The sequence below is a fragment of the Ictidomys tridecemlineatus genome, chromosome 7 (genome assembly GCF_052094955.1).
Source record: "Ictidomys tridecemlineatus isolate mIctTri1 chromosome 7, mIctTri1.hap1, whole genome shotgun sequence".
NCBI lineage: Eukaryota > Metazoa > Chordata > Mammalia > Rodentia > Sciuridae > Ictidomys > Ictidomys tridecemlineatus.
The window spans coordinates 184,299,064-184,443,242 of NC_135483.1; the positions used below are offsets into that span (position 1 = coordinate 184,299,064).

At 39.4% G+C, this 144,179-nt stretch overlaps 1 protein-coding gene and 1 long non-coding RNA gene across 3 annotated transcripts; one reads left to right on the top strand and one right to left on the bottom strand.

The window, feature by feature from the left end:
- The first annotated feature begins 12,627 nt into the window (after positions 1-12,627).
- On the top strand, positions 12,628-79,581 carry Acsl3 (acyl-CoA synthetase long chain family member 3). 2 transcript variants are annotated; one of them, XM_005330540.4, is made up of 16 exons: positions 12,629-12,768; positions 33,095-33,152; positions 52,875-53,292; positions 59,385-59,562; positions 60,566-60,675; positions 61,497-61,635; positions 63,096-63,246; positions 64,515-64,638; positions 65,085-65,156; positions 66,620-66,759; positions 68,042-68,214; positions 69,413-69,487; positions 70,525-70,716; positions 72,038-72,152; positions 73,770-73,927; positions 78,838-79,581. In XM_005330540.4, exons 3-16 carry the CDS (start codon positions 52,915-52,917, stop codon positions 78,993-78,995), a joined length of 2,163 nt encoding a protein of 720 aa, XP_005330597.1. In that variant the 5' UTR covers positions 12,629-12,768; positions 33,095-33,152; positions 52,875-52,914; the 3' UTR covers positions 78,996-79,581. The 2 variants fall into 2 exon arrangements, with proteins under 2 accessions (XP_013216338.1, XP_005330597.1); XM_013360884.4 differs by lacking the exon at positions 33,095-33,152 and having other exon boundaries at positions 12,628-12,768.
- Positions 79,582-112,831: 33,250 nt separating this feature from the next.
- LOC144365640 (uncharacterized) lies at positions 112,832-115,935 on the bottom strand. The gene is made up of 2 exons (XR_013424331.1): positions 115,755-115,935; positions 112,832-115,041 (listed from the first exon to the last, which is right to left on the bottom strand). It is a non-coding gene; the product is annotated as an uncharacterized LOC144365640 (long non-coding RNA).
- Between the last annotated feature and the right edge of the window lie 28,244 nt (positions 115,936-144,179).

Consider the following 144,179-nt stretch of genomic DNA (forward strand, 5'->3'; position numbering starts at 1 on the left):
ATTTTTAAAATACAGAAATACATGGAACAAAAGGTGAAAAATCTGCTCTCGTTTCACAATCTCACCATTGTACCTCTTCTCGTGCATTGCGTATTTTTCTGGTTCTTCTATGCATTTCAATTTTTCATATGTAATGGAGTAATATGCTTTAGTAACTTTTCCATGTCAGTGTTATAAGATTAAAAGATTAAGTTATGAAAAACTGAGAATATGCCTTTAGGTAATGAGATACAGGATGTGCAAGTTTTGAAGGGTGGAGAAGCACCAAGAAAGTGTCCTCCACAAGTTTGAATAGGGAGAGCTGGGCTGGGTGGGTATTGAAGAATTGTATGGGTGTAGCTGAGCTTTTAATTTTTCTAGTCCGGCTCCTCAAATCCCCAGGTTAGACTCATTTTTTTTTTCTATTCCTAATTGCTGTTTAAATTTGATGTTTTTAAAAATCACGATGTTTGATTGTTTAATGTTTATTAAGGTAGATATCGTTTTTCCTTCCCATGTGCTGGGGAGATGGATGGCTGTTGAGGAATGATCCTTGCTTTGAGTTCTCCTGTTTATCTGGCAGAAAGTTCCTCTTCCTTATCCTTTTCTCCCCCATCTTTTTTTTTTCTTCCTGTTCCTCCACTTTCTTTCTTCTAGTAGGTAATATTTGGAGAAAGGAGCAGAAAAATTGTTTTTTTCCCCCTCTTTTCATTTAATGCAGGCTCAATCTTATGATTACTTACCTAACATACCATTTTACACTGAGACTTAGAAAGTGTTGAATACACTCCCAAAATAGTCGAACGTGTTGGCTTTGTGTAATACAAGATATGGCTTCAGGATGACAATAGTACCTTGTTCTTTGGAAATCAAGGTAGTGCCACAGAAAAAAATCATAAGCTCCAGGGAATCAGGCAGGCCTGGGTAAATGTGCAGGTTCTACTACCCACTAATTCCAGGATCTTAAGAAGGTACCTAAACAGGGAAATGCTTTATCGTGTAGTTATCAGATTTTATTTTTTAAAAATATGCATATATAACATTGATGCCATAGATGAGTGCTATTTTTCCATCTGAACACTTTGATTTTTGATTTTAAGAATAGTTGACAGTCAATGGAAATTTCATACTTTCGCCAACTCAAGCAAGACAGAAAGGGAGAGAGTGATTCAATGAGAAGCTCTGTCTAAAAGAAAACACTGTTTTATGCATCTCTTTTGTTTTATTCCCTTGGAAACCTGAGCTTATCTGACCTAGAGCTGGAAGAAAAAGACGCCCTAGAAATGTGATTCCACTCACACAGATGAGACGATAGAATGCATGCCAAGCACGTTCAAAAGCTAACAGAGTACCTAACGCCGTTTGCTTAGTGAAGATACAACAGTAATTTTGCAAAGTAGCAAGCCACTTTCTTAAGCCTCCTAGATTTCATTTTTAAAATCCTCTTTTCGTTTTCCTGTTTGTATATCTGGAAGCTTGGTCTGTGAATGATCCAAAACTAGCTGAAACAAATACACATATACAAGAATGGATTGACTCTTTTTACTGGAAAAACAGGAGTGGATGCCATCCTGAAGTACTACTGGATTTGGAGATCATCACCTCCATGTCTTCCTGGGCTCTCTATGTGTGTGTTAGCCAGTGGCTTCTGAGAGACCATCTATATGAGTTCAGTAAACTTCAGGCTTACATGGTTCCAAACCTATCTATTTTCTTAAGATGAGATATCAAGTGCCAGGGAGGGACTCTGGTTCTTCCTGGGTCTTGTGACCATTATTTGAGCAAATATTGGTGGCAAGCGGGGAAGAGACATTCCGATTGAAAGGTTGCGTCCAGTACTGAATTCTGTGGTCATTGTGAACAAGATTTGGTGACCTGCAGTTCTTCCAGAAACACACAGGATGGGGAGGGGCCATTCCACAAAGGGAAGAGATGACTTTGAATAAAGACCGGAAGGAAGATTTGCCGGACAGAGAACACAACAGATGTAAATGCTGGAGATGATCTTCTACAAATGATCTTCTAGCTTTAACAGAGTGCATGAATTAACTTAGAGTTTTGGAATTTTATCTGTCAGGTTCTTCATTCCCTGTGAGAGTGTATTTGTCTCATCATTTTTTTCCTGGAAAACATATCCTAAAGTATTGAGGGAAATGATTATTTTTCAGAGCTGCTTCAATAGTGGTCACAGGAAACGATATACTGGGGTGTCTCACCAAAACTAACAAATTCTCACCTCATTATCCATTCGATGGTTTTCTTCTCTCTGTACTTGCTAAAAGTAGCTGATGGAGAAGTGGATAGATGAGAATTTGTGATTTTATAGTTAAAACCAGTATGTGGTGAATTACTGTTTTCTTTAGATAATACCACTAGTGTAAAATGAGTCTGGGAGGCAGATGCTAACCTCATGGTTATCACTGGCTTCACTCAGTTAAGTGGGGTGAGGTGGTGGGTGGGAGGTGGAGAATGTTATCCTTGAGAAGAATTAGGCTATTTGCGGAGAAACCTGTTTTTTTGTTTGTTTGTTTGTTTGTTTAAGATGACATACTTTTCTTCTTCTTCTTCTTCTTTTTTTTTTTTTCAAAAAGTAAGCTTCTTGTTACTGTGCTATCATTGCTTCTAGACCCTCTCAAATGACAGAGCACAGAATTATAAGTGTGTGCACTAGCCCCTGTATAAATTCAGATCTGTAAATAATACAGATCTAACTTAGCTCAAATCCTCAGAATTTGGCAGAAGCCCCTGCTTTCTGGATGAAACAATCAGGATAAACTTTAGGTCTGGCTTTGTAGTGCTCCCCCCCCCCCCAGCCTCTCCTCCTTCTGTGGGAAGCTCCCTCATGCTTCTTTCTATTCAGTGTGACAAGGTACTAGAAATCAGAGATCCTCTATTTGTTTTGGGTCAGTTGTTCTCTTCTCTCTGGGGCTGCGTTCAGTGTAAGCAGCAAGCACTTCTACATTAGATGGTAGAGGGATCCCACAGAAAGGCTAAACTTTAATGTGCACACAAATCACCTTGTTAAAAATCTGCAGATTCCCTTCATCAGATCTGGGCAGGTGCCTGGGAGTCTCTATTTCTAACAAATTCCCCTTTGGGGTAGCTGCTGCTGTTCCATAGAACATTTTAAGTAACAAAGCAGTAAAATCATAGGTAGGTGTTCCCACATTTTATTTAAAGCTGTTTTGTACCTCAATGAGGTAAGTTAAATCCTGTTTACCCTTTTAGTTAGTGCTTTGAATTCTTGTCATTTGTGCAGGTTTGAGCACTATGCTCTTAATGCAGGATGACATAAAGACTACTTGAGTGTTGTGGATTAAAGACCACAGAGAAGATATATAAAACAGATTCAATATAAACAAACAAAATGTTTTTCTATTTGTGCATAGATCCTAGAGATGTTCACAAGATCATTAGAGTATAACTCTAATTGGTTAGAGCTTATTTAGTATAAATGGGAAAAAAGTTACCAGCCATAGTCCTGTAACAATGTTTACAAGTTATTTACTTTTTAAAAAATTTGATGTTATGCTATAGTCTTACTTAATTAAAAACTTCTAGACTAAAAACTGTCTTTATAATGATAAGAAAAATGCAAATTTTGAAGTTTTTCAATAATCAAGGTCTGAAGGAAAAAAAACTAAAAGGAAAAACTGAGATGACTTCTCTGTTTTGTCTTTTCTGTGCTGGTTAAATGCCTTAAATATTCTTCTCTTCAAATGTATTAATTCAACAAATGCTTTTTGCAGGCTTGTTACAGGTCAGGCACTGACATACAGCAGTGAGTGATGTGATTAATCATTTTCATGCACCTTACAGTCTAGAGCTATGCTAAGCAATGCAGTAGCCACTAGCCAATGTGGCTACTGAGCACTTGAAAGGTGACTAGGTTACAAGTACAACATAAACACCAGGTTCAAAAGAATTTCTCCTCAAAGTATCTCAGTAATGATTTTTAAAATATTGATTTATAAGTTGAAATAACTATTTTAAATATGTTGGGTGATGACAAATATATTACTGGATTTAATTTCATTTGTTCCCTCTTTTCTTTTTTAACGTGGCTATCAGAATATTTTAGATGACATTTGATTCCTATTATATTTCCAACGAATGGTGCTGGTCTAGAGCAGTTGATCAATGAAGCTGACTTTTCTGTATCTAGGAACAATCTGAAAACCTTGTTAAAATGTAGATCTGGCCCAAGTGGGCCTGAAGTAGGCCTGGGATCCTGCATTTTTTACAAGCTCCCAGCTGATGCTAACACTGCTGTCCCTTAGAGCATACTTTGAGTACCAAAGGACTAGAAGACTTATGACAGGGTCAATTAAATGTGGATTGAAATAAATGATTAAGAAAAATATATAGGAAAAATTTTATTGCAAAAAGAGTGATAAACAAATGTCATAGAAGAAGCAATTGACATAAATTCTCATGCTACGTGAGGACAGTTTCTCAGTTAAGCTTTTGAGAAACAGTTTGATGTAAGGCAGATTTCCATGAGCTGCCAATACCAACATTGGTATACATACACAGGCATGAACGTACAGTACTCATAGTTGAATTCAACCCATGTTCTGACTTGGAGCAGACAGTGTACGTACCAGCACATTGGGGAGACCCTGAGGACAGAGACATGAAGCTCCTGCAGCTCATCACAGAACTGAGAAAGAAATACAAGTGGCAAAATCCAGCACAAGGAGCTCTGAGCTCATGGTGGTGCCATCTGATGTTTTGCTCCCTTTAACCTCTCTGCTAATTATTGCACTCTGAGTTCCCCGTGGAATCCCCCACCTCCTCAACCGCATTCCCTCAGTGTTTTGGGGGTGTGGACTGATGGATTCCATCCAAAGATGGAAAGTAAAGTGCATGAGTCAGGCCTGGATGGACAGCATGATGTTCCGGACACAGACTGAACAAGGAGAGACATACAACCCAGAAGAGGAAATTTAGTCTTCTGGAAGAGAATCTGAATTTCCAATGGGATAAGAGTCTGGAGGGGCCTCTTGCCCTCTTGCTGCAGGGGAACCTCAGGATGGAGCAAACACCCGTACCCAGGCACTTAAAGCACCGGTCAATACCAACAATGTTCTCATATCTTTTGAGCCCCTTATCAAGCTGGCCCTGAAGGTAGATATACTCCTGGGCCCTTTAATTGTGTAAGCCAACAAATTCCATCTGCTTCAGCAAGTTTAATTTGTATTTCTACTCCTTATAAACTAAAGAGGCCTAACTGATAAATGGCACAAAACACAGAGTGTGGGACAAGTAATTTTGCATAGGAGTTTCATAGTTGCACTTGACATTTAAGTTCAGTGCCTTAAATGACAAAGCAAGATCTGAAGGACCTTTTTGATGATAGGAACTTTTCCTTGTGACATGTCTGGATTCTGAAAACTGGGCAGCAGTTCTAAAAATGCCAGGTCTAGTCCACACTATACAAGAATAGGCTCCTAGTTTCTAAAAGAGGCCCTTTAAAGTCAGAGGAATATATTTTTTTTCTGCTATAAAAATCAGGCAGTTCTTCATTAGGGCTTAAATGTTACATATGAGTTGTCTTTCCTAGCCTCTCTATCTAAAATTGTCTCAATGCCTCCCTTTCCTCATTTTTAAATGCCTGAAGAGCACTGTAATTATATATTTATTTTTCATTATCTTAATTTCCCATTTTACTTATTTATTATTATGACCTTAGAATATAAACTTAAGGGTCAGAAAGTTTTCAGTCTCTATAGGTGCTGTATCTGTAAGGTCCAGCCCAGTACTTGCCATCTGGAGGTACTTACATATTTGTTGAATTAATGTTCAAGTAGTTAAGAGTATTGAGTCCAGGCTTGGTTTCCAAATATTTTGTAATGATACAGAGAAATTCTATCCGATCCAGAGAAAAGAAATAAGAAGGATGAAGGGTTGCGGAGCAAGTTCATCAAACAACTCTGAAAGGGAGGAATAGGGATAATTCTGGAAAAGAGAACCCTCAGGGATTACTTTATTTCTCAACTAAATTGAATTAGTCAGCTTTTCTTCACTGTTAACAAAATACCGGACAAAAACTGCTTAGAGGATGAAATATTTATTTTGGCTCATGGTTTCAGAGGATTCGGTCCTTGTCAACTTAGCACAAGGCAGCCAAGAAGGTGTGTGTATGTGGTGGTGGTGGTGGTGAGATAGAACACAAGATCAAGAACACAAGCAAGGGGGCGGGGGGGGGGAGATAAACCTTGTGAGCATGCCCCCAGTGACCTATTTCCTCCACTAGGTCCCTCCTCCGAGTGGTTCATGTCAGTGAATTAATCCATCGAATGGACACATGGCTTAATCCACTAATGAGGTCAGAGCCCTTGTGATCCAATCATTGCCTAAATCTTGATGGGACTATACTTTGAACACACAAGCTTTGGCACATTCCAGATCCAAACCATCACATATATAAATGCTCTTTATTTAAGAAAGAAAGAAAGAAAGAAAGAAAGAAAGAAAGAAAGAAAGGAAGGAAGGAAGGAAGGAAGGAAGGAAGGAAGGAAGGAAGGAAGAAAGAAAGAAAGGTTGGTTCTCTGTCATCACAAACTTCTAAATCAAAGGAAGCAACAAAGGAACACTTTTATAGGTCCTTGTAAATACTTGACTATGATCAGGCTAAGAGAAGTATTTCAGTGCTCAACATGCTGTTTCTTCTTTCAGCTACCCCATCTTTATCAGGAAAACAGAGAATTTTGGTTGCTTATTTAATAAATATTCTGTTCTTCATGGTGAGGGGCAGAACCTTGATTTTATTTAAGATGGCAATATCTGCTTCTAAGAAATTCTGTACTCCAGCTTCCATAGCACATGACAACATTCTGGTCAATGAAATGTGAGGCATGGTACTGTGTGTGTGGGGAAAGTCCTTAAAGGAATTACCGGAAATTGCCTCCTTTTTCCAGTCTCCTCTTCTTTCTTCTGATCCCAGAATGCGGATATAATGGCTGATAATTCAGTAGTTATTTTATGACTTTGGAAGTCACACACTGAGAGTGATAAAACAGAAAGAGACAACTTGGGTTCCTGATGATTTCAGGGAGTTGCCATAATGATCCTGGGGTACCAAATTTGAGACTCTTCCTGTGAAATAAAAACCCTTGTATCTTTTCAGTCACTACTGTTTTATATTCTTAGTTACATGTAGCCAAACTTAATTCTGCTACATCTAGGATTCCTCTTTTTATAAAAATATTTTTTTTAGTTGTAGATGGACAAAATACTTTTATTTATTTATTTATTTCATGTGGTGCTGAGGATCGAACCCAGGTGCTTCACACTTGCTAGATAAGTGCTCTACCACTGAGCTGCAACCCCAGCCCCAGGGTTCATCTTTTGTAGTCAGATATATCAAGTCCATATTACAGAAGATTTTTTAAATAATAGGAAAACCCACAAGTATCTTGGAGAGTTTAATGTAACTTCCTGAATTCAGGGCTCTTTATGTATATATAAGAGGGAAAGAGACTCAAAGGAATTGATAAATTACAGAGAAGATTTAGTAAAGATAACATAAAAGATTATATATGCAGAGGCTCATATATTTGTTTATAGACCTGAAGTAACTTTTTAGACATTTAAGAATGTGTAGCTAATAAATGTTGGCTGCTTTAACGGAGAATTATCATTAATCAAAATGAACCAGGAATAAAAAAGTGTGTGTTGTTTCTTTAAACAGCTAGTTAATTTTAGGCTATTTTAATGGAATTCTGGCATATAAGGCATTGAAATAGAAGCTTTCAATATATTTCACAATTTCCAGGTCCTATTAAAATTTAGGGATTGTCTGTTTTGTTTTCTGAATGAAGAAGAGGGAAAAAAAGAGCAATAAAAATGAGTAAAGGGGTAGAAATTAGATCATTTGGGAAAGGGCGTTAAAACAGTTTTATGTGCAAAGAAAAAGTAAGAGAGGACTCAAAAGTATTTCACATACTTCAAGAGTCAGGCTGGGGCTGTGGATCGTGGTAAGAGCACTTGCCTAGCATGTGTGGGGTACTGGGTTCCATCCTCAGCACCACATAAAGACTAACAAATAAAATGAAGGCATTTCTGTCCATTAGAATTACAAAAAAGAAAAAAAGAAGAAGAAGAGTTATTGAAAGGAAGGAACTGCTTCTTCCTTTCCTCCCCCCCCCCTTTTTTTTGTTGTTACCAGGAATTGAACCTCGATGCTTAGCCACTGAGCCACATCCCCAGACTTTTTTTAAAAAAAATTATTTGTTTTAATTAGTTATACATGATGGCAGAATGCATTTTGATTCATTGTACACAAAGGAAGCACAGCTTTTCATTTCTCTGGTTGTATACCATGCGGAGTAGCACTATTCGTGCAATCATACATGTGCTTATGTAATGACGTCGGTCTCATTCCATTATCTTTTTTTCCCCCATGCCCCCTCCCTTCTCTACCTTCCCCTTTGCCAAAAGTTCTCCATTATTCCCATGCCGCTCCCCACACCATTATGGATCAGCATTCACCAATCAGAGAAAGCATTCAGGCTTTGTTTCTTTGGGATTGACTTAATTCTCTTAGCATGATATTTTCCAGCTCCATCCATTTACCAGCAAAGGCCATAATTTCATTCTTCTTTAAAGCTGAGTAATACTTCATTGTGTATATTTACCACAGTTTTCTTATCTATTAATCTATTGAAGGGCATCTAGGTTGTTTCCACAGTTTAGCAATTGTGAATTGAGCTGTTATAAACATTGATGTGGATGTGTCACTGTAGTAGGCTTTTAAGTCCTTTGAGTATAAACTGAGGAATGGGATAGCTGAGTCAAATGGTGGTGCCATTCCAGGTTTTCTGCAAAATCTCCATACTGCTTTCCAGAGTGGTTGCATTAATTTGCAGTCCCACCAGCAATGTATAAGTAAACACTTTTCCCCACATCCTTGCCCACACTTATTACTGCCTTCTTTATATTTTATTTAGAACAAGGTCTCACTCAGTTGTTTAGGACCTTACTAAATTGCTAAGGCTGGCTTTGAAATCGAAATCTTCCTGCCTCAGCCTCCTGAGCTGCTGGGATTACAGGCATACCCCACTGCACCTGATTGGAAAGGAACTTGTTATTAACAGTGTTTGTGGTATTTGTGAAATTCTACCTCGGGATTTTCCCACCATCAGTGTCTAAAGAAGGCATTTGTCTTTACTGGGGCAGATATACAACTTGGGTACGAATTTGCTGAGCAAACCAGGGCTCACAGAGTGTCTGCTTTGTACAATAGAATCCTGCATAATATTGTGTTGAGTTCAAGGGATCCACTTTATGGCAGAGCTGTGTCTTTATGTGACACTTGAAACTGTGGCTGACCCAGAGGGCTATGAGGGGTTGATTTACAGATGAAGCTGACTATGAAATCCAGTGTTCCAACCACATATTGCATAACTGATAAATACCGCCTGATGGGACACTTAAAATGACTCTTAAAAGTCCAGCTAAGGAGCCATCTTGGGGATGATGCTCTGTTGGGGTGGAGCCTTGTCCTTTAAAACCTGGTTTTTACTTAGAGGTCAAATGATACTGTGTCCCAGTAGGTAGACTGCTCTCCTGCAGTCCTAGTAGATATTTTTAAAAGCTTCTATGAAATTGGATTTATCAGGATTATTTAATCTGCCAGCTATTGGTTTGGGGGACTGGGATAAATGAGTTTTGAAAAACTTCAGTTCCCCATTAAACAACTTGTAACTTGTAAGAGGAAGCCACCCTTCCCTTCTGGTTGGGACCGTCATAGAACAAGAGTGCTTGGAGCAGTTGCAGTTATCTTAGAGCTGTGAAGGGAAAGGGAAAGAGAGTGAAGGAGCTGGGATCTAAAAGACAATGTGGAGCCTTTGAAGCAACCCTGGCACTGCCTGCTGAACATTTTGTTAAGTTGGGTAACAGATGGTTTTATTGTTTAAGCCACTATTAGACATAAATGGGTGATTTCAGGTGAAAATACAGGCCACATTTATTCCTTCCCTTGGCTTCCTCTGTGCTGATAGTGCTGACTTTCCATTAGAGACACCAAAAAATGCAGCCATTTCCCAGCCTCCCTTGCAGCTAGGACATGGCTGTGTGGTCATTGGTATTTGCAGAAAGGTCTGCTGTGAAAGAGTTTAACAAAAAATGGAGTTGGGTGAACATACCTCTATTCTTTGGCTAGATGAAGCTGTGTCTTTATGTGACACTTGAAACTGTGGCTGACCCAGAGGTCTATGAGGGGTTGATTTACAGATGAAGCTGATAGACTCAGTGAAAGATGGGAAAAGCTAGTTCATTGATGACAGAGTCCCTGGACTGATTTTGGACTTGCCCTGCCTCTTGAGTTTTCTTTCTGTAAACTAATAAATGTCATTTTAAAGTTTTTTTTTTTTTTTGGGTGGAGGGGTAGACTATTTTGTTTCTTGAAGCCAGAAGCTTCTTATCTCGCAGAATATCATCTGCCACCATAAACCCTCTTCCAACAAACTCATTGGAAGTGAAAGACCAAAATAATTTCTGTTGAAAATCTAAACATTAGCTGGACCTGGTATTATATTAAAAAGGGAAATTCAGGGTTTTTTTTTCACACAGTATTTTATAATATAAAAACAGACCATTAGGTATTCTGGCAAATTACAAAGACATCTTCCCTCAATGTCCCTGTTGCTGGGAGAATAAACAAAACGTTAAAAGGGACTGCCTTGTTCCTATAGATGTTTCATTCAGTTGGTCATTAGTTTCTAAATTAAACTTTTATAAGAAGAAGGAAAATGTGGCAAATTCTGTAACTCTCAAAAGCTCTCAATAAAAATATACTGAGAACCTTCCCAGAAAAAAAAGCAACTGTATATGTGGGTTCTTTTAATGGAAAAAATAAAAACAACCTAGAGAGTAGTGATATTACATTTCTGTTTATTCTGTTAAACAGAAGACAATAATTTAGCATTTTTTTTTAAATTTATTTTTCATTGTAGATGAACACAACACTTTTATTTTACTTATTCGAACCCAGTACCTCACATGAGTCAGAGAAGCACTCTAGTCCCAAGAATTTAGCATTTGAATTCCAAGTAATATTTTCTTTTAATATAATTCTATGCTTATAATATATAATGTATATGGAAAGAGATAATCAAGAAACAGTGCTGAAATTTTACTCATCTGCTTTGTGGTCATTGATGGGGAAAAAAGGTCTACTGTTATTTTTTATCCAGTAGTAGTTAGAAGGTTTTTCCAGAGGCTTCTCATGGCTCTGGAACTGCCCCTTCTAAGATATGCAACCCTCTGCACAGCAGAAATTTTGAGTTCCACTTACTGTTTTTGTCTCTATGGATATTATTTCCACAGATTAAGGAGAAATCGGACTGCCATATTTTTCTAGTAGGAAAACAGGTTGCCTGAGTCAGGTGTTCTTCCCTAGAGGTAGCTGAACTGGCTCTGGGCCCAAGGTGAGTGAGCTCTCTGCCCGGTGCATCATTGCTCCACCTTGTGCAAGTTCTGGCAGCTTCCCTTTTGAGATTCTCTTGGGAAGTGAGCCCCTGCTTCAGCCTGAGGCTGGCTCAGGAACGCAACCTTTCACCTAATTTTTTAAAAAAGTTCACAGACTGGCTAAATAATAAGTCTGCTAAGGATGAGGAAAAAAAGCACTCACTCCTACTGTTACTAGTTTAATGAAAGTTTTCTTTCTTATATAGTACACTGTAGTTTTCGTTCTACTCATTAGTGTTTGGTGTGTTTGTGTGTGTGTGTGTTTGTTTTGTTTGCTTCTGGGGCGGCGGCAGTCTACCTGCCCCGGAGTACCTTCCCCCCCCCCCCTTTTTGTAGCGTTTCAAACTAGAAGCAATGGCAAACTCTGAAAATATGGAAACTACACTTTTAGATTCCCAAGAGCGTTCAAAACCAGTAATTTGGAGTAAACTTTAACCTTCGAAAGCAGATAGCAAACTTGCATAGTGAGTGAATTTAGGAAAAAACGGGTTATATGGTGAGTTAAATGAAGTCCACAAAAGAGAAATAATAATCGGCATGTTTGGAGATTTAGAATATCCTCCCGCTCCAGGCATTTCCAAAAGTAGTTTTATTTTGCAAGATTTAACAGAAATTTGTGTACAGGGTAACTAACCTAGTTCAACGAAGAAAAAAAAGAATATGCATAATTATTTCATGATCTAAATTCCGATTTACACATGATAGCAATAAAAGCGCGTTTGTAGTTCTTTATGGGGGGGGGGAGGGTGGTCTTTTCTCCTGAGGGACAGCCCTCGCGCAGACCCTCGGAGACCAGCTACTTCTCCCACGTCGCGTCCGCCCGTCCCGCTCACGTCCCCGCACGGTGGCGGCCAGGTCTCCCAGAGTCGACCCCTTCCCCGCCCCGCGCCGGCTGCGGCCAGGTCTGGACGCCGGCGGCGGCTCCGCAGAATGACCCATAGTAACCCCGCCCCGCCCCGGGCCGCCGGCGCCGCGCTCCCCGGCCGGCCTGCGATAGGCCCAGCCCCGCACGCGCCACCGCCCGCGGGCCAATGGGCGGCGGCCTCTCTGCATATGCAACGAGCGCAAGCCCGGGGTGCGCGTCCCGGGGTTCGGCTCAACAGACGCTGCTCAGCCGGCGCCGGGGAGCGACGTCGCCGTTGTCGCCGCGGCTGGGGCTGGGACGAGGACGCGGCGGACGGGACGCAGACGGTCGTTTCCTCGCAGTGCGGCCGCGCCGGGGTCCCCTGGAGGCGGCGCGGGGCGTGAATGCTCCGGGGCTCAGCCAGGCCTGCGTGGGCCCGAGGCCGGAGGAACCGCGGCCCCGGCGTCGCGGTGAGTGCGGCGCCCGTTGTGGGAGCGGCGGGGGCCGGTTGGCGGCGCGGCCTCCGCGTGCGGTCGGGTGGGCCCGAGGGGCTCCCGGGTGCGGGGGACGCAACCGGCCTGGGCCCGAGTCTCCCGCGCCACCGCGGAGCTGGCCCTGCGGCTGTGCGCGCAGGCGGTCGGTGGTGCTGGGGAGAAGCAGCGGTCAGGTGGGGAGGCGTCCGTGCCAGGGTCTGGGGAGCGGGCGGCGGGGGCCTCTGCCGGAGAGCCCACGTGAGCCGGGAGCCGCATCCCGGGAGGAAGGATGCACGGGTCCCTCCCGGCGCTGCGGGGACGGGGGCGGGGTCGCCCACTCTAATAAGCTGGTGCAGTGTCCGTGGGAGGCAACCCATCCCAGCGGTTTCGGAAAACCCAGGCTGGAGGGACGGGAGTGTTCTTTGCTGCAAGGTGTGGGAAGAATTTGAGAGTGTGAGGAGGGTCGACCTTGGCTGTTTGTTGTGGGCACCCTTCCTAGGTGGTAGGACTGGAATTGAGACCTAGGTTTGGGGTTGCTGGTTGCTGGTGTAGTTTTCCTGAGTGCATTTTCATTACATACTAGTATGTCATGGGATGCGTAAGTAACACCGAGAGAGAGCCTATCGCCAACAGTCCTAGCGGGGTAGGTATTATTAGGCCCTTTTCACAGATGAAGACCCCGAGGCACAAATTGAACTGGTTTGCCCAGACTATCTAGTTCTAGATGTGCTCCAAGCTATTGTCGATAGGGCCCCTCCAAAACAGAAAGAGTAGAACAACGTCTTGAAAATTATATGGGAGCTAAAGAGGGAATAGGCTTTGTGCAAGCGATTATAGCTGAATAAAATGACAGCTGACATTTATTGAATGCCATGTACTGTTCTAAGAGCTGTATGCACAGTATCTTTACACTGTTAACAACCTTCTAGGGTGGTGGTTACCCATTTTACGGCGGGAGAAACTGCAACGTGGACGCATTAACTTGCCCTAGATCTGAGCTAGTAAGAGGAGAAGCTGGGGTTCAGACGGTCTTGTCTAAATCCAGAGCCCTTACATCCACCACTGTAATGTGCTGCCTCTCCTTGGTGGCTGGCCAAATAGTTTCGTGGGTGGATTTTTTTGGTCTGGGTGGCCAGGAGAGCTGTAGTTTGGTGACACCATTTGTGATCATTGGAACCTATTTTGTGTTCCCAACTTGGCTCCAAGAGTTAAGGGGTGCCCTCCAGAGAGTATGTTAGAAAGTTATCACAGGGCTGGGGATATAGCTCAGTTGGTAGAGTGCTTTCCTTGCAAGCACAAAGCCCTGGGTTCAATCCCTGGCACCACAAAAAGAAAGAAAAAAAGAAAAAAGTTTCCACAGGAAAGAGGTGTTGAGACATGGGAGTCCACAGCACAGACTTTATTCTTGTGTTTTCTGGCATTCTGGCATCTTCCTATGCAGTTCTCACAGGTAGGTAAGAGTAAGGTCACTGTGGTCACTATAGTATTCATTTCCCCTTTAGGCGTTTTCTGATTTCTGTCAAAAGGGTTGATTCTGTAGGATGACAGTATTGTTAGGGGATAGGACAAGAATGGCCTATTGAACTTAAGGGTCAAGGTGACAAGTCATATGGTATCTTTGGGGCTCAGTTATTGGGGTAGTAAGTTATTTGGATGAGTAACTTCAAGTTCAAATGTTCTGTGAGTGTAAAAATGTCCTCCTTGAAAGGAGAAATGAAGGACAGACCAATTATGATAGGAAAATCAGCCTCTCTCTTCTTTGCAGGGGGCCAGTGTTGAGGGGGATCGGATATTCAGGCTGCAAGGTCTATTTCATTGTGTTTCCCTGCTGTCTAGTTCCAGTTAAATGACTTAATTCTTTTTGGGGAGTTGGTGTGGGTGTGGGTGGGCACTAGGGATTGAACCCAGGTATGCTTAATCACTGATCCACACATCCCCAGCCTTCTTTATTTTTAGACAGGGTCTCACTAAGTTGCTTAGGGCCTCACTGAGTTGCTGAGGCTGACCTTGAACTTGTGATCCTCCTGCTTCAGCCTCCTGAGTTCCTGGGATTACAAGTGGGCACCACCATGTCTGGCACTAATTCATTTTTTCATTCAATTAATTAGTTTACTAGAACTTTATAACTTCTGTTTCATGTCAGGAAACTTGCTAGGTGCTTGGGGATACAGCAGTAAACAGGATTAATGTGACCTGTGCCCTTAGGCAGAAAACAGACTCCAAGCAAATGATTGTACAGATAAATGAATAATTACAAGTTATGGTACATGTAGTGAAGGAAAGGTATTGAGGGAATGAAGATTATAATCAAGATTGTGATTTAGATAGAAATCTAGGTAACTTTTTTGAACTGATATGGTGAGATTTTACTAGATGACAGTCTTGTATTCTGAGATTGTAGTTGAACATACATAACACAAGAGTTTGAGAACTTTTGAGCAGTGCTTATTCATTTCAGCATCTATTCTTTATAGATAATCTATAATGCTATTCCAGCTCACCTTTCAAGAGAAGTAAAGGGAGATAGGAAACTTTTTCAAACAGTCATTCTGTTTGCCTTCAGGGTACTTAAATCTTTAATATTCTTGAAATGCTTACCTTTTTTTTCCTTGAGGAACAGTTGGAAAGCAAAAATCTTTTGTGTGTGATTTGGATTTGAAGATGGGATTTAGATTTTTCCCCCCAGGAAGTTGGGCCAAAGATGATTGGCTTTTCTAATTTTTGATAAGCAAGTATCATAATTATCAAAAATATCTATTGTAATTTATCCTTTATAGAGTGACTTAACTTTAAATTCTCAGCTCTCAGGAGGCAAATGATGGCATGGATTGGGGAATAGATAAACTATTAAATACATAAATATTTCAGTTGAACATGTATGAAGCCCATGTAGATAATTCATTACAATGCTTTTGCCAAAATCAAGCTGCATGCAAAGTACTTAACTTGGTTGTACCATGTGGAATAAATACAAAAATGATAGTCCCTTGCCTTTAAGATTTCAATTTAATTAATAGCTTTAATACTAACACTCAAATTTAACCTTCCTGCTTTCCAGTGTACTACTGGATGTTGGTTCATTGGAGCCTTTAAAAGAGCCCTGATAACAGAAATATTGAGAAAGTGGAGATTTTATGGTAAAATTGTCACAACATGGTGATAAACAGTATATAAGATGTGAGTTATTGAATGATTACTAGATGTTGCACTCACCAACTGAAGGTCACTATGTGTGCTGGCCAGTGATGGGGTTAGAACTAGGTTTTGGATATGGGGAGAGCATGACTGTAGTTTTGGAAATGATCACTTGGAGCTGCCCTCTATTGAGGTACTGGTTTAGGGTGCAGAAGTAAGGTTTTTGAGCACTAGTGGTAGCTAGTGAGATTGCCTATAGAGAGGCCAAAGGAGGAGGCCTGGGCTGGTGCTGGGTAGAGAAGGCTAAGTTTGTAAAGGAGACCAGGAAAGAGCGGTGGCCAGGAAAGTGAGAGGACAGCCAGGAGCAGATGTTCCTGCATGGGAAGATATTTATTTCTGTGGAATGCTCCTGTGAGAGCAGAATTGAGAACCATCATTGGTTTAGCACCGTGGAAGTCATTGATGACCTACACAGGAAATGCTGATCTGGTGGTAGGAGATGAGGGAAATGGAGACAGCAAGTGTATAGGAAATTTGTTTAAATGTTGCTGGGAATGCTTGCTTGAGAGGGAGAGGTTGAATATAGCGGAGAAAGGGTCACTCATTTCTGTATAGTTCCTAAGAGGATGGGAGGGCATGAAATTCAGAGCAGTAGCCAGACCTGTGACTTGGCTGGGAAAAGGGGCGAGGGGCATGTCTTCTATAATAATGGAAAACAAACCTGTACTTCATCACAGAGTTCTAAACACGTTCCTTTAATTTGACAAGAACTATTTTATTCCTAAAAATCAAGCCAATTTTTGCTGATTCATGACCTAGTCTTTGAGAAATTCACACCACAGAAACATTGTGTGAAATTGGTTTAGTATGTGGTTTAGTCTTGATTTCATTTACCTTATTAAGTTATATACTTTAATCTGACTTTTGATTATAGTTTATGCCTTTTATGAAGGAGAAATGTTAAATTCTGTGATTTCTTTCCTATGTGCTTATTTTTGTTTTCTTAAGAAAAAGTCTTCAGATTTGTTCTGTTTTCTGAGATTTTAAGTGCTACCTTTTAAATTAAAGTTTTAGCATCTCTTATTACTGAACTATGTTCTCTTTTATACTGTTTAAAACATAAGGAATTCTGTTTTAAATTGTTTTAATTATTAAAACATAAGGAATAACAAACAGAATTTTCCCATTTTGAAGGAAACAGTGGACTCGTTTGATCCGCCATTTATTTAGAATTGAAGCTACTCAAGTAACTAGCCTTGTTTAGATATGTCACTTCCAAATATAGGTATCTACTTATTTGTGAAGACGTTTGTTGTCATGGTATGCAGGGACATTGATTCATTTATTGTCTCATTATTTAATGTGTACTCTGCAAGGTACCAGGAACTTGGAAATGATGAACAGTTAGTTTCTGCTCTCAGAGAGCTCATGACAGGAAAGAAGTGCGTGAACAAACATCACAGCGTGGTGTGATGGAAGAAAGCATATGAGTAGATCCGTTACGGTATGATTAATTGGTGCAGCAGTGGAAGAAAAACATGCAGAGTGGGCACAGAGCAGTGGGGCTGAGCCAGGTTTTCCAAGATGAAACCAGTTTTGCCAGGTGAACAAGGAAGCCAGGAAATAGAATGCTTTACCTTGAATTTGGAGCAGGTGGTTGTGTGTGTATGCATACACAGGTACATTTACATCGAACAATGATTGAATAATATTGCTAAGAAAATTTAAAAAAATTTCTTACTGTTCTAACATTGCTTGCTCAAGAGGTGCAAAGCTGCTCAGTTTTCCCTGCCCTATCATGGTCAACTCTTTATTCTATCCTCTATTTCATGTAAAAAATATTGGTCTTAATTATATTCTTCTGATACAAAGCCTGGTTTTTCTTTTTTAAATGGGTGGAATAAGGATAATAGCTAACACATTTACTGTGGCCAGGTACTTTTTCAATTTTCTTTTCTCTTATGAGGTAGACTCTTTTATCATTCTTATTTTACATTTGAGGAAACTGAGGTAACAGAGGATCAAAAGTGACTGGCCTCAGTTGGTGGGTTTTATCCCCTGCAGTTTCATTCCAGAGCCCATGTTCTTAATCGAGGTTCTCTACCTCTTCTCGAGGGCTACCCTTTTTCCTGAAGTTCTAAAGGCATGATTATATCTGGAAAGGAAATGTGAAGACATTTAAGGGCAATGTTATATCTATTTTAAGTTACACAATTATTGTTCCCAATAAAGCCCTATTTTTTTTTAACAGTAAGGAAAACATAAGGAATAACAAACAGAATTTTACTAGAAATTTCTTCTTGTACTTGAACATACATACTTTCGGATACATTCTCTTTTAACATTCCTTCAAAGCAATCATTATCATTGCCCGCCCCTCCCTCCTTCCCTCCCTCCCTCCCTTCCTTCCTTCCTTCCTTCCTTCCTTCCTTCCTTCCTTCCTTCCTTCCTTCCTTTCCAAGGCCTTGTGCATTGCATGACAAGTACTCTACCACTGAATTACATCCTCAGCCCTATCATCGCCCTGTTAGCTTTCTTTTTTTGGATCAGAAATATAATGGAATTTGGGATGCCATATCTGCCAATTTCATTTTTTTCTCTCTTACATAAAGTGTAGAAGTACTTTATGTCTGAAAAATATTTCACAACATTTAATCCAGTTAAAGAAACTAACTCCCATCCTCCGAATCTTCCAGCTAGCCACTACTCTGAATTTGATGTTTATTATTTTTATGTATTTTCCCACAGTTTTACTACACATTAGTATCCTCAAAGCGTATTATATTGTTTTGTACATTTTTAAACTTTGTGTTGATGGTGCTTTATGTATTCTTGGGAGCATATGGTTTTCTCCCACTCAGTGTCACTTATCAGTGTGGTTTCACCAGTTGAGTTTCTGAGTGTGGGTATATGTTGATTTACTTCATTCATTTTTACTGGAACATGGTATGTTACATTTAGGGCAATGCCACATTTATTTCCCCTTTAATTTGATGGTAGACTTTTAGGTTATTTCCATAATTTTGTTATTACAATATTAATTACAATAAGTCTTCTTGAACAAGAGTATTTTTCTAAACCCATTTTGACATCTTGGTTACCTTGCACTCTTTTTTCTTTGTTCTTTATATTTTAATCTTAGCCCTCCTCAAATCCTTATATTTCTTGACTTAAGATGCCTTTGTCTATTGTACTTAAAATACAAACTATAATGGACACTTTGCTGCAATTTCTTGATCTATCAAATAGAGTTAATAGAATCTACCTATAGATCACAATATTTTAAATAAGATTGGTATCTGTAATATAGTTAGTATTCAATAAGATGAACTATTTTTATTCGTTTCATTTTTAGAGGATGCAGTATTTTCAAGTTTACTCTTTATTATTGCCTTCTCTTTTGAAACAGCATTATCATCTTCACATATATAAGTATACCTCAAGGAGATGTCTCATAACTCCTGTTAGTGGAGATTGGGAAGAGATGTTGATGAAATTGAGAGATTAGCTAGGTTTTCTTATATTTTGACATCAATCTTTTAGGATTCATTTTGTGTTTAAATTCTTTTGGAGATAAACACACACACAGGATACTGAAAGTATGTCAATATCATGTACTTCTCATTCAGATGACTGACAAGAGTCTACTTTTATTAGTTATAAATACCTTGAAATATGAATCTGATAATAATTCAGGTGATATTTCTAAGTATATTATTCTTTATCATCAACTGTGTGTTGCTGTGTTGAGAAGGAACCATTGAAATTTGTGTGTGTAAAACTTGATATGTAAGTTTGAGTTTAGCCTTTCTCAGCCTTCCATTTCAGTTTCTGTAACAGAAATATTATAATTCTGATTGTACAGGGTCATGAAGATTGAGGGAGGTAGTAGATAGTAGTTCAGGGCACACAACTGACTACCTGAGAGTTGCTTCTTTCATCTCTCTGCCTCCCTCTTCTGTTTCTAACTTCTCTCTTAACTTCCCTTGTTCCTGTTTTCTCTGTTCTGTTTTATTCCTTCTCCTTCCCTTCACTGTGCTTTTGAGTCAACAGTAACAAGGCATTCTTAATCCAGCAAGTTAGTGAATCTGTTATATAAATTCAAGTATACATCATTTAAAGGGGACTAGGAATATTAATTCCTAAGGACAAGAGTTTTCAGGCTATATGGAGGTAACTGGTCAGATGTGGTAATGGTTAAATAAGCAGTATGAAGGACAGAGAGGTCATGTTTGTCTAGAATAGCCGTGGAAGGATCAGCTAAGCACAAAGTTAGATTTGTACAAAGACTTGGGTTTGAGAAAGATGCTCACAGTGGGTGTTCAGGGGAAGTAGAGATGGGAAGAGGAGCATTGGTAGGTAACATTGAGTCATCAGTTGCTTAGGAGGACTGAGGAGACTGAGGATAAATCACATCCCATGGGGAAACAAGGAACAGAAATGCAAGGAACAAAAACAATTAAGACCTTGCATAAACTCATTAATTTATTGATTCAACTCAGAAAGTAATTGTTGAATGAATTAAAAGTTATTGGAATAGAAATGGAGATGAACAGCTAGCAAATGAACAGAACAGGAAGAACATGGGACCTGGTCCCAGTGGTTTGTTATTCTGCTGTTAGGATTGTCAGTGTGGCATTATTCAAGATGTTCAGTCTTAATAGACCTCTTCCTTTTCTGTAATCCTCTTACTTTTTAAAAATATCTGCTATTCCACCATTGTTCTTTTTCTTTTCATTTCCCTCTGCCCTCTCTTACTTGGCTCAGGATTTGTGTGTTACCTACGCCTTAATTCTTTTAAGTGTTACTTATTAGCATTATTCTTATTTTTTTTGTAGTTGTTGTTTACTACTAATTCATTGGGGTATTTGCCTGGGTCTCTTCCTTTTTAGACATCTCAATAAATAAGATTCTCAGCATCCATAGAGAAGTTCAGGATGGAGTTAGGGCCTTTGGAGGTTTGGCACAAGAGATTGTCTAATCAATTATATGTTAAGAAATTAGTAGAATTTGGTTGTACACAGAAGGTGCTAGTGTACACTAGAGAGAGAGTGATAAATAAGAAAAATACTGCCCTTCTTTGGCACGTAGAGTGAGAGCATGAACATTTAGTAGTTCCATAAGCAGTTATTTAATTATAAATGCAATAGGTACTGTGAAGGTAGAATTGAGGGTGCTGATAGTAAAGAATCGACCTAGGCCATGTTTGGACACTTCTCGGAGGAAGTGGCATTGAACAAATCTGGTGAAGGGGATGTGGTATGGAGGTAGGGATGAGTGGGCAACTTGTGAGACAGAGGCTTGAAGCATTGGGGAGTGATGTGGAGACTTGGCATTGAGAAGAATCCACAAGAAGGCCAGAGGACAGGAGTTTTAGTGTCAGTTGTTTGAGATGAAACTGGGCACAAGGTAAATAGGAACACAGAATGTGTAAGACAGGAGTGAAAACAAAGCTCTCTGTTAAAGGCCTTTTATTGAGAGTAGAGTGTGTAGGTAGATTCAGGAACTTGGAGGCTCTGTGGTGCCAACTAAGAGTAGGTATTCCAAGTCAGTGTGTTGTTTTGGTTCTCATTTACTACAGAAAGTCTCATTTTTATTATTATATAGTAATAACTTTTTCCTTCTTGTGGTTTGAATTGTAATGATTTGTAATGTTAGAATTTACCAAAATAATCTTTAGCACTATTAAACATCTATAAACTTGCAACAATATATCTAATTGTAATTTATTGCTTTGGTTTTGGTATTACTCACATAGTAAGTTGTTAGTAAAATTTTTCAGCTGGATTATGTAATACTTTATAATATTTTGTAGTGCTGTATGTTTTGAGCACATATTTTAAATAAATATGTTTATTTGCCAGATTCTGTTCATTTCTTGTGTAAAACAAGATTTTAGTACTGTTTCTATATAAATTTGTAGAAATTATAATGCATTTATATATATGCTTAAAGTTTTTCTTCATCACAAAATGACTACATGAAAAAGATTAGAAAATACATAAAAACATAAAGGAGAAAATAAAAGTCACCATTAATTGTACTTTCCAGATATAGCCACTGCTGAAATTTTGGTGCTTTAGTCTTGATGTATATTTGTGTGTGTTAATAACAAAAGTGGAGTTGTATTTAATTTTTAATTACCTTTCTTCATTTATCAGGAGCAATTCCCATGTTATTAAATATTCTTTGAAAATATTTTTTGTGGCTACATAATAATATAGTGTTTCATGACGTATTTGACCATTTCCCAGTTATTGGATATTTGCTTAATTCCTTTATTCCCCTTATTATAAATAACCATAATGGAAATCTTCAGGAAACTTTTTTCCTCATTAAAGAGTCCCAGAAGTGAAATTGTTGGGTCAAAATGTATGAAAAAATTTAAGGTTCTTAATAAAAATTGTAAAACTGCTTTCCACAGTTGCTGTACTTATTTTTGTGCCCTCTAGTGGCTTGTAAGAGTGTTTTCACGTAGTACCTGTATGTATTGAAAATGAGGAGAAATATTTTTTCATATTAAGAATATTTTGTGAAATTAAAAACTTTTTTCTTAGCAGCCCAAATATTTATTTTGGTTGAACCAGTCTTGATCTAGGTCTGATTTAAATAATTGCCCTACTTATTTTTTTTTTTAATTCATTAGCTCTGAGCATCCTTCCCTGCTAAGAATTTGGAGAACAGAAAATTTCAAGATTTAAAATTTTATTTAAAGATATAAAAGTAAAAACTGAAGGTTGCAAAATTTTCATTTGTGTGAAAATTTGAATGGAGAGATGAAATTGGGAATAATTTAAAAATTTAGCTTTTGATTTACTTTTTTGTTATATATAATCTGTTAAAAATAGCACATCTTTAGTGCTCAGTAAATGGACCTATTGCTATTTTTACTGTAAAAATTTCTTTCTCCAACTCAGGAAGTTTGGATACAAGTATCCCTCAAAGTTCCCTTTGGCCTTCTCCCTGGTACTAAGGGGGTTGGAGAGAGGGTGCTGGGGTGGAGGGAGGGACCTATCATATCCATTAGTTGTGATTCAGATGAGGATAATAGTTGATCAATATAGCATCTGTTAAGATCTGGCTTTTATTCAATAAATTATAAAGTTGATTTTTTTTCCACTGGTTGATTTTATAACATATTTTATGTCCCTTTACTTTTGGTTCCTAGAAAAATGATAGAAAAATTTTCTATAAATTCATCCTTATCTGTACACTTAACTTTCATGTAGTGATTTTAGAAATAAGTGCTGTTAGTACTGAGAGAGGTTAATTATACCATATTTTAGCGTAGGAAGGATCACATCTGGAAATCTAGACAGCCTCACTGATTGCTGCTCCCCTCAAGTATTAACTGGTTGTTGAATGAGCTGATGGTAGGAAGCCAGCTAACCAGCTTCCCTGTCCCTTTACCTGTTTTGGGGTTTCCAGAGTAGTTTCAGAAGCACAGATGTGCTTTTCTTTACTAACTGTTGTTTTCTGTCATATTCCTTCCATTTTCCCTCTTTAAAAATATTCATCAAATCAATAAAATGTATAGAACATATAATGTTTTCTAGGTTTATTGGCATAAGTATTTCAAAGATGAATCATTAGAATGTCTACCTTTCTGAGGTAGGTATTAAAACATTAAACATAATCCATGTGAAAATAGGTATATTCAAAGTATTTTGTGTTCTTGAAGAATGGCTAAGCAGTTGTTAGAAGACTTTATAATTGAGTGATATCTGAGGTGGGCATGGGACTGTTGCACATGTGTGAAAGAAAGTACTGAGATTGATGGATGGGGAGGAGCAGTAGATGGGAATTTGCAAATCATAGGACTAGCTCTGATTTCTGGTACCCTTGTCACTGCCCTTGTTTGGGATAGCTTTCCTCAATAAACTGTTCTTGTTATTTTTGTTGTACTGGGCAATGACACCAGGGCTTCACACATGCTAGGCCTGTGTTCTACCACTGAGCTACATCTCCAGTCCTCAACAGATATTTGAACTAATTATTACTTTATGGCTTTAAATTTTTTCCCAAGTTGGGCACAGTGGTGTACCTGGTTACCATGGAGGCAAAGAAGAAGATCACAAGTTCAAGGCCAGCCTAGGCAACAGAGCAAGATACGATCTCAAAAAATAAAATAAAATAAAGTAAAATTCCCTATACCCATTGAAATTGTTGAAAATAAAATAGTAGATGATAACGGAAATTGACTTGGATGAATGGAAGAATAACTTTTTTTAAAGTCATGAAGCCAGAGTGATAAAAAGTCTTGAAGGTTTACCTTCCCAAAGATATTAGTAGTAGAAGTAAGGTGAAAAGATTTGGAGAGTGTTGGAGAGGAGACGACAGGGATAATATGGGAGATGAGCTGACTAATTGCCGAAGAAATGCATTAAGTAGGCCAGAGGTCCTCAGAGATACCACACATAATAGAAGGAACATGTGGTTTGAAGGGGTTGAAAGAATTTGAGAAGGAAGGAATTGAGATTGAGTTGTAGTGGTTAATAATAGGGATCAGAGAAGTCAAGGGGATTGGAAGTTTAGATGAAGTCAGATGGGATTGAGTTAAAAAATTCGTAGAATAGGACCAGTCAGATAAAATCAGGAATGGAGGTGTTTGGGGTTCGTGTACCCATCCTTTCAGCAGGTCTGTATTAAGAATCTACTATGTATGCGTGGTCTTTGAGTAGAATCAATGACAACTCTAAATTTAACGTGTATTTTTACCTGTGTGGAGGCTCAGCCCTTTATTTTTGACAATATACTGAATATGTCTTCTGGTCTTTCCTACAAACTTAATAACCTACCCTGCACTCATATACGTGCATACGTACATCTGCTTTTCCTCCCGTATTCCTTGTTTTTATTGTAAGCCATAGGTTCCTCCACAGTAGAAATGTTGACGTTTCTCTTCAAAGCCCTGACTGTTTGTATCTTATCTGACAGGTCCTGTTCATTTTGCCTCATAAAAGTTTCCACAGTTGGTCCTGTTTATCTTCTGCTGCCTTAAATTCTGCACCTCTTCATTCTGTGTGTGCTTGAAACCCCTTCTGGTTTATTTTCTATGTAAACCTGAGCAGTCAATCAAAAAAAACCATTTGTTCAAATGCTTTACTTAAAAACCTAGCTCATTCTGTCTTCAGCATTTTCTAACCCCTCCCAGGTTTTCTGTGTTCTAGCCATTTCGGGCTGCTTGTGGTTCCTCATTGTGTTCATATGTGCATTTGTTTGTTGGGCTGGCATGACGGAGGAATCAGCATAGAGGAGTGATTCAGCTCATTTGCGGTCCAAGGAGGACTTCATGGAGGTTTAAACTGAATCTTGAAGGATGAGTTTACTTTGGCAGTCCTCTTAGCTTCTTTTGTTTCTCTCCAGTTCCATATCCCAATTTCAATTTCAAGGTGAAGATACACACAAGGTGAAGCCAAGAATGTGCCCACACATTCATATTTTTGATATCAGTGTCACTCTAGATACCCGTGGATGTCCATATTTGCTGTGATCTGCTGGGGTGGATGTGGAAGCCAGCTGCTTTGCAACTTATAATCAGTTTTACTCACTGATCTAAAACACCACAATTGTTAGTTAAAAAATTGCATGAATATGTTTGGTTTTCAAATTCTGTATCAGAATAATAGTGTTTGTTTTGATATCTAATAGGACAAATATGCATTAAGTATTCTTTTTCTCTCAAATTTTAATAGATAATCTTAATTTTTCTTCCATATATTAATATATTAGTATTAATATATTAAGATATATTAAGAAACCATACAAAACAAAAAGAAAAATCTCACTAGGATTTTGATTGGGATTACATTTGGATAACAGGTTAATTTTGGCAGAAATATATTTTTCCTTTTCACTCAGAAATAAGTCTGTCTTTATGTTTAGGATATTTAGTGCCTATCACAATAGCATTTTCCATGTGTATGTGTGTGTGTAACCTTTCCAAGGTCTCATGCATGCTGGGGAAGCAATCTGTTACTGAGCTACATCCCCTGTCCTGGTATGGGTGTTTTATAACATGAAATGTTTTAAGGTTATTTTTGTTGTTGTGACTAAGATCTTGTTTCTTTTCATTTGCTAACTGGCTGTTAATACTATATAGGGAAAAACACAATTATTATTATTATGTCCAGATGCCTTAGTGAATTCTGCCTCTGGTGGGATAGTATTCAGATGATTGTTTTGGATTTTGCCTGACAGCCACTTATCCATGCCGAGAGATGTTGTTTGTTTTTCCTTTTCTAGCATTTATACTTCTCTCTCTCTCTCTCTCTCTCTCTCTCTCTCTCTCTCTCTCTCTCTCTCTCTCTCTCTCTCTTTTTTAACTTGTCATTGTATTGGCTAGACCACAGTACTGTCCAAAAGAATGTAGTGAAAGCCAAGTATATAAGCCATATATATATATATAATTTTAAGTTTCTAGTTGATACATGATAGTAAAAGGAAACAGGTAAATTTAATTTTATTTAATGCAGTAAATCCAATCCATAATATTTCAGTGTAACTAGTACAAAACTTACTAATGAGCAATTTTATATTCCTTTTTTAAAACTTAGTCTTTGGAACCTCTGTGTATTTTACACTTTGAGTGTACTTCAGTTTGGACAAGCCTCATCCCAAGTGCTCAGTAGTGCTGTGGTTAGTTGTTAATTCATTGGATAGCATGTATTAGAGTCTTCTTAATAATATACAGTAGTTATGTTCATAGTGGGCTTCCTTGTCTTAGTTTTACTCTAATGGAAATTGCTTTTGTTCATTTCTGATAAATACTCTTTTTTTTGGATAGTTTTCTTTTGTTAAGAAGTATCTTTTAAATTCAAAAAACTTAACACCAAAATATCCAAATAACCCAATTAGTAAATTGACTAAGGATCTGAACATACACTTCACAGAAGAAGAAATACAATCAACCAACAAATATATGAAAAAACGTTCAACATCTCTAGCAGTTAGAGAAATGCGTATCAAAGCTACACTGAGATTTCAACTCATTCCAGTCAGAATGGCAATCATCAAGAATACAAACAACAATAAATGTTGGAGAGGATGTGAGAAAAAGGTTTCACTCATACATTGCTGGTGGAGCTGCAAACTGATGCAACCACTCTGGAAAGCAGTGTGAAGATTCCTCAGAAAATTTGGAATGGCACCACCATTTGACCCAGTTATCCCACTCCTGAATTTCTACCCAAAGGACTTAAAATCAGCATACTATAGTGATATAGTTACATCAGTGTTTATAGCAGCTCAATTCACAACAGCTAAACTATGGAATCAACCTAGATGTCCTTCAGCAGATGAGTGAATTAAAAAAATATATACATAGTGGAATATTACTCAATCTTAAAGAAGAATAAAATTATGTCATTTGCCAGTAAATGCGAAGAGCTGGAGACTATCGTGCTAAGCGAAATAAGACAATTCCAAAGAACCAAAGGCCGAATGTTTTCTCTGATGTGTGGATGCTAATTCACAATAAGGTCAGGGTAGGGAAGAACAAGTACTTTAGATTAGACAAAGGGGAGTGAAGGGAGGGGAGGGGGGTTTGGGGGTGGATAGGACAGTTTTGAATGAACGGAACATTATTACCCTATGTGCATTTTATGATTACATGATTGGTGTAATTCTACATCATGTACAACCAGAAGAATGAGAAGTTTATTTATGTATGATATGTCAAAATGCATTCTATGTCATGTATAAATAATTAGATCAAATTTAAAAAAATTGAAAAAGTATCTATTAAAGTTAATGATTTATATTACTTCTCTTAAATACTTCTAAAAAACATACACTGACATGATCACAGGGGATGTATGGTGTCCTGGTATGGGTGTTTTATAACATGAAATGTTGTAAGGTTGTTTTGTTGTTGTGACTAAGATATTGTTTCTTTTCATTTGCTAACTGGCTGTTAATACTATATAGGGAAAAACATAAAAAGTTTTCTGATACTTATGTTGACTTTTAAATTTCAGCTGTTATTATTAATTTCTAAGAGTTTTTTCTTATTTTAATTCCTTCTTTTATTTTTTAATTTTATACCTTTTTTTCCCCTCCCATTTAGCCTGTTAATATAGAGAATGATAATTGTGGAGTCCTAGTTGTGAAGCAAATTTATACTTGTAAACAAACCATGTTTGAATGTGATGTAGTATTTTTTGGGGGAGGGCACTGGGGATTGAATTCAGGGGCATTTGACCTCTGAGCCAAATTCTCAGCTCTGTTTTATATTTTATTTAGAGACAGGGTCTCACTGAGTTGCTTAGCAGAGGCTCGCTTTGAAATGGAGATCCACTTGCAGTGGTGTAGTATTCTTTTAACTCTGCTAGACTAGATCTGCTGGTGTTTGGAGATTTTTTCCCTAGAGTGGTTGTCCTGTGTGGTTATGTTGAGTTTTGGAATTAGCATTGTATGTATGCTTGTAAAATAGATAATAAAGCTTGAGATCAATTCTTGCTTAGAAACTGTCTTTGAGAACTTTTATCAAAGGCATATATTCACATGGTTGAGGGACTTTGAGTCCTTACATGTCTGGAGAATTTCTTTATTCTACTTGTAATTGATGGGCAGTTTATTTGGGAGTGGAATTCGAGGTTAAAATTAATATCCCTCAAACCTTTTAAGGCAAATTGTTCATAGCCACCTAGCTTCAGGGTGCTCAGCTGTTTGCTGCAGTGTGATTCTCATTCTTTTATGGAAAGCTCCACAATGTATCCTGATTTGTTGGAAGTACCCTCAAATTATACTTTCTAATAACACCAGCTTTTACTCTGAGAATCCTTGTTGTTGATCACTTACAGGCACACCTTATTTGTAGATGATCTGCTTTTTGTGTCTTTTTGGAAGCCTTTAGGGTATTCTTACACCTTGTGCTCTGAGAATTCAGCAGGCTGTATCATGAGGTCAAGTTTTTCCATCATTCATCTGCTCTCCTCTTTAAGTTTGAAGACTAGTGTCTGTCAGCTCCAAGGTACTTTATTGTAGACTGCTTCAGTGATTTCTGCCGCTGCCTCCGCTTCCTCCTCCTCTCCTCTCCTCTCCTCTCCTCTCCTCTCCTCTCCTCTCCTCTCCTCTCCTCTCCTCTCCTCTCCTCTCCTCTCCTCTCCTCTCCTCTCCTCTCCTCTCCTCTCCTCTCCTCTCCTCTCCTCTCCTCTCCTCTCCTCTCCTCTCCTCTCCTCTCCTCTCCTCTCCTCTCCTCTCCTCTCCTCTCCTCTCCTCTCCTCTCCTCTTCTACTTTTCCTTTCTAGAACTCCTTGTAGTGGCACTTGGATCTCTTTTAGATACATTTGACACTTTATTTTTAAATAGAAGTCAAATTCTTTGCTTTTTTTTCCTTTCTGGGAAATATTCTTAATCTCATTTTCTGATACTTATGTTGACTTTTTAATTTCAGCTGCTGACTTTTTAATTTCAGCTGCTATTATTAATTTTCAAGAGCTTTTCTTATTTTTATTCCTTCTACGTAGCATCCCAGTCTTTTTTTGTAGACATATATGAGAGTCTCTTTCCCATTGAATATTAATTACATGTACATATTTAATATTTTCCCCCACTTTCTACATTCTATTTCCATTGAGGTTCCTCTTCCCCTCTGTTTCTCTTTCTTTTAAAGCAGTTGTTTTTCTCATCTATCTGGTGATCCAAAAGTTTTATCTTCTGTCTAGATTTTTAGTTTTAATGGCTACTCTGTTTCTTTTCCCACCAATTGTCAATTCTGCCACCAGATTTAACATTGTGAAACATAGATCTGATTTTGTTATTCTATGCATGAAAATGATACCTCTTTAGAAACCTGGTTGATGTCTCAGCCACTTTGTATGGCATTCATTTGCAGTGGCAGCCCTGTTTGCTTCCTAGGGCTGCTGCAACATATCACCACAATGCTGGTGACTTAAAAGAGCAGAAATTTATCCTTTTATAGTGATGTAGGCCAGAAGTCTGAATCAGTATTATGGGCCAAATCAAGGTACCAGCAGAGTTTCTGACCCTCTGAGGCTCTGTGCAGGAATCTGTCCCTTATATTTTCCAGCTTCTGTTGGCTGTTGGCATTCAGTCTAATCTCTTAGGCCAGCGTTGTCAAATCTTTCTGTTTCACATCATCTCTTGTGTATGTGTGGTCTCATATCCCTCTGTTGTTCTCTTACAACGGTACCTGTGATTGTTTTAGGGTTCATTGGATAATCCAGGATCATGTTCCTGTCACGTAATCCTTAATTTAATCACATCTGCAATGATCCTTTAAATAAGGTAACATTCGCAGGTTCCAGAGATTACAGCCTGGTACCTCTGAGGTTGTTTGTTTAGCTTTCTGTCAGTACTTTTGAGTTTTCTCTAATTTCTCTCTATCTCTCTCTTTTTATTTATTTATTTTTTATTATTTACTGATGGACCTTTATTTATTTATTTGTTTATATGTGGTGCTGAGACTTGAACCCAGTGCCTCACACATGCTAGGCAAGTGCTCTACCACTGAGCTACAACCCCAGTCCCTCTAGTTTCTCTTTTGTTTGTATGCCTCTGTGCTTTTGCAAATGTCATTATTTATTGTTCTGTTTAGACAAAAATGTATGTATTCAGTTCATAATGACTTCTTTGACTTTCTTCCTCCTAGACAGAGGACTGCATTTGCCTGTCAGATTTTGTATTATAGTCTTTGTACTTCTTCTAACAGTATTTGTCACATTAAAGCATTTTGCCTTGTCAGGCTTTACAGTGGTCTAGGAACTTTTTGAAGACTAATTAAACACTAGGGACTGTCCATTGGACCGTTTAATTAACACAACAAAGTAGGCCAAAGTAAGTATACACACGTGCCATACTTTCTCCAGGGCAAATTACTTACTTAAGAGGCTTTTGCTAGGTCATAGGAATTTACATTTTCAGCCTTTACTAGATGCTGCCAAATTGCCCTCCAAACCAGTTACACTTCCCCCTAAGTACTAAGCTCTATTCTGTTTCAATTTTTTTTCAATTCCTATATTTTTTTTCATTAAAAGAAAATTAATGGGGAGAATGATAATGTTTTACTTTACATTTCCGTGATAGTGAGGTTGACCATTGTTTTTTCAGTATGTGAAATTCTGTTAATGTAGTCTGCTTTTTTTTTATCTACAGAAATTGTACAAATATGGATATGAATGATGTTGCTGTTCTCACTTATATATGGGGAAACTGGCAGAAGATATTAGCAAGGACATTTATAAGATGTTTTCCTCCCAGATGGATATTTGAACATGTCTAGAGTTATAGCTAATAGGAAACAGAGCAGGGATTTTGATCTCAGTTATATCTGGCTTTAAGGCCTGTTTCTTCTTTCCTCTCTATATCAGGCTGCCTTACAGAACATGAGCAAATTAATATTGCAGTGGTATGCTGAAGTTTGATCCAAAAGATTTAACTTTTAACTCTACTTTCTAGCTTTGTGACTTCGGGTTGGTGTTAAAATATTTTTTAAAATGACTATCAATGACAGTCAATTTCCTTTATAGGTGATTGAGAAAAAACATTGGGATGATGTAAAAATGTGTTTTATGGACAGTATGATGCTATGAATAATTTTAGTAATTATTATTCTTTTTTTAAATTTTGTTTTGTTTTTGGTGATCCTGGAGATTGAGTCCAGCGCCTTGTGCATGCAAAGGCAAGCATTCTACCAGCTGAGCTATATATCCACAGCCCCCCACCAGTAATTATTATTCTTTATTATCATCATTTTAATGAGTAAATAAATTTGATCTTTTCTTGTTTTTTTTTTCTTTAATTTTGAAAGAACTTTGTTTTTAATGGACTTTATTTTTTTTAAAGCAGGTTTAGGGTCACAACCAAATCTCTGTACCTTCTTCTCAGTTTTAAGAGAAATTTACTGCAGGACACATACAGCTGCCTTCATTATCACCATCCCACACCAGTGGTACATTTATTACAGTTGCACATGCATTGACACATTACCTTCACTGGAGGTCTGTTATTTACATCAGCGTTCACTATTGGTGGTGTATATTCTCTGAGTTTTGACAAATGTATGATGATATGTGTCTGCCATTACATACCATTCAGAGTATTTTCACCGCTCTAAAATCCTTTGTGCTCTACATGTTCATCTCTCCTTTCCTCCAAGCTTCTGGTGTTTACTGATCCTTTTTACTGTCACCATATGTTTGCCTTTTTCTTAATGTTATATAGTTGACATTATACAGGAGGTAGTTTTTAGATTGTTTTCTTTCAATTAGTAATGTATATTTATATTTCTTCCCTTTTCGTGGGTCGCTATATAGGTTTCCTTTCTTTTTAGCATTGAATCGTATTCCATTGTTTGAATGTACCACAATTTATTTATCCATCCATCTAATGAAGGATTTGTTGGTTGCTTCCAAGTTTGTGATTATGAATAAAGCTGTTATAAACATTCATGTGCAATTTTATTTTTTGGTACTGGGGACTTAAGCCAGGGGTGCTTTAGTAACCAAGCTACATTACCAGACCTTTTTATTTTTTATTTTGAGACAGGGAGGGTCTTGCTGAGTTGCGCTGAGGTTGGCCTGAAACTAGTGTGATCCTCTGTAGCTGGGATAACAGGTGTGTGTCATTATACCTGGCTCATGTGCACGTTTTTTTTGTGAACGTGTTTTCACCTCTTTTTGGTAAATAGCAAGAAGTATGATTGCTGCATCATATGTTAAGAGTATATTAGTTTTGTAAGACACTTCTCTCTCTCTTCCATAGTGGTTATACTATTTTTCATTCTCATGAGCAATGAATGAGAATTCCTGTTGCTCCTCATTTAAAATTTTTTTTTTAAATTGTAGATGGACACAATATCTTTATTTTAGTTTTCTATGGTGCTGAGGATTGAACCTTGGACCTCATGTGTGTGGGGCAAGTGCTCTACCACTGAGCTACAACCCCAGCCCTTGCTCCTCATTTTTGCCGGCATTAGGTATTGTCAGTATATTGGATTTTGGCTATGCTAGTAGATATGCAGTAAATATACTATACTTTTGTTGTTGTTGTTTGAGAAAGATTACATGATAAAATATTATTTGCTATTATGATAGAAGGTATTTCTAGAAAAGCTCTCCAAAAATTTTCCTATGAGTTTTAGAAGTAAAATATCTTTGGGGAAAGGTTCATATTTTTAACTAAACTGTGATCAGTGCTTATTGTCTTCATGTGTTTGTTTTGACAGGTAGTGACCCAAAGGCGCTTATCTTGAAGGCACTAGTACCTCCTACCATTGTCAACTGGTAAAATATTTAATTTTTTATTATGAAATATTGCTTTAAGCATAAAATATATTAAGTTAAAATAAGTTATGGCTAAACTGATAAAAACGTTTTTCATTTTGTGTTGTAGAATTAGGAACGTTATGAGACAGTAGTTTCATACTTATTTTAACTCCATACAAACCTATTGAGCATTAAAGCATGTTGTTTAGCAGCGTTGTGTACTTTCCTTAGTTTGGATTTCATTAAGTGTTTGTACAAAGGATATGAACTAAGTAACCTCTTTATTTTATTAAGTTTATCGCCAATTATACTAATGTTAACCATTTCAACCTCTGATGGACACTATAAATTTTTATTAGTGTTATTATAAATTTCTAACTGGACATTTTAACAGAAATGGTAGTTTCAAGGTTAGGAAAATAGCAATGGGCTTTTTGTTAACTTTTAGAAGGTTCTACATGATAATTACAGTAGTCTTGGGCATGCCAAAATATATCAAAGTTTTCGTTATTATGGTTTCTGAAATAGATTCGTGAGATTGGGGGCAATAATTTAAGGATCAAGTGACCTGAAAGTTTTTAGCATTCTGTGATATGAAAATAAAATTAGATAGTTTCCCCTGTTCTTTTGCTAGGGCCTACCCCTTAACAGTATGGACTGTGTCTTTTCAGACCTTTTGTGTGCATAACTAATTTTACCATCTTTTGATGAAGCTGGGTGTTGGATAAAAGAATATACTTTGTCCGTTGATGTCCTTCACTTTAGACATTGTTTGCTGTGTCTCTTTGAGGGATATATGATGCAAAACTATTAGTGCTTTGAAGTTACTAAGCGAACATATTGGAACAATACAGTAGTCCTCAACCTCAACAAATTTCTTTTTTAGTGGTCAGTAGGCTACCAAACTTTGATCCTAGCTAAGAATACATAATTAGAATTTAGATTTACAATCAAATTGAAATTACCAAGGTAATTTATGACATTAAAAAATAGGTAGTAAATAGTAAGGCATTTATAGAAATGATTGTAATTAGTATTGCCTAGCTTGTGGTGGATGGAGAAGTGGGTTTGGGAGATTTAGTACATTTACATGTGCTCAATGTAGGACACTTAGGACACCTGAGGGTCTTTCTGTTAAAGGAGGATGACGTAACTGGGGGTAGGGAATGGTACATGGGGAAACAGTGGTATCGTATGGTGACAAGAGTAACTTTGTCCCTATCATAATTTTGCCTAGGTTTGACCAGGTAACCAAAAGTGGAAAGGAAGCTCAGGGTCATATTTCATAAGTTATTTATGTGATGAATTAAAGGGGATGTCATGAACTACTTGGGGAAGCCAGTGTCTTGGAATCTGGAACTACAATTCAAACCTTTCACAATTGGGAAATGCTTGTGTTCGGAAGTCCCATGAATTAAGAAGTGATGTCAACACTGAAACAGATTTACATGGGTACATGTCCTATGTGAGATTGTCAGATTTAAAACTCCTTAAATACCCTAGGAAAGCAGATTTTTAAATACAGAATTTTATATTCATTTCATGTTTTTAATAGTCTATCTAAAAATGACTTTAGAATTTAAAAGATATCATTAAGAAATAGAATTATATATGAATAAATTTATAGACCTTCATCACAGCTATTGTAAAATGTTTAAGTCTATGTATGGATTCTCAGCAAATTAATTACTCTCAGTTTTTTCCCTTGATGCTCAGTTTTGTTGATAATAAAAATCATCCTGTCATGATTATAGTAATAATTCATATTTAAATATTTTGTACAGTAGACGTTTTTAATGACCTTCAGCTTTTAATAACTTATTTTGCTATTCAATGTTCTGTGTTCATTTGGCATCAGAAAGTGTTACCTATATGTGTAGCCCTGCATTAGAGAAATTGTTTAGAAACTTTTCATTTGTATGTGAAAGTGATGAGAAGTTAAAGGAATGGGTACGACAGCAAGTTGGGTTTAACTGGAAAAGGTTTCTTAGAATTGGGCCAAACATTCCACATAGGAATTTAACTGGGATTGCTTTCTCTTGTATCTTCTCTTTTAAAAAATATAATCTGGATTTTGAATACTTAAAACTGCATAGGCCAGAAAATGGTACAACAGAGAATGGAAAAGAGGAGAGAGAAGACAATTATTTATCTTAGTAGCTTTTGTTTTGAAACATGTTGTTTAGGAAAAGCTTTACTAGTGTTAAAACAATAGAAAATTTATGAGACAAGAAAGCACAGTTAAGAATTAAAAAGGAAAAACATATGGGCTGGGGATATAGCTCTGTTGGTAGAGTGCTCGCCTGGCATGTGCAAGGCCCTGGGTTCAATCCCCAGCACCACCACCATAAAAAGGGGAAAAACATAAAAGTAGATAACATTGTATGAATAAAGTAATAAGACTTAGGATGGGTTGGGGTTGTGACCCTAGGTTCGATCTCAGCACCATCTAAAAATAAATAAGGGGAATAAAGGCATTGTGTCCAACTACAACTAAAAAATAAAAAAAAAAGTAATAAGACTTAGGAAAAGCTTTATTAGTGGTAAAACAATTGAAGATTTATGAGAAAATAAAGCACTGTTAAGCATTAAAAAGGAAAAAAACAAAATAGTAAGACTTGACCAAAGGAAATAGTTGCATGTTTGAACCTTTTTCTTAGCTATTTAACCTTTAAGTAGTACATATAAAAGTGAAATTATGATAGTCGTGATGCAGGTAATTCATTCCATAGTTAAGCTGTATTTCTCCAACATTTTTATAAATTCCAGTTATGCTATATGTTATTTGCCTTTTATTCAGTTTGTTTTTTAGCTGATTTGCCCAAAATAAAGGTAAAAAAATGGGCTTTTTGGGGAGGAGGGGAATGAAGGAAAAGATAAGGAAACACTCAAGAAATCTTAGCAAACCAAATTAAAAGGAGTAGGATTCTGATAGACATAGATTATCAACCAGCCAGATTGATGTCATTATGTAATTTTAATAGTTTGTTTTCCGTAAGTATGTCTACAGCTCACTCAATAACCATTTTATTAAAGATGATTGGAATAAATAAAGAATAGTACTAACAGGGTGAATAGTCCTATTCAATATTTTCTTAATATAGTCAAGGTATTCATTTTTTGTCTCGCTGGCACATACAAAATCGTGCTACTGAATAGGGCACTAGAGTCTAGTTTCTCTACTCCACCATTTGGATAATGCAATGATTGCTTGATTTCGGGGTTTTTAGCCCCCCCCCCTTCCCTCCTGACCTGCGGGAGAGATTGGGAGAGCCCTCCCAGACCAGGAAAGGAAAAGGCCAACTGACCGCTCACACCCAGCACTCCCCTGCAGGAGGACAATCAGACGTGTCAGGGAGACCAGTCAAAGCAGGATCTCATTTATTGAGAAAACACACACAGCTAATATATTGTACAGGATAAATCAGGATAAAGGTCAGCAGGGTGGGGAGAGTTCATGTGTACACCCATCCTACAGGCAGTAATGGGTGACAGGAGCTGTCCACAAGGTTGGAAGGGTTCTGAGCCTATCCTAGAGGTCCTCAGATTTTTTTGTCACAACCCAGGCAATGCCTTCTGGCTGATTGCCAGGCGCTACCTTAGCCACTTGTGGCCCCAGGACCGGGATGCGGGTAGCAAGTTAGGTTTCCTCTTTTCTGATGCTACATGCCCCACATGTTACATCATGCCCTACAGCTTTACATGTCTTGTCATCTCTCCCTACTCCCCTTCAGCGTGTCAAATTTGAACAAAATTCTAATATAAAAAGTTATGCTTCTGAATGGAGAAACCTTCGTGTCACTTCTTTTTAGATATAATAGGTGAATACAGCTTGGGAAAGTAAGTAGAAAGAAAAACAGGAGTAGGCTTTCCTGTAGGTGAGCAAGTTGAAGCAAAATGATTCAGAACCCAGAACTGATTGGAGGATAAGTGTTTGGGTGCTGGGACTGGAGGTGGTTAGCAGCATACTTCATGGCAACTGAGATAGCTGAGTGGACTACAGAGCACTTTTGAAGTACAGAGTCACTTCTGAATCTTGTTAGGAAAGTTTGTTAAGGAACATCTATTTTAAATATATGATGGTTGTGTGAGTTGAATTGGTTAAACAGTTTTGAGTGTTATCCAAATGTATTCTTTTCCTCTGGGACTAGAGTGGGATCCAGAAAGTGGAATTCAGTAGTTCTGTGTTATAAAATCCAAATGTTTAAATTTTAGCACAAAGTACTAAAACAGGAAAATATTCTTAGCATGTGATGACATCTTAAACAAAAATGAATTTTGTAATCAACTCACTGAAGCTCATGGAGCGAGATCCCCCAAACTGACTAGCTAGCCAGAGATGCCAAGTGGAGAATTACCAATTTCAAATATAAGATATGTTAAGTATCATTCTTACTTTTGCTTATTATTATTTTATGTTTTATAAGGGACTTAATGGATAAACATGATTTTATCTTCTTCCAACCAACCTTAAAACCTTAAATGTAGTAGCCTAGGTACACTTTTTAGAGTAAAGTTGAATTGACTTCAGTGTTTATTTAATCCAGACAAAAGAATAGTGGTATACATGGTTGTATGATCAACAGCATTTAAAGTACTATCAACACTTTTGTTAAGTTTTGTACTCTCTCTATATAGAGGACTTTCACCTACTTGTTACTAATAGGAGTTTTGTGGGGCATTGTCATTGTGCTGGTTTTATAGTTGGTCCTAAAACATGAGGGTGTGAAGGGACGTGCCCCATGTCACATAATTATTAAATTAGAAGCTGGCATCAAACCCAGAGCGTATTGCCATAGTTCTAAAAGGAATGAGTCTATTTTAAACATTGTATGTAATCAAACTAGAGTTGCAAGTAATAGCACTGCCAGTGAATCCTGTAGAGTATGTAAATACAACAGGTACTGTCTGCTTTGAAACTCTGAATGACACTGACTGAACTTTGTATCTGTACCTTCTATATTGATAACTAGTTTTTAAAGTCCCTTTGCATCTACTGCATTTCACATTTTATTCATACTTTAGTTTTGTGTATTGGGTAAGTTATGATGACCAGCATTTCCTGGCTTGCCTTCGGCTTCCTTGGTTTTTAGTTCAGAATTGAAAGTTCTGTGTTTTGGGAAACCCTGCTGCTCTGGCAAACCAGGGTAGTTGCTCATCTTAATTAATTGTAACATATGGTGGATTGGAAATGGGCGTAGAGTTGCCATATAAAATACAAGACAAGTTAAATGTTAGTTCACATTTGATAAACGTGGCAACCATAAGTAGGAATGAAGGGACATTCCTGTGTGTAAAAAGTTCACTTAACTGCTTTTGTTTGTGGACCCTGGGCTTTTCACACATTTATTTGCTTGAGGGAACACCCTCTGGTAGTTTCCTTTTCTAGGATGCTCGGCTCTTGGGTTTTTAGCTGTGTGGACAGAGAAGTCAGGATGAATGTATAAAATTAGATTTTACCCAGTGCAGTAAAACTGGTGTGTCTTCAGTGGTACGTGGGGGTTGTAGTTTGAAACAGTCAGTCAGTTCTCCTTTACTTGACTGTAAACTTAACCCAGGCCTGAGCCCATCTGTTCTGTGTTGGATCACTCCTTCAAACCAGCAGTTCTTGTGGCTTGACATATTATCTTTAGACTGCATGTTAGAAAAGCATTTGTTGTTGTTAAGATAGTCCATTCATGTGATTCAAAAATGAAAAGGAATTAAAATCTTTCTTCTTTCTTGTACCTATTCACTAACTCATCATGGAGATAATCTGGTTTAATTGGAGAAGGTAAGAAGTCTTGAAAAGGATCTTAGACTTTTTTTTTATTTTAATGGGCAATGTGAAAATAAATCCAATGGAACTCTTTCCCAACCCTCTCACCCTCACCTTCCAAAAAGGGAAATATTTAGGTCACTTATATCTTCATTATTTCGTGGCTATCAATAATTGATTTTGGGGAGCTTTAGACATCAATAGAATATATTATTAAAATTGATCTGTGATAGTTGAATCTTAAATCCCATCACTATTAGTGGCAAGCAAATTAAGATTTATGTCCTGATCAAGGTACTGGTGGCAGAGCTAAGATGTGTGTGATATTTTTGCATGTATGTATCCATGCATGTGTTCAGTCTGGTTGGGTTTTTCTTTCTTGTGGTGGTGCTGGGTACACCAGAGTGCTATGGTTTTGATCTTAAATGTTTCCTCAAAGGCCCATGTCCTAAAGTTTATTCCCTGCTCATGGCTCTTTTGGGAGGTGAGACTTACAGGGAGATTTGAAGTCAGTAGGGGCCTTCCTTCAAAGGGAATTTTGAGACCCTAGACTTCTTCCTCCTTCCATCTGACTGTGAAGTGAGTGGGCCTTCTTCTCTGTCATATGCTCCCACCATTTTGGACTGTGCCATCACAGGCCCAGAGCAATGGGGCTAGTCAGTTATAGACTTTAACCTTCAAAACAGTGATCCAAAAGAAACTTTTCCTCTTCATAAACTGATTTATCTCAGGTATTTCTAATAGTAATGGAAAACAGGCCAATATAGGGTATACAGTCAGTGAATGTTTTAACTCCATTCTCCCAAATCAAATATGCATTTTTATCATGCTTTTAGACTTTAGGGGTAGAGAAGTGAATATTTTCATTAGAACTATGGTGCCACTCTAAAGAAACTTTCCAGATAACAAATAAGAGTTGTTGGTTGCATTTATGGGGACCCAGAAGACCCTTTTGCTGTAGAATGAATTTAATGACTTTTATTTCTATCCTGTGGATACTGCAAATGTCTTCAATTCTGAGGGTGACTCTTCTTTCTTTGCTCAGTTCACCAACTTTGTAGAGAATAATTTCACAGATCTACCAAGTTTGGATTGAGGTATTGTGCTGCATCTTTCAAGCTTACAATGATCTTGAGATGTCTCCTTTTAGCTGCAAACAGATCTTAGCAAGTAGAACCATTTGATATACACACAAATGTGATCCTTAGTCACCATTTTTCTGTTACTAAAACATGCCATCTCTGTTTTCAGATAAGAAATTACAGCAAATTTTTTTCTTTTAAAAAATGAGCAGGTAGTGGGACTCTGATACTATTAATACTCTTTAGTAATTGTTTAGCGTAAAACTTTATTTAACATCATTTTTATACACTCTGAAAATGTATCATTTGAGAGCAATTTTGTGGGTGGGCATTAATCTTCCTTATTTTATGTATAGTTGTTTCCATAATCCAAAGATCTGTCCTCACCTTTCTGTCAATGACACAAAATCCTTCTGCTCCTTTATTTTTTCCAAGGCTCTTGTATTCTTCATTCCTTCCAAGGCTCTTGTATCTCAAATAATAGAGGTCACACAGAGAAAGATCTTCCTTACTATTTGATTATTAAGATTTTAGACAGTTACTAATTAAAGTGATACAAGATGTAAACTCTTGACATAATGCAGCTGATCATTTACATAGAACATTTTAAAAACACATTTGAAGTGTTTGAACCTAGCTATCTATTATCACACAGTTTCACATTTTAAGATTTGGTGTTTGCTCATCTATCATTTTATAAATAATAATAGGTCATTTTCTTTTAATGCTGTTCAACTTGACTCTTCTTGTTATTTTAGTGAGCGATTCTGAGAATAGTAAAGAAGGGAGTTGTTATATTTTTCGTGATGCAAGATTAATGTACTTTGACCTGCATTTATATATTTAGAGATAGTTGCTTTAAAATCTTGACTTGTTTATTTTTTCCAGTATGGTTAGTCATATAACCTAGTGTACCTGTGTATGCATTTTTCTTTTCTTGCCCTTTCGTTAAAATGAGCAAGATATAGACTCCTTCTGGGCCAATGCATGTATACTCTTCCTTCAGTATCATCAGGGAATTTGTTCTGAGACCTCTGTACATACCAAAATATGAGGATGCTTAAGTTTCTTACAGAAGGGGCTATTTGTATATTACCTGTGCACATCCTCCTATATATTTTAAATAGTCTGTAAATTACTTAGAATACCTAATACAATGTGATGCTATGTAGATAGTTGTTTTAACTTTACTGACTGTAGAATAATGACAAAAAAATAAAATTTTCAGTTTAGACACAATTAAAAGTTGTTTCAATATATTCACCCATGGTTGTTTGAATCTGTGGATGAAGAACCCATTAATATAAAGGAATGATTGTACCTATAAATCTCTATAAGTGGCTGCATCACACTCCATTTAGTTTCTCAGTCATTCTTTGGTAAGTAGATCTTTAGATTGTTTTCTTCTTTTAGTTGTTTATTTTTTTCTTTTTTTTGGTCACTGAAACAATACTTCCATATCTTCCAAGCTTTGCCTTTAGACTGGGCCACTTACTACCCCTTCTTGTTGTAGTCATCTATACCTCTTTCTTCCTTCTAAAGCCTTAAATAGCTGAATACCAGAATAATAGGTTTCCTGTTACTCTAGAGATGAATGATTTCAGTGTCTTTCCAATACTCTGGTCTTCGCTTCCTTGACAGCCTGCCTTTAAGTGATTTTGTATTCCATTCTGTATTTGTTACCCCCTTCTTCCTGATCATAACCTGGATCTCCACAGGAACCCAACTCACGTTCTCTGTAATTGGAATTTAAAGGATTGGTCTCAGACTGTCACCTCTTATGGTTCTAACGTGACCCAGGAACTAAGTTTATTGATTCTGTCTTTTGATAAACTCTTTGTCTTCTCAGGCTGATGAGTGTGCTTGTTTGCCTTCCTTAACTTAATTCCCTGATGAGTCATTATAATCACATCATTAGAAACAATCTCAGTTCCCTTTGTCCTCTCTCTTCTTTCCATTTGTTCCTGGGGCCTCTGTGGGCCAAACTGCCCAGTCTGTGTTGCCACGCTCTTTTCTGGAGTTAAGGTTGGGTAGGTGGGGTACCTGGAAGATTCACAAGGCTGGGTCAATGAAACTGCTGGGTGCAGCTGCCCTGCTGTTTCATGGGACCCTGGGTGTGTGGATTCTCCAGACAGAGCTATGCATCAGGATCCTGGTTGGGGTTGGCAGGGCGGGGGTGGGGGGTGTACTGTGCCCTTTATCCAGGGCAATGCAGTGGTGTGGTAACTAGGAGGCTTGTAAAGATTGCAGGCTTTTCCAACAGCAAATGCCTTAGGTATTTGTGGTGTGTTGGGGAATTCCCCACTTGGTCAAGTTCTTGGTTCAGGGTTGATCTCCACAGACAGGATGGTAGCTGCTTTGTGCTTAATTTCCTTCTTTATGAGGCTGTTTTGTGTTTCTGTGCTTTACAGCATCTCTGTCACATTCATATTGCACTCAGGTGCTCTGCCTCAGACATTCCAATGGAATAGTTCCTGGTTTTTCCTTATTTTGGTACTTTGCTCTGGAGGGAAGTGTGCTAGGTGTCTCTGGTCAGCCATCTTGCTCGTGTTCCCTTCCTCAATTTGCACTTGCTTACAAAGTAAAGAAAGCACATTGTCATGTGAGTATTAGCCATCTGCATTTTCTTTCTCTATAGCCCAGTTTTCCTTTTGTTGCTTTTTAAATTTATGGACACTTTTCATATTTTGTCATTGTTACTTTTTCCCCACAGTCTTGTTTTTCTTTTGATTTTTAAATTGTTTCAACTTACAAAACTGTTAGATCTTTAAAGTTTATGGAGGAGAAGAATTGGTGAGAAAAATTTGAAAAATATGGGTCTTTAAAATTGTAGTTCCCAAGATTATTATACATAAAACTCACGTGGTTTCTATTTGAAGATACGCACGCCACTAGAGTTTGCATTTTATAGCTGTTGGGGTGGTAAGGAAGAGGGAGGCATATTTGAGTAAACTTTATTTCAAATAACCTCTAAGATAATTCTGATAGTGTGATTGGTTAGTACATGGACCGTGTTTGAGAGACACTGTTGTAAATCTATATTCAGAGTAGTAAAATATTAGCAAAGCAGTAGAAAAATAGAGCAGAGAGAGAGAGAGAATAGCAGTTATAAATATCCAAGGGTAAATGAGAAGTTTTTAGTGCAGGTGATATTTTGGTTAACTGGGAGAAGGTTGATTTGTTTAATAAACAGTTTAGGAGGTTCTTGAGAAAAAAACTTTCTTTATAGGAAAGTAAAGTCTGTTTAAAAATCTGGATGAAGGGCTGGGTCTGTGGCTCAGTGGTAGAGCCCTTGCCTCCTGTGTGAGGCACTGGGTTTGATTCTCAGCATCACATATAAATAAATGAATATGACCATTTATATGTGATGCTGAGAATGTATGACCAGCATCACATATAAATGGTATGTGATGACCCATCAACAACTAAAAAAATTTTTTAAAAAATCTAGATGAAAAATTATGTAAATACTAGAAAAATATGAGTCTATTAGCTTAATCTTTGGATAGATAAAACCAGTTAGACTGGCAACCTAGAAAGAAAAGATTGACAGATCTGTTTACTTTTCAGAGTTAATACAAATGTAGAAATATGAAAAATTGCTCTTGACTAGATTTCTAAGTTCTTTACATTTTTCTATAGCCAATAAATAGGGTACAATTTGCCAAAGGTTCATAATTCTACCTAATTTTTCTAAAATAAAAATTCCACCTCCATCTTACTTCACCTGGGTAGCTGGGATTACAGATGTGTACTGGGCCTAGTTTACATATTGCCTCCTGAACACATGCTGCTTCTGGTACTTGTTCAAGCCCCTTTTTTCCTATCCCTGTCCTCATTTAATTTTCATGATTTTAATAAATTGTTATTTGTGCTTTTTACTGCATTCTTCCTGAAGTGCTATTTATGCCCAGTGATTAATACTTATGAAAAGTTTTATATTTTAACCTATGATTTATTTTATATTATGCCTATGATCCATTATTGTTAATTTTTTATATGATATAAGGAAGGAGGTCCAACTTTATTCTCTTAGGTTGATATTTATTTGTTTTAGTGTAATTTGTTGAAAAGACTGTTCTTTCTCTAAATACTGTCACCCTTTTGAAATCCAATTGTCCATAATATAAGTGTTTATTTCTGGACTTGAAGGTCTGTTCCACTGATCAGTATGTCTGTCCTTTTCCTAATACCCTCATTATGATGATTACAGTTGCTTTGTGATAAGTTTTGGAATGAAAATATATAGGTCCTTCAAGTTCATTCTTCTTTTTTAATTGTTTTAGCTGTATTAGATAATTTGAGATTCCATATGAATTGTATAGGATCAATTTATCAGTTTCTGAAAAAAAACAGCTGAAATTTTAATGAGTCTATATATTGATTTTATATTATTTTTATTATTTATTTTTGTATGCGGTGCTGACGATTGACCCCAGAGCCTCACACATGCTAGGCAAGTACTCTGCCACTGAGTTACAGCTCCAGCCCCAAGGCATATTGCCATTTTAACATTAAATCTTGTAGTCTGTGAACAGGGGATATTTTTCTATTTATTTAGGTCTTCTTTAATATCCTTGAACAATGTTTTGTGGTTTTCAGGGTACAAATTTTATAGTTCTTGATATAGTTAAGAGTATTATTATCTAAGTATTAAGAGTATTATTATCTAAGTATTATTATTTAAGTATTATTTCTGATATTATAAATATAATTGTTACTTCAATTTCATTTTCTTATTTGTCATTGCTAGTATATAAACATGAATTGACTTTTCTATATTTATCTGATAGTAGAATATAAAAATCAAAATGGAAGCTGGGTGCTGTGGTGCACACGAGTAATCTCAGTTACTCTGGAGGCTAAGGCAGAAGAATTGCAAGTTTTAGGTCAGCTTTGGCAACTTGGTGAGACCTTGTCTCAAAATAAAAGATATGAAGGGCTAGGGATATAGTTTAGTGGCAGAATGCCCAGGGTTAAATCCCCAATACCACTGCCCCGCCCCCCACCACCCGGGCCCCGCTACACACAGAGGAGATTGTAGAAGCTACAAAAGGAGAGCAGAAATCCTTTTCTGAGCCAGAGATTTGCTGAAAAGAGGTAGATGACCACACAGATATCATGTTAGAAACTAATTCCACCAGAGGGAGCTGTTTTCCAAAACCTAATATCTTGCAAGAATGGAGAAATGACAGAGTTCAGTTTTGCCTCCTGACCTGGTAATTTCAGTGGACTTAAAAATTTTTACCACCACCTAATTTGCATCAGTTTTCAACTTATCTCAGTCCTGCTTACCTCCCCCAAAGAATGATGCCAAGCTGCATAAATCCACGTATTGTTAAAAAAGACCAAGTTCACTTTCTTTGGTGGATGCTTGTTCTGAGCCTGTGTTTCTTGATTGGCAAATTTGTTTTGTACCAAGTAAAACTATCTTTGCTTTTATTTTAGCATTGTTTATCAGTTCTTAGCTTATACATCCTTAAAGGTAAAAGGATATAGAGATATCTCTTGTCAGAACATTTCTGACACCAAATGTATGGATTTTCTACATCAAACACTTCTCCAGTTCTCTGGATACCAATGGGGTACATTTTACTTTAGTTCTGACAACTACCCAGAGTTAGCACATGTTTCATAGGTTAAGGACTCATTCTGACAAGATTGTCCTTGTCCTTCAGACACTAATTACAAGGGTCCCCAGGTCACCCACACTGCTGTCTGATGTGACTACAAAAATTGGGAGCTAGCCTTCTTGTCAAATTTGATAATTTGCTGTAATATACTCGAGGAAATACTTTATTTCCAATTAGCAGTTTATTATAAAGAATATAATAAAGGATACAGATGAAGCCACATGACGAAGTACATAGGTTGAAGTCTGGAAGGGTCTCTGGAGTGCAGGGCTTTAGTACATGTGGAACTGCGGTGTGCCACTCTATAGCACATTGTTTAGGATTTTTACAGATTCTGTTACATAATTGATGAAATCATTAGACATTGGTGTTAGCTCAATCTCCAGCCCGTCATTATTCCCTATAGGTAAGAGATAGGGTTGAAAGCTCCAGTTCTAGTCATGTAGCTACTAGCAACTAGCCCCTTGGTGGTAACTAGCCCCCATCCTCCAGCAGTCACTTCATTAATAAAATTTGAGGTAAAGTGCGTGTTATGGAATAATAAAAGACCCTTATCCCTCCCTTATCACTCAGAAACTCCAAGGATTTTAGGACTTCTGTGCCAGGAACCAGGAATAAAGACCAAATATGCACTATATCATACTTTCATAATAACACAATCTTGTATACCTACAATCTTGCTGAATCCTATATTTGAATTGCTTTTTAGTGGATTTCTTATGATTTTATGAATAGTTTTTAAGTTAAATCATGATATTTTAAGTTCAAAATGCAAACTTGCAAAGTTAAATTTCAGAAACAGAAAGATAAACAAGATTGATAAGTCCTTAGCTAAACTAACCAAAAGAAAAAGAAGACCCAAATTAATGAAATTAGAAATGAAAGAGGAGGGGCTGGGGTTATGACTCAGTGGTAGAGTGCTAGCCTTGAATGTGCAAGGCCCTGAGTTTGATCCTCAGTACCACATATAAATAAAAATAAATAAATTTATGTGTCCAACTACAACTACAAAATAAATATTAAAAAAAAATAAATGAAAGAGGAAAAGTCACCACAGACATCAGAGAAATCCAGAGGATGATTAGGGACTATTTTGGAAACCTACACTCCACTAGAAGAATTGGATACATTTCTAGACACATGACCTGCCACAGTTGAATCAAGAGGACAGAGAAAGCCTAAACAGACCAATGACTTGCAGTGAGGTAGAAACAGTGATAAAAGCCTTCCAACAAAGAAAAGTCCAGGACTAATGAATTCTCAGGTGAATTCTACCAGACATTTAAAGAACTAATGCCAGTGCTCTTCAAATAATTCCATTAAATAAAAAGGGATAGGACTCTTCCAGATTCATTTTATGAGGCGAGTATCACCCTAATACCCAATCCAGATAAGGATACATCAAGGAAAGAAAACTACAGACCAGTATGCCTAATGAAAAATCTTTAATAAATAAAAAATCCTTAATAAAATACTAGCAAATTATATTCAATAACATACTAAGAAGATTGTACATCATAACCAAGTAGGTTTTATTTTAGGGTTGCATTGGCTTAATATATGCAAGTCAATAAATGTAATTCACCACATAAATAGAATCATGGACAAAAATCACTTAGTCATCTCAGTAACCTTTGACAAAATTCAGCACCCATTCATGAAAATGCACTGAAGAAATTAGGCATCAAAGGAACTTAACATCATAAAGGCTGTATACAACAAAGTCAGGTCATAGTGAATGGGGGAAAATGGAAAGCATTTGCTTTAAAATCTGGAACAAGAAAAGGATGTCCACTCTCACCACTCTTATTCAATATAGTACTAGAAATTCTAGCCGGAGTAATTAGGCAAAAGAAGGAAATTAAAGGGATAAATAGAAAAGGAAGAATTTAAATTATCGCGTTTGCAGATGATATGGTTCTATATTTAGAAGGTCAAAAAAAGTTCTACTAGGAGATTGCTATAGCTAACAAATTAAGCAAAGTAGCTTAATATATATACAAACCTACAAAAATCAATAGTTTTTGTATATACCAACAATCTGCTGAGAAAGAAATCAGAAAAATAATCCCACTCACAATAACCTCAAAAAATCCAAACAAACAGAAATCAAGCAAACCTGGAAATAAATCTAACCAAGGAGATGAAAGACCTTTATGATGAAAACCAAAATGCTGAAGAAAAAAATTGAAGATATAATAAGATAGAAAGACCTCCCATGTTGTAGATGGAAAGAATTAATATAATTAAAGTGACCATATTACAAAAGCAATATACTGATTCAGTGCAGTCCTCATCACAGTGCCAATGACATTCTTCACAGAACTGGAAAAAACAGTCCTAAATTAATTTGGAAGAATAAAAGACCCTGAATAGCCAAAGCAGTTCTAAGCCAAAAAAGCAATGCTCAAAGTATCATAATACCTGACTTCAAATTATATACTATGGAGCTATAGTAACATAAAATCGACACATAGACCGAGCTACACAACAGAAGACAGAGACAAACCCAAACACATGTAGTCATCTGATCCTTGACAGAGGTGCCCAAAACATACATTGGAGAAAAGACAACCTTTTAAATAAATGACGTTGGGAAAACACGTACAGTGATGAGACTAGATCCTTATCTCTTACCTTGCTCAAAAATCAACTAAAAAAAATGGATCAAAAATCTAGGAATTAAAGAGAAACTGTGCAATTCCTAAAGAAAATGTAGGGTTAGCACTCCCAATATATAGGCACAGGCAACATCTAAAGCTCAGGAAATAATACCCAGAATTAATAAGTAGGATGACATCAAATTGAAAAGCTTCTACACAACAAAGGAAACAGCTAAGAATGGGAGAAAATATTTGTCAGCTACTCTTCTGACAGGATTGATATCTAGGGCATATAAAGAACTCAAAAAAAACCCACAAAATCTCAAAACAAACAACCTAAGTAATAAATGGGCAAATGAACTAAACTGGTTTGTGTTTCTTTCTCAAAGAAGAAATACAAGTGATCAACAAACATAGGCAAAAAGTTCAACATCTTTAACAATTAGGGAACTTCAAATCAAAATTACACTGAGATTTCATCTTATTCCAGTTAGAATGGCAGCCATTAAGAATATAAAAAATATAAATGTTGGAAATGATGTGGAGAAAAAGGAGCATTTGTTGGTAGGATAAAATTAGTACATCTACTAAGGAAATGAGTATGTAGGTTCCTCAAAAGACTAGGAATGGAACTACATGTGATCCAGCTGTACCAGTCCTCAGTTTTTACCTGAAGAATTAAAGTCATCATACTACAGTGATACATATGTTCCCATGTTAATAGTAACGCAATTCACAACAGCCAAACTATGTAACCAGACTAGGTGCTCATCAATGGATGAATGGATAAAGAAAATGTGGTGTGTAATATTAAATGGAATTTTATTCAGCCACAAAGAAGAATGAAATTAGGTCATTTGCAGGAAAATGGATGGAGCTTGAGAATGTTATTTAAGTGCAATAAGTCAGAACGCCAAAGGTCATATGTTTTATTCTCATGTGGAAGCTAGAGAGGATAGAGGACAAGAAAGGTGGTGGTGGTGGAATCTCATGAAAGTCAAAGGGAGATCAATAGAGTAGAAGAAAGGGACTAGGGGAATGGTGGAGGGGAAGGAACAGGGAAATACTGGGGAATAATATTGGCTTAATTTTTGTGTATGTATGAATATGTAACAACAAATCCCCCCATTAGGTATAATTATGATGCACCAATAAAAATACAGAAAATAAATTTCAGAGTACTTAAATAATATCATTCTCCTGGTTATTAATGTACATTTATTTTGTTACTCTGATGTCCTCAAAATAGCAAGACCATTTGTTTTATGTGCCATTTTCCTGAATGGAGACCTTCATTGTCTCTCCATGACCTTTATGGCAATGATCCATATTCTTTGGACTGGTCTTCAAAATATTATGGAGTATGTTGTCTAAGAAAACAGCCTGGGAGGGTGAACAGAACCTGGGCCCCATTTGGAGTCCTAGCTTCTCCCCAGTTGTGCATGAGCAAATTTGGAGGTATTTCTTATCTTGTAAGAGAATTGGATTTTTAATTTTTAAAGCACAGTTTTCTTTATTTCCTTGAACGTATTCATGCTTTGATCTCTTTTAAATTAAGTCTGACATCTGGGTCTTCTCAGGGACAACTTCTGCCTGCTTGCTTGCATTTTATATGTGTCATATTTGCTATTTGTTTGCATGCCTCATAATTTTGTGTTGTAAACCGGACATTTTAGATGGTATTGTATAACAACTTTGATTAGTGATCACCCTTTTTTTCCAGGACTTCTTGCTATTGTGGTGTTTGTTTGCTTAGTGACTTGGTTAAACTAGTTCACTGAGCTTTTTCTTTCTTGCATAGTATACTGATAACTGCTCCTGTGAGGGCACATTCTTGGGCCCGCACAGTCTTCCCTTCTCAAGTGCTGACAGCAGTTTTAGCAGAGTTCACTTTAACTGTCTCTTTCTATGCTTTCCTTGTTAAGTTTGTAAGTATTCTGTCTCTGTTGGTATCACAACCAGCAGTTATTCTTTACTAATTAATTGTTGAGTGATTTTTTTTTTTTAAATCATTTTGGACAGAGCTCTGGGCCATAAATAGCTCCTTAAAATACATGCCTTTTCATAGGGGTTGTACCAGAGGCTGGTCTTTTGGTTTTTTCAGGAATCTTAGAGGGTTCTTCCTGGTTTTCTGTTAAAAATTTGATTGGCTTATTCTTTTACTTAAATGCTTTCTTGTTGCCATCAACCTCGTGTTAATTGCTCACCACCAAAGTCTTTGTAATTTTTGACAGTGCCATCAGACATGAACTACTCCATTTTCTGTTCCACATAATGTCAATCTTAGAAATTACTAAGGAGTTTTCTGTTCTTACTGCCTGTGTCTCTGGCCTGTGCAGAACCTCTATGCCATTGATATGGAGGCTGGGGCAGTGGCTTGGTTTTTTTTCTCTGCTTATGAGTCGTATGCTAGGCCATGGATTTAGGTACTGATGTCAGTTTGGAGTTTCTCTACCTGTCTGGAACCTCTGCCTTAAAAGCGAACTAAAATCATTTCGGAAAGCAGCATAGGGATCCTTCAAAAGATTAGGAACAGAACCACCTTATTACCCAGCTATTCCACTCCGTGGTATTTATCCTAAAGAACTAAAATCAGCACACTGTTGTAATACATGCATGCCATTGTTTGTAGCAACACAGTCAACGATAGCCAAATTATGGAACCAGCCTAGGTGTGCATCATTAGATGAATGGATAAAGAAAATATGGTATATAAACACAATGGAGTTTGCTCATCCATAAAGAACAATGAAATTGTTATTTACTGTTAAATGGTTAGAACTGGAGTGCATCATGCTAAGTGAAATAAGCCAGACTCAGAGTCAAATATAATTTCTTCATGTGTGGAAGTTAGAAAGTAAGGAACAAAATGGATCTTGTGAAAATAGAAGGGAGATCAGTAGAGTGGAGGGAGGGGGAAGAGGGAGGGGAAGAACTGGGGAATGAAGTTGATCAAACTGAGCTAGGTGCATGTATGAATATACCACAATGCATTTCAATTTTATATATAACTGCATCCATTAAAAATAAATAGAATAGAGGAAGGGGATCAGGGGGAGGGAAGATGGGAGGAAATGGGGTAGTACTAAGGACTGAAATGGACAGAACTATGTTATGTGTATTGATTAATATGTTAAAATGAACCCTACTGATATATATATGTGTATATATATACACATATATATGTATATATACGTATACACACACACACACACACACACACACACACACATATATAGATCCATGATGCACTTAAAAAATAATAATCTGTACTCATCGTTCTTGTCCTGCTGCACCTGGGATAGAACTCTTGTCTTATAAGTGGAGATTGGGTTAAAGAAGGGATTCCTCAGATCTCTTAATTACACTTTGCTGGAATAGAATTTTTGTAACGTGGAGCTGAGGTGAACTCATAGTCCAGGATTTGGATCAGGGCAGACAACGAATTAGTAGTTTGCTTCAGTTTTTTTCAAGAATGACATTATTCCCCATGTACCACACAATGGTATTTCCTCTGCCTAGGGCACTCTTCATCTCCACATAGGCACATGGAACACTCTTTTCCTTCTGAGTCTCTGTTTAGAGCCAGGGAAGCTTTCCCTAAGTTTCCATACAAATTACCTTTGCAACATTGTCGCCATCACTTTATCTTTCACTTACTTGGGTTTATTTTTTTTCCTAATAGCATTTAATACCATTGGGCATGTGAACATACACATGTAAGCATTTGCTTGTCTACCTCTCCCAGTAAAAGTGTGGGTCTCTTAAGAGCAGGGACTTTGTCTGTTTTGTTCACCATTGTATTACCCATATTTAGAATAGTGTCTTGAGAGCCTGTTTGGAGGTTCTATCAGGGAAGCACAGTTCTTCCTGTACCCTCGATTGAAGAACAGCCCTCCTTGATTGGGGAAGTTTGTCTTCTTCATCCTCTTTGAGCGTGCAGCTTCAGGAGGGACACAGGTGGAGCAGTGAGGAGGGAGGGGATACCCACCTAACCAGCCAGATGAGCTGAATCAACCTGGTGATCAGTGGGGTGACAGATGTTGCAGCTAGAGCAGCTCACATCCTAGAAAAATATCTAACACAGTAAAGTTTCAATAAATTTGATGAATGAAGAGTATAAAATGACTGCAGTTTATTGCCTTGTTGCTTCATTTTACTGCCTAAGTTGGCAGATATTTAGAAGTACTGTGAAAAATGAATTTTACATGTTTGCCAACTCCAGTACTTGCTAGAGTGAGAATGGTGTTCACAGGGTAAGAGTGCAGGGATTATTTAGTAATGGCTTCTGCTTGAGTCATGAAAGAGAAGAATGTGGCATTTATGCACAATATTTGCCATCTTTAATGTAGTGGGATGCTAAAGGACAGGAAATAAGTAAATTTTTGGTCCCCCATCCCTTTCTGGCTTGCTCCCTACTTAACTGTTGGGAAGGGTTAGGTTGGAAAGCCCACCAGTTTACAGTGTGATGTGGAACCTTCTCTAATTTCATTGTTACTGAATTTGGTACAAATGATACTATTAGAAGCTTCAGGATACTGGTAGGGGACAGAATATTAATTCCTGCCTGATTAGGAAAGTTTGTTTGCTTGACTAATATGAAGAACTGTTCTTTAAAGTTATTTTAAAATAATTTCAAACTAATGTCTTTTCCTTCCTTCTAGATTCTTGTTGAAACCTGTTAATTCTACTTCTTGAACACTTATGAATAACCACGTGTCTTCAAAATCATCTACCATGAAGCTAAAACAGACTATCAATCCCATTCTTTTGTATTTCATACATTTTATAATATTACTTTATACTATTATAACATATATTCCATTTTATTTTTTATCTGAGTCGAGACAAGAGAAATCAAACCAAATTAAAGCAAAGCCTGTAAATTCAAACCCTGAGTCTGCATACAGAGCTATTAATAGTTTAGGTGGTTTGGTTTCAGTATTGTACCCTGGATGTGATACACTAGATAAAATTTTTATGTATGCAAAAAACAAATTTAAAGACAAAAAACTCTTGGGAACACGTGAAATATTAAACGAGGAAGATGAAATACAACCAAATGGAAAAGTTTTTAAAAAGGTAAGGTAATATTTCATTGCTTTTGACTTCCCTCTGAATACAATGTACTTTAGAAGTGGTGGCAAGGGACAAGTGACAAGCACAGCCTTCTCCTGCTGGAATTTGCTGATGTTGGAGGAGAAAGGGGACTAGACTATGTTTTCATCTCTCTGAACCTCACAAGCCTAATTTATTCTGCAATTTTCAGAAAGATATTTAGAATGCCCCCTGCTCTGGGGCTTTTTTGAATCTGATTATCTCACAGGGCTTAGAATAGAATGTCATGTAGTTTTGGCTATGAAACTGTATTCCATGGTTTCCAGAAGCACCTGGGTACTTGAGATGCCTCCATGTTTTGGGTGTGGACCTTCTGTTTCTGATTTTCATGTGGGTTTCTGTGGGTGCATAATGTCTTAATACTTTGATTATGGCAATTGATGGTTTAAAAAATATCTTTTTATAACTACAGAGGAACCTGCCATTATTGATTTGAAACAGAACAAGCTGTCCCCAGAGTTAGAGAAACATAGTTATTAAGAGCCTGGAATCCTGCCTGTAATCCCAGTGACCAGGAAGCCAAAGCATGAGGATTGCAAGTTCCAAGCTGGCCTTGGAAACTGAAGACCCTCTCACAAAATTAAAAACAAAAACAAAACCCCAAAACGGGCTGGGGATGTAGCACAGTGGTGCCCCTGGGTTCAGTTCCCAGTGGTGTTTGAAGAGGGGGGAAAAAAGCCTGGACTCCAGATGTAGACTGTAGATTTGAATTTTATCTTTGCCTCCGACTGGTCTGGGACTTTGGAAAAGTCAAATTTGCCTCAATTCTTTTATCTTTAATATGGAGATAATGATCATCACATTTGTTGTTATTTTTTATGAGCCAATCTGTTTTGAGATCTTTACATTCATCAACTTTTTAGAGTTTAAATGACCCTAAGAATTAATATTAATGTCTCTTCAGATTATAGCATTGAGGCAGAGATGGGTTAGGTAACTTGACCCTGCTGTATGCATAGATTCCACAAAGCAGGAAGTTTTTGTACTAAAATAAAAAAGGTTAGACAGCGAGACATACTGTTTTTAATCAGCAATCTTTTCTGTCTGTAGTACAATATTATGAGGCTCTATTCAGTATAGGAAGTTTTTAAGTTTCCTTATGTCAAGAAGATTCACCTATTGTTATTAGTATTTGCCTCAAACTGTTCAAAAGGTTGTATATAGACTGACTAAAAAAATGGAATATTTTTCTTGTCTGAAATCAAGTTCATTGGGAAAGTAGAATTAATTTTTAGGTTTTGTGTGTAATAAATGAAGCAGATATTTTCTTTTGGTCTTCCCAGAGAAGAAAGTGTGCTTGGCCGCCAGTTAGCTAAGCCTTGCATTTCTCTTGGCCCTGTGTTGCCTTGTGGCACACAGGAGAGGAGGTGGGTATCTCAGCTGCATGTTAAACATTCTTGGCTTCCCCGGCCCATGGTTTCTTGTTAAACCCATTGTTTTGTGGTTGTAACAGCCTTTGTCATGACAGGGTATTAAGTATCCTGACTTCTGTCCTTTGTGCTTGCTACCCTGCCACCGATCAAAACAAAGATAGCTCAGCAGGAGGGTTAGAAGATATACTTTTGATGAAATATTTTCATTAAAATGATTACCATACTTGAAGGCTTTGGGAGGCAACACTTTTAGGGCTTGTTTAAGCTGGGATGTATCTGATATGGTAAAACAAAGCTATAAATATTGTCTACCATACCCTTACAAACCTTATTTCAAAATAATGATTTAATTTTTTTTTTTTTTTTTGCGATGGTAGGAATCCAACCCAGGGTCTCATGCATTCTAGGCAAGCACTCTACCACTGAGCTATATTCCCATTTGTGAACTTCAAAGCTTTGTTTTGCACAAACTGAGAAAGGCACAGAGCTATGATTTTGAGGCTTGGTGAGCCTTTTCATGACTATTTGCCCATTCTTCCAAGCTCTATGTTTTATAAAATTATATAGCAAGATAAACATCTTGGCAGGTGTGTGTGTGTGTGTGTGTGTGTGTGTGTGTGTGTGTGTGTATCACCTGATTCTCACTGTCCTAGCAGCAATAATATTTTGTTGAAATGAAGAACTGTGAAAGATTGGATTTCAGAGCAACTTTAAAAATGCATGTGAACCTGAATAGAAAAGAGTTGCATAAAATGAACATAACAGAAATGGAAAAGACCACACGTCTGGTTCAGATATTTTTTGAGCTAAATATCTGAAATACTTTTAACTTTTTTCTTGTGTATTTGTTACATATTAGAGGATTATATAATCATAGTGCTCACAGAAGACTTTACTGACATTCCTTATAAATTGATCCAAAAAGATAATAGAAACACTTATTTCTGTCCTTGTAAATTGACCTCACTTTCTTTTCCTCAGTGCCTTCCTTTGTGTTGCCTCTTCCTCCAGTCATTTTTTTTTACCCTTTAATGTGTATGTGTGTGATATTTACTTCCCGATTTGTAAGAACTTTAACATCATAATTCATGTAAAAAGTAATGGATCTCTTGGCCAGGATCTGTGGTTTGGTATTATATCTGTCTCTTCTTGGTTTTCCCTTTGAAACTTGTTCTTTTTCTTGCCATTTTATTTATGAAAGGCACATTGGGTACCAAGTTGCTCAAGCAAGATCTTTTATTTAGAGTGCATAGAAGCTAAATGAAGCTAGATGGACTTTCTTGATAAGATGTAGATGGACAGAATACTGTCTCACCCATGCCAGGCAAGTGCTCTTATCACTAAGCCACAACCCTAACCTCCGGAAAAAGTACAATTTTTGAATAGTTGTTTTCCAAATAGTAAAAGGAAAAAAAGACCTAGTACTTAATAAAAAGGTTTGACTCAGCTGTCTGGAAGCTTGATCCTCTCTAGACTGTCTCAACCTTCTGAGTCCTGAATGGTTACGCATTTGTGTGCTTTTATCTTATAGTATGTTCTCTATGTTGTCACCATTGTATTTTTATAGTTTTGTTTTAAAGTAAGTGACCATGGTCAGAGCATCTAAGACTATAGGTTCCTGAACAAAACTAAATTACTGAGTTGATGTATTCCAGGAAGTTATAGTCAGAATGATAACATTGATGTTATAAATGTATGTTATACCTTTCATAAAATAGAAATATAGACAAGTGTGAGAGAGGAAAGTGATCTTTGGAGTCATCTTAATCCCCTCCCTAAGTTTTGATGACATCATTGCTCAAAGATTTCCTGATAAGTCATTCAGATAACCATGCTGTGAGGAAAGTTGATCATATTTACATCATGTATTGGGGCACAGGTAAGAATATTTAAGAAGTGACAGGCAGAGAATATATGTGATTGTTGATCATAACAGAACTATGGTAGTTAAATGTTCAGATGGGCATGGCTTTTTTTTTTTTTTTTAAATCAGTCTTAAAAAGTGAGGCAGCCAGCCAGAGGAGAGACAGATAAGACTTCCTGGGGCTCAAAATGAAGTTGTACTTAATTATAGTATCCATTCCATATTTATCAAATAATTGTTGAGGGCCTCTAACAATAGTGAACAAGTTATGGTGGTTACTCTTCTCTGGATCTTAACATGTGCATGGGAGGAAAAGAGATAATAAATAAGTTAACAGAAATGTGATCTTTTGTGAAAAAAATAAAGAGGATTGGTGATCAAGGAAAACTAGCACATCTTAGTATGTTTTGATTCAGCTGAGGCCTGAATAGCAAGAAAGAACCAACTTTTCAAAGATATGGGTAAAGAAAGTTCTTTGTAGTGGGATAGAGTAGAGTAGTGTCTCAGAGGCACTAACTACTCAGTTGAATGAGGTCTGTCTTTGGGGTGTAGAATTTAAGAAGGCATTTAGATTCTGAGTGCCCTACATACCTGTCTTGCCCTAGCCTAGCTAGTCTGAAGAATAGAGAAGACAAAGTGAATTAATAGAAAGTAGTCAGGGAAGAGGATTTGAGAGGAATACAGAGAGGCATGTCACTTCTAGATCCCCTACTGCTTGTTAGGCCAGGGTAAGGTGTTTGGTTTCTTCTCTAGTGCTGCTGGAAGGGGAAACCTGCAGAATGTTAAACAGGGGAGTGACCTCATTTAAGTGGATTGTAGGGGAATAAGAATGAGGGCAGTTTGACCAATTGGTAGGAGTTAGGGGAAAGATGGACCAGGATGACAGGGATGGAGGTGGAAAGAAATGACTAGATTCTGAGCATACTTTGTAGATTGAGTTGGTAGAACTTATAGGTGGATTTAGAAATGAGTTGTGAAGATAAATGTCATGGAGAGTGTCTCTTAATTTTTGTGTTGAGCAGTTGAGGGGATGGTACAATACTGACAGGAATGACCAAGAGAAAAAACGGGGAGGACAATGAATGAGAATTTTTTTTTTCTTTTCAAAACTTGCTGAGTTTTATGGGACTGTTAGATAACCTACTTGAATGTAAAAAAAATGGGTATCCAAGTTAGGGGTCTGGACTGGAAATGAAAATTCTGAAGACTTTGAAGTAAGCTCTTCAGAATCTGGCTTTTGACAGGAATACTCAGCCATGTGGACTACAGAGTGTAAGTACAGATCAATGTAGGTTATTTAATCATAGGAAGCTTAGGGAATTTCTGTTTAATTGCTCAGTGAAATATGAGACGGGGTGACCAGATGGATGTCTGAAAGGGAGGAAGTAAACAGAAGGTTTCAAAGATATTTCAGAGGGTGAGAAAATGAATATACTAGGGTAGAATAAATAATATGATTGTGAGCTGCAGAGATCTGTGTGCTATATTTAATAAGGTGATTTTTTTTCCTTCAGCAGTATTTAACAACAAAGGCAGAATAACTTAATGAGTTTAGTCTAGGGTTGGGCTAACCATAGGGACAACAGTACAGAGTTAGGATTAGAAAATTTTCAGAGCAAGTCAGATAAAATTAAGGAGTGAATATTGTTATCTTAATGCAATCTTTATGAGAAATATAATTACTAGAAGACTCAGTGGTTTAAAGAATTCACTTTATATTTAAATCTGCAAAGATTTTTTTTTTAGAGAGAGAGAGAGAGAGAGAATTTTTTAATATATATATATATTTTTTAGTTTTCGGCGGACACAACATCTTTGTATGTGGTGCTGAGGATCCAACCCAGGCCGCACATATGCCAGGCGAGCGCGCTACCACTTGAGCTACATCCCCAGCCCCAAAATCTGCAAAGATTTTAATTATCATTAAATAGGACACTAGAGGGCAGCATTTGCCCTTTTTGTCTTCATCCCACCTTGTCTGGAAATTTCTTGACTATTTTTTGCATTTTAAAAAATGAATATAGTCAGATGTTTTTGAAGGTGTTTAGACGCACATTACTAAAGCTGTGTTTGGGAGCTAGCATGCTTCTGCAGAGTTGGCTTTTTATTCAGTCTTTACTTGTGAAGGGGAATTTATGGTCTTGTCTAAAGAAAATTCCTAAAGACAAAAATATGTTAACTAGCTTTAAAGGACATTATTTCTAACTCAAACTTTATTATTACCTGCACTCATGCTATAAACATGGATGAAAGGCTAGAATCAAGACTTATTTATTCTGTATACCACAATTCAAATTGAACAGCCATAAATATTTCTATTACTTTGGGGGAGCAGGACCAACAGGTCATGTTGTATCATTTAGTATTGAAATAAAGATGTTCCTAAGGGAAAGAAAGTCAAATTTTGGCATTAATAGTACTTAGTACCAGGCTGGACATTAAATTAACAACTAAATCATTTAAGTAAAGGAAATCTGCAAGTGAATTATTAGTAGATGGCCAAGAAATTGACCTATAAAATTCCATGAAACTGGATATTTTTGAAAACAAAAAGTACTCCCCCATTTTTAAAAAAAATTCTGTCACAGTTAAAGATTTAGAATAGGATTTGAGTTGTTTTAGAAGATATCACAAAATAGCTGATTTTTAAAATAGATTTTTCACTTGAAACTCAATTTCTAGCTTTTTATTGGGCAAAATGTTTTATGCAGATGTAATATGCTGGGTTGTTATTAAAATTGAAACATTCTGACTTCTGTCTGTACATAATATTTTGGTTATATTAAAAGCTATTTGTATCTTTTTTTGATGTTTATTAGGTTATTCTGGGAAATTATAATTGGCTGTCCTATGAAGATGTCTTTGTCCGAGCCTTTAATTTTGGAAATGGCTTACAGATGTTGGGTCAGAAAGCAAAGACCAATATCGCCATCTTCTGTGAGACCAGGGCTGAGTGGATGATTGCTGCACAGGCGTGTTTTATGTATAATTTTCAGCGTAAGTAAGCTTTCTTATTTTCTGAAAGAGTGAACTTTTATAATTTGGGAGAGGTGATATTTTTAAAATTAAGAGGTTAACATTCTTGTATCCAATCAGTGGAGAACTCTTTGTTAGGATTTGGATTTTTTTGTCTCTTGGAAAAGGAATCAGTTGTGGAGTAAATTGTACCTGTCAAATGTAGTAAGGGGACTTGAATCTTTGCAGGGGTGGGTGTATGGTGCTGGGAATTGCATCCATGTCTTACATGTGCCAACCAAATGCTCTTACATCTGAGGCACATTCCCAGCCCTACTTGGACCTATTAATAGGAGACTTTCTGGGTCTAGGGAACTACGTCTATACCTAGGGCTTATTGCTCTGCTGCCCTCTCTCAGGAGCCCCCGTTGAAGTTACTGGCATTTCATTAATTCCACTTCGGTCAGTAGCAACAGTTGACCTCTAAAACATATCCACGATGAAACTGGTGGACTTCAGGGTGCTTAATTGCATGATTGGTAATTTTAATGTTGTAGTTATTTGGACGACAATTATGATCTGTGAGATGGTCCTGGAAGCTTAGTTCAGAAATCTTTCATCTTTTAGATGAAACAGAAACGAAACTTTTCACCAGATTTCTTGCTGTAAAATCTTCCAATTTTTCTTTAAATAAGCATTGTCTTTTTGTTTTCACAGGTTTGGATTTGCATTATTTATTTTAAGAAACTTTAAAAGAATTATTTTCAAAATCATTTTATGTCTCACGTTTTTCAGTTAGGCAGAAAGTAAAAAAAAATCCATGTTATTGTAATATCTGTGGGTGAAACAAAATAAAAATTCAAATTTCATTAATACTTCAAAATAATTTTAGGAAACATAACACCATTCTCATGGACTTATTTATTTAATAATCTAGTGTTCAGAAAGCTCCTTTATGACTCACATCCATTTCCAGGGATGCTGTTTGCATTTGGTAGTTCATGAGGTGTTTTGAATATCTGATTTGTGTTTCTTTTCCTTGTAGTTGTTACATTATATGCTACCCTAGGAGGTCCAGCCATTGTTCATGGATTAAATGAAACAGAGGTGACCAATATTATCACTAGTAAAGAGCTCTTACAAACAAAGTTGAAGGTGAGGACTGTAGTTAATTTACTTCAAAATTTTTACTATGATGAACCTTATTATTGATAACTTAGTTCTTTTTTGATCTTTTAACATTTTTAACATTTTTGTAAGTTTTTAAAAATATCAGATTTTATTCCTTTCCTTTGAAATAGAAGACTTAGATTTCATATATATTCAGATAGACCCGAGTTACAAATTGCTAATAGGTCTATATCTAAATTGAAGAGGCTACAACTTTTTCTTGTATAATACTCCTTTATTTTCTAGTGTATTTTAAATAAATTTGTTATTTTGAAGGGCTATATTTAAAATCAGTAATTCACTGAGTTTAAATGACTGAGTAATAATGATTTCTATGACAAATTTGCCCAAAAGGGAGATTCTTAATAAAATAGGAAAAGGGTTTCTTTAGTTTCTAGACAGCTTCCTCTTAAAAGAGCAACATCTGGGATATTCTTTTTAAATAAATTTACAAGTGAAATCCCCCTCCTCCTCCTACACCCTCTCCTTACAGCTCCTTCCTGCACCCTTCTCCTTTCTGGCTTTGCCTCTGGAAACTTTATCCTGTATTTACCTGCCCATTTTGTTAGGCAGTAACTTTGTTGATTAGGATTTGACCCAAGAACAGGGTGCACACTATAAATCTAGTACAATGCAGTAGTGAGTTAGACCAGTATTTATTGATCTAAAAAAAGATCTTTAGCTAGTGCACGTCTCCCTCTTGCTTTTTTTGAGGCAAGAAATTAATAAGTCACTGAATATAGTAAACTTCTTTTATTGGATCCTGAACTGTTTGAATAAGGAATATGGTAAATGTGTTTTTCCAGGATATAGTTTCTTTGATCCCACGCCTGCGGCACATCATCACTGTTGATGGGAAGCCACCGACCTGGTCCGAGTTTCCCAAAGGTGTCATCGTGCACACCATGGCTGCAGTGCAGGCTCTTGGAGCAAAGGGCAGCATGGGTATGTCACATTTCCCTCATTCCTTATGTGCAGTCTCCAATCACCATGTTCTCCAGAATTACTCCAAAGATTTGATTCTCAGGTTAGATCAGAAATCACATTTGTCTAGGCATAGTTGGGGAAGGTGGGCTCTTCTAGAAATACTTTTCATCTTGCCTTTGAAAAGAAAAGTTTAAGGAAAGCACCAACATCAACATTAATTTATTGGTATTCTGAAAGTAGTACTTAATTGAAATGAATTTTAAAATTTTTTCCCTTACATCATTCATTTTTCTTGTTTCCTTTTTCTGATAGTTTGGGAGAGTTTAAAGTTAATTTTATAAAGTGATGCCATTGTGTTTGCCCATGTGCATCACTGTTAAGTTACTAACAGATGGCTAATCCTAGAACTCCTCCTTTTACTTCCTGCTCCAACTCTAACCTTCTAGAGGGATCAGATTTTTCCCTCAAATGATAAGCACAATTAGGAATGGTAAATCTAGAAGTTAGGACTGTCAAATAAGCATTAAAAAAATTAGAGAATTTACAATTGTTTTGAGATGTTGCAAAGTCTCCTGGGATATTTGGACTATTTCCTCTGAAGTTCAAAGACAAGGACCATCAGAGTTAGCAAATGTCATCTTAGAAAGGGAAGTGTCTTTATATGGTGGCAGATAATTATGCTGTGAGCCGAAGGAGTGAATGGCAGATGCAGAAGTAGTGACTGGTGAGACAGGAGGTCGTTCTCTTGGGAACCTGTTGAAAAGAGTTTTTTTTTTCCTTGAAGTCTGTATGTTAGGAAGTTCTTGAGTGTAACCAAGTGAATTTCACCTCTGTGAAACAGAGAACATTTTTTAGCAAATATCCAGATACCCTATTCTGTTTCTTAGTTGAATTACTAGAATAGCCTTTTGTCTCCTTAATTCCTTTCTGCCTTTTCTAAAGTTAGGTAGCCACACGGCAGTATGGTTATCTTTGTCACAGCTGATGATAGCTATGTTTAAAACATGTTGATTTCTGTTTGAGAGTGAAATCCAAAGTCCTTAGCCTGGCCCTATGAGGCCTGTGGAGTCCTGGATGCTCCTTCACCATAATTTCTGCCATTCTTCCTCTTGCTCATTCCATTCCATACATATTCCTACCTGAGAGCCTTTGTACTTGCTTATTTACCTCTACTTGGATTTCTGTCTTCCCAATTCCACGGTTTTCATGGCTCTCTTCCTCACTTTATTCAGGTATTCGCTAAAACAACTCTACAGAGAGAGTTTTTCTGACCTATCCATCTAAATAACATCTACTGTCATTTTCTCATCTTGTCTTTATTTTCTTTATGGACCTAACCTGTCTGTCCCAATAGAATTTTTGTCCTCTATATGTTGGCCACTGTATGAGTAATTGTGTTAACAAATAAATGATTATGAAAAAACTTGATGTGGATGAATTTCTTAAAAGTATGCATTTTTTCTTTTCCTTCAATACAGAAAACAGACCTTATTGCAAACCATTGCCCTCAGATATTGCAGTAATCATGTATACCAGTGGATCCACAGGACTTCCAAAGGGAGTCATGATTTCACACAGTAACATCATTGCTGGTATAACTGGGATGGCGAAAAGGATTCCCAAACTGGGGTATGTCATAGTGAAATAGCACTGAGTAGTTCAGTATTCGTACCTGTTGTTATAATGTTTGTGTCATTTTAGTATGTCATTAAAGTGCTTCTTCAGTCTGTTCATAGTAGGCATTTCCTTAAGTTTATTAAAACCAGTTACAAAACAGTTACTTGTATGAGGCTTGAAATGTAATTTGTAGGTTTTTTAAAGTGCATATTTTATCTGATTTTATAATTGTGAATCCCCTAGTTTAAATTATTTTAATCAGTTGGTATTGTTTCCCTACATACGTAGTCATTTTTATATCTAAATACAATTTAGGTGAGCCTTACAAGCATAGTAATTTTTATATCCAAATACAATTTAGGTGAACAGATAATCTAACCCGGAAATATTTATTAAGTTTCTGTATTTACAGTCTCTGATTTATGTTTTTAAGACTGACTCCAGTGGCATACGGTAGGGTATAATGAAGTGGGAAGAGACTAATGGAGGAAACTGGATGGAAGTTTGAGGGACTGTAAAGGAAACATCCTAGATGATATCAGTATTGTAATGAGTGATCTGGTGCAGTGGATGGATATTTTTGATGACATTATGTATAGAAATCACACACATACACATGGAGTTACTGTGGGATTGAACTTGGGGATGGAGAGAAATTTTATATACATACATATATATATATATATATATATATATATATATATATATATATATATATACTTCAGGAAAAAAATTAAGAGCAACAGTTTTCTTTATAATTTTTGCCTCAGTTGCCCTTCAGATTTTAGTTGTGGGGGCAGTTCTTGAAAAATATAGACAGAGGTATGTACATATTTTCTTACATGTTAAGATATTATTATTCTTAGTTATATCTAGCTCCCAGAATAGGCATGTTTTCTGTAAAATTCCTGGAAGACACTTGTGAAATCTATTTGAGTTCTTTGGGTTGGCAAACCACTAAAGACCATCTCCTCCTTGGATTTCTTCTGTTCTTCTGTCCCCTCTTTCTATGCCTTAGTACTTTATGTCTGTAGCACTCAGTGTGTGCCTTCAACTAGGACTGGAAACAGCCACTGCCCAGGGTACCCATCACCTCAGTTTTAGGTTGGGCTGTAGTGCTTTTTTCTTAATATTCTATGTCTGTTTGTCTGTCTCAGTGTTTCTTTTTCTTCCTCTAACAACAGGGAGCCCAAACTGATACTTTATGGCCCTTCCATGTGCCTTCTGTGGCAGGGAGAATGCACCTGACCTTTGCTTTTTATATCTCTCTTTTCTTTTAGAGAGGAAGATGTATACATTGGATATTTGCCCCTGGCCCATGTTTTAGAATTAAGTGCTGAGCTTGTTTGTTTTTCTCACGGCTGCCGCATTGGCTACTCTTCACCACAGACTTTAGCAGATCAGGTAAATCTGTCTGTAACTTGAAATACTTATCTAGAAAAATTAATTTTTAGCAATTTTTTCCTGTCAGTATGACACTATATTAGAAGAAAGACAATCATTTTAAAATAAGCTCTTTTAATTGCTTTTTAGAATATAAGTACATTAAAAGGATAAATTTACAATAGGCTTTTTTAATCTAAGAATTCCATTGAGTTTTTTTTTTTTTTTTAAAGAGAGAGTGAGAGAGGGGAGAGAGAGAGAGAGAGAGAGAGAGAGAGAGAGAGAGAGAATTTTTTTTAATATTATTTCTTAGTTCTCGGCGGACACAACATTTTTGTTGGTATGTGGTGCTGAGGATCGAACCCGGGCCGCACGCATGCCAGCCGAGCGCGCTACCGCCTGAGCCACATTCCCAGCCCTCCATTGAGTTTTTAAAATAAGGATCACTTTTTCTTTCTGTTTCATAGTCTTCAAAAATAAAAAAAGGAAGCAAAGGGGATACATCCATGTTGAAACCAACCCTGATGGCAGCTGTCCCGGTAAGAATTGATGATCGTTTAATATTGAGTTCTGAAGAACTATCAGCAACCCCACTTGACAAGGCAGCTTATGGAGGATTTATTCCATATCGAATATCAGTATTGCCTTAGTGTTATGATAGATTTACTTACTCTTGCTTTATCTTTTTATTTACTAAATACTCAATTTAGTTTCAGCTTCCACCTGATATAGTCAGTTATTTTACTTAAATAGCTTCTTTAAAAAAACAAAAACAAAACCTTTATTTTTAATTTATTTTTATGTGGTGCTGAGGATTGAACCCAGGGCTTTGAACGTGCTAGACAAGCGCTCTATTCCCAGCCCCTCAGTTAAAATCATTTTTCTGATACCTATTTGCTGATTAGTAGAAACCTTAAGTAAAGTGCAGTAGGAGATAGGAGGAAGGAACAAGGCCATTTTTTTTTCTTTTTAAATATTTTTTATTGGAGATAGACATGGTACCTTTATTGTTGTTTATTTTTATGTGGTACTGAGGATCAAATCCAGTGCCTCACACGTCAGGCAAGTGCTCTACCACTGAGGTAGGCCACTTTTACCTACACATATTCCCTCCTGAGTCCTCAGAAAGTCTGACCAAGTTACCAAAAAGAGTGACAGAGAAGCTATTCCAACTTTGAATTACCTGAGAAGTGCCATGAATCCAATTATAATAGGAGAGTGGAATGGGTCTGGGAATAAGATAATAGATAAGGGACAGCAACGATTTTCTGTCTGTTCCTCATGTGGGCTTCATGTAGTTTTCTGATTTTGCTTTGAAGTGTTGGGTACTTGAATGCTCAGAACAATATTATTAAGTAGTTCTTCCAAAATCAAATGAAAATAGTTAGTAGTTTTGGAATTTGTGAGTATAATTACAATTTCCTAAGTAGTATCCTACTTTAAATTCTTAGTTCACTTAGAAGTTAATGTAACTTAAAATTGTAAAGGAAAAATTATTTTTTTATTAAAGCAAATTGCAGTTCAGACAAGGGAAATTTCATGGGTGCAGCATTAAAAAGAAAACCAAAAACCAAAGAACAAAACAAAAAATGCTATCTATGATCCTTTTGTGAATGAAATAGGTGGTATGTCTATGTATTTATGTGATAATTTTAGGAGATTTAAAAAAATATTTCAAATAGTTGTTTATTTATTTTATAAATTTAGTTTTTAGTTAAGAATAAGTAAGATAAACAAGCAAAGCAATATAAACAACCACTAATGGTATATTCCTGCCTTAAGGCATTTGTTTTTCTTATTATTCATTTGTGTATCTGTTTATGCTATTAAAAACTATCTGCAGAAATCTCACTTTTAAGCTAACTGTGACTCTATTTAAAATTCTTGTCTTGATAGAATACATCTTTGAAAATGTCTTTTAATATTGATAGAAATATTGGTGGTTGTTTATGTAAATACATAAGGCAGCTGATATGATATCATTATTAACTCATACATGTAGGAAATCATGGATCGGATCTACAAAAATGTCATGAATAAAGTAAATGAAATGAGTAGTTTTCAACGGAATCTGTTTATTCTGGCCTATAATTACAAAATGGAACAGCTTTCCAAAGGGCATAGTACTCCACTATGTGACAGGCAAGTAAAGGCCCATCTACTCTCTATCCCTCTCACCCTCTTTCTATCTTCCCTTCCTATTCCCTTTGGTAAGTTAAGTGTTGTTAATATGATAATTGTGAGAAATAAATTTATTTTTAAAAGTCAAAGGACTATTTAAAAATTAACCTGCATAAGAATTTGGAATTTTTCACTTATAATTTTGTTATATTTAATATTGTGCTTAAATTTTATCACATTTTTGTTTTAAAATTTAATTCAATATGAATATAAAGTGATAACTAAATATAATTAATATTTCATGTTTAAAGTTTTAAATGACAAGTTTTACCCCCACCTATATTCAGTAGATTTATGATTTCTTATCAAATAGTTTAGAAATTAGAATATGAAACTATTACATTCAAATTATTTTTTATGGGAATATAAATGCAGTTTTAAGATGCTTCACATTATTTAAAATTTTATGTTTTTTCCCTGCCTTACTTTAATTACCTATTTTTAGTGAGATAAAATAATTGCTATGGGAAGTCTGTTCATCTATCTTTTCTTTTTCAAATGAATTGTCACTTGGTCTTAATCTTTTTCAAAAAAGTGTCTGCCATCCCCACCCCATGCATTTCTGGGGATGGAACCTAGGGTGCTGTTCATGCAAGGCAGGCACTCTACTCTGAGCTACATCCCTGTCTCCCTCTTCTCCATTTTTTGACTGAGGTGTAGTAAACCATCTCTAACGTGCATTTTCAGAAACATATCAAAAAATGTTTGCATTTTTTATTCATACCAAATACTTTGCCAGATTTTAAATAAGCAGTAACCACTTTAAAACTTCAATTATCCTGAACTTTTAAAAAAAAGCTAGATTGCTGAATCATAGAATTATAAAATTCTAATTAAGTTAAAGCAAAAAATTAGTTTGCCTTTAATAAATTTTATAAAGATGTGAGATTGTTTAGTATTAATTTATAGTAAACAATGATAGATATTTTCACACATACGTATAAAATGATGTAATATAAGTTGCTCTGGCCATAAGGGATTTCCATTACTTTATAAAATTAAATCTGGCAATTTTGAATTCAAATGTTACTTGAAAATTTCTTAAAAGGAAGCCATACTTTTTTACCTGGTTGATGATATACTAAAAATAAGATTTAATAGTGAGTCATGACATCTTCTGAATTTGGATAGGTAACTTAATTTTAAAATCTCATATAACAAAATTGAGAGGTTAATCTAAATATTTGAAAAAATTCCATTCAGCTTTAAAATCCTGTGATTCTCTGATTAATTTTTTTTTTAGATTTGTTTTCCGCAAAGTTCGAGGCTTGCTAGGTGGAAATATTCGCCTTTTATTGTGTGGCGGTGCTCCGCTTTCTGCAACCACACAGCGATTCATGAATATCTGTTTTTGCTGTCCTGTTGGTCAGGGATATGGACTCACTGAATCAACTGGGGCTGGAACAATTACAGAAGGTTAGTGTCGTCCATGAAATGTCCTCTGAGTGCCATTGGAGGCTGGGGCACAGCTTTAGGCCTTTTTTAAATTTTTTATAATATATGAAAGAAGAAAGAAAGTTAAGGTTTTTGTGTAGCAAAATAATGGTAAATTCCAGATACTGTGATTATTATTATTGGTTTATTAGGATGTATTATGTGGATCAGTAGTCAATAATTCATTTAGAAGAATTTTTAATATTAAACTATGGGATATGTAATATTAAAAAGTGATCAACATTCTGGAAAAGAAGCTTTAGTAACAAATGTTGCTTGTATTGTATACATTAGTTTTCTTACAGCAGTTATTAAATTTCTTCTTTCTAGAAGAAATTTAATTTTAATTTAAATTTAATTTTAATTTCTTTTAGAAGAAATTTAATTTTTTATTAAATTTCTTCTTTTTTCCTAGTTGTTTGGGTAAGTGTATTAAGACTCAGATTCCAGAAATGTTTATGGGAGTCTTCCTAAGTATGTAGAGAAATTAGATTCAGGTCTAGATAATACAATGCCAGAGTTTATCATGGTGTCATGGTTGAGGAGGGGCTCTTCTACTACCTCTTCAGTGGTTCCTGGCGAATCCCATTTCAGAGAATCCTATTCCTAGAAGAAGCTACTGTGCATTTTCTAGATAGTGATAGAGGCTAAACCTCTTAACTAGCAGTTTTTCCCCCTCTTCATCACGAGAGCTTCTATTACACCTTTCTTATGTCTGGTCTGCTTTGCATTGATTTTTTATATTTCTGTGTCTTTGTTGTGTTCTCTATATTTTACATATTTTTGTAACTTACAAATATCATTTGTACGAAATAAACAGTCCTAAATACATTCATATGGTTTCTTCTGTGGATCCTTAATTTCTGTTTTTAAGATTTAAGCTGAATGTGTTATTAATCAGTATCAGTATATGTTGTAAGTAACAGTCTTTGATTTCTGATATTTGATGATTTTCATGGAGAAAATTTGTTGTAGTAATTCATAATAGTGTCTAGTAATTTGGGGTTTGCAAAACACTCTATGGGTCAAATAGTACCCCTGTGTTGGCCTCACAGCTGGCAGTTTGCAGCTTTGCTATTCAGGATGCTTTAGGGCTGTCTAAGTTTTCATTTTTTATAATGTAGAAAAATCAACTCATTAACTACTGTTCTGAAATAACTTTTTCCCCTTTGCATCTTAGTGTGGGACTACAATACTGGCAGAGTGGGAGCACCATTAGTTTGCTGTGAAATCAAATTGAAGAACTGGGAAGAAGGTAATAACTCATTTTAACCAGAGCATTAATTTTTATAAGATTAAATTGTGAAATTAGAAGCATACTTCATTTTCTTATTTTAGAATATAAAATTACCTACAGGTACTCTTTTTTGTTATTTATAATAATTACATTTATCCAGAAATGTCAGATACATTTATTTTGCTTGTTTCTATAGAATTATAAATGTTTTAATTTTGCTTATTATTACATAAATACAAGTAAGATTATGGCCAAAAACTTGAAATGTACTAAATGCATAATGTTAATAAATTAGAAGTGATCATAACATTATTTTATAGAAGCAGAATCATAAAATTAATCCTTTGAGGAGTTTTACGTGTTGTTTTTTTTTTTTTTCTTTTCCCTGAGGACTTCAACTTAGAATTTGTCAGAAGGAAATTTTCTTGTAATCCACATAAGTTTGTTTGTTGCTTTTGCTCTTGAAAATACAAATCACTTTTTGAAAATTTATTCGATCATATTAAAGTGTAAAAATTGCCTATGATTTATTGGGATGTATCTTTCTTATATTCAAAGTAAAGATAAATCAGTTCTAAGGCTCCAATTATTTTTAGCAGAATTAATGATAATGTTTAATAAAATTAAGCTTTGAGTCAGTGTGAAGTTTCTGTAAGAATAAATTTTCTACATCTATAGTAATTTAGTTTTATACATGGATTTGTTCTATTATTTAATTCATGACAGTACTTTTATTGCTTTTTATTAGCATGACATTTAAGACTATAGAAACAATTTACCTGTGTTGTATTTGTAATTTATGTAGTAGATTAATTACATTCTTTTCCCTTTTGTAATAGTAGCTTAAAAGCATAAATGCTTAGGGTTAAGCAACTGAAATATTGCCCCTAGTTTTTATATTGATACACCTCATTCAGTCTCTATGTTTGTCTTGTTTCCTTTAGGAAACTCTGGATTAAAATAAGATATTCCTATTAGAGAACTGATAGTGTTAAATGTTCATGTGATACATATAGGATAAAAATGGTGAATTAACTCTTAAATTATTCTGTTAGGTGGATACTTTAATACTGATAAACCACACCCCAGGGGCGAAATTCTTATTGGTGGCCAAAATGTGACGATGGGTTACTACAAAAATGAAGCAAAAACAAAAGCTGATTTCTTTGAAGATGAAAATGGGCAGAGGTGGCTCTGTACTGGAGATATTGGAGAGTTTGACTCTGATGGTTGTTTGAAGATTATTGGTGAGCCATCAGATATTTTTTTGAAAGTGAATGTTTCTCAAATGGGCTTACGCTAGAGGGCTGTGTTTAGAGAAGCTGCCGTCAGTGCAGGGGTATATCTTTGTGTAATGTTGGTGTGGTCTGCTATGCCATCTCTGGAATATAAAAACATTTTTAGTAGGAACTGAGGATTTATGAGGTTTTACTTTGCAGTCTCAAAAGCTGCAGCATTGGTGTTTTTAGTTACTCTTAGGTGACTTTACCATTCTGTCCTGCTTCTGTAGGGAATGCTCATTTTTGTGACTTACTTGACATCTATAGATTATTGGGCAGGGGTTTCCTGTCTGAACCTAGTCTTACCTCGCCCAGTTAAATGAAGGAAATCCTGACAGCTCCAGTGCTATGGCCCATATGGTGTGAAAAATACCTTCCTCGGCTTTTTGTGTTCATGACTTTTTGTGTTCATGACTATGCTGGTCATGCTAACTAGAAGCCCTGAAGGAGTTGAGACTCTCCCTTTAACCAACTCTCCATACCTGTTTCCTAGCCCAGAGTTAACTTATGAGATGTGCTTCAGAAGTACACTCCTCCTTTCACTGTCCTTCTTGCTATGTTCATAGGTCAGGCTGTTCTGCCACTCTGTTCCTCTCTGTTGCTTTGCTTGTGTCTCCACCCTTCTTTGTGCCTCTCACTGATACTCTGTGGTTACTAACCATAGACCCTGCCAGATCACTTTCTTGCTTAAAATCGTTCAGTGGCTGCTCCAAGGGTGCCTCTGCCAAATGACCATTGTTCACCTCCTACCTCTTTCTTTTCCTGTCTTCTCCCCTATCCTGCAGTAATACAAGCTGACCAGGTTCTGGCCTTGCCAGTGCTGTTCCACTTGACTACTTCTCACTCTTCCCTTCAGGCTCAGCTCAGACTCCACTTATAGAAATAACCCTGAATCTACAGGTTGGAGAGACTTGACACTTAGCACTACCTATTGTGTTGGCATACTATGTTTCTGTGTTATGCCTTTCTTCAGACAGAATGAGAGCTTATTGATGGCATTTCATTTCTTTTTCCTGGTATTGATGAATACCAGGAACATAACCATTCAGCAGAATACACCTGAAGCCCTCATGATAGGGTTCCTTAAATAGAAGTTAATTATTTTTCTTTAAAAGAATATTTAATTCTATAAAAGTTGGAGTCTAATTTTATTATGTTTTTAATTTTAGTACAGCTGGTAATGTTTAATTTAGCAAAGTTTTAAATAATTTGATAGCATATTATTCAGCGAGTGGCAGGTATTTACATGTATTAATATTCTCATTGTGTTTCCCTCCCTTTTGCACAGATCGTAAAAAGGATCTTGTAAAACTGCAGGCAGGAGAATATGTTTCTCTTGGGAAAGTGGAGGCAGCTTTGAAGAATCTCCCACTGATAGATAACATTTGTGCATATGCAAACAGGTAAGAAAGTAGACTTTGTACTATTTATACTGAAAACACTGGATGTGCCATAAGCATTTTCAACCTATATGGGCTCCTTTGTAAAATTATTCTAAAAACTCTTTCCCCTCCTCTGTGATTTCTGGGAACAGTCTCCTCCTTACAGCTGTAGCTGATCCTATGTGGTAGAGCATAAAATAAAATAAAACCTTTCTTATGGGTGCTTAGATATTGCTAATTATCTATCTCTTTGCCTAGGGAAGTTTCACAGAACCAGCCTGAGGAAAGAGGAGTAAAGAAATGTCAGCAAGTGGTCTTCTGGCTAGTACTTAGTGCCCTGCTTTCAGTTCGAGCTTGCTTAGGCCCTGGCTTGTCAGTGGAACCAGGAATGACCCACCTACAGCTGTGCATCATGGTCCAGATGATAGCAGAGAGCAGGAAAGGGGATTTAAAATTAAAATCTCAGATCTACATTCTTGGGAAATGTGTTAGAATTTCAGATTAGAACTCTTGATTGCATTTTTCATAACAGTATTGCACAGCATATTATTCTCCGGTGATATAATGATCAGATATTTTGTGGGTATAACTGTTGACATAATTGGAAAAAGAAAATCGAGCATCAGAAAAACCAATTTAAAAATGGACTTTGGGGTTATAGCCCAAGTTAAGGATGAATTTCAGGTTGAATACCCCTTATTTGAAATGCTTGGGACAGGAAGTGTTTCTGTTTTCACAGTGTTTGCAAAAGACTTGACTGACTGAGCAAGCTGTACTTTGATTTATAAAAGCTTCTGCCATTTAATTAGCCATTTAGTATTTTCTTTAGTGAAACTACAGATCTGATTTTACTTATAAATATCACAAAATTTTACCTTTAATTATCACAACTGTTCTCCTCTTCTTGATGCTGTTACTATTCTTCCAGTTACTATTTTATAAAGTCTTCAAAAAAATCTCTGCCTCTGAGCATACTCAAGAGTTCAGAGTTCCTCAGTGAATACAGATGTTCATCCTAAGAGAAAATGAATATAATGATGTTATTTTGATTTACCACCAAATTTTTTTAGATACAGTTCCTAATATATATATTGTCAGATTTTATATATGTTTTATTGTTGCTATGAAATACTGATTTTTTTAAAGATTAAATTATTTATTTGCAATTTTCTTTTCAAAAAGGTATATCCAGCACTATTCACATTAGTTATGTATATTTGAAATTTATCATGCAATGTCAGATTGAGCTTTTTAATAGTAAACTTTCCCCTAGAATATATTATAAATCAGACAGTAAAACTGGCTCTTGCATGAAAAAAGTATGTCATACCAAATATGGCACATGCATTTTTTTGTTTTGTTTTGATACTAGGGATTGAACCCAGGAGTGCTTTCCTACCATGCTACTCTCCTACCCCTTTTTATTTTTTACCTTGAGACAATTTTACTAAGTAGCTGAGACTGGCCTCCAACTTGTGGTCCTCTTGCCCCAGCCTCCAGTTACAGATGTACTGGCACATGCATTTTAATAATAATAATAATAAAAAAGATTTAGTTATAAAATATCAAGGTATCAGTAACTTCACTTAACTCATGATACCATCTTGTTTCTTGGTTGTTGTCCTTTATGTATTTCAGCTACCATTCTTATGTCATTGGATTTGTTGTGCCAAATCAAAAGGAACTAACAGAACTAGCTCGAAAGAAAGGACTTAAAGGGACTTGGGAAGAGCTGTGTAACAGTAGTGAAATGGAAAATGAGGTCCTGAAAGTGCTTTCAGAAGCTGCTATTTCAGGTGAGTGTTTTGTTAAACTAACTCTTAAGAACTGCTCTTATTGGTTTAATCTGTCATGTTATAGGAGTTTGGGTACATCATTTCCTGCCAGAAACTATTTCTACTATTACTAGATAGAAGAATATATACTTACCAGTTTCCATTTCAGCTCTCCTACAGTACACACAAATCATCCACTCCTACCAAACTGATGTACATGTCTCTTTAATATTGTGATCATTGTAGCCTTTGTTCTCTGGGATGGTCCTTTCTCCACTTAGCTGTTCTTCAAGGCTCTGCTGAGCTTCATAAGCATGCTAGCTCACAGTGAAAGGTCTAAAACTCCTTTTGGAATTGTATACATTGTTAATGTATTGGCAGTTTACTGTATTGATATGTCTTATACTGTCTGTCTCTCTCTCTTTTTTTTTTTGGTCCAAGACTAAATTGTTGATTTGGTAAAAACAGCAGTATCTTTTGAGTTAAGCATTAAGTGCAACACAAACATGCATTTTTAGTTTACTTGAATATGTTATGTAAGATCATGAGAAATGTAAATTTGCATTGAGACAAAAGGAGTAGTTATTCTGGCCCTTTATTTCAAGAGTATATCAAGATTGAAAGTAATTTTTAGGCAGCGGAAAACTTTGAACCAATGCTAAATTGATTTAATTAATTAATGGATGTTCATTAAAAACCTATATTATCTCCCAGTAAAGTGAAATATCCAAACATTAACAACTAAACATAATATACTTTTTTTGCTTATTTTTATATAATAACGTTTTTGAAATATAATTAGTCTGCCGTACAGCTCACCCATTTAATATGTGTAATAAGATATTTTTTAGTTTATTCATCAAGTTGTAGAACCACTACCACAATCAATTTCACAACATTGTTATTACCCCACAGAGACCCCATACCCATTAGCAGTCATTCTCCATGTATCAATGATACTTAATTCCCTTTTATTGATATAAATATATAGATATATAACATATTACGTAAATGTTATATGTCATATAAATATTTGTTATATTTGTATTATATAAGTGGATATATGCTGCATTTTGTTTAATACATTCATCAATTGATGGACATTTCTTTTGTTTCCACTCTGGGCTTATGTGAGAAATGCTGCTATGAACATGCAGGTTCAAGCTTTTGTATGAACATGTGTCTGTTTCTCTTGTATAGATTCCTATGAGTGGAATTGATTTGACATATGTTAACTTTATATTTAAACTGTTTTGAATAATAGAAGAGTCAAAACTATTTTCTAAAATATTTTTTCCAGTATTTTCCACTATGTTGCTACTATTCTACATTCCCAAATGGGCTTATCAGGGTTATAATTTTTCTACATTCTCATCAACACTTGCTATCATTTGTTCTTTTAATGCTAGCTATCCTAAGTGTTATCTTCTTATGGTTTGGCATTTTTCTGATGGCTAATGTCAAGTATCTTTTAATGTGATTATTGATGTATATCTTCTTTGGAAGGTGTTTATTCAGATCTTGTCTCCCTTTTTTAATGGTACTATTTGTCTTTTTAGTACTGATTTGGTATGGATCTTTTACATATTCTAAATGCAAGTTGATGATCAGTCTCATTTCTGCTCCTAAGGCCCATCAAACTGATTGAATCAGGCCCAGTAAGATTGTTTATACTATATGAAATATCCTCACACCAACCCCTAGATTAGTGTTTAATTGAATAACCAGGCACTTTAGTGTAGGCAGTTGAAACATAAAAGTGAACATCACAAAGCATTCATAGGAATCTACTTAAATCACAGTTTCCAAATAAAGGCAATAACAAAGTTTAGACTTTTGTCTAATAGAATACAATTATCCTGCTTACAACCAAAAACACTAATCCTTTCCCAGAGGAGAATGCAAATTACTGGGATGATTTTTAGTCATGTCCTTTGGTAGCGTGTAACTTATGTGCTGTGACTTTATTCAAGCATGTTATAGATAAGGGAGTAAAAATATTCATAACTGAGGAAGAAATAGCTATTGAGAGGCCTCATTTCTCCAGCCTGCCCTGCAGTCTTGCCGTATGTGATTTTTTTTTTTTTTAAAGCACTGGTTCAAGTGGTGTCAGTACCTGCTGAAGAAGATAATTTTAAGTTGGTTCCTAGAGGAGAATGCTGACTGGTTTGAAATTTAAAAAAAATAATAATAATCCAGCAATTACTTTATAGTCTCCCCATATCTCAGTAGTATCAGACTCTCTCCATTCTGTCTTAATGATATGTGCCTTCCTGATTTTGCTCATGTGTTTTTATTTCCTCTTGGAAACTTCTCCTGAAATACTTTTAATCTTTGAAGAGTCAAAACTTGTGTTCTGTCTCCATGTTTACTTTTCAACTAGAGTTAATAGATGTTTTTTACTTCTAAGGCATCTTGTGCCCTTAATTTAGCTCATTTATTTTTTCAAATTTGTAATGAAAATCATAATATTGAATTTCCATTTTAACCCTTTTTTAATTTTATTTTCTTTATTTGTTCTAATTACTTATACATGACAGTAGACTGCATTTTGACACATTGTACACAAATGGAGCCCATCTTCTCCTTCCTCTGGCTGAACATGGTACAGATCACCCCAGTAGTGTAATTATACATGTATATAAGATGTTAATGTCTGTCTCATTCCACTGCCCTTCTTATCCCCATACCTCCTGCTGCCCTCCCTACAATCCAAAGTTCCTTCATTCTTCCCTACCCAACCACTCCACATTATGGATTAGCATCTGCTTGTCAGAGAAAACGTTGGCCTTTGGTTTTTTGGGCCATCTTAACCAGTTTTTAAGTGTAGAATTCTGTAATGCTAAATATATTTATATTTATTGTGCAACAGATCTCTAGAACTTTCTTGCAGAACTGGTACGTTGTACACACTAAGCATTGATTCTCCTTTTATCCTTCCCCTGCCCTTGGCAACCACGTTCCTATTTTCTGTTTTTATAATTTTGGCTACTTGACTTTCATGAATGGAATCGTAAACTATTTGTTCTTTGGCTTCTGGCTTATTTTGCTTGGCAGGATGTCTTCAAGATTTGTCCATGTAATAGGATGGAGCAGGATTTCCCTTCTTTGTAAGGCTTATCATGTTCCATTGTGTGTATATACTACATTTTTCCTTATCCATTCATTCATCTCTCAGTGGATATTTGGGTTACTTCCACCTCTTGGCTTATTGTGAATAATAGAGTGATGAAAATGGGTATTCAAATATCTCCTTTAATTTTTTTGGAACTATATCTAGAAATGGGATTGTTGATCATATGGTAGCTTTATTTTAATTTTTTTGAAACATCTGATCATGACTACTAATTTACATTCCTGACAATATGTATAAAATTTCCCTTTCTTCACATCCTCACTAATACTTGCTATTCTAATAGGGAGGACAGGGTATTGTGATTTTGAATTGCATTTTAGTTTTTAGGTTCTTCTTATTATTTTTTTTGTAGTTCTTTGAGTTGTAAAGTCAGGTGGTTGATTTGAGATTCTTTTTTAAATTTCCATATAGTTATATATTTTTCCAACTGCTGTTGATTTCTAATTTCATTTCATTGTGGTTGGAGAAGATGTTTTATATAATTTCAGTCATCTTAAATCTGTTAAGACTTGTTTTGTGGCCTAACCTGTGGTTGTCTTAAAGAGTGTTTCATGTATAATTGAGAAGAATATACATTTCTTACATCTTCCTTTGAGAACTGACCTTTTTATCATTATATAATGCCCTTTGGCTCTTACGTTATCTTAGTGTCTTCTCTTGTGTTATCTTAGTCTATTTTATCTGATGTAAGTATGGCCATCCCTCTGCTTTTCAGGTCCTATTTCCATCATGTATCTTTCTATATCCTTTCATTTTATAGCCCAGGTTTGTGTTTGCAGTTAAAGTAAGTTTCTTATTGACAGCTTTTGAGTGTGTGTGTGTGTGTGTGTGTGTGTGTGTGTGAGAGAGAGAGAGAGAGAGAGAGAGAGAGAGAGAGAGAGAGAGATCCATTTGGTGATTTCATGTCTTCCATTGGACATTTAATCTATTTAGATTAAGGGTAATTACTGATCTGAACAGACTTAACTGTTGCTATTTTGTTATCTGTGTTCTGTATGTCTTATAACATTTACCTCTTCTGTCTTCTTCTGTTGTTTTCTTTTCCAGTGCAGTTACTTAAAATGTCTTGAACTATGTTGATATTAACTTACCTCCAATCTCATAAAACTCTACTTTATATTCCTGCTTCTCCCTTGATGTTGTTATTTAAATACTACTCACTTTTTTATTTTATTTTAATTATTTTTTTTTTTTTTTGGCGCTAGGGATTTAACCTAGAAGAGCTATACCACTGAACTAAATCCTCAGCCCTTTTTTAAAATTTTGAGAGTGTCTCGCTAAGTTGCTGAGGCTGGCCCCTAACTTGGGATCCTCCTGTCTCAGCTTCCTGAATTGTCAGGGTATGCACCATGGGGTTCATATCACCTCTTTTTAAAACTGTGTTTGTGTATTTGCTAGTTAGCTTTTTGTCGCTGTGAGAAAAACAAGATTTATTTTGGTTTATAGTTTTAGTCCATTGTTAGCCAGCTCCTTTTCCTTTGGGTTTGTGATGAAGCAGAACATCATGCAGAAGGGTGTGGTGAAGGAAATTTGCTCATCTCATGCCAACTGGGAAACGCAGAAGGAAGGGAGACAAGGATTTGGAGACAGGATTGAGTTCCCCAAGACAGATACCCAAGCACCCACTCCCTTGGGCTCGGGTCCCACCTCCTGTATTCTCCACAACAAAGATTCATGGGCTAAATGGTTGGGCATTTTGGTGGGTACCCCACTGGGGAAGTTATACTATTTGTTAAGAACTTTAATTATACAGCTTTAATGCCTTTTTTTTTTCTTTCCCCCTTTATCATCTCAGCGAGTCTGGAAAAATTTGAAATTCCAGTAAAAATTCGTTTGAGCCCTGAGCCATGGACTCCTGAAACGGGTTTGGTGACAGATGCCTTCAAGTTGAAACGCAAAGAGCTTAAAACACATTACCAGGCGGACATTGAACGAATGTATGGAAGAAAGTAATTATTCCCTTTTGGCGTCAGTTTGCTACAGTGAGCTCAGATCAAATAGGAAAATACTTGAAATGCCTGTCTCAAGTTGTGAGGCAAACTCCATTCCTCATATTAAGCCTAAACTGTTCTTTCTCATGACATCACCATTTTTTAACTGACAAGATTAGTAAAATGTTAAGACAGCAAACTTGTGTCTGTCTCTTCTTTCTTTCTCCCTCCTCCAGTTTACCACCTACAATTGTACTTGTCAGTAGGAGAATTTTTCTGAATCAGATTGGGGAAGAAGTGATTTTAAAAACCTCAAGTTTTTAAACATGATTTATATGTTCTGTATAATGTTCAGTTTGTAACTTTTTAAAGTTTGGATGTATAGAAGGATAAATAGGAAATAATAAGAATTGGTTATTGGGGGGGCTTTTTTACTTATTGTATTTAAAAATACAAGGGTATCATTGTGAAATTATGTAAATTTCAAATGCTATGAATCAAATCATTGTTGAACAAAAGATATGTTGCTGTGTAATTATTGTCTTGTATGCATTTGAGAGAAATAAATATACCCATACTTATGTTTTAAGAAATTGAGAACTTGTGAATATATGCCTGACAGTGTCTTCTTTAAATATTTATTTTTTATTAGGAATAAATGTAGTTCGGTTGGTGTTGCATGACACAGATAGTGGAGAAGGGATGACAGAACAGCCAGTGCCACACCAGTTGGTGATTGGTCCCAGTAGGTCACTCTCAAGATGTTTGCTGTTTTCTGTTTAGCTGTTGAAATTAGGAAAATATCCAAAATTAAATTGGAGCAATTCTGAAAGATAGGGTAGAATTTTAAGAACAAAGTATAAAAAGTTATTCTTTATTTAATCATATGTACATTTATTTGTCTGTATGAACATCAGTTGTGGAAATTATTCTACCCCAAACTCTTCCACTTTTAATACTTAATTTTAAAATTAGAATTTTTAGAGTAGTTTGCACTGGTGTGTGGGTGTGTGTGTGTGAGAGAGAGAGATGGGAGGAGGAGAGAGGGAGAGAAAGAGATATATTCAGGGGTGGTAGCTTATATTACAAAGCACCTTTTCTTTCTATACTAGAAAATGAAGTAATTTAGAATGCTGCTTCTAGTAGCATTCTCACAAAGAGAAATTTTGGATACAAGAGAATTTAGCTTTATAATGAGGAGATTTAATATTTGAGTTGTAGATTTTCATGTCAGTGTAGAAGCCATGATTAAAACATTGCTTATATGGTATGCAGTAAGTCTTTCATATGTATTGCTTGTCTTATTAATTCTAGATATAAATAATATTGCATCATTTAAGATATGCTTAAATTAGGATTTAAAAAGTCATAGGCACCGCATTTTTCATGTCAGACTAGCTATTTTCTTGATTCTGTTACTTTAGGCAATAAAAGGCAAAAAAGGAAAGAAAGAAAAAAATATGAACATAAATCTGTTCATCCAGTAGTGGGAATGTTGAAAGCAGCTAAGACCTGGTGGTTTTGGGTTACATAAAAAACAATGTATCTGGAGACATTGCAATACAGTGTTTTGTTTTCAACTTTTCTCGTATTGTTGTGTTATTGTATTGTGTTTTGGATGCTTTCTTCTTGTCATAGTTTAAATTTTAATAATGTTTAGGAAAATACCAAAAAAGTAAAAATATGAAAAAAATACATGGAACTTCTCTGTATCAGGATGCTGTGATCTAAACATTAGTCCAGGGTAAATAGAAGCATTTGTTCCTGATGCTTTGTCTTTAGAATAATGATTGTTCAAATGATTAAAAGGTTGTATTTACTTAGAATGAAAGCTTTAATGCTTTAAAGGAACGATATTCATTGACATGAAATAATACCAGTTGAATAGGTAGCTTATCACCGATTCAGAATAAAAATTATTTCTTTTCAGAAACATCTAATGAGGCTGTTTTAATCCATATCAAGTTCCATTTGTTTTCTCATGATTAATGTTTATAATTCAGTCTTAAAAATGTCAGATAGCAGGGTCAGATGTCACAGGAGAACAGGAAATGAAGTAGAAACCCCTTTCAAACAAATTATTCTCTAACCCAAACCATCTTTAGTGACTTGAAAAATCCAATTCTTTCAATACTCCCTTTCACGGAGAAAAGGTTGATCAATGAGAAAAAACAAAAACCACATCTATTCAACAATTATGAGAAAGACTGGTATGACCAGTTGATGTTTGAGGAGGAGAACTTTAAGGAATTTCAAATAAACTGCTAAATTTATATGCATATATAAAAATACAGTATGAATCCTAGAAGAATGTTGCTTCAGAACTATTGTTTTCTGGAAATAAACTATATGAAGAATCTATAGACGTTTTTGTCCAAGTAAGTTTAGCAATTTATAGCACACTAGACTGGTGGCCACCTCCCCACCCCATGTCCCCCTTGGCATTTTTTTAGCAAATTTAATTAGAAAGGTTTTTTGTTGGAAGTGATATCTACTTTTTAAATACTACCTTGTTTTTAAGTCGTGGAGTTGATATCCATGATGTTCTCTATTGTAAATTTTCAGCCATGTTTTAAAATGAATGAACTGGGAATAACTTTGCTACCAACATAGTCAAGGTTTTACAGGTTTTTAAACAATTAGTCCCTATGATACAACTTTTAAAACTTTTTTGGAAGAAATCTGATGTGTGGGTTCCTTTTGTAAGTCAATATATGTACACCTGTGATGTTTTAAAGGGGGATCCACTTTTAAACAGTGTGCATACTGGACCACACTGAAATGTAATGCATCCTTTCTATACTTGTTATTCACTCTTGAGTTCATTTCCAATGTATTTTTAGTTACTGGTGTTTTCTGCCTAAGAAAGTGCATCATAAAGAAGCTCCATAGCTATATTGGTATGGACTATTTATTTGTAACTTGACATGAAATTTGAAGAATAAAGATGTATAAAAAAATTAGAAAGTTTCTGATATTAAAGCTTCAGTATTTAAAAAATGTTGAAGAAAAAGAAAAGCTCTTCCTTTAAAAGTCAAACTTGAGTTGACCTTCCTGAAATACTTGCTGAAAAAGAAGTTTGGGGAATTTTCTTTCCTGGCCTACCCACCCATCTGAGGGGATATTCTAGGAGTTCTGTTCTTTGTTTCTAGGATTCTTGTGCCTTGCCCTACCCCTTCTAACGCCATCCTGCCCTTTTGGTGTGGGGTTCATGCTGTCAGCAGGTAAAAGTCAGTGCGGGTGAAAATAGAGATTGGAAGTAAACTTAGTGTTAAGACTTGTGGGGTAGAGAAGTGTGCCAGCAATAAAATGCCCACCTTTTGTGACATCACTTAACTCCTGTGAATGGGGAAGAAAAATGTTATGCCATGATCTCAGAAGCTAACCCTCCCTGCCAGCCAGGGGAAACAGCCTGTGTAACTTGATGGTAACATAGTTTTTATATAAAAGTATGCCTTTTTGTGTAGTCCTGCAGCAAACCCAGTTAAATTTTTTGTAAGCATCTGGAAGTTTCAGTGTGTGTTTTGTATGTTTTGTTTTTTGTATTAACAATTGTGTCAATTTTCTGTTCATTCACTTGGCTCTATTTTAAAACACTGGTTGCTTAATACTCTGTGATCAAATATACACATCAAATATGAGGTAGATCTGTTTTCTGGATCTAGATTCAGTTAACTTTCCATCGAGGTGACACAATTAGAAGGGGAAAAGTTTATTTTGGCTTGTGATTTCAGAGGCCTCCGCCCACCTCACTTGGCTCTATGCTCCAGTGAGGCCAGACAGCGCATCCTGAGTGAGCTTGTGGAGTGAAGTTGCTCACCTCGACTGGCCCCGGGGCCCAAGTTCCAGTGTCCCCGCAAGGGCATGTCACCAGTGACCTAATCTCCTTCCACCAGCCCCATCTGCTAAATTAAGTTCCGCTACCACTATCAGCTGGGGCCAGTCCTTCAACACATGAGCCTAAAGAACAGGCTATGGACCAACAGATAGCTTGATTTAAATAATACAATGCATAGTCTGAGAAGGAAAAGAACAAGCTCTGGTTCCCTGCTGGTCAGTCCACATGCTACGGGTAGGCTAAAAACGCCTGCCCATTTCAGACTCCCTCTAAACCCAGTGCCATAACATGGTGCCTGACCATACTAGGCGTTCAGAACTGTTGAGTGAATTAAAATGTCAACCAAATTATAGTGACAATGCATGTATGTGCCTCTAATGTCATGCCTTTTTCTGGTTCAGACTTTTATTCAAAACATTTTCAGCAAACCCTTCCCCATTGATGTCCTTAATTAGTGACAATCCTTTGAATAAGGATTCCTTTTTATATTAGCCCTCTGTTCTTTGTGAAGAAAGGAAAGGTTCTGCGTGGCTTTTTGTTAACCAATGTTAGGAGATCTCAGCTTGAAGACTTTCCTGCATAAATTTTACAGAAATAGGGGTTCTTCACAGTATGAGAGTTGTGATGGTGGAAGGTTTTCCGTGGTTCGTGCACCCGCAGTTTTCCTCTGTGAAGAGTGCCCTCTGGTGCTGAGAGGGAGGAGCTGCAGGTTTCCCACACTGTCAGCCTTCACAGGCTTCCATCCTGTGAGATCTTGATGTGCAGTCAAGGGCGAGCTTCTCCGCAGAGCTCTGCCCCGCCTCACTGCAACCTTTTAAAACTAGTGTTCTCACTTGATGAAACAGGCAGGATCATTCTTTAGGAAAATAATTTATCCATACTTATGGCACTGGATAGCTGTATGATTTTTCACTTGATTAAGGCAGTGGTTCTTTTTTGTTTCAGGATCCCTTTGTTCTGAAAGAAATGACTGATGGAATTGTGGATCCCAGAAAACTTTTGTGCATGTGGTCTATATCTGGGGATATTTTTAAGTTTCATATTTTTTTTCTAAAGAATTTGTACTTCACCATGATACATGGAGAATTTTCAATCATTCACTTTGATTTTCCTTAGTGATGACCATAGTCTGTGTTTGTGAGTGTGTGTGTGTGTGTGTGTGTGCACACGCGTGCGTGCGCGCGTGCCCTTGTGTGTATATATAAATAAGAGAAACAAAGACAGGAGTTGGGGGGGGGGCTGTACCTGTGGATACCTTGCCTTCCACCTTCACTTGGGAAAAACTTCATAGCTGTTAGAACACAAATGAGAAAGATTCGTTTGGTGATAGATGCAAAACCCCACATTCTTAAAATTGAAATGGAAAGCCGACCCCTATGTTTTCTGAATAGTTGATTCCCCGCTTTTAAACTTTTCAAGAATAAGTCCAGAGTTCCAGTGCTCTTCTGAGCCACACCTCTTCACCATCCCATGGCCACAACCTGGGCCCTGTCATCCCCAGAAGTACCCAATGTCTGCCACCTGAGAACAGGTGAATATTGAAGGCTGAAGGTCTGAATGAGATCAAAAAAGGCCTGGAGGACAGGGTTCAGGCTGGGAAAAGAGGGCGGAGGTGGGAAGTTTCTCAAGAATAAAACACCCCAGCAAGTGCCTAAGAGATGGTCCTGGGGTCCCTCAGCCTCCCAACCCACCCACCATGGGCTGCCCTCTTCTGAGCACTGAGTGCCTCCCAGGCTTCCTGGGCTCAGGCCCTCACTCTGCTCTGCTTTGTTTGCCTGCATCATATCTTGTTTTTTAGCTGCGATGTGACCCCATCACCACCCACTATCCTCTCTTGCTTTGAGTGATTTTAATCACTTAAGTTTTAACCGACAGGTAATTGTACTCATTTTTGGGATACAGTGTGATATTCAATGCAAATATGTTTTTAAACCTGATTAGGGAAGAGGTACCAGAGACTCCTTCCCCCTCTCTCCTCCCTCCTTCCTTTCTTCCTCTGTCCCTTCTCTTCCCATCCTTAACTATAAGCCATAACTTCATGTGCCTTCTGAGTCATTTGAAGGAGTGTTTAGTTCTTGGCTTTCTTAGGAATGCAGTAATAGTGAGTAAAGGAAAGCTGGATGCAGTACTGTCAATCAAGAGGGCTTAGGAGGAATCCTCAAGGCGGCCAGCCTCGTGCTCCTGTGTCCTGCCTCCCTCCCCCACATTACAGGAAGACTGTGGCCCTGCTGCGTGGGGATAACTGATGCTGCTGTGACTGTGGCCACCCGACTGCTGACATACCCCAGCTCTGCCACTTCCCGGAGCTTTCTGTGAACAGAGCGCTGGGGATGTGCTGCAGCAGGCAGTGCTGTGTGCACAGGTAGAGAGGATGAAGGACGCAGCTCGCCACCATAAGATACCCATCAGCACTAGACCCCTATGTGCCCTTCATGTTGGAATGGACAATTAGGTCTGATCACGGGCAGGTGTAAAAAGGGTTTTTCTTCTTCTTTTTAACAGGTGTGTTATAATTATACTTACTAGTGGGATTGATTGTTACATATTTGTACACACACACAGTGTCATTTGGTCAACTTCATTTCCTAGGACCTCCCTTTTTGTCGCTCCTCCTAGTCCCCTTCCTCTATTCTAGGTCTCTCTTCTGTTCTCATAAGATCCCCTACTCCCTTTGCCCCGCTTTTTTTCTCTCTCGCTTCCACATATACAACTCTCGTCTTTCTGAATCCAGATCATTTTGCTTAACATAATGCTCTCAAGTTCAAAAATTTTTTATTGCAATAATGGTAATGAGACTTGCTTTCTGAATTTTATGATTAGGCATATGATTAGTCCTTCTTGCCCTGCTCTCCTCCCCCCACCCCCTGCTTTAAAGATACAGAAAGATCACTTTGATTTTATTAAGAACCTGTGTTGAGAAGCTGTGCCTTGGGTGACACTCAGTCTTCATGCTTGTGTGCTGGAATAGCCATGACTGAGAGTCAGCTTGGTGCCTGTTACCACCGTGAAGCCTCCTGATGCTGCTGCTTAGCTGCATGTCCTTATCATGTCAATCACCTTCCTGCTGATTAACCCTGGGGCTCACAGGGGCTCATGTGAGCTGGGGTGGAACCCAAAGGGGAGCTCTTAGACACTGTTGGTAGGGATGTAACTTAGTAGAGCCATTAGGAAAAAAACAGTCTAGGGATGTCTAAAAATAATCACCAGAAAACTTATATGATTCAGCCATCAGCTCCCGGGTACAAACAGAAAAGAAATGAAATCTATATGTGCAAGAGATACTCTGCACCCCCAAGTTTATTGGCAGCATCATTCACAATAGCCAAGATATGGATTCAACTAGATGTCACATTGATGGATAGATGGATAAAGAAAATATGCTGTTTATACACAGTGAGATATTATTTAGCCATAAAAAGAAAGGCAATCCCGTCATGTGTGGCAATATGAACAGAACAGGAGGAATTGATAATTGAAATAAGCCCAGTGTAGAAAGACAAATACCACATGTTCTCACTCATGTGTGGAAGCTAAAAAGTGGATCTGGTAGAGGTGGAGAGTAGTGTCCACTAGAGGATAGGAAGGGAAGAAAGGTCAGGTGCCAAAGTGCAGTTAGGTAAGACGAATGAATACCAGCCTTCTACAACTTGCCGACGACACAGTCCACAACAACTTATTACGTATTTTACAAAGAATTAGGAGAGAAGGCCTCCAAGGTTCCCAGTACAAAGAATGATAAACGTTTAAGGAGGTGGAAATGCTAATTGCCCTGATTTGATCATTGCACATTATACACATGTATTGCTGTCGTGCTGTGCCCTATAAATATGTAAGACCGAAAATAATTTTCTTTTTTTAAAGATTTTTTAAAAAGATGGACACAATATCTTTACTTTATTTTATCTATCTTTATGTGGTGCTGAAGATCAAACCCAGTGCCTCATGTGTGTGAGGCAAGCGCTCTACCGCTGAGCTATAACCCCGGCCCCTGAAAATAATTTTCATTGGGAAAAAATCCTTCCTTTTTCCCTTGGCGATGACTCTTCCTTTTAAAGTCATGTGGCCCTTAAATGGTACCCTTCATCTAATATTTAGTATTCTCTCCCTTACCCTCTCATTTACCTGTTCATCATTAGATCACGCTCCTTAACATCTAATGAGGGTAATAATTACTTATCCTTTGGGTATTTGCAACCGGCTCCTTTATTAATCAGCTTTGCATCCCTATAACGAAATGCCTGAGGCCTCTGGTACAGAGAAGGGACTTGTTTGGCTCACAGTTCTGGAGACTCCCGTGCAGGGCAGGGTGGCCCGAGGGAGTGGGTCTCTGTTGAGGGCAGCACATCACGGAGCGTCTATTTGAGTGTTCCTATCTTGAGCCAGGAAGCAAAGGGAGACTGAGAGACGGGGTCCTGCAATCCCCTTTTGGAGGCGTGTCCCCAGAGACACGGGGACCTCCCACCAGGCCCCACTCTTAGAGGTCTCCAGCACTTTCCAGCACCACCCTGGGACCACGCCTCTGCACACGGACCTTGGGTGGGACACTCAGGTCACCTCCACTCCATTGCAGCACCTTCCTTCCTTCAGTGTGTAAGGAGGAAGGACTCCGGCCTGCTGGGCGGTTCCCAGCTGAGTTCTTGGAAGGGTGTTCATGGCAAGCAGGAATGTAAACAGGTGACAAGGACACTCTACGCTCTGCGCCATTTCTTCTAGTTGTACTGTCCAGTGTCTCAGGTACGATGCTGAGCAGAGCGGGTGACGGTGCAGATGGCCCTCAACAGGGTACTCTGTCTCAGGGTGCTAGCTGCCCACCCCACTTTCCCATTCCTTCTTGGTAACAGAACCTCAAATTTACTGAGCAGAGTGTTTAGCCAAAGGATGACATTCCAGATATTACTTTACCTAGGTGTGGTAATGAAACTAAGTTTTGGTCAAGAAATAATGAATAGCCAGGTGGGGTGGCATATGCTTGTGGTCCCAGCCACTTGGGAGGCTGAGACAGGAGAATTGCAAATTTAAGGCTGGCCTCAACAATTTATCAAAGCCCTAAGCAACTTAGAGAGGCCCTGTCTCAAAATTAAAAAAAATAAAAAGGACTGAGGATAGATAGCTCAGTGGTAAAGTTCCCCCCGGGGTTCAATATTCAGTACCAAAACCCAAAAACAAACAAAAAAGTGAATCATTTTGTGAAGCTTTATTTTTTTAAGACAAATTTTATTTTATTGTATATTGATAGAGTGTAGCTATGTATATTGTTGGGGTACAAAATGATGTGTACAAAGTGCAATGACTGTATCAAGCTACTTATTGCAAATCAAATCATGGGATACTTTAGATCCATCTCCTTCCTCTCTCTTTGCCGCTGCTTAGAATTTGAATGTAATGACTGGAACCCTAGAAGTCATTTTGGGCCATGAGGTAGGTTTGTGAATGGGAATCATGCATCCAGGTGGCTACATTAGCAAGAGAGATGGAGCCTGTGTCGCTGATCATTAAGCACTGTCATATCAGTCCCAGATGAAAACAAAAACAAAAACAAAAACAAAAAAAACCCAACAAAACAAAACACTTTCACCTTGTTTGAGTGGATGTTGTTGGAGTTTCCAGTCACATGCAGCCAGGTAATTCTAATGAAACCTGAGCTTCTTCATGTGTTGAGCGCTAACAGTCTACCTGCTGTTCTCAGGACTAAGTGAAAGAGTTCATGTAAGAAGGAGCCTGCCCACGGGAGGTTCAGGAGACAGCGTGCCCACGTCTGCTGTGAGACTGGATGGCTGGTGTTCAAGTGCCTCTGCCAGTCGTCAGTGGGAGGCTTGCAGCCCGCCTGCACTCGCCCTCCCGCTTTCTGAAATCATGATGATCTTTTCTTGAAGAGTCAGCCTCTTCCTTTCAATGTGACTATTACATACATTTTATTTGTTTTTCTGGTTTTTTCACATTGACTTTAAACGTGCCCGAGTTGTTTGTGTTAAATCAAAGCTGCCCCTCGCCCCCTCCAGTCCTCCATTCCATCTTTTTCTTTTTCTTCCAAGTCTAACTTTTCAAAGTCGACTTCCCTCACCTGCTGTCTGAGCAGTGCTGCCGTCTCCGCAGGCCCCTGGAGCCTGGCCGTGGGGGCCAGCCTCCCTTCAGAGCCTTCTCCTCTGACTCCCGTCTCTGCACCTCTGCAGGTCCTGCCCTCGGGCTCGGGGCTCGGGAAACACTTTGTCCCCACCTCTTCATCCCCAGAGCCAGAAGAGCCTGAGATCTGCTCCAGGCAATTCCCATAGGATCCAGAAAGTTCCGGGAATTTATTTTGGGTAACTAAGGCAGGAATCTATGGCTTGTGTCAGGTTGGGACCGGCCCTGGCTGGAACTTCCTGCAGGGCTTTGCCAGAACTGTGCCCTGGGTGGCTTTGTCCCCCTCCGTTCTTCCCTCCTTCTCTGACATGTATTTTCCTGGGGTCTTTGAATCAATCACTTGCTCTGGAAGGCGTGTCCCACAGTCTGCGTTTGGGGAGCTAATTCCAAACACGACCTCCATTTCCCACCTCTCATTCCCTCCTGGGCCCAGGGCACTCTGGCTTTGGGCCCATCGCTCTAAGGAGGCACCTCTTGCGTGGAGCCCCAGGGACGCCATGTAGACGAACCCAAGGTGCACAGCCCCTCTGCTGCATGGACGCTCTTCTCTGGTGCCCCCTCCTTGGCTTTCCTCTTCCATCAGCCATTGAAATAGGGTTCCCCAGGCTCAGCCCTGCGCCCCCTGCTGTCCTCCCTGGTGAACTCCACCCCCCAAGCCTCACGGTGGCAACCAGCAGTAGCTACACCTTCTGGCTCAGCACCATCTTCTCTTGAGTGCCAAGCAGTTGTCTGTTAAATCTGCACGTGGATGTTCTCAAAAGCACTTCTGAGCTAAATTTGTCAGATCGAGTCCATGAAAGCAGGCGGTCCTCTTGCCCTTGGTTCCAACGCTGTGCATGCAGACGCTTGTCCATCCTGGCCAAGAGCTGGGAGCCGCCTGGTAGCCAAGGGGCACCAACTGCTGGGAGTGGAGGACTGGGACTCTTTTCCCTCTGCCTCCACCTTCAGCTCCACCCCTGGAGTCCAGACTGTCTTCATCGACTATCGTCTCAAAACCAGCCTCCTTGTTGGCCTTCTGCATGCATTTTTATATCCCTCTATTTTTTTTCCCACACTGCTCCCAGGCTGATCTTTCCAAAATGCAAATTTAATTATGCCTTTAAAAAATGATTTCATTGAAATATAATCACTCATTCAAAGCATAAAATTCATGCCTTTTAGTGTATTCAGAGTTGTGTAAACATCACCACAATCTAATTTTAAGAAAGTTTCCATCATCCCCCAAGAACCCTTGTACCCATTAGCCCCCACTTCCCATTTCCCCCTCTGCAGCCCTAGGCAACCACTAATCTGCTTTCTCTATGGATGTGCCTATTCTGAACATTTCATACAAACATAACCATATAATACGTGGTCTTTTGTGACTGGCTTCTTTGACTCTGTGGGTTTTCAAAGTGCGTGGATGTTGCAACATTACTGGCTGAATGGTATTGCCTCGTAGGGTATACCACATTTTGCTTATGTATCAATCACTTGATGGGCACTTTTTTCTTATGAATGCTGCTGCTGACATGCACATTCACGTACAAGTGTCTGTAGGTGCGTTTTCATTTCTCCCAGGTGTCACAGACCTAAGAATGGGATCACTTGATCATAAGGCAAATCACACCTCTTTCGTAAGCTTTTCAATGGCATTCCACACTCTTGGGATAAATTTGGTTCCTCTTTTCCTGGTGACCATGTTCCCTCATGGTCTGACCCCGCCTGCCTTGCCAGTCTCCTCTCTGTGTTTCTTTCTGTCTTTCTGGGCATCAACTTGACTCGATTAAAGGATGCCCATAGGCCTGGCAGAGCATTATCTTGGGTGCATCTGTGAGGGTGCTGCCAGCGGAGGTGAGCACGAGAGTCAGTGCCCTGGGTGGGGAACACCTGCCCTCAGTGTGGATGGGCACCTCTAGTCAGCCCTCAGTGTGATGGGTGCATCCAATCAGCTGGGGGTGCCCAGAGAGAATAAGTACAGAAGGCAGATTGGTTTCTCTCCCCGAGGGCTTGGACATACTGGTCTATCCAGCCTGGGACATCAAAATTCCAGGCTTTCTGTCCTTTGGAATCCAGGACTTACACAAGTGGCCCTCTCCTTGGGGATTCAGGCTTCTGACCTCAAAAGGAAAGTTGTACCATTAACTTCCCTGGGTCTGAGATTTTCACACTCGACTTGGACTGAGCGAGTGCTACCAGCATCCAGGGTCTGCAGCCTGCAGACCACCTGTTGTGGGACTTCTCAGCTGCCATAATGGTGGGAGCCAATTGCCCCAATAAGTCTCCCCTCATCTATCTCTATACATATCCTGTTGATTCCATTGGTTTAGAGAACCCCCACTAATATGTCAACCATGTCTATTTTTTTCACACCTCACCTTTGTAGTTCTAGCATCTATTCAGTGCCCAGCACATAGTAGGTACTCAAAAATATTTTCTCATCATTGGATAGAAAATGTCATCATCTCCACATGTATGATTAAATCTCAAGCCATATCCAGTTCAGCTAAGTGGTTTTGGTCTTTATGTTATGAAAACATGAATCTATCCAATGATTCCAGCTAAACTATGACGTAACTTCAAAGAATAAAAGGGCATCGGCTTCCCAAAGCCCACACCAGCAGATGAGCAGAACTTCACTGGTGGGAGGTGACTACTCAACAGTGGGTGACCTCATAAGGTTTACTGGAAAATAAGCTCATCAGGGATAAGACTATTGCTTCCCATGGTGTAGGAACCCCAGATCTGCCATTTAACTGAATTCCTCAAGGGTGAGAAGCCACGTGTGTTTCTCAGGGTCAGGAGCACGCAGCTTGGTTTTGAGATACCTCCACGGACTTCCTGTCTGGACCCTGCATCTGCCTCAAAGGGATCTAATTTAATTAGATCAGAATGTAAGCCGAGCTTCTTCTCTCCTCCCTCAAACTGAAACAGGAGAATTTTCTGCCCCCTAGCGCGTTTTAAAAGGAAATTGGAAGGAGATAAATGTAGCTCTCTGGGAGCAAAGGTCTAGCTGCCTTCTGAACTTGGAAGGTTTTCTAAACTCTGGGACAGGATATCTCTTCCAGGTAGGTGGGACCTGGAGCACTACTGCAGAATGCACCCTGGGGAATGGTGGTGTGCGAGGGTGGCCTGGGCCACCAGAAGAACGTTTCCAGACTTCTGGGAGCAGCCTCCCCCCTGGAGTCTCCGGAAAAGGCTGCCACGCAGGGTTAGCGGTGCGTCCTGCAGAGGCCACTGCGCCTGCGCAGGGTGGTCCCGAAGCCTGCTCCGCACCGCGCCGCAGGTGATCTGGCTGCTCCTCCGCCTCCTTCTCCTCCACCTGGTCCACGCTTGCCCTTTCTCCCTCATCTCTTGTGGACGTCCTCAGAAGCACCCCATGAGATGGACATGTGTGCGCCCACGACAGAGGGAGGTGTGTGCCCAGGACAGAGTGGTAGAGGAGATAGAGGCAGAGGAGGGCCAGCGCCCGCGTGGCTCTGGGCAACGTCCACAGGAGGGAGCCTCTCTGGATCCCGCAGAGGACCTTGGAGTCCAAGTCCCACTGCAGAAATGCCCGAGCAGGGCCAGCGAGAGGGCTGCTGGATCCCATGTGCAGGGGCCCTGGGGAAGGGCCGTGGGGTGCAGAGCGCAGAGGCTGCAGCCTGCGTCTGGGGGCAAACCCACCCCGGGAGCCTGAGAGCCAGCCTCTAAAGTGTCCGCAGTTAGAATCAAAAGCACAGGAAACAAGATGGGGTCCGCAAAAACGGCACAGAAAGGGCTCAAAGTGGGGAGCAGGGCAGTGCGGGCCTGCCTCTCCCAGGGTGTGGATCATGGCTCAAGGGCCACCACCGGAGCACACAGAGTGCGCTCTGCGGGAACAGGTTGGATCCCCACTGCCACCGCCACCTGCACCCGGCTCCTTGCGGCCGCAGCCACCATAGTGGCTTCAGAGCCCTCTTTTCTCTCCTCTCACCCCAACACCCCAAGTGCTGCGGGTTTAGCTTTTCCTAAACACTATTTGCACCATTTCATACCTCCCCCACCCCGAGGCTTCTCGTTGTTTTAATGATACGCTTAAAACCCCTTGGCCTAACTCTGAGGTCTTTGAAAATCTAGCCTCAACGTACCTTTCTGTCACAGAGGTCCCTCATCCCGGTCAGATGACCGAGGGAGGGCACCCAGGGTGTGATTCTGCCCAGCAGCAGCCACCCGTGGACATAGCGATGCATCACTTCTCTCTCCCAGGCCCAGGGACAGTTGGAAGGTTCCAGTGGGCACAGGGTGACGGGGCTCAGCCCGGTGTCCGGAGATGCCCCAAGCCTGGGCAAAGGGGCAGAGGCGCTGCCCTTTCCCTACGCCTCAGCTGCTTTTTTTCTGGTCTGAATATGTCCCTTGCTGGGCTCCAAGCCGAAGGGCCCCGCCTCTCCCCATTGAGCAGAGTCCTGCACATCCTCCACGGCTGGTCTGAAACCCCCGCATCCCGAACCGCCAGTGACCGGTCCCACCTCAGTTCTCACTCTTCTGTTTTAAGTCTCTGATGATTTCTTCTCTCGAATTTCTCTTTTCCCTGCAGTTCTATTCATCTAACATTGGGTCTTCTACATCTCTTTTCTTTGTTTTTGTGAACGTATTTTTTTTTATTTGATCATCTGGATTTTATCTTCTAACCCTCATTGGAATTTTGTTTGTCCTCATTTAAAAATTTCCAATGGCTTTCTTTTTGTTTCTGATTTTTTTTCTCTTGATAGAGTATCATATTTTTGTCTTATGGGTATAAGGACTAATTAGAGGTTTTTGTTTTGTATTGGATGACATCATTAATAAATTGTCTGTGTCCTGAAGTGACTGGTCAACCTTGTCCATTCAGGTTGAAGGGGTGTTGCATAAGCACAGAACCTATCAGCTAGGTGGCTTTGCCTCTGGGAGGTTAGGGACATTCTAGATGCCAGAATGTGATGTTTCCAGTGGAGCGTTTTTATTGGCTTTGAGGTTAAATCTTTGATGATTAGACTGGGGGGCAGGAGGGTGGGGAGACATCTAGCTTCCTGGTGATCTGAGGAAGTTCAGCAAGGCTCCACCCTAAGCCCACGCCTTTGGCCCCCTGCACTGGCCTCTCTTGTTTTTGGATCTCTGGGGTGGGCATGGGGGTGGGGCATTTCCCTGGAGTGCACCCCCTTCCATGCAGACCCCAGGCCGTGGCTTCCTCTGATCGGCTTCAATTCACTATGCTTCATCCATTCTCCATCTCCTGGTCACTTGAATGTACACTGAATGCAGCCCTGGCCCCTTTATTTTCTCTATTTTGGGGTTTATAGCCTTTAAAATTGTTTTGCAGCGATTGAATGTCAACTCAGATGAGGGAGAAGTGAAACACATTTTCTGTTTGGAGCTAGAATTTTTGCTCTCTGCATAGCTGATTGAATTAACTCTTCAAATCAAGGTAGTTTTCTGTGAAATGGGGCCTAGTTGGAAAAATGGCACAACTGGACTGTAATCCACCTTGGGGAAGGCAGGGGCCTGGCGCCTGTGGGGTGAGGCGCTCTGTGGTTCAGTTGGATTTAACATTTCTGTTTCAAAAAAAAAAAAAAAATTTCGGTTTCCTTGCCCTTTCTGGTTCACATTTTTATCTGCCTCACCAATGTGTTTCTCATAGATGGAGTCACACATCTGGGGAGCCATTTGCATCTCCAATTTATGGCCTTTCGTATTTCCAGTCTTGACTCTGCCCTTGTGCAGGATTTGAAAGAGATGAGAAAATATGGGAAGTATTCTGTGTGGAGAGATTCAGATTCTAACTTTCCTTCAAAGCTGCAGTCCTTTGAGATTCCTTCCCTTTCAGAAAAGAACAACTTGGCATTTTATGATCCCTTATCTCTGACTTTTTTTTTTTTTTGGTTGATGTTTGGTTTGCTAGGGCAAGAAGGTTATTTCCTCTTACAGTTTTCTGAGTTGTGGGGTATCCTTCCTTCCTTCCCCACAACCGTGGCACATGCTCATCCTCCTCTGACTCACCCCCCCCATACTTTAGTATACTTTAGATGTTTCCCCTTCAAAAGAAAACCAAATTGGTGATTTCAGTTCATCCAAATGAAAACCAAGAAGCAGAGCAGTGTGACATGCTCCCTGAGTCTCTCAGGTCACGTTTCTGGCAATGCTTTGTCCCTTCCCTGTTATTCCCATCATGTTTGGCTTTCTCGCCTGGTGCATGAAAAGTTCCATCTCAATTAAAAATGGAGGAAAAACAGTCATTTGTCTACATTATAGGTGGGAAAAAGTATCTGACGGACTTGTCACTGAAGATAGCAGAAAGACATTTTCTGTCCTGCTGGGGGTCTTTTGGGGCAGGTGACTGGTCCAGGATGGAATTGGCTCAGAGGGAAAACTGGGTGGTTTCTTTCTGTGTCGTTCTATTTTGGAAAAACTGTCCCCAATTAGTTTACAACATATTTTCAACACTTTTTTTTGGTGGGGGGGGGCAGAATTAAACTTAGCAAATTTAGACCAGTGGCATTGAATGCATTCACAATGTTTTGAAGTCATTCTCAATGTCCATCTCCAGAATGTCATCATTTCAAACTGAAGCACCACACCCGTTAAGCACTATCTCCCATCCCGCTCTCTCTACAGCTCTTGATAACCCCACTCCAGTCCTTGTCTCTGTGACCTTTCTAATCCTAGCCGTTTGTCCTCGGTCCCGGCTGACTTCACCTAGTGTGAATGGTTCATCCGTGCTGGAGCATGTGTCAGAATTTCACCCTGCCTTTTTCCAGATTGGAGCTTGCTGTGTTGTCCAAGCTGGCCTTGGACTTGTGATCCTCCTGCCTCAGGGTCCTGTGTAGCTGGGATTGCAGGTATGTGCCACTGCACCTGGCTCATCACCTTTTAGTCTTAATGATAATCCAGTGCATGTAGACACCAGATTTTGTTTGTTCATTCATCTGGTAATGGACATTTGGGTTGCTTCATTTTTTGGCTACTGTGAAAAATGTGATGCACACACCTGCACACAAATGTTATGAGCACCTGCTCGATTTCCTGTTTCCACTTCTTTGGGTGCAAATCCACAGGTGGAATTGTGAGATTGTACAGTAATTCTGTTTAAAGGTCTTGAGGAGCCACCAAACTGTTTTCTACAGCAGCAGAATACTATTTGACAGATGAGGAAATGAGGCTTGGAGAGCTTGTGCTACTTGCCCACCATCATGTGGCCGGCTCCTAAAGAGGTAAGTAGTAACGTGCCCAGGGAGTGCTTTCCTGATAAAGACTCTCCATTAACGGTTATTCTTTTCCTTTCCCCTTCTGATGGTGATTCAGATACACTGGCTTAAAGTTTAAATCGACTTAAGACTGTATACCTTTCCTTTCGTTGTCTTCTAGATACCAGAAGAGTAAACAATCCCCCTAATCTTGGCTAAAATAATGAAAGAAACTTCTCCTAATGGCAAGTTCCAGGCCAACCTGGACAAGCACAGGGACCTTTCAAACACTTCATGTGCTAATTACAAACCATCCTTCTCCATCGAGTCTCCTAGAAGGCTTTGCTGGTGAGAGTCAAGAGAGCTGGAGGGTCTGGAGAGTAGCAGAGGTCCTCTACAAGTTATTGTAATGCAGACTTTTCACAGCTGAAAATCAATCTGGCCCTTCCCCGTCCTCAATCCCAAACACACAAGGTAGAATTAGTGAGGTCATACTGCGGGTGGGCTATGAAGTTGAATCTGGGACTCCACTGGCCTTTCTTTGTCACAAGGCTGCTTCTTCATGTCCACTGTTAGTGTACCCTGCCTTTTAGGCGACCAGTGATCCTTCACCTCTGCCCTGGCCCTCTGATGCGTGTAGGTCGGCTGTTGGCTGTTTGGGTTGGGATGAATGGAATCAAGCTGTCCCTTCTCCCAGGAGTTACTTACCTCCGAAACCTGAGTTCCCAGGATGGAATATCACAGAACTCCCCATCCATCTCTTGGTACCCAGGTTTGAGGCTGGAGGTCAGCGGAACTCGGGCCTCACAGGACTGACACGTCGGGCATTGAAGGATGACCTGACCCACAGGGGTCCCTGATGAAGGAACTGAAGTGGGTGGCTCTGAGGGAACTTAAAAGGCCTTCAGTTCCCTCCTTGTGGGACCTGGAGAAAGATTTTTTTTCTTCCTCCTGAAAGTGAGAATCACCAAAGTTAAATGCCCCCAGGCAAGGAGCATTTGGGAAGACAAGAGCTGGTGAGGACAGGAAGTAAGGGGTTCCTTTCTGGGTGGAGAGGAGACAGTAAGTAGGGGCCTTCCTCATACAACCCTGACTTAGGACAATGTCCTGCACAGTAGGTGTAATTCCCAGATTTTCCACAAGATGGTGCAGAAACTCCGCTCACAGTTTGACAAAACCACTCTGGGTGCAGGTTTGCAGCCACGGCTAGACTCCTGGCAGTGGATATGCTGTTTTGGAGAGCAGGACGAAGCCTTCACCTTGGCAAAGATGTCTTTGACATTTTAAGCATTGTGATTGAATAGCCAATTAAAAATTTGAGTTTCTAATATATATATATGAAATGACAAATGTGTTCACAAACTCCAGGCAGAAGCTTGGCTTGTACAAGAGATCATGGTCAGAGAAGGAGATACATGGTCAGAGAAGGAGATACCTGAGCCCCAGGCTGTGTTGAGTGGGACTCATAGAGAGCCTTGACATCTAACTGGGGATCTGATTGTCCACCACACTGGGTCTTTCCTATGGACAGTGTGTCGTGCTCCAGAGAAAGTAATAAAAATGACCAGGAGAGAATGAAGTTCCCAACACATGGAGATGATTAATGTTTGAGAGATGCAAATGCTCATGACTCTGATTTGATCATTACACATTGTATGTATGTATTGAATTACCATAATGTACCCTGTAAGGATGTATAAATATTGCCTCAATAAAAAACAAACAAAAAAAACCAGTTCCAGCCTTTATAAAGCTTAAGATAATAGCTTATCCTATTGGGAGAATCAAACATAAAATTCGAAGGTGCCAGATGGTGATAAGCACTATGGGAAAAATGTCAACACTGATAGGTGGAGGTAGAGAGCCACACTTAAACAGCAAGGTCACAGAAAGTGACCTGAGAAGGTGACAGTTCAGGAAGACCTGAAGGATTGATGGGTTAAGCCATGTTGATGATAGAGGGAGACTGTTCTAGGCAGAGGGCACAAGGAAGGCACAGGTCCTGAGGTCGGAAGGTGCTGGGTGGACTCTAGGAACAACAAGGAGGCTGGTGTGGGTGCTGGGGCAGAGGAAGGAGGAGAGCAGGATAGGAGGTGGAGATCTGCTGGGGAGGGGAGGGGTGTGGGTAGCAGGACGGAGCCTTCAAGGTTGGGTAGAATATAATGGGGTATTATGGTTTGGATGTGAGGTGTCCCCCAGAAGCTCAAGCGTGAGACAATGCAAGAACATTCAGAGGCGAAATGATTGGGTTGTGAGGGTCTTAACCCAACCAGTGAATTAATCCCTGATGGGATTAACTGAGTGGGGCCTGAAGGCAGGTGGGGTGTGGCTGCAGGAGGTGGGTCATTGAGGGTTTATATTCTGTATCTGGTGAGTGGGTCTCTCTCTGGTTCCTGACCACCATGTGAGCGGCTTCCCTCCATCCCACTCTTCTGCCATGATTTCCTGCCTCACCTGGAGCCTGAAATGGAGGAATGGAGCTGGCCATTTATGGACTGAAACCTCTGAAACCGTGAGTCCCCGAATAAACTTTTCATCTCCTAACTGTTCTTGTCACTTTCTTTAGTCACAACAGTGAAAAACTGACTAAAATCTGTGGATTTTGGCTTTTACTTTGGGATTGATGAATACTACTGAGGGTTCAGGAGAAGGGATTGGCAAGATCTGATGTGTGTGTGTGTGTGTGTGTGTGTGTGTGTGTGTGTAAGATGTTGCTGGACCTTTATTTTATTCATCTATTTACATGTGGTGCTGAGAATCGAACCCAGTGCCTCATTCATGCTAGGCAAGTGCTCTAGCACTGAGCCATAACCCCAGCACCCTGGTTTATATTTTATGAGGACACTCTGGTTCCTGTGCTGAGAAGGAGATAAGGTAGAAACAGGGGACCAGTTGGGAGACAACGGCCATGTTCAGTTGCAAGATGGTGTTGGCTGGGACCAAGCTCACGATGGTGGACACAGGGAGAAGTGGTCAAATTTTGGTCATTTTTTGAGTCCGCAGACCTGATGGAAGCTGGAATGAGTATTTGAGAGGAAGAACAAGGTCAAGGAAACCCCACAGCTATTTCCCTAAGCAACTGACAGATGGAATTGCCATTAACTGAGCTGACTTGGAGGAACAGGTTTCTGGGGGAAAGATCAGGGGCTCAGTTCTGGGGATGCTGAGTTGGACGTGCCTTCGTGATGTCCAAGTGGTGGGTGTAGATCTATGAACCTGAACTTCAGGGGTGGTGTCCAGACTGAGATTGACGCTTGGAATAGGGCCCATAGCTAATATTTAAAGGCCCAGACTGGAGTGAGAAAGAGGAGGCAAGGGAGGAAGGTCAAGGATGGAGCCCTTGGGTACTCTTAACATTTAGAAGTAGAGGCATTGAGGAGATCGAGGAGGGTGGGCCAATGAGGTTGGAGAAAACCTGAATCTAGAGAGTGTGGTCAGCCATGTCCATGGTGGCTAGCAGGCCATCTCAAGTCTTCCTAGCCTGGCTTCTCAACCCAGCACGGCCCATGATTGGGGCTCGATAGTCTTTGGTTGTGGAGGGCTGTTGGGTGGATCAGAGGAGGGTTAGCGGCAGCCCTGTCTTTACCCACTGGGTGCCAGCAGCACCTCCCTCCCAGCTGTGACAACCATCTTCAGACTTGGGTCCCCTCTAGGACCAAACTGCCTGTTCCTTCTGGGGAACGAAGACCTCTTTTGACTGGGGGCAGAGGAAGCTTCTAGGGAGGCAGAGACATTTGAGTTGGACTTTGAAGGCTGTGCAGAATGTCCACAGAAAGTGGCTGGGTTTCAGTGGGGAAGACACCCAGCCAGGGCCATGTCCCCAGTGCTAAATAAGTGTCTCTGTGGGGAGACCAGTGTCCCTTTTGGAGTCATGGAAACAGTTATGTCATTTTAACGACCATTGGCTTTAGGCACAGTTGTGTTTCCATGACATCTGTCTTTTTCACCTAGCAAGGCTCCAGGTTAAATGGTTGTTTCTCTCCAAACTTTAGTTTAGGGAGGTTTAGGCATGACAATACATGGAACACTCTTTTTAAAATTTTTTTTTAAAAACTGAGATTGAAGAAGGAAAACCTGCACCTTTGCCCTCCCCTCACCCCTCCCATTTCCTGGGCCTTGGCATCTTTCCAAAATGATAAATGAGAAAGTTGTTTTTCTCTTAGTTTTCAGAAATGAGATCAGATTGCTTTTCCATTATTGGAACATAAAATTAACGTATAACCTTGCTTAAATTTGATTTTAAAAAAAAACCTCTCCTTCCCTTAGACAAACAGATATATGCACGTGTATGCACACACACACACACACACGCACGCACGCACGCACGCACGCACGCACACACACACACACACACACAATTCATTTTTGTAAAGCTGCTAACCGTGGGCTCAGTAGGAGGTTTTACTGAGCACTTACTGGAGTGATTATTCTCAGCAATTCAGTTCCTAGACATTTGCTGTTATTTTCAGAGGACAAGCTCATGTCACCAATCTCAACAGAGAAAGTCTTCAAAATGGGAAGGGGTAATGTGGATTCCACTCTGAGGAGGGGATGGTTCAGATGCAACTCAAGGTAAAGGTCAGCTTAGGAGGGAAGGACTAGGGTCTTTAGAAGGAGGAGGGATCTTTCCAGTGGAGGTGCAGGGACACCTTGGGGAAAATGGGGGTGGGATGGGGGATGGAGGTGGGGGAGGTGGGGGTGAGGGGGTAGAGGTGGGGGGTGGGGAGTGGCTGGCTGCAGCACATTGTCTTCTTGGATCCTGCTTGACAAAGCCTTCTGATGGCCATTTATAAGGAGTAACATCAATTAATTAACATGACATTAGGGTGGACCCTGTGAATCTGGACATGGAAATGGCTTTCATCAGGGGTTCCCAAAGGGAGTCACCCTTCACCAGCATCAGGGATGCTCAAAACAATGTGTCCCTGCCCTGGAGATTCTGGGTGAATCCATACGGGGGTACCCTCAAGTCATCTGTAGTTGGGAAAACCTTCCCCAGGTGGTTCTGACTGGCCCCTGGACACCACCCTGTCATTAAATAGAAACGAAGGAGTTTCAGGTCTAAGACAAGAAGGGAATCTTGTAATTTTGTGAAACTGACTTCTCCATTTAAAAAAATAGTCAAAAGACAATTTGGTATCTCAATGATGATGGTCAGATCCTAGCAGAAACACAGGTGAGAAAAATAAATTTCCGACTTTTATTTTAGACGAGTTCTATTGAGCACATGGGAACCTTTTTCCTTCCTCTTCTTTTCCTTCCACTTTGGCTTGGCCGTGGACGCTGTGACCAAGGACTGTTTGTGGTATGGCCTGAGATGCCCTGGCAAACCATCCTGGTGCCCAGGTCAGAACCAACAACTGAGACTCTGCCAAGTGTGTCTCTATGTATTGATGTGCACTTGTCACTGATACAGGGGACAGTGACTTCATGCGTTTTCCCCTTTTGAGGTCCATGGGCCCTGAAGAAATGCCCACTTCTCATATTGCCCTCTTCAGAGTGTCCCGAGGAAGCAAGGTTGGAAAACTACGTATCAGGGGTGGGAAGGGCCAAGAGTCTCCTGATGAATGGCCATGGTCACTGCCTCCCTTTTGCCTTAATAGTTACACAAACTCAGGTTGCGGGAGTCTGGCTGCCCTGTGCCCGCCATTTCTATTTTTATGACAAAATCCCAGCCCCCATCCTAGAGATCCCTCCCCAGCTGTGGAAAGGCTGAGGCTGATAGGGAACCAGCCTTTGAAGGCCTTGCCTTGCTTTGGAACCATTATCCCACCAGGATGTGTGGCACTTAATGAATGTCTCCTCTGTTGGGTCTTAATGGCTCCCTGCCAGGTCCCCACTAGCTTAGATCAAAGAGTTGCCTTCTAGGCCCGATGGTAGGAATCTGTACAGAGGACCAACTCATTTGTGGTCTTCCTCCATCATTAGGGGTCCCTTCTCTCCCTGGATGGAGTAATGACTGCAAATATCTCCTATTCGGTAAAGAAAAATGGTTAGATTATCAGACATCTTTTAGAGGCTAGCAAAGATAACAATAATATTAGCAGATTTCTGCTAGCACTGCATCAGGAACGAGGTTCTACACGAAAACTTTTACATGTTGAACCTCACTTCACAGTCGTGTGAGGTGGGTACTATAGTCATCACCATTACGCAGATGAGTGAAGCCGAGTCTCAGGGGGGTTAAGAAGCTGGCTTGAGGCTGGCAAGGGGTCAAACTGGGTCAGCTTGACTCTGAGTCTGTGCCACTCAGATGTCTTGGCTCTGCTCTCTTCATGGCGTTGAGGTGATGTCTGCCCACTAAGAGTGCCGAGGCCACCCGGAGCCTGGCCCACGGGGATTCCCGTCCATCTTGCCCAGGACCCTGTCTGCATGTGAAGACTGCTACCCCGACGTGGCTGCGGGAGGGTCGGGGTGAAGGGGGAGTGCGAGGCCATAACTTCTCTATTCCCCTTGCTTTACTGCATCGCCACTGTCCTCACAGAAAGGACCCGTCAAAGTGAAATGACCGTCCTGCCGTTCATCATCTGATCACCCCAGGAAATCAAGCTGAGGATTGAATCCTGAACACACCAATATTATTAGTCATCGCCACCAAGAGCGATAGCCCATTAGAGAGCATCCCGCCCCTGACCTGTCACCGATTTCTTAATTAGCAGCTTGTGACTCATAGCTAGAGAAGAGAAGAGCTCCCTGACCCTCTGTTGTCCTAATTGCCGACGGAGCTGCTCTCCGAGGGCTGGCTCTGTGTGTTCGGAAAGCCTCATTCTGCCACCGGCAATTTCACAATCCCTCAGGAAACTTCTAGATACCTTTAAAGATGTTACCTCCCCGAAAGTGCTATTCCCAGTGATGAGACCCGAGGGCAAGGCAACCTTGCTGTCCCCTTCAGAGCTCAGCCTCTGTCTTTCTCTCTCTGCGATTTATTGCCACGGAACTGTCTTCATCGAGTCTCTGTTTCTCTGAAATGTCTTCTTGGATTTTAAACAACTCATTTTTACCTCTTTCAGGAAAGCAGAATGCCTTTGGCCACAGAGGGTGCATCTCAGTACAGCTGGACCCTGGGGTCCCTCCTCAGGGTAGAGGCTGCGCTCAGAGGGAGGTCCAGGCTCCAGGGCTGTCTTTCCTTTGCTGCGGAGCCGATAGCATCACCTAAAGGACCCATCAGTGAGAGAAGCAAGGCATCCTGCTCTTCATCATCTAACCACCCAGAAATCCAGTTAAAGATTAAATCTGGAGCACACCAATGCTATTCGTCATCGCTACCAAGGGGGGGTGTACCTGCTGTATTCTGCAGTTAATGAGTTCCAACTGTGTGCAGCCATTGAGGAGTGGGGCAGGGGCAGGTGTCTACAACATGGAAAGACCCATTTTTGGTGCTCAGGGTGGTTACAATTGAATTCGGAGTAAAAAAGTTCACCAAATAGACACAATACAAGAAGATCATAAGAGGAGTCTTAAGATTTATACCCAAATTTTATGGTCTTTGGTCGGATGAACTGTTTGACTCCCTACTTTGAAAACTCTTCTCCAGCAAGGGACTAAACACACTGTGCAGCCTGAACCCACCCGGGCTCTGTTCTTTCTAAGGGAGCATGTGTAACACTGAGTCCCCTCATTACCTGTGGGGATCAGCGCTGCTGTGCTTCTCTCAGCCCCTTATGTCCCTACCGTGGGCTTGCTGTCCCTGAGGGTCATCTGGTTGACAGTTCAGAGCAGTGACCAAGGTGACCTGGCTGACGAGTTCCCAGTGGTGACTGTGTCCTATCCAGGTGGGAACACACTGTTGGATGAGTATCTCTAAAGGGTGCGGAAGACTGGTCCTCAGGTTGCCCTGGATGCTGGCGGTGGTCCCTGGACGTGACACTCAAGTTTCCTTGAACAGGGACTTGAAGTTTCTTTAGCAGGCTTTAAAAATCACCCAATTTCTAAAACTTGACAAACGAGAAGACCTTTCTTTCATGGTATTTCCACAGGCGAGCCTGGCAGCTCTTCCCTGGTCACTCTGTCTCCATCCTTCTTTCCCTGCAAGTCACTGAGAATATCTTGCAGCTGGCCTCCCTGATCTGCCCTGAGCCCTCTCCTCCTCTCCTCTGAATTCTCCTTCTTAGTGTCCTTTGCTGATGGTTTCATGCTCCCCTCCCTGAGCTGAGGGCATCAGGATTTGCTCTTGGACTCTCTTTCTGTCTCTCAGCCACTTCCCTGGTTGAATTCTCCTTCCCTTCATTTGCAAAATCTGAAACATGTTGTGTTTGCATTCGAGGACGCATTCCTTAAACACACATGTGATGGATTTTTATGTAGATGTGCAACTGTGTAACTGTCACCTGCATCTAAACTGGAGCATCTCAGTACCTAGGAAATGTCCAGCATGACCTTCTGGGCCAGGGCTTTCCAGGGAGCCTTTTTTGACCTCCCTCACCACAGGTCAGCTTTATTTACTTCTGATCTTCATGTGAGTAGAATCCTGCAGTCTGCAGTTCTTTCATTTAACATGTCTGAAATTCACCCAAGTTGTATGTTTACATGTTTCTGTGGCATCTTCTTTTTAATTGAGGTCATTTTAGACGTTATCTATATCTAAATGATCCTTGTCTTATGAGCATGTGGATTCCAGTGGAGGAAAAGGGAAATTACAGTCAGAAACATCAGTGGTACCACGTCTGCTGAGTAGGCCTGGGAATTCCCAAGAGTTTGAGGATCTGAGGATTATCTCAGGCGGTAGGACTCTTTGATGGCCAAAGTCTAGCCAGAGTGCTTTACAGCCAGAGTGCAATGGTACTTTAACTTGGCAGGGGCATTGGAGTGGTTTTCCTGGAGAGGATAATGCCCACCTCATAGATCCAGAGCCCTGGTGCTTGTTGAATGGTTGAACATCTTTGAGCAGAGTTAGGACCTGGAGGTCCTGGGACCTTTAAATCCCTGTGAGGAACCCGTGGACCTGTGTGTGCCCTGGGCACTTGGCCTGTTTATACAATTCCAGGTCTTGCAAAGGGATTTACTGCTGTTTTTAAGATCTGTCTCGATGCCTTTCTAATTATCAAATATGAATGTATTAAAAGAATCATTGAGTCCATTGCTTTCTGCCCTTTAGAAAGTTTCTAAAGCAATAGGAGGAGCGTGGTGACATTCAAAGGGAAGAGTTTTAGAAGTTTTCTGGTGTTAAGATATGATCTTTTAAACCTGGGGCAGTATGGAAACCATCTCAGCTTATTGAACTTAGCAAGTATTTGGGGCTCAAAATGTGCTTACTGGATATTGAACAAATGAGGAGATGGTGCTCTTGGGGAAATTGACTGGACGAAGGTCTCTTTTTGCAGCTAATGGAAAAACCGCACTGGAGGACGAGTCTCATGACACTGCAGAGTGTAAGTGTCCCCTCAGGGTTCTGCATAGATATTGGTTGCTGGGCACCCACCCCCACTTTGTTGGTATGTCTGGGTCTTTGCAATTAGACTTTCTTCTTTGGTCACCACATTCTCCCATAAACCACTGAAGATTTTAGGACTAGGTGGAAAACGATATGATACTCTTCTGTCATAGTGCAGAAGTTAAAATTAGAAGCTAATGCTCTATCTTCAATATAATAGTACATTGCTTTCTAGTGATTTGATTTGAGAAACTGGGAGAGTTATTTGTATTCAAGTGGCTTAACCTGGAACTGGCTAGAAGCTTTCTGTGCATTCAGTTCTCTCAAAGGAGTGAACTTTAACAAACAATTGCCCAGTTCCCCCAGCTCCACCCCTGGAAACCACCATTCGACTCTTTTCTCTATGAATTGGACTGTTTTTTTTTTTTTTTTTTTTTTTTTTTTTTTTAAGATTCCACATGTAAGTGAGATCATATAGTATATGTCATTTTCTGTCTGACTTATTTCACTTAGCGTAATGTCCTCCAAGTTCATCCATGTTTCCACAGGTGGCAGGATTTCCTCCTTTTTTATGCTGAATAATATTCCACTGCATATACACATACTGCAATTTCTTTGTGCATCTGTCAATAGACACATAGATTGATTCCATATCTGGCTGTTGTGAATAATGCCACAAAGAACGTGGGAGTGCAACTATTCCTTTGAGCCGCTGATTTCTTTCCTTCTCACCACACTCATGCACAAAATGGTAACTGGGTGTTTTGGTTAGCTTTCCATTGCTGTGACCAAAATACCTGACCAGAACAATTTAGAAGAGGAAAAAGTTATGACTCACCGTCTCAGAGGTTTCAGTTCCAGTTCTGCCAACTGCATTGCTCTGGGCCAAGGTGAGGCAGACACTCATGGTGGAAGGGCTTGGTGGTGGAAAGCTGCTTAGGACAGGGCACCAGGAAAACAAAGAGAGCTCCGTTCACCAAGGACAAAATGTAAACCCAAAGGCACATCCCCAGTGACCCACTTCCTCCAGCCATGCCCTATCTGCATCCAGTCACTGCCCAGTTGATCCATATCAGTGGATCAGTCCACGGATTAGGTTGCACCTCTCATAATCAAATCATTTCATCTCCAAATTTAAATTGTCTTTCATCATCTCACACAAGAGCTTTGGGGGGATATCTCCTAACATAACCATAGCACTGGTGAGGTGATAGGTGTGCTGTTAACCAGCTTGATGGTGGCGGTGATTTCATAATATATACACATTTTTAAATCATCGTCTACATCTTCAGCGGATACAATTTTGTCAATTAAGCCTCAATAAAACTGGAAAAAAATAAATAAAAGCAGCACACTTCAGGCCATGTCTTCGGGGCAGCCTGACCTACCCCGACTGCGCTCCACCCACTGGGAAAGCTTGTGTGCCTGGTGGAAGCCCTGCTGCCCCTCCCTGACCAGTGGAGCTGGCCTCAGGAGACACTGCTGTCCTTGGGGAATATCCACAATGTTCAAAGGCTTCTGGGACAACTTCCAGCCCAGCTCTAGCCTTTCCGCCTAACTCAGCTCCGACAAGTGTCCAGACTTTGCCTGGGAGGGGTGAGCGAGGTACCCCTCTCTCCTGCCCTAAGACCCTCCCCTCCTTCCCCGTGTGTCTGTGGGCACAGCAAGGTCACCAGGGAGCCTCTCCTTCCTCCCTCATGTCTGCTGGGTCTGGGTTCAGAGAGGGAGGCCCAGCTGCTGGGGAAAGGAACCTGTTCCCAGCTTTATCTGTAGAACTGGGTCGTTTTAGTGGATCGCCTGGAAACAGTTTGAGAAGGAGGGACAGAAACAAGCACACAGAACAGCTCAGGGTACGATGCAAGAGGAACCTGGGATAGTTTCTTGCATGGGGCACTTTGGGCCCTGAGGCTCCCACGTTCATTTAAAGGATTTAAAAAAAAAAAAAGACTTAAAATAAATGCCCTTACTGTACGATTAGAGAGAACTTTCCATATAAAATTAAATTAAAAGCTTGGATTAAAGAACGATACTATGGACTAGTTTTCTCCCATTGGCGACATCACTGCCACCTTTGAACCCCGGGGTCTAAGAGGGAGCAACGTGCAGAACTGTCTTCTCCAACCCCGTTTCGCAGTGACACGGGCCACCGGGGATCCAGAGGCCACCTCTTTGGCCAGGGGAGGGCACTTCATTCTCCCTGATTTCCACAGTACCTTGCAGCCCTGATGCCACTCGGGCGCCTCCCACAACGGCTGTGTTTTCCGTCCCTTTCTTCTTGGCTTTTTATTCTGATCTCGGTGGCAGAGATGCCTGTTTGAAAGCCCGACCTTTGGCGTCTCTAGGAGAACGAGGGCATTTGGAAGCCATGGCAGGACAGCCTCAGGGAGGGTCAGGCTGCATTTTGACTAAAATGAAGATTTCAGATTCGGAAGACATGTTTATCTACCGGGGCTCCAATTTAAAAAATGTCACCATGAGTAGACATCTTCTGATCCCCAGAAGCTCCCATTATGAGTTCTGGGTCACCCACCTTCCCACGGCGTCCTCTGTTTTCCCAGAACCTCTGTTGCTCTTAGGAAAACCACTTCCTCTGGATGCCTGGCCCTGGCTCCTGCTGCTTCTGTCCTCCCAGCTGCCCGCGGGTAGTGCTCCAGCCATTAGTCACCAGCCCACCGGCTGCTTCCCCCTCCACCTGCCCCTCGGAACCCTGACCCAGCCCGTCTCTTCTTCAGGGTGAGGAGCAGCGTGGATAACCACCTAGCACCCAGCTTCTTTGTTTTTGAACTCGCAGTACATCTGAGTGCTTCATTCAAGGGCGATTTCAGCTTTGATTTTCCCTCTCCCAGCAAAATGCTGCAAGTGTGAAAGTGCCTTTGCTCAGATTGTTAAAAGTCGTCCGTGTTGATGGAGTGCAGTGTGATGTGTTGGTCCCTTTACACACGGTGTGACGTCCAACCCAGGATGGTTACCTTCTCTGTCATCTCAAGCATTTACCATTTCCTTGTGGTGAGCAAATTCAAAATCCACTCTTGTAGCTATTTTGAATTATTATATAGTGCAATATTGGCTGACTATAATCATCTCCCTGCATAATCATGTGCCAGAACTTATTTCTCTTATCTGGCTGTGACTTAGCACCCGTTAGCCAATCTGTTCCCATCTACACCTGCCCTCTTCAGCCCCTGGTGAATTCTACTCTTTCTTTTCTTTTCTTTCTTACATTTTTAGTTGTAGATGGACACAATGCCTATATTTTATCTATGTGTGTAGTGCTGAGGCTTGAACCCAGTACCTCCAGCATGCAAGGCAAGCACTGTACCACTGAGCTACAACCCCAGCCCTCTACCCTTTATTTCTGTGTACAATTTTTTTTCCCCCACAGGTGAATGCAATCATGCGGTGTTTACCTTCTGCACCGACGTATTTCACTTACATCACAAATCCCAGGTTCACACATGTTGCCACAGATAACAGGATTTGTTTGGTTTTTGTCCTATACAAGAACAGTGGTATTGGTACTGAGGAACTGAGCAGGGTCTCTGGACTCAACATGCCTGGAGGAATGGTGGGTTACTGAACCTGTGACCTTGAGCAAACTCATTTATGGTTCTTCGCCTCAGCTTCCTCTTCTGCAAAATGGGGGCAGGATTTGAACCTACTTTGGGATTATTAAAAGGATGACATGAGAACTTAAATTAGTTTGCGTCAGGTAGTAAATGGTCAAAAAAACATTAGCAGTCCAAGTAGAAGCAGAGGCGGATTTAACTACATTTATGATAATCACTCCAGTCTGCAAAGAATTTTTGCTGAACTGGAAGGTGCACCTGAGAAAGGATACCCGTTACCGTCTTTCAAATCTTGTTCAGGCTGAACCAAGAACATGTCAGGCCGTCAACTCGGCCCTTCCTTCCCTCCTCTAGCTGGGAAGTAGAAATGTGGATGCCTTCCTTCTTTCTTTCTCTCCAGATACCAATGGTCGGGTAGATCATGTGTTCTATACCCCATTTCTTGAGAGCTAATGTGCATTGGAATGACCTGTAAACATCAAAAAAAAAAAAAAAATGCAGGTTCTCATCAGGTGGTTCTGGGGCTGAGGTTGAGACTTTGTATTTCTTACAAGTCCCAAGTTGCTACTGTTTCTGTTTTTTGGGGCAGGGCACATTTTGAGTAACAAAGACCTGTACTGTACGATGATCTGACCTGGAGGAAGAAGCCCACCCAGGTGAATATTGGGTGGGAAAGAGCACCAGGGTCTCTGTTCTCTGGCTTGGGATGTTTCCTGCTTCTCATGGTCACCAGCCAGAAATGCAGAGTTAGATTGCTGCTGATAGGTCTGGGGGTGGTCACCAGTACTCGGAAACCCTGTGGCTCAGGCCATCTGATTTTGGGCTCAGTCTTTCTTTCTTTTTTAAAAATTCTTAATATTAAAGATTTGAATCTCTCCTCCGCCCCCGAGGGAGTCACAGTAAACATTTAAAAAGGAACTCAAGTTTGGATTCTGAAAATACAGGAAGTCACAGCAAATGCAAATAAAATACACTGCTGAAAGATGATTCAGATATATGGTTTTTTAAAAAAATTTTTCTTTTAGTTGTATATGGACAAAATACCTTTATTTTATTTATTTATTTTTTATGTGGTCCTGGGGATGGAACCCAGTGCCTCTCGCATGCTAGGCAAGCGCTCTACCACTGAGCAGCAACCCCAGCCCCTCAGATATATGTTTTTAAAGAAAAGACATAGTTTCCACCGCCCCCCCCCCCGCCGCCCCAGCATTTTTAAGTTTTAGAAAGACATGATATAAAGTTTTTGGACTCTGAGGCTTCTTTACTTTCCTCACCTGCTCTTCTTGTTTGTTCGAACCATGCATTCATTTGGCTAAAATTACGACTTTCTACGGATTCTAATTCTTCTCTGTTCCTGGAAGAGAAACTTTAGGGAGGCGGGTAAGGTGAGGGGCCGTGAAGGTCACCTGCCAGCTGGGACGCAGCCCAGAGGTCCTCGGAGAACATCAGCAGTTCTGATGTTTCTTGTCCTGTGTCTCCAAGTAGTTCTATGAGAGTTATGTCTGATCAATCAGGATACCCTGGGGACGCAAGGCTAAATTTGTCACAGGGGAATGAAAGTTAGATTTCAGAGGTATCAGCATTGGCAGAAAAGTTTGGTAGCACTTTGGCAGGTAGGTTTTGTGGTCCCTGGGGGTCTCTGGTTCCTCAGCCTGGCTGACTCTGAGGACAGTGTCTGCCATGGGGAGTGGCCAGGAGAACTGCACAGGACCCTCACTCTCTGGGCATAAGATAGCTCTTTCTTCAGACTCCCTCCAGGTGGACCCATTTTCCTGCTGAATTGGTTATGTTGACGTGAAATTTGCTGTTGGCCTGGTGGTCTGCATCCCCCATGCAAGGACAATGGTAGCAATTGTTTTCTGAGTTTTGGAGACAGCAGGCAGAAAAGAATTGACTTCACCTTGAAATGAGTCCCACCGTCCTTGGATTTGGAGACTGCCTCTTCTTAAAGATAAGTGGAAGGACTTTGGGCACTTGAGGCTTGTTTGGTTGCAATTAATAATATTAGCAACTGAGATTTAGGATGGGAGGCTGTTTGGATTCTTGTTTGTGACCTTGATAGTATGGCTAACTTTATTTACGTTTTAAAGCCGATGATTCCTTGACTTGGTGGGGGAATGCTCACTCACTCCCCTTCCCTGACTTCAAGTCATACACGTAATTTTTCTGTCTGCTAAGAGAAGCTCACAGCTCTCCCCAGACTAACAGGCTCTAATGCTAGATATTTTTCCCCCTTTAAACTCTAAACCTTTGAATTTGATGTGACCCTAAGTGATGCAACACCACACTGAGAACCTTTAAAACTTTCATTTTCCTAGGACTGTGCAACACTTGCATATACCTAAAGTTATATCCTATATAGATTTTGAATATTTCAAATGACTTTGTCTGATATAAGGCCAGAACCCATTGGATAATTTTCCATTAAAATTTTTATTTGATGAACTTATATTTTGATGTACTTGTATTTTATTTGATGTACTTATATATTTAACCATTCACAGAAATATATTAAAATATTTCTTTTTCAGAATGTTAGTTCTTTCTCATTTTAACATATAATATTTTTTTAAAAAAATTTAAACTTTAATCTATAGGATGTCCTATTCATTTTAACATATATTTTTCTAAACTCTGTGCTTCTCAGACTCCTTTGAGAGTCTGATGGGCTTGGATTCTCTCTAGTATATACAAACACACATGCCATTTGGACCTGGTTCTTAATCGTCGGTCCTGACTGAGCTGTGTTAGCTTCGTGATCTATACTTCACTATTTGAGGTACAGCTCTTTTCCATGTTTATATTTCATAATAGCTTTGTTCTTTGTTTCAATCAGGTTTTTTTTTCTTTCAATTTAATGTTTAGGTACCATAATTCATGAGCACAGTGACACAGGCCCAGGAAACATTGACCATCCAATTCCACTCTGGGCTCAGAGGAGCATATGAAGAAGCACTGAGGACTTTTGGGCTGGACATTGAGAGATGAACTGAGTGGAGTCGATAGAGGCAGAGACTCCAAATTAGAAAGACAGGGCAAGAAGGTGATAGTTCCACAGGAAGGGGCAGGGGCAGCGGAGGGGCTAGGGATATGGCTGGGGTGACAGAAGAGCAAAGGCCCCTCCCTGTGCGTTTAAGGTCCAACATCATGAACACAGAGGGTGCTTCTGTTCCTTGGCTTGTAGGCAGAAGAGCCCCGAGAGGCATCCCATTTAGACCCAGAATAGCCTTAATCAATAATGATATCTTTATTTCTGAACACACAACCCCATGCCTTTGAAAGGAGCAACCGGTGTTCAACCTTGTCTTAGTCAGTTTAGGCTGCTGTAACAAAACACCTGAGCCTGGGTAATTTACAAATAAGTAGAATTTTATTGCTCACTGTTAGGAAGACAGGGAAGTCTCAGATCAAGGTTCAGCAGACTTTGTGTCTGGTGAAGTCCCACTACTCAGGGATGGCACGTTCTCTGCATTGTCATGTGGTGGAAGGGGCAAACAGTCTCCCTCAGACCTCTTTGATAAAGGCACTAATCTCACTCATGAGGACTCGGCCCTCATGATCTAGTGACCCTCCAGGGGCCCCATGTCTTCATACCACCGTAAAAAGGGGTTAGCTTTCAACCTAAGAACTCTGGGAGGACACAGACATTCAGGACACATCAGAGCTTAATTCATGCTAGTTCAGAGGCGGCTCTCACATTTGGAACGGGTTGCCATAGTCATCAGCACTGTCACTGTCACTGGAGACCACCACCACCACCACCACCACCTCCACTGCTCACTTTATGTGGAGGAGATTGATTCAGGCTCAGGGAGAGACAATTTTTAATAAAGACCAGCAAAGAAAACGTACAGCCCTTGTCTTCGGATGCAGGTCTTCTCTTGTCTGATTGACATGACAATATTAGGCAAGGAAAAAATGCCACCTTGGGAACTGAGTGCAAGTAGCCCCCTTTCTCCACACCCATGCCGCAGGGTCAGTTCAGACCTTCTCCATCCGAGCCTGGACTCTGCCTGGCCTCCCCTCTAGTCGTCCTGCCTCTGGTCTTACCCAGTTGCGATGTCCTTGGCACTGTGGCTACAGCCATCTTTTTAATACGCAAGCCTGATCATGATGCTTTCCAACTTAAATCACTTATATTTCCCCTAATTTCCACGTGACAATGTTCAGACCACTAAATATAGAGCCCAGGACTCCCCACTCCTGACTTTTACATGAGTGAAAATGTGGTCTCATCTCTGTCGTTGCGGCTGAATACAGCTCCCTGAATACACATGTGATTTTCCATCTTCTCATCTTTTAGGATGATTTTCTTTTAGCCTTTTAGGTTCTTTCCTTTTTTGTCTGACTAGAGAATTGCTCTTCATCCTTTAAGAGCCAGCTCAAATGTCACCACTTCCAAGAAATCTTCCTCCACATCTCTAGAGACAATGAAGAGCGTCTTTTACTGAATCCCCGTAATGCCTTTCTTCCATCTTTCTTTTCTTCCATGAAAACTTTGAGACGCACACATTATTATAATTGGGTGTCCTAGGATGGCAGGATACTCCGTTCACCTTGATACCTTTTGCCCAGGTTGGGTATAGGGTTGGAATTGGATAGTTAATGAATGAGTGAAAGCACGTATGTTATTTAAAATAATTTCCAAGTATAAACAACAGAAGTTTATTTCTGGGATGTGTAAGTTATCCCTTTTCTTCCCCTTCTGAGAATTCTTTTTCCATTTACTTTGGTGAGAATGGATGGAGGGCTAAGAGCAGCTGGAAGGGACAGAAATGCTGGAGGAGATGGGCAGAGATTGAGGTGTGGACGTAGTGTCGGAGACAGGGAAGTGAGCTCAGGTATCTCTCTTGACGTTAGTACATCACGTTCAGGACCACAGAGAGTCATTCCCGTGGGCTTTCCAGAGGTAAGCTGGGGCTCCCAGTGTGGGCATGAGGGGGCGGCTTCCCAGGGAGAGAAGAGCATGGGGAGGGCTCCCAGTGCAAAGTTCAGGGGGAGCTCAGGCACCCACACTCCAACTGTCTCTTCATTCTGTTTATTTTCCTTTACATCCTCCCTCCTGGCACTCAGGGATCTTCCCTTTCAGCCTGTCCAGCCTGAAGATAGTGGAAAACACAGTCTTGGCCACGCCCAGGGGCCTTGGGGTTCCATTCATCCTGCCACTGCTCCTGATCCAAGAGCCAGATTTCAGGTGTCTTCCCCTGAAGACTCACTTAGCCTGGAAACTGGGTGCCCTAGGTCTTGGCAGTGTTTAGAAGCCCTTTAGAGAGATGCTAGCTTTTCCAGTGCCAGGACTGGGTGGACGTCTATGCTGATGGGTAGGCAGTGCTGCTGTCGATCTCCCTAAACACGGAGCGGACAGGGTAGGCTCAAGTTAGGCTTATTTCTCTTCACCGTTTATGTATGATTCAGAAAGAATCACGCATAAACTGGAATTTGCTCCACACATAAGAGGAGAACATCATGGCCGAGGCTGAGCATTGGGAGCCTGCTCTCCCTCACCATCAGCAGCATCTCCCTAGAAAACCGTGCTTAGAGGGTAATTCTGAGAGTAGGAGCTTCCTCCCTCACTGTGGATTCTGCTGGAGAGGGGCTAAGGGCTTCCAGTGGGGTGTCCAGATCTTGCCTCCTTTTGTGGCTATAGTTCCAAAGGGGCAGAGATGGGGGAAGGGGCGCATCCCTCACCTGAAATTAGAGTATGAGCCCAGGCTGGTTAGGTGCTGTCCAGACTAGGTGTGAGCACTGGAATGTGAACACTGAGACGAGCAAGCTCGTGGGGGGAAGTGTTTCTGAGTGGGGGTACCAGAAAGGGCTAACATACAACCAAGGGTCTATAAGGAGCTGTGGGATGTTGGTGCTTGTAGGATACGTGTAACTGCATTTTGGGGGCACACAGATAGCAGTACAGTCTCAGCTGCTGGTTGGTGGCTTCCTGAGTCCCTTCTTTCACTGGTGCCTTAGTCTCTACTTCTCTGGAGTGTTGATCTTGATGCTTTTGCCCTCATTGCTTTTTCCTAGAAGTGGATCAAGTTTCTTTTTTATAAAGGGAAGAAAATAATTGAATTTGAAAAATATCCAAATGTATGGTTTATCCATGGGGTCACTAGACCAAAGTTCAACCTCTAGTAGGAAATTCTGAGTTTATTTTCCACTTTGGTCATTTAACTAGTTTTAGATAAACCAAAGTACATTTTTTTTCTGAACTTTGGTACTTCAGAAGCTGAGATTCAATGAAAGTACACATAGACACAGCAACACACACACATACACACACACACACACACACACCCCTGATACACACATATCAGCTTTCCTCATGATCAGGGTTGGTTACAGAGGAAAACTAGGTGACATTTCATTCATTCATTCACGGAATATAATTTGATTTCCTCTGAGAACTGGCTCCTCACATGACAGGACATGTCAGAAGGTCTCCATCCCTTTACCCTATTGGGCTCGGAGCCGATGCAGCATCAGGCAATAAATGGAAATCTCAATTATCTCTGCAACATTTCAACTGACTTTTGGTTTTCCTCCATTTTCTCTCCTGGGAATGTCATGGGTCTTGGCACCTCTGGCTGTCCTGGAACAGGTGCGTGGGTGGCACCGTCGGGGATGGGCCTCTACCCTGACGCAGCTTTTCTAGACAGCTTAGATAAGCCCCTGGGGTTCTTGGGGATTTGTGTTTGGGAAACCGTATTATGCAAAAGCTGATATCCTCTCTCACCCTTCTGATGACTTTTCCAGGAAGCCTCTGCGGTGCTTTTGCCCATGGGCATGGGGTGCCGTCTGCCCAATGTCCATGGATTCCGCAGGAGACCACCTGGTTGGAGGAGCTCTGCTCTGCCTCAGGGTGGAACCTCGCTGTCGTGTTTACGGAGCTGCGTCTGCTCAGTCTCCTGCTGGCTGCTCTGAGTCACTCAGCAGAGAGTTCTGGTAATTTTCCTCTGTGAGAAAAGGGGCTGCCTGCCAACCCTAGTCTGCGATCCCTCTGTCTTCCTTCAGCATCAGCTGATGAGACAGGGCTTCTGAGTTCCTTTCCCTTTGTGTTCCGTGACACAGAATCGCCAGGGAAATGAGGCTAGAAACTTCTAGGGGATCCCAGGCAGCCAAGAAATATTCATAGGGACAAAAATGATAGGTTCACTAAACATAAAGAGCCAAATCACAATACTCTAGTGTTTGTGAATATGTGATGCATATGTAGATCTGTGTGTATGTTTGTGTATGTGTATGTTTTCCCCCAAAGATTGCATCAGTTGGAAAGAACGATATTCCCCCTGCATTATTTTTTTCATCAGGAAGAAAATGTGGTAGGAGTACACGATGGAAGTTTATTCATCCATAAAGAAAAATGAAATTATGTTATTTGCAGGAAAGTGGATGAACTAGAGAACATCACGTCAAGCGAAATAAGTCGCATTCAGAACGGCAAGGGTCATGTGTTTTCTCTCATATGTGGAAGCTTAAAAGGAGAAAGGAAAAGAAAGGTGGGGTGGATCTCCTAAAAATAAAAAAAGAGACCAGGAGAGGAAAGAGATTAAGGGTGGGAGGTGGGACGGGAGGCGGGAAGTGCTGGGGAGGGACACTGGCCAAATTACACTGTGGATCGTGTGCAGGTATGAATATGTAACAAATCCCAACAAGATGAACAAATGAACAATAAAAAAGGTGAGAAAAAAAATAAGAAAACCAAATACACCATTTAGCTCTTGGCCAAAAAAGAGTTTGTCTTCTGTACATTTTGAGGGCAGGGTTTTTTGGGGGGATCTGGACTGTCCATTTTTTTTTTAATTTCCCATGTTTCAATTATTAAGAGGGCCCTTCCTCTTGGAAGATGTGGGGAGTTGTCTGTAGGTTAAAAGTACCTTGGTTGATGTATTAACCCCCTTGAGTTTGAGACTTGCAATTCTGTGTGGATTCTACAGCCACAATACCCTGCCCCACCCTGATGCAGTGTCAATCTCACCCATCAAAAATGCCCATCCTCTGACACTGAGGTGGTACAATTAGGGCCTGCCATCTCAGCTGGACCCACCTTCCTCCACCTATAGTTGGAGTTCTGAGTCAGGATCTGGCAGTTTGGGTCTTAGAGCAAGAGCATGGTGATCCACACTAATCTACTTCGCCATGTTGGACAGTCTTTCTGTTCGGCTGGAGAACGTGTCAGAGGAGAAAAGCAAGGTGTGACCGAGGGCGGAGAGACTTCCGTCCTGTGTGTACCTGGACTGGGCATCAGCTGGACTGAACAGGCCCTACCACAGTTAGAAGGTGAAGCAGTGTGTTCCTCACAGCAGCTCTGTTTTAACATGACTTTACCTACCAGAGAAGAGAAGGCAAAATGGCTTTCTTAGAGAATGACAGGTTAAAAAAAAATTGGAGTCAATGTTATTAAAGCATCATTTTTTTACAAAATAAAATGCATTCATTCCAAATGCACAATGAGATGGATTTTGACAAATGTGTTTACCCATAGAATCACCACCTGAGTCAGGACAGAGCATTTCCATCCCACGGAGAAGTCCCCACGTGCTCTCTCAGGCAGTTCACTGTCTCTCAGCCCCGTCCAACTATGGATCTTCTTTTTTGTCACTGTAGAATAGTTTTCTCTGCTGTATAATTTATATAAAAGAAATGACATATTTTCATTCTTTTTAGTCTGTCTTCTTTTGCCTAACAGTGATTTTTTTTTTTTTTTTTTAGCAGAGATTGAACTCAGGGGCACTTGACCACTGAGCCACATCCCCAGCCCTATTTTTTATTTTATTTAGAGACAAGGTTTCACTGAGTTGCTCAGGGCCTTGCCATTGCTGAAGCTGGCTTTGAATTCGTGATCCCCCTGCCTCAGCTTCCTGAGCTGCTGGGATTACAGGCGTGCACCACCGCTCCTGGCTCTAACATGGTGTTTTTGATTTATGCATGACATTGTGTGTTTGGTGATTCATTTCTTGTTATGGCTGAAAGGTAAGAAGAAACATACTTTAATTTGTTTATGCATTCACCTGTTGATAGACATTTTGTTTCTCCCAAATAAAGCTGCTCTGAACATCTATGTATTTTTGTGGACATACATTTTCACTTTTCCTGGGTCTTGCTCTAAGACCTAAAAATGCAATAATTTTCTACTGATGAGTAGAAATGCTGGCCCATACAGTAATTATTTATTTAAATGAAAATGCAAACAATTTTTCAAAATGGTTTCCATCAACAACATATGAGGGTTGCAAATACTGTACCTCTTCCCCGGCAGCCCTTTTAATTTTAGCTATTTTAATGGGTGTGTACTGGTATTCTTTTATACTGGTATTCTTTTATCTTAATTTGTATTTTCCTGGTCTCTTGTGACATTAGACATCTTTATTTTCCTTATTGTCTATCTCTATAGTTTCTCCCGGGAAGCAATGGTTCAAGTATTTTTCTCATTTTAAAAATCAGTTTATCCTGTCACAATTGGCCTATTTTCTTTTTTTAAATATATTCTGTGCTACAAGTTTTTGTTATATATATATGTGTGTGTGTGTGAAATCATTATAAGTGATATATGATATATATAAATATTATAAATTTACATATACATTGTATATAGTACTTTCTCTAAAGAAATGGCTTGCACAATGGCATCTCTGAAAGAACAGAAATGTCATTTTCAAATTGTTGCTCTCCTATGTTTGATGTATCATTAATGTTTCATTTTTTTTTCTTTTATGGATTAGTGATGTTTGTGCCCTGGTTAAAACTACTTTTCTGCTCTCAAGAAACAAACTTTCTCTCCAGGCCTGGGGGTGACTCAGTGGTAGAGCTTAGGCTTAGCATATATGAGGCCCTGGGTTAAATGTTTTTGTCCCATTTTTAGTGGTTATCTTTAACTTGATCAAAATGATCTATTTTAGTTTGCCTAGAATTAGCAATTTTTTTCACTTCCTGGGGGAATGTAGAAACCTACTGCTATCACCCCCTCTTTATGGTCTTGCTGTCATACGTATTATAAGTACTAAAAGCCCTGTTATACCATCCTGTGTATTTCCTGTCAACTCTCTCGAGTATTTTAAAGACCTTAAAATGGTCCAGAAGCCCCTGGACTACTTACCAGTCCTGTTGCTCCCTGCTCACCCTCTACGTCCAGGTTGCCCTCTGGTAACATTTCCTGTCCACCTGCAGTGCCCCTTTAGCCATTCTCTTGGGAGCACTTGCTACAAGTTCTCTGGGCTCTTGGTCTGACGGTGTCTTGGTGTCCAGTGCCCTGGTTCCTGAAGGGTATTTTAATGGATATACAATGATGCGCTGACCAGTTCTTTTCTTCTGGCTCTTGAGAAACTGTCCCCCTGCTGCCTGTCCTCTGTGAGTTCTGGGGAGAGGTTCACAGTCACCCCCATCCTTGTTCTCCTGTGTTGAAAGTATCATGTCCTCTCTGACTTCTTGGAATATTTCTCACTTTGTCTTTAGTTTTTAGAAGTTTCAATATGTTTTATCTGCACACAAATTTCTGTGAGTGCATCTTCTTTGGAGTTTAAGGAGCATGAATCTTTGAGTTCATGTTTCCCAAATTTGGGGAAATTTAAGGTATTACTTTTTCAAACATTATTTTTTTTTCTGTACCACACTCTGTCTCTTCTCTCTCTGGGACTCCAATAACAGAACAATGATATCTTTGGGTATTAGCTCACTAATCCCTAAGACTTTGCTCATTTATATAAGTATTATTTCTCTCTGTTCAGAATGGATAATTGTTTATTTTTTTTGTTTCTTTTTCTTTTCTTATGTTCTTTTTTAGATAGACATGACAGTAGAATGTATTTTGGCATATTTTACATACATGAAGTACAACTTATTCTAATTAGGACCTTATTCTTGTGGTTGTACATGATTCAGAGTTACCCTGGTCATGTATTCAAATACAAGGATAGGGAAGATGTCCAATTAATTCTACTGTCCTTCCTATTCCCCTCCCTCTCTTTTCCCTTTATTCCCCTTTGTCTAATCCAATAGACTTCTATTCTTCCCCACCCAACCCTTCCTTGTTGTGGATTAACATCCACATATCGGAGAGAGCATTCAGCCTTTTGTTTCTTGAGATTGACTTATTTCACTTAGCATGATAGTCTCTAGTTCCATCCATTTACTGGCAATACCATAATCTCATTCTTCTTTATGGCTGAGTAATATTCCATTATGTTTATATACCAAAGTTTCTTTATCCATTCATCTAAGTTGGTTACATAGTTTAGCTATTGTGAATTGAACTGCTATAAACGTTGATGTTGCTGTATCACTGTACTATACTTCTTTTAAATCCTTTGGGTATAGACTGAGAAATGGGATAACTGGATCAAATAGAATGGATAATTTTTATTAGTCTATTTTCAAACCATTGAACTGCTTCTGTGTCATCTTTATTTTGCTTTTAAACCCATTTAGTGAATATTTCAATTCAATAATTATATTCTTTAGTTCTTTTCCATTTGAGGTTTTTTTTTGCATCTTTTATTTCTCCACTGAGATTTTCTATCTTTTTATTTGCCTCAAGAGTGGTTGCCCAATTTCTTATAGCATGATTGTAAGGGCTGCTTTAAAGTTGATAAAGGATCTAGCATTTTTGCCATTTAGGGATTGGTATTTATTTTCTCTTCCCATTTGAGATGTTGAGATTATCTGGCTCTTTATATTATCAAATGATGTTAGATAGTATCTTAGAACACTATGAATACTAACTAGGACTTTGGGTCTTCTTTAAATCTGATGAAGAATATTAATTTTTTTTCTTTAAAACCAACCTGCTTAGGTTGAGGTTGCAAGTTCCCGTCTGCCTGTTGCAGTATGGTTCTGAAACAGTTCATTTTTGAAAGACTCTGTAGGGCTCTCTGTGTCTGTCTTTTGTCTTCACCACTGAGTCTTGAATCTAGAAGCGGTCCTTCCCAGGATTCAGTTCCCAGAGTCTTTGGTGTGATGTCAGAGTCAGATCCACGTATCACAGCTCAGAGGTGACACGGCGAGTGTGTGCACTGCTGTAAAGGATGACTTTCTTGAGCTCCTCCTTACGTGATGACTGCTTCAGGCGGCTCCCTTCCCTTGAACGTCTGACTAGAAAATTGGGGCTTATTTCTCCCATGCTATTGCTCCCGCCCGCAAATGCCTCTGCCTGTCTAGGTGGCTAAAAATGGAGAGAAAGAAAGCCGTGGAGTTATACCCTCCCCGACACTTGGGGACAAATTCCTCTGGTCAGAGAGCAGGATTCCCTTCCCACGGGGTGTTGGGAACCTGCACCAGGGGCTTCTTTCAGATTGTTTTTGTATGCACAGGGTGTACTTTCAGGTTTTAGACTGCCCTGAAGTCCAGGTAGAGGAAAGTGGAGAATAACTGTGAGAGCACCACCATTTCAATGATCCATGGAAATCCCTGTTCCTTGCACACTCATCTATACTCACACAATTTACTTTGTGGAGTCTTCAGATAGGTGCTCTATGAATTCTTTCCAGTGTAATTGCAATTGGTGGGAGCAACATGAGTACTCCATCCTAACTAGTACCGAATCTCTTATTATTTATTTTGATCAGATAAGAATTGTGATCCTCATTTGAAGGTTAATGGAGAAATCTCAAATTAAAAGTTTTTTTTTCACATCTTCAAAGTTTCCTTTGAAGTCTTCAAGCCTTGTAATTCTAGTTTCTAAACAATGCAAATGAGTCAACATTTATTCATTTATTTCTTCAACAAGTGTCTGGCTATTAAAGGTGTTGAAGATACAGCATAAAAACTTGATCTAGAATGATTTACCAAATTTACAGTTGGGTAGAGAGTTTGAACACACACACACACACAAGTTGATGTATATACACTTATTATCAAATAATATTATCATTTAGATTGATCCCTGAAAGGGAAAATATTGCTTCATTCTCACTTGGTGTTAAATCATGCTGGAATAACAACCCCCACGTTTTTTAAGGAATAAAGGAACCTGTTGCCAAAAGGAACTAGAAAAAAGAATACTAGGAGTTGAACAACAACAAAGAAACTCCAACATGATATGAAGAAACAAAATTAATAAAAGGAAACCTATGTAATGACAATAGGAAAAATTTTGTGGGAGAAAAGGATGATTCTTCATGAGAATAAAAAGGAAATCCCCTTTTCACCTGGAAATTTAAGATTTAACTATTTGATGTCCATCAGTAACTCTCTGCTTCCAGGGATTTTCATACAGTGAGTGAGAAGGTTGGTCAATGGAGAAAACAAAACTTGAAGATGTCCCATTGTGTGGCATTGACAATGGATTTCGTGTAATTGAGGTTAAACATAAGATCTTCATTTATTTATATCTGTTTATGTCGCTGTAACCTGGGCTTGCCGGGGCCCTTGCTGTTCTATTAAGGATGAATCAGGGAGGGACGTAGGAGAATGGGTTTTATTCTGTCTCTTGGTGGGGAGAGGTGCCTACCCACTGGAGGCGATTTCTGTCAAGCATCCAGGAGGGTGGAGCTGTCTCAGCTGGAACTTTCACTCCCAGGTTATCTCCCTGTGACCTGGTCTAGGCAGGACGTGTCAGAAAAGTGATTGATAGACATTCAAGCAGCTCTTTGACACCCGGATTGTGTAAATATCTCAAAATATTACAGATTAAGCCACGAGGGAGCTTCTCTTTTTCTCTGGATCTCTTCTAACTTCTGAGGGTTGGGGAAGTTCTGCCACGTAGATGTTCCCAGGTTCTTCAACTTAACCTCTCCATCCTTCTAGCTCCCTCCACATCCCACTGCGCACAGACCCCAATGTTCTCTTAGGAATACTTATCCTTCTCCATGTGAATCTTTGGGGCTTCTCTCTTTTGTGAGCTCTGCTGGAAGCTTAAGATGAATGCTCTAGGTGGATTTCTTTGCACCAGTTTTTATTTTCCCTGAGGTGGGAAGGAGAGTGCAAGCCACAGGGTTGATCCCTGACGGCAAGAGTGTATCTTCCCAAAGAAGGGGTGTGTGTGGTGTGTGTGTGTCCGTGTTTGTGTGCGTTTCTTGTTAGCGGCATAATCAAATCTTACAGAGGGAGAGCTCTGTTCCTTTCATCATTACGACTTTCACCCCTCTCCTTGCTAAATAATAAATTTACCACTATTACTTTAAAGAGGTGACTTTTTTTGTACCTGTTGACTTTAACCTTACAAGAGCCTCCAAGGAGCTGGGGACGGCTTGGTGAGGGCCATCTGAAACAAGGTGAGTCAACTTTAAGTAGCTGATTTCTGATTCTGAGCATTCTCCTTTGAATATAAGGGCACAGGATCCGTAAATGCTGCCAAAGTTCTTTAAATGGCAGGCACATCTACATGTATAAGCGGTTTGAACAGATGGATCTGCCAATTTACTTAAGATGGCGAAGTAGACATTCTAGATAGCTTCCTTCTGCAAGTATTTTGGGGATAAAACGAGCCACTTAAGGGCAAAGATCAATTTGGTGGGTGGCTGTCATCCTGATAGGACAACACATTTATGTGCCATGCTTTACCCTCTTCAATGGTGGCCATAGCTGGTATTATGGAGCCTAAAGTGATTCTTTTGGAGAATTATTGTGATGTTGCATTCCTAAACTTTGCAAACACCCGAGGTTGAAAAATTGCTTTTCAGAGATACTGAGGGGTCATTCTATCAGTCCGTTGGGGTTTAGCAGCACTAACCCTGAGAAAAGCCTTCCCTCCGAGGCCATTTCACGTGGTTATTGGCTCCACCTGAAGGTATATAGTCTCCCTCTCTAATAAGCGGCTCAGGCGTCACGTGGAGTCATTTGGTTCGGTGATCTGCAGTCATTCTCTGCTCCGTGACACTTTAATTTCTGGAGCTGCAGTTGTTGTCATACCTTATTGGTAACTATGGTAACGGACACTACTGACAAGCTCAGTGCCTACCATGATTAGAGATGCTACAGTCTTGTCAGCTACAATTAATAGAATTTTGGAGAGAGGTAGGATCTGTAATGCCATGGAAGTCAGTATTTCCAGGGTGCAAATAAAGATATTTTGTATGTGGGAAAAAAACTAGAATTCCTCTTAAAATGGTTGCATTGACTCAAAGAGGCAGCTCACGGAGAGGAAGTTAAAAGAGTGTGCATCCATCCGGCCTCCGTCCTCCCTCCCGAGAGAGCGTTTGGCAGTTTCTGTGAGCGAAATTCCAGTCTGTGGCCTTGACGTATCTAATGGGCAAAATCATTAATTATTTTTTCTTGCAATATTTAGAGGGAAATTATCCAAGAGAAAAATTGAAAGAGTCATATAATATTCTGGAAGTCCTCAAAAATGCTTTTTCCTCAGCCTTCCTGACGAGTTGTTCTCTCTGTTCTCTAGGGCTGGTGGTGAAAAGTGTTCTGATTATTTTGACCTTGAAAGTCTATCTAATGGTATTTTGATGTGTCAGAAATCCTCAGGCAAGGGAACAGGGCTTCAAAAGAGAGCTGAATTCTGGATAAATTTAGCACCATGGGTAGGTTTGAAGAAAAGCTTATAATGTTGCTCGTTGTGAAAAGGTATGAGGCACCCAGAAAGAAATTTCAGCAGATTCAAGGTGAGCAAGCACCTGTTGTGTTGGCATGTGTGCCTTAAACAGTGCTAGGTACTTCCACATTTATTTCCCCACTTCAAGAATTTAGTGTACTTATGAAGGTAAAAAGAGTGTCTGTAAACACATTTGCATGTGTATGATATTGAGCATGATATATTCTTCTTGACCCAAGGGGTGTTAGTCAACTTTTTGCCTCTGTGACCAAAATACTTGACAAGAACAACTCAGAGGAGGAAAAGTTTATTTGAGCTCACGGTTGCAGAGGTCTCAGTCTAAGGTTGGCCAAGTTCATTGCTCTGGGCCTGAGGTGAGAACAACGGGCATCGTAGAGGGAAGCTTCTCAGCTCATGGCAACTGGGAAGGGAGAGAGTGGCTGGGGTGGGCCAAGGAGAAGCTGTAGTCCAAGGGCATACCCCAGTTACTTCCTCTAGCTACGCCCCACCTAATTACAGTTACCACACAGTCGTCCTTTGAAATGATTAACCCATCAAATGGATCACTGCACATAAGAGGTTACAGTCCTGTGATCTCATCATTGTTTAAAAGTCCAACCTCCGAATCTGGCTTATTGAGGGATCACGTTTTTAAAATATGAGCTTTTTGGGGCCATTAAACATCTAAGCCTTAACATGAGGAGCTAAATAAGTCAGAATAAAAAAGAAAATGATCTGCCTCTTTGAACATGAACAGAAGTTGATACAGGAGAAAAAAAATGACAGAACCCAGCAAATGTTTGGATGATCCTATCTGGTTAACTTTTGGGTCTGTTCCGTTTCAGACTTGATTTTTCTTCCTGAAAAGGCTTCCCCTCTGCTAGGGGGTCAGACTACTTGCCACTCTTCAAGAAGGTAGTTTATTTTTCCCCTAGGGATGCTTGTTTCCTGGCTATTGGACTTTTTTCACCTGAGATGTTCAACCAGGAAATTAATAATTGCCCAAGCTGACCTCCACGTTGTGCTTTTTCACTGTAAATTCTGAGGCTACTTGATTTCCTTGAGGCTTAAGCCTGAGATCAGCAGAAATCAGGCACTGGACCTCATTAGATCCAGACCGATAGACATTCAGAAATGACATTTATTCTTTAGAAAGCCTGAAATTTCTAGGAAGTTTTTCTAGACTAAGAATGTTACTTTTGAACTGGAAGACCTGCATTTGAAATTCTAATTCCATCTCTTGTTCTCTTTGTGGCCCAGGGAAGATTATGTCATCTTTTTCTCCTCTTCCGATCTCATATTGGAAAATGAAGTCAATTTAAACATAAAGGGAAAGAGTAGGTGGAGATAAATGCTAAAATACTGGTGCAAAACTCACTCTCCGGAAGAACTAGAAAATGAGATCTTGGGATTGGGAAAGGAAAAAGAGCCAAAATGTTTGGTATTGGAGTAGATATTTTTGCAATGCATTTTTGGATAAGATACATATAACAGAGACAAACATATCTGAGATCATTTCCACAGGCTGCCAGTTGGGAGGTTGAATTAACAGTTTGCGAAGCCTTATTCTATATCCAAATAGTCAGACCTGACACATTTTTGAGGTTTCTGGCAGAATGATATTGCTGTGGTTTAGTTTAGATGTTCCTGAAAAGCTCATGTGCGAGATAATGCAAGAAAGTTTAGAGAGAGATGAAATGACTGGGTTCTAGCATGTTTAACCTAATCAGTGTGCTAATCTTCTGATAGGGATTAATTTGATAGTGCCTGTAGGCAGGAAGGGTGTGGCTGGCAGAGTAGGTCCTTGGGGGCATGACTTTGGGCTCTATATTTTTGTCCTTGTTGAGCAGATCTCTCTCTGCATCCTGACCATCACATCCTGAGCCACTTTCCTCCACCACATGCTTCCATCATGATGTTCTGCCATACCCGCATCCCTGAGAATGGAGCCAGCCTTCTATGGACAGAGACCTCAAAAACCAGGAGCCCTAAAATAAACTTACCCTCCTGTGATTGTTCTTGTTATGTCTTTTCATTACAGCAATTAAAAAAAAAAAAAAGCTGGGTAAAACAGATGTCCTTGATAGAGCATGTCACTCTATAGGTTGAGTAAAGGGAACCCATTATCATTGGGAATGATAATGACACCGGTTTTTTGATCACATATTATTTGGTAATACACAGTATAAAATGCTTCTCAAAAGTCTTATTACTCCCAATAAATCTACGCACATGAACTCGAGGAGTCTAGGGCGACAAAAACTCAGGACAGGTGCCTATTTGCTCACTAACACGGGAGTTTTCCCTGTTTCAACAACGGTATAGTGTACCAGTGTGTGCTGCTGAATCTCAGCTCTGCTTAGTCAAGTATGTCTCTGCTTATATGACAAGGACAGTCAGTAGTTACTGAATACTGAATGGATGAGTAACTACAGATCAGCGTAAGTTAAGGATTACTGCTGGTACCATGTAGAATTAGAGTTGATTTGTCTTTCAAGGATTTCCAAATTCTTTGGTGTTATCAGTGGTCTTGTGATGTAGGTCATGAAACAATTTCAGAGCCTCTATCCAGGTTTAGCATCTGGCCCCCAAACTGACACCTACACACAGAGTCACCTACACTTAGGAATGAATGAGAAAAAAAAATGGTGTAAAGTCATATATCCCAGACATGAATGGGATATCATTGGGTGGCAAACCAGGACTGTCAAAAGAGAGGGACTCTAATAGAATACTTGGCACATAGCAAAGGCTCCAACTGTTTGTTGAATGAATGACTATGTGCATGACTACTTGTGTTTTATGCATTTAGAAGAGAAAGAGATCTATAAGGACTGAAGTCTCCAGTGGATTGCACACTAGAGGGTGTGGGTTGCAGGTGAGAGAGGGTCGGGAGGGTGAATGAGAGAGTGAGAATAGTGGATAGTGTGACAAAAGAAAGGATCTTGGAGGACACTTGGATCTTTTGCCCACCCAGAGCTCATCTCCCTCCTTTTGGGGGACTCAGCTTCACTCTCTCTCTCAGTCTTTTAGGCTTGGAGGGACTTCCAATTAAGAAACCCCTCTTTTCTTAATAAGGAGCAGATGATGGATTCAAGCTACCCTGACCTCCCTGAAATGTGGATCTCACAGGGTGTGATTCAGAGACTTCTCCTGCAACTGATGAATCCTGACAGCCCCGAACGGACTGTCCTTTGGTTCCCGATCTCCAGAACTTCCCTAATGCCCGGGTTTTCTGGGTTTTGACCTCTCTGCCTTTCTTCATTTCTCTGAGTTATTCCATAGCCTCTCAATACTTTTCTGTTTTTACTTAATATAGCTAGAACCGATTTCTGTTGCTTACAACCAACAAACTCTGACGGACTTAGGCAGTTTCCAGTTTCCCCAGCCCCGACTAGTCTCTTTAGGATGTGCTGGTTGGTCAGTAGCTGATTACTGAATACTTTTGAGAGTGGAATCCCTGCTCTTTCCTTACGAGCAGACCACATTGTCTAGAGTCACGGTGAGATGTCTGGGAGTGGACTGTTTCTGTTTTTGATCCGGTTTCACCGTTTACTACAGGACTCCCCAAGAGGTTCTGCTTCAAGTGCTGCTGTGAAGGTTGCAGATAATGCCCAACACCCTGCAGACCCTTGACAGCCAGGATGCCATCTGATGAAAAAACAAAAAAAACCAAAGAGGATTCTTAATTTCACAGCTGCAGCCCGTGGCTATATATGGTTTTATTTTGCTTTACACAGCCAATAGCTATATAAGGTTTTCATTTGCACATGTATGTGCCAAAAGAGTCAATGTTTTCCTTTCTCCCTGCAGGCTCCTTTACTGGACTGCATTGTTATTATTATGGGCCTGTTCTCCACACTCCCTTTCTGAGCTTCCCCTCAGGCCTCTGCCAGCTTCCTCTCTGTCCCTTGCTCGGAATGCTTCCGTGTTTGTGCGTGGTGAGTGCTCATCAGACTGTAGCCCTCAGTTTTTCTCATGAATCCTGAGGAAAGTAGCATTTTTTCTCCCCAAGGGGAAAATGAAAACGTGACACAGGACTGAAGAAGCTATTATGTAAACAAGACAGGAATCATAGAACAGAATTCGGTGGCCTTTGTGCAAAAGGAACGTGGAAAGAAGATGAGCAACAAGCCCAGGCCCTGGCCACGTGGCTCTGGCTCTAGCACGACATGTGCATGAGAAAACAGATGGCCTCTCTGGAGCCAGAGCTGCAGCGCAGGCTGGGCAAGTCCTGCTCTCCCGACCTCAGTGGAGTCCAGGAGGAGCGAGGAAGAGCCCCAAGAATTGCACCCAGGACGAGAACCTGCAGATAAATGGGATTCTCCACAGTTTTATTACTTGTCATTGATTGATAGTGATTGTAAGTGCACTCAGTAGATAGAAAACATGGTTAGCTTGGGGAAGAAAACCTGCCCTTCTTTAAAAAAAATTATCTGTTTTTAATGGGTGCATTGTAATTGTACACACTGGTGGGATCCATTGTCCTATATTTGTCACTGGTCATCATTTTGGGCATAGACCCTGATGCAAAGGAGTTGTCAGGAAATTCAAAACTCAGCCATCATGGGTCTTTTGATTACTGTATAACCAAAAATGAGAGATGATTACTGTATAACCCAAAGTGAGAGATAGAACCTCTTGGGGAGCCTGTAGTAAACTGGGCAAGCAAAACCTTAAAAGACTTACCACATAGAAGTGATAATACTAATCATGACAATAATATTATCTTTAAGATGTAATTTCTGGATTAATTATAGTAACTTCTCCAAATCTGCCTCATTAATTTTTATTGCTTTTATGATAAGATTTAGTGGTGGTTTTGGGAGAGGGGGTGAATTGGCAGGGCTTCGAAAGAAGAAAACACCATTAGGTATAACTGAGAAGTGTACCACTGTTTGTTGTTCTACCTTTGATGTATTACATGTACTACCTTTGATGTTCCAAGTAGGTACTCTAGGATGAATGTCCTTTTCTATGACTGACTGACCCTAAATAAAGGCATAAACACAGCCTCCGCAGGTGTTTTAATTATGGAAAACCTGCCCCTCTGATGTCAAGGTAAGCATTTTATTCTTTGGTGCTTTAAGAATTATCCATGTTTTTCATTATTGTCTACTCTCCCTATCATTGATCTAATTTGCATTCTGTTTTAGTCAGATTTTTTCATTTCGGGGACCAAAAGACCTGACAAGAACAATTAGAGGAGGAAAAGTTCAGTTTGGGGCTGGTGATTTCAAAGGTCTTCGTTCACAGATGGCTGACTCCATTTCTCAGGGCTGGAGGTGGGGCAGAACTTCATGGCAGAAGAGTCCACTCACCAGATGCAAAATATACACTCCAAAAGCTCACCCCCAATGCCCACTTCCTCCAGCCACACCCTACCAGCCTTCAGTTACCCCTCAGTTAATCCCTATCAGGGATTTGTTCACTGATTGGGTGAAGGCTCTCAGAACCCCATCATTTCACCTCTGAACCTTGTTGTCTCACAGATGAACCTTTGGGCTACATGGCACATTTAAACCATAACAGGTTCTTATTTCCTGACCCGAGTTTCTGATTGTCCTTTTCTTTATCGTTTTCTCTTATTCAGTCTTGCGCTCTGTTCCCAGAATAAGCAAGACCTGGTCATGTCAACACTTTGGTTTTAAACCTTTGGTGCTGTTCCCTAGTCCACAGGACCAAGCTGGACTCTTTACAGTGGCAACCAAGACCCTCTCCCTGGGGCCTCCATGTGCCTTCTTGGCCTCATCTCTTACCACTTGCTTCCCTTCCTCCCCGTCATGGATCTACTTGCTGTTTTGCAAACAGGACAAGAATTTTAAAGCCGCTGTGACTTGCTCATGTGTCTTCCATTTTGGTGTTTCCCCTCAAACTGTCCCCAGGGAAATCTCTGAGAGGCCCATGTTAACTGTCAAAGCCTGCAGAACCAACCGACTGTCCCTCGGCACAACTGACTTTCTATTGGTGCACATGTTATGGCAGCGAAGTTCATCAGAAAAGACGGATAACACAATCCATGGATATCGGTTAGAATCTTCCAGTAGCCACATTAAAGAAGGTAAGAATAAACACATGAAGATGAACTTAAGAGTACGCTTTATTAACTCAATATAACAAAAATATAGTTTCACACTGTGTTACGGTTCTCCAGAGAACCCTGTGTGTGTGTGTGTATGTTTACATATATGTCTTACATGCTGCACACCTGTACATATACATATATATGTAAAAATGTACATATTAAGTAATTAGCTCACATTGTCGTGCAGATCAAGTTCCAAGATCTGCAGTGGGAGCTCTGGCAAGCTGAAGAACTAGAAGAGTAAAGGGGGTTGTTCTAGTCCAAATGCTGGCAGTCTGGACACGTGGGAGGAGCCAGTGTTTCAGTTCTAGTACAAAAGCAGGAAAAAGGTGATATTCCATTCCAAGGACTGCTCAACCCTGAATGCAAATTTTGTATGTTGGATCCTAGTCCCTGATGTGACCGTATGAAGAGATGGGGCCTTTGGTTGATGAGTAGGTGGGGAGCACCCTTATAAAAGAGAACTTGAAGAGTGCTTTAGCCCTTTTACCAGGTGAGAAGCCAGCCACCTGTGAACTAAGAAGCAGGCCCTCACCACCAGATACCCACTCTGTGGACCGAGCCTCCAGAACTGTAAGCAGCACATTTCTGTTGTTCACTAACCACCCAGTCCGTCTGTTCTGTTACAGAATCCTCCATGACCCAAGGCAAAGGTCACCAGGCAGGAAGCCCTCCCTCTCATAGGAGAGGGTCAGCACTGGTGTCTTGGCCAGGCCCCCGACTTGTTAACAAGGCCCACCAACGTTAGGATGGGCAATCTGCTTTGCTCATTGTATCCACTGAAGTCTTCATTTTTATTCTGAAACCTTCTCTCAGAAACACTCAGAATAATGTTTGACCAAATATCTAACACGTGCCCAGTCAGTTGACCCATACAATTAGCCATCATGGATGTGGGATCACTGAAACTCACTGAGATATAGTGTATTCTGTTTTTAAGTAATTATTTGAAATACTGGTATGTATTCTCTGTGTAGCACATTTTATCTGGACTAGCTACATTACTGGCACTCAGTGGTAACACGTCTATAGGCTACAGTTAATATTATATCATAGGCCATTATGATACTGTCTTTTCTTTCAGTTTAGGTACAATTTTTTTGAGGGAAATCTTATTAATCTTTTTTGGATGTCTGATATCTATATCTATATCTATATCTATATAGTCCATTGCTGGGATCATAACAGCTGAATAAATGTGTACTGAATAGGAGAATAATTTTAAAAATATTGGAAATCTTGAGTGTTGAACCCATAAATAAACTATTATTTCCTCTTTTATCAAATTCCCTTGGTAGTCTCTGGAAAAATTATAAAATGATATACAATAATTTTCTTAAATCAGTTTCCAAATGGTCAGTGAGTTGGTATATAATAGAAATAGCCTGAAAGGAAGATTATTTGCACTGTTTAAATTCTTTTAGCTATTGTAATATTATCATAACAGTCTGAGTACTTAGGGACTATAATGATGGGATTGTAAATGTATATTTTTTGGATATTTTTGATCAGGACGTTGGCCTAGAAGAATCTACCATCAGGTGTGATGTCACGGGAGGTACTGCTAACTGTGTTCAGGGCAGGTGGAAGTGAGAGGGAGAAAGGGATCCATTAAATCCAATTACATTGGATTGCGGTCTTCTCTGATTTCCTATAGAATTTGCACCGTATATGACCTCACATGGGGACAAAGTCCTCCTGTGGTATTGGTGTTGCCAAGGAAACCTCTGAGAGCTGTGGACACACACCATTGGCAAAGAGCCTGTTCCTTCATCCTACACTGTTCTAACCTTCTCAAAACCACAGGAACAAAGTCTGCAGTGGGGACTCTTGGGATTTCAGGATGAAATTACAGAGTACGAAGCACAGTCACGTGCATCTAACATACTATAAACATGGTCTCTTCTTGCCAGAACAAAATCCTTGAGAATTATTTAATTGCTTAAAATACAAATAATGATTATATTTTAAAAGGCTATCCAAACACATGGTTTTGAATGTCTCAGCTGAAATAAAACCTCCCAGTTTCTGTCCACCAGAAAATGACATTTGGATGAGACTCTAGTCATGTCTGGCCCAATATTTACACTTTCAGGTCAGTTGGCCTTTTCCATGGTCTCTATATGGTTTACTCTATCATACCACCCATCTGTTCATTCAAACATGGATATTAAACTTTTACTGCAATCACTTGCAGTATGATTCAGATTGGCCATGGAAACTATTCTACTTCATATTTTGAAGAGTGTCTATTATTTTTCAGTGTAATAGATATAATCATAAATTATTTCACGCATGCCAAAATTCAATAGCAATAAGTTAAGAAAAGTCCACTAAAAAGAGTCGTTGTCAATAAGGCTTTAGCTTTCTTCTCTGTCTGTGGAGGAAACTTCTGGATGCTGAGGGCTGGAACAGATGGGACCTGGTGGACAATATCCAGCCATGTGTGATAGTATTGCCTCCAGCTGTTCAAAACTAGGATTACCTTGACATTTCTCAAAACACTCAACAGAGATGGAGAAAGGAGAGACAAATGTGGAATAATAGTATCACTTTGGGAAAAATCATAAAATGATATTATTCAATAATTCCTTTAAATCAATTTTTAAATGGTCAATGGAGTGGTATATAATAGAAATGAACTGAAAAGAAGATTATTTGCCCTGTTCAAATTTTTTTAGCTATTAAAAATTATCATAATAGTCTGAATATATAGGGACTACAATGATCAGATTGTAATTGTATATTTTTTGGATATTTTTGGTCAGGACTTTGGCCTAGATGAATCTACCATGCAATCTGGATGCGCTGGTTGAATTACAGGTATGCACATGCCTGTCATACCAGTGACTGGGGAGGCTGAAGTAGGAGGATTGCAAGTTTGAGGCCAGCCTCAGCAACTTGCCCTAAGCAACTTATCAAGAGCCTGTCTCAGAATCAAAAATAAAAATGGCTGGGGATGTGGCTAAGTGGTTAAATGCTTCTGGGTTCACTACCCAGTACCAAAACAAATACAATAAATAAAATGAAAATCAAACAAAAACAAAATAACCATTAAAGCAATAATATATTCAACATTTTAAATGAGAATTCAGGTTTGGCTCCATTTTCTGTATTGTGTATGTTTTAGAACATTTTTTTTTTCTTCTAAACTTAGACATTGATGATATGAGTAAAGTCTGGGCCTTGACTAATGATAAACCAAATATTAAAACTGCTGGTTCTCTAAGGAGCACTCCACCTGCTGTGTCTGCTAAGAAAGACCTGGTGGGCTTGTTTTGGGCCTTTCTCTGGTTGCCCCTCTGAATGGCGGTGCAGAGCAGGCCTCTGGTGGCAGATGCATCTGGGCTGGTTCTGGGACACTGAGTACAACGTGGGACTAGCTAAACATGGAGGCCACTTCTTTATATTGTTTTTTAAAATTTTTGTGGCGGGTGGGGGTACCAGGGATTGAACTCAGGGGCACTCTACCACTGAGCCACATCCCAGCCCTATTTTGTATTTTGTTTAGAGACAGGGTCTCACTGAGTTGCTTAGCACCTCGCTGTGGCTGAGGCTGGCTTTGAACTCTCGATCCTCCTGTCTCAGCCTTCCGAGCTGCTGGGATGACAGGCGTGCACTTGACTGTCCATATTGTTTATATATAAATATATTTATAGTGGTACAGATACACCCACATTTAATTCATGGTAAGAATTCACCATTGAAACATTTTTAGGAGTTTTAATCAAGGGTGAATTCAGTTTTGGCTTTTCCCTATGTGCAGCAGGGGGTAAAATTTCTACTCCCTATTGCACAAGATCAACTTTAGGCTACTTATTAGACCAACTGACAGAATCATTGGTATGGTTAAACTGTAACAGCATAAAAAGCTAACTTCTATTTGGAAGCCTCTGTGCACTGGGTTATTCCCAGCATGTCAGATAGCCCTGTGGTCAAGCTTAAGTATCAGATAAAACAGTTTGCCCCAATTTTAGAAAATCTAGTAACAAAAATTAAAATTTACTCAACAAATAAAATAGAGAATGACGATTTTCTCTGACAAGAGAAATGATTAAAATATGATTTATCCCTGGGTCCCTTTAAATTGATCCCCACCCCTGAGGGAACAATTTGGATGTGACAATAATTGAAGAGGTGCTCTTGACATGGAGTGAGGGGCAGATGGTAGTACCTGGCTGCCCCATACCCAGCATTCCCGCACACACACACACATCTCCTCTCAGCCTGCACAGTTCCCAGGTGTCCGGTGGGACATTCACATAGGTGTAAAAGCCATTTTTAGCGAGCTAAGGCTAGAATCCAACCTCATTCAACGTGTTGCTATGGTTTGAATGATAATGTCACCTTGGACATTCACATTGACACTTAATTTCCAATGCAACAGAATTCACATGCCCCTGGAAAGGTGGTTAAGCCACGTGGCCTCTGGTCTCATGAAAGAGCCCTTATTCAAGGTCCAAGTCTGAAGGGAGTGCAGGGTTGCCTTTCTGTCTCTTCCACCATGTGAAGGAGGACACAACCTTCCTTTCGTCTACAAGATTCAATAAGAAGCACCATCCTAGGAGCCGAGAGGAGCCCTCACCAGACTCAAAACCTGCTGGCACCTTACTCTCCATCTTCTCAGCCTCTGGAACTGGAGAAATAAATTTCTGTTGTTTATAAATTACCCAGCCTGTGGTATTTTGTTATAGTCACAAATTAACTAAGATGCCTATAAACATGTGAGTGTGTGTGTGTGTGTGTGTGTGTGTGTGTGTGTGTATACATATATGTACATAATTTTTTTTTGGCAAGAGCATGGTTTTAATAACTTAAAAATTTTTTCTAGGAATAAAAAGACCTATTTTATTACTTAAAATATTTTGCTATTTTGTTTTTTAGAAAGTTGTCCCAATTTGGTTGCTGCTATGAGTTGAATTCTAGACATTGAATCCCTAATTCTCAATACCCTGGAATGCAACTGCATTGAGAAATAAGGTCTTTAAAGAGACAACAGAGCTAAAATGAGGTCATTTGAGAGGGCCTGACCCAACGTAACTTGTGTCCTTTTAAGAAGAGAATATTAGGACAGAGACGTCAAGTAGATCATGCCCAGTGAGATGACCGCGTGAGGACGAGCAGGAAGGCAGCCCTCTGCAAGGCGAGCAGAGGCTGCAGAAGAAACCAAGCCTGCCAACTCCTGATCTTGGACTTCCAGCCCCCAGAACCGTGAGAAACACATTTCTGATGCTTAAACATCCTAGTCTGTTGTATTTTATTATGCCAGCCTTAGGAAGTTGATGTAGTTGCTTTACTTTTGCAAAAATCACACAGTGATGTTGTATTTCCGTCACCAACATATTGCATCTGTGTTAGTTTGCATTTGCAACTGCTGCCTCTATGGTGATGCTACACCTAGTGCGCAATCTAACTAAATTATGAGTGGTATTGTTATTCCTGGACATGTGCCTCATGGCATTCACGTATTTGATTATAAATCACCTTTCTGTACTTTACCTTTAATATTACTTAGGTGAAAATATTGGCATCTACTGAACATTTTGTGTTTAAGCAAGTTATATTACCCATAAGTTTTAATTTAGAACATAAACAACACATTTAATTTTTTTATAGTCGTAGATTGACAGCATGCCTTTATATGTTTATTTTTTTTTATGCAGTGCTAAGTATTGAACCCAGTGCCTCACACATGCTAGGCAAGCACTCTGCCACTGAGCTATAGCCCCAGCCCCATAAACAAGACATTTAAAAAATATTTAGGTTGAGAGGCAGGGCTTTAGGTTGGCATCACTGGAGGTAAATTTTAGGTAGAAGTTATTTTGCATGCTCAACAGGAATCCTCTTATAAGTCTAAGCAGGGTTTCTTAAATTTGAGTTCATGTTATTGAGAAATTGGTTCTTAGGTATATCCAGAGGGAATGCAATTGTTACACCAAATTGGTACTTGCACTCTTGGGCTTATTGCAATAGTTTTCACAATAGCCAAAATATTGAATCAATCAAGATGCCCCAAAGGGGAATGAATAGATAAATAAAATGTGATATATTTACACAATCAAATACTATTCAACCACAAAAGAATGAAATCCTGTCATTTTCAGTAACATGGATAAGACTGGAGGTCATTATGTTAAGTGAAATAAGCCAGGCACAGAAAGACAAATACCACATGTTCTTACTCATTTTTGGAAACTAATAAGTCAATCTTGTAAAAGAATAGAATGGAATAGTGGTCATTAGAGACTGGGAAGGAGAGCAGGGGTGGGGGTGGGAGTAATGAGAGTTCCACTGGGAAACTAAACATGGTGAGAGTGGAGGAATTACTTCTGGTTCTTCTTTAGCACAGCTGGGTCACTACTGACCTAAACAATCTATGATATATTTCAAAATGACCAGAAAATCATGAAGTTCTCAACACATAAAAATAATTAATGGTTAAAGGGATACAAATACTTATACATGCACTGAGTTACCATAATTTATCCCATAAAGATGTACAAATATATCAACAATAAGAAAAAAAAAAGAAAGAAATAGATATTTAGACTACTCAGTGAGAAATTCTACTTTGCTAGGGGTGGGGACTTGGCATTAGGACTTGCAAAAGCTTCCCAGGTGATTCTAATGGGCAAGTTAGGTTGAAAACTATTCTGGTGGATTTAAAACACATTTGCTCCATGGAAAGATGTATGTAGGGGCAGATCCAAGATGGCGGGCCAGAGGGAGGCTGCATTCTGTGTTGCTCTGTGACCTGGGACTCAAGCAGTGAGAATACTGCTTTTCTGCAAGTGATAATCCTGCTCGCCCCCATCTTTGGGCTCTGCGGCAGCCGAGATAGTCCCCTATGCACAGTAGCCTGCCTGCACCTGAGAACCTCACACAGGCACTGAAGTCAGCCGGCAGCCACACACTGCTCGCCATACAGCTCGTTTCTGAAATCATCCTCCAACACCATAGCCATCGCTGGGCTCCCCCCACCTGACCCAACACCTCATCTTGAAAGCAGGCGCCTCCAACTTATGCCACCTTCATCACCATCTTCAGTGGGGGCAACTCCCATTTGGAACTCCGGCTGGGCAGGTACCCAGTTTCTAACTCCCCCCTGTCCCCAGCAGCCACTACCTTGGCACAGTGACACCCTGGTTACCTTCACCATCCTGAGGGTGGAGATAGCAGTTAACCACAGACGACCCCACCTACTGGATGAGAAGGGAAGCAGGAAAGATACTGCTTTCCAACAAAAACAAGCCCGGTTTCTTTCTTCAAGATTTTTTTTTTTTTTTTTTTTTGCCTCTCCCTCTCTATTCTCCCATTCTCACATCCCCAACATATGTGGAACCAAGCACTTTGCATGAATTAGGATTTTGAGGACTGGGACATCTGAATGGTATATTACAGTTGTGTTGTATATTCTTGTTTCCCCACCAATTTCTACTATTTTAACATTCTTTACTTTTCTTAATATATATGTGTGTTTGTTTTATGTAATTTACTGTCTTACCCCAAATTGCTTTCTCTTCCTTCTCCTGCTACTACTCTTCCTCTTTAGATTTCTTTTTCACTCTTCCTAAGATATAATAGCTCTCTATCCTCACCTCCTTACCTCCTGGGCATATCATCCTACTCCTCACCCCTGGTTCTTTGTATATCATCAGAAACTGTAAACTCTTTTACAAAACTACTGAGTATATTGTAAATAATAATTGAATTCACCATTTCTGTACATTGTGACCAAACTGTAAATGTCTTAATAGCAAACATTTGTTTTTAGGGTGTATATTGTCTATATTGAGATCTGATAATGTTGTCCTTCACCTCAAAAGAGAGGTATTGGATCTCGACAGGGGCACTATAAGCCTATAGGATAAAAACAGTAATGCCTGGATCCACAGAGCTAGAAGGGAAGACACACAAGCAATATGAAAAGACAAAGGAAGAAAGTGCCCCAAACAAATTATGAGATCACATTATGAGAATCCATGGGCAGCACAGCAGAAGAAATTACAGATAAGGAGTTCAGGATGTATATAATTAAAATGTTCTGAGAATTAAAGGATGACATAAGAGCAAATACAGGCAGCAAAAGACCATTTTGACAAAGGACTACATAAACAAATACAGGAAGCAAAAGATTACTTCAAAAGGGAGATAGAGGCTCTACAAAAACACCAAACAGAAATCCTTGAAATGAAAGAGATAATAAACCAAATTAAAAGTTCAATTGAAAGCATCACCAACAGATTAGACCACTTGGAAGATAGGACCTCAGACAATGAAGACAAAGTATATAATATTGAAAAGAATATAGACCATACAGTGAAAATGGTAAGAAACCATGAGCAGAACATTCAAGAAATATGGGATAGCATAAAAAGACCCAAATTAAGAGTTATTGGGATAAAAGAAGGCATAGAGTTCCAAATCAAAAGAATGAACAATCTATTCAATGAAATAATATCAGAAAAATTTCCAAACATGAAGAATAAATTGGAAAACCAAATTCAAGAGGCTTAAAGGATGCCAAATGTACAAAATCACAACAGAGCCACACCAAGGCACATTATAATATAAATGGCTAACATGCAGAATCAGGAGAGAATATTAAAAGCCACAAGAGAAAGCAATCAGATTACATATAGGAGGAAACCAATTAAATTATGTGCAGATTTTTTCAACCCAGGCCCTGAAAGCTATAAGATCCTGGAACAACATATAACAAGCTCTGAAAGAAAGTGGATGCCAACAAAAAATCTTAAATCCAGCAATTTAAGCTTTAAATTTGATAATGAAATAAAAACCTTCCATGATAAACAAAAGTTAAAGGAATTTACAACTTGAAGCCTGTACTACAGAACATCCTTGGCAAAATAGTCCATGAAGAAGAATGGAAAAGCAACAATGAAAATCAGCAAAGGGAGGTATTACTCTAAAGGAAAAACTAATGAAAGGAGAAACCAAGTCAAGTTAAATACCAAAAATAAACAAAAATGGCTGGGAATATAAATCATGTCTCAATAATAACCCTGAATGTTAATGGCCTAAACTCACCATTCAAAAGACACAGACTGGCAGATTGAATTAAAAAAAAAAGACCCAACATATTCTGCCTCCAAGAGACTCTTCTCATAGGAAAAGACATCTACAGATTGAAGGTGAAATGTTGGGGAAAATCATACCACTCACACGAACTGCAGAAGTAAGCAGGGGTTTCCATCCTCATATCAAATAAAGTAGACTTCAAATGTAGTCAATGAAAAGGGATATAAAAGGATTTATTCCTGCTTAACAAAACCATTCATCAATAAGATATAACAATAATAAATTTATATACCCCAAACAATGAGCATCTACATTCATCAAACAAACTCTTCTCAAATCAAACAGACCACAACACAATAATTCTAGGTGACATTAACACACCCCTTTAACCACTAGATAGATAGTCCAAAAAAAAAAAAACTGAACAAAGAAACTATAGGTCAATCAATAACTTAGACTTAACTGACATATATAGAATATGTCATCCTTTAATGAACAAATATACTTTCTTCTCAGAAGCACATAGATTATTCTCTAAAACAGACCATATATTATGCCACAAAGCAACTCTTAGCAATTATAAAAAAATTGAGATACTACCCTGCATTCTTTCAGATCAAAATGGAATGAAATTAGAAATCAATGATAAAATAAAAAATAAACGCTACTCTAACCTGGAGACTAAATAATATGCTACTGAATGAACAATGGCTTGCAGAAGACATCAAGAAGGAGATTAAAAAATTCTTAGATGTGAATGAGAACACAGATACAACATATCAAAATCTCTGGAACACTATGAAGGCAGTACTAAGAGGGAAGCTCATTGCATGGAGTTCATTCCTTAAAAGAAGAAAAAGTCAACAGATAAATGACTTAACATTACACCTCAAAGCCCTAGAAAAAAAGAACAAATCAATACCAAAAGCAGTAAAAGACAGGAAATAATTAAAATCAGAGATGAAATTGAAATAAAAGAAACAATTGAAAAAAATTGACAAAACAGAAAGTTGGTTCTTTGAAAAAATAAAATTGACAAACCCTTAGCTATGCTAATGAAGAGAAGGAGAGAGAAAATTCAAATTACTAATATACGTGGTGAAAAAATAAATATCATAACAGACACCTCAGAAATAATTAGAAATTATTTTGAAAACATGTACTCCAATAAAATATAAAATATTGAAGGCTTTGAAAAATTTCTAGAGTTATATAATTTTCCCAAATTGAATGAGAATGATATACACAATTTAAACAGATCAATATCAAGTGAGGAAATAGAAGAAGCCTTCAAAAGCCTACCAACAAAGAACAACCCAGAACTAGATGGATACACAGCTGAGTTCTACAAGACCTTTAAAGAATAACTAATACCAAAACTCTTCAATTTATTTCAAGAAATAGAAAAAGAGGGAGCACTTCCAAACTTATTCCATGAGGCCAATATCACCCTGATTCCAAAACGAGGCAAAGACACATCAAAGAAAGAAAACTTTAGACCAATATCTCTAATGAACATTTATCCAAAAATTCTCAATACAATTTTGGCAAATCAAATGCAAAAGCATATAAAAAAGATAGTGCACCACAATCAAGTGGGGTTCATCCTAGAGATGCAAGTTTGGTTTAACATACAGAAATAAATAAATGTTATTCATCACATCAAGAGACTTAAAGATAAGAACCATATGATCATCTCAATAGATGCAGAAAAAGCATTTAACAAATACAGCACCCTTTCATGTTCAAAACACTAGAAAAACTAGGGATGACAGGAACATAACTCAACTTTGTAGAAGCTATCTATGCCAAGCCCCAGGCCAACATCATTCTAAATGGAGAAAAATTGAAAACATTCCCTCTAAAAACTGGAATAAGACAGGAATGCCCTCTCTCACCACTTTTATTTAACATAGTTCTTGAAACACTGGCCAGAGCAATTAGACAGACAAAATAAATTAAAGGGATACGGATAGGTAAAGAAGAACTTAAATTAGCACTGTTTGATGATGATATGATTTTATATCTAGAAGACCCCAAAAAATTCACCAGAAAACTTCTATAACTAGTCAATGAAATCAGCAAAGTAGTAGGATACAAAATCAACAACCATAAATCAAAGGCATTTTTATATATCAGCAACAAATCATCTAAAAGGGAAATGAAAAAAACTACCCCATTTACAATACCCTCAAAAAAATAAAATACTTGGGAATCAACCTAACAAAAGAGGTGAAATACCTCTACAACAAAAAACAACAGAATGATAAAGAAACAAATTAAAGAAGCCCTTAAAAGATTGAAAGATCTCTCATTCTTGGATAGGCAAAATTAATATTGTCAAAATGACCATACTACCAAAAGCATTATACAGATTTAATGCAACTCCAATCAAAATCCCAATGACATTCCTCATAGAAATAGAAAAAGCAGTCATGAAATTCATCTGGAAAAATAAGAGACCCAGAGTAGCTATAGCAATCTTTAGTAATAGGAATAAAACATGTGGATTCCCTATACCAGACCTTAAACTATACTACAGAGCACTAGTAACAACAACAGCATGGTATTGGCACCAAAAAGGACTGATAGACCAATGGTACAGAATATAGGACTAACTCACAAAATTACAATTATTTTATATTAGACAAAGGTGCCAAAAACATACATTGGAGAAAAGATAGCCTTTGCAACAAATGGTACTGGGAAAACTGGAAATCCATATGCAACAAAATGAAATTAAACCCCTATCTTTCACCATGCACAAAAGTCAATTCAACGTGGATCAAGGACCTGGGAATTAAACCAGAGACCCTGCATCTAATAGAAGAAGAAGCTGGCCCAGATATCCATCATTTCAGATTAAGCCCCTACTTCCTTAATAAGACTCTTATAGTGCAAGAACTAAACTCAAGAATCAATAAATGGGATGGATTCAACTAAAAAGCTTCTTCTCAGCAAAAGAAACAATCAGTGAGGTGAATAGAGAGCCTACATCCTAGGAGCAAACTTTTACCACTTGCATATCTGATGGAGCACTAATCTCTAGGGTAAATAAAAAACTCAAAAAGCTAAATAGCAACAAACAAACAGCTCAATAAATAAATGGGCCAAGGAACTGAACAGACACTTCTCAGAAGATGATATACAATCAATCAACAAATATATGAAAAAATGTTCATCGTTGCTAGCAATTAGAGAAATGCAAATCAAAACCACTCTAAGATTTCATCTCACTCCAGTCAGAATGACAGCTATTAACAACACAAACAACAAAAAGTGTTGATGAGGATGTGGGGGAAAAGGCACACTCATAAATTGTTAGTGGGATTGCAAAATGGGGCAGCCAACATGAAAAGCAGTATGGAGATTCCTTGGAAAGCTGGGAATGGAACCACCATTTGACCTAGCTATTCCATTGCTTGGACTATACCCAAAGGACTTTAAGAAAGCATACTACAGGGACACAGCCACATCAATGTTTATAGCAGCACAATTCACAATAGCTAAATTTTGGAACCAACCTAGGTGCTCTTCAATAGATGAATGAATAAAGAAAATGTGGCATATATACACAGTGGAATATTACTCAGCATTAAAAGAGAATAAAATCATGACATTTGCAGGCAAATGGATGGAGTTGGGAATATAATGCTAAGTGAAGTTAGCCAATCCCAAAAAACCAAATGCTAAATGTTTTCTCTGATATAAGGAGACTGATTCATAGTGCAGTTGGGAGGGGGAGCATGGAAACCCAGTCTAAAACCCAGCCAGGCAAACAGGTCCCATAGCTCTGCTTGGAACCCCTAGTGGGCGTGGCCTTGCAAATTCCAGGGGCTCTCCAAGCATCTTTCCTATTGTCTCTGTGCAATGTACTTAGCATCTCTTTAGAATCTGTAATCTCTTTAGCAAATCTATCTTCCTTGGGACCCATCTTTATATGTACTTTTTTGGCCAAATTCAGAGTTTTAAAAATCCTTCAGCTCTGCTTTTTGTTCCTGAATCTCAGAGTAAACCTAGCTAAAAGCTGTTGGCAATATTCATGCTACTGACTAAATGCTACGTTGTCTTGAAATTTTTTCCACCAGATTAATTAGTCCCTTATTTAAAAACTTAGCCACACACCAAGTCTCAGGACATGGACAAAATGAAGATGAGTTCTTTGTCAGAATATAACATGAGTGGCCTCTGGTCCAATTCCTAATGTAATATACAACTCCCTTTGAAACCTTATGAGCACAGTCTGTATGACTAGGGGCATTCCCACCAGAACCACCCATTAGGCTCCACTTACAACATTCTATGGCTTTTTCAGCTTCTGTCTCTAAACTTTTCCAAATGACTCCTGCCAACCAGTTACAAAGGTTTCTGAGACACAAGCTCAGGTTAGTCACAGCAATGACCCTACTTCTTGGTGACCAATTTCTGTTGGTGCCAGGTCAGTTTTGTGTTGCTGTGTCTATTCTACTTGATCGGAACAACTTAGAGGAGGAAAAGTTTATTTGAAGGTAATGGGTTCAGAGGTTCAGTCCAAGTTGGATCAAGTCCACTGCTCTGGG

Coding starts and splice junctions, on each gene's coding strand:
- Acsl3 (XM_013360884.4), top strand. CDS start 52,915: ATGAATAACCACGTGTCTTCAAAATCATCTACCATGAAGCTAAAACAG. Junction 59,563..60,565: donor TTTTATGTATAATTTTCAGC/GTAAGTAAGCTT, acceptor TTTTCCTTGTAG/TTGTTACATTATATGCTACC. Junction 66,760..68,041: donor AGTACTCCACTATGTGACAG/GCAAGTAAAGGC, acceptor TTTTTTTTTTAG/ATTTGTTTTCCGCAAAGTTC.